Genomic DNA, 144,179 nt, shown 5'->3' with positions numbered 1-144,179 from the left:
CTTTATGCAACTCTCACACACCAAGCTAAGGTTCCTTCTGCCCTAAATCACCCCAAGACCATGGATGTTCATACTTCTGTATGACTTAAAATCCAAGCCAATAATTAAGTCAAAGTGATTCTGGACTGGTAGTGACCCCAAGAGCCCAGTAAAAGAACACACAAATATTCTATGGGGAAGAACTTATAATACATTTTTCAAACATTTCTCTGAGTTCCAAAGAATATCATTTCCTAATAAAATGTCATTCAAAACATGAAGAAATAAGCCATAAGCAAAGTTAGCAGAAACAGAATGTTATGAACCATACTTGCAAAGCCTGCAGATATTGAGATGTCAGGGGAGCGTGTAATTTCTTTGGTTCCGTCTTGCCATAGCAAAGATTTGAAATGGTGGATCAGTGTTACAGGTCAGTTACAGCTCAGTTTTATTTGGCAAGCAAAGGATGGTACACCCTCGAGGCGTGAGGGCAGGCTGACCCCAAAGGGGAGGCTTCAATCCATCTTGGCTCCCCCCTTTTATGTGTTTGTCTCCTCCTCCTCTTGAGCCTGCCCTGTGCAAACAGCCCAGAAGGCGTGTTTGTTTCACCTGAAAGTCTCACTCCAGTCCATGGATTTTCTTTTGCTTCATTTTTGCAGACTTTTCTCCTTTGTGTTATAGCCACCACCATTTTGGACCCCTTTTTCCTATTCTAACTGCCTAACACTGATAATCAGAAAAATATAAATAAATGAGTATTTTTTAATTCCTTTAAGAAAAAGAATGAATCAAAAATATAAACAGACCAAGTTGCTGTTGATAAAGAACAAAACAGAAGCTCTAAAAATTAAAATATAAAATTAGATTTAAAAACCTGATGGATGGGTAAAATACTACACCACACAATTGAAAAAAGAATCACAAAATGACACAAAGAAATAACCCAGGGTGCAGCAAAGGAAGAGAAGGAAATGAAAATATGTTTAAGAGAGGAAAGAGGGAAGAGTTCCCACATGCTCCTAATGATAGTTCCAGAATAATAAAATATAAAGATGGTGTACAGAAACCATTTGAAGAGATAATTACCATTTCAGATACACCAATATCAAATTAAGGAAAACCAATGAATTCCAAAGAGGTAAATAAAGCCAAGAGAAGTTTGCTTCATTACCTCTTGTGGCTGGGGCTTCTATCCTAGTCTGTACTTCTCTTTGGGAGTGCTCGTAAAATAACTCTGTGTCTAACCTACACCCCAGTAATTGTGGGAAACAGGTATCTCTGCCACACCGCACAGTGGGAGTACAGGCTATGTCCCTTGCAGTTGTCTCACCTCATCTTGTCTCTTGCTCTTCTCTTCTCTTACCAGTTTTAAGTGGAGAAAACCAAGTAAACTGCTGGTTCAGTAGCTTAGAAAATTTCACAAGGTGGATGATTGTGGCGGAGTCACACTGAATTAATCCTCAGAGCTACACAGTATTATAAGGCACAGCGCAAGGAGAGCTGGCAAAAGGGCAACTCTCAGAAAACCCTGAGTACATATTTACTGAGTTTCCCTCTTGGACAAGGGAGTCATAGAGTAAGGCTTTGAAGATAAGGAAGCTTGTTCTGCACACAGAACACCTGCTGAGGCTGATGTATCAGTCGAGATATCTGTTGCAAGGGCATGAGAAAGAACACAGAAGGAAAGGGTAGGACAGAACAGTCTCCAGAAGACAGGGCCTTGAGAAAGTAACAACATTTATATTCCCACAGATATAAATTTAGGGGAAAGGGTAAAGTTCTGGCATCCTCCACATTGTAGGATGGGACAAAATACGTGAAATACTCCTCCTCACCAATTAGAGGAGTATGGAAAACGACTTCATCACCTCTGATTCCTTTAAAAGATGACTTCTAGTCTTCCTTCTTTTTATATAGTGCAGAGAACTTAGGGACGTGGAGGGTTGGGGTGCTGGGTGGTTCCAGCTGAGCTGAAATAGTGCAACTCAGCCATCCTCTCTTCAAAGTGGTTGACTCTGCAGCTGATAGTTTTTCGATTTTAGAATTTGATATTACTTGACATAATGTGGATTCGGACATTTATTCTGGGAAAATAGGAAAATATACTTGCCTCACTTGGCGTTATACTGTGAACCCTAAGGCATTAATTCTGGGATAGTAATAAAGTTTTCCAGTGATAGTCTACCAACACCATGTTATAACATCATAGCTTATCATCATTGACAGACATTGCCTTATCCATAAATCTGATTGTAAACTTCATTGACAATCATTTAGTTCTCTGTACTGTATTAAAAATTAATGTGTGTAGTAAAACAATACACATTTTAAAATATGGACAACAGTAGTTGCTGATAACTTCAAACTATAAATAGCATTAGAAATATACAGTGAAGGTAAAGTCTGTACAGGTAAATACAGATAAGAAAGCTCTGTGTTTTGCTGAATTGTTCAGAATGAATAGTATACAGAGTCACTCAACCTGAGCAACTTTTAGAGTGCTAATTTCCTTTATAAATTCAATTTCACTCTTCCAAGAGACTTATTCTGAGTCCTAAACTATGTAACACTTGGAAAAAAAATTCATTTTCTATTCTCATTTCTATTCCCTCTATTCTTAATCATATTAGTATAGTACACAATAGCAAAAAGTCTGGCTATGTAAAACATGTTAATCTAGTCTCTACAAATTAGTATAAGAAAAAGGCAAGTTCTTTCTACCTAGAATATTCAGCCAAGGTATAATTAAATAAAAGTTGATTCAAGATCTTGCCTTCTCATCTGATGGTCAAAGATCAATTGAGTTTGTTTTTATGTAATATTTATTTCTTCATAAATTCTTAACGATTTTATACTAACTGTTATTTTCAGACTTTGGTCCTTCAAGAAAAACTCAAATCTCTGTCACACCTAACCTCTTTCAAAGCCATTATAGTTCTTCAGGGGGGAAAAAAGATTAAGAAATCCTAACTCAAAGCTATGACAATAGTCTTACCCACTGATAAACTTCTCAGTAATTAAAAAGCAAAGAATAGGTGTGATGAATGAAGTTTGATTTTGATGTGATGCTCAGTATATATCTATGAATGAATTTAGCACATTTGTAGTTGATATAATTAGGAAAAATGACAGTTCTTGGAAACATAGTTAAGCTGACTCTTGCCCTCTGATGGAACATTAAGCTCTCTAAGGAGACTTGATCACACACATCTGCATTATATGAATGACTGTTGGCTAAATGAAATTTGGCAATGACTGGTCTTTCCCTATCATTTCCATATTCAGTTAAAATAAAGAACAATATTTTTCATAAATCCACAAAGCCACACTCTAAGGAAAAAAAATATTTTTAAAAATTTCATTTTATGGAAGAAATATATCTTTAGGATATACTATCAGAACTTCATTTTGGAAATGTCTTCTAATTATTAAAAACAAACATATATGAAATGGTTCCCTTATTTACTGATCTTTTATAGTAATTAACTGGCTAAGATGCATAAGAAAAAAATAGGTCCTCTGACCTCTTTTCCAAACTACCAGTTTAAAAGTCCTATCATTATAGAAAAGAACTAACTTTAAAATTTCTTAAGATGCATTCTTCAGTCTTAAATATATTAGAGGAAAGGGCAGGGCATTTTATTGACAAGAACTATTGTTTCTGATTGTCTCTTCTTTTTGAGAAAATTCTACTGTTGCATATGATTTATTTCAACATGCTAAGAAAAACACTGTTATAAAGTTTCACTTTTGTAGTCTATGTTTGCCCTTTTAACATTTTCATAATTTTGAATAAGCTCAAATATTATGCTTCAGTATGTTATTTGTGAACATACTTTTTAATATTCCATATGTGTTAATGAAGCAAGCAGACACTTCTTGGGTCCTCTGGGGTCACTTCTTGTGTCTTGTAGTCACATGGAATAGTCTAATGTATGATTTAATGTCAACATTACGGTTTCTGATATTATTTGTCTGTAAATGTAATCCAGAACTTCCTGAAACATAGATGATTCTACCTCTTAGGATTGGAAAAATAAGAATAGGCTTGACATATCTTAAATGTTACCAAACACTAAGATCAGTTCAGTTGCTCAGTCATGTCTGACTCTTTGTGACCCCACAGACTGTAGCACCCCAGGCTTCCCTGTCCATCGCCAACTCCTGGAGGTTGCTCAAACTCATGTCCATCAAACCAAACTGATCACATGGATCACAGCCTTGTCTAACTCAATGAAACTATGAGCTGTGTTGTGTAGGGCCACCCAAGATGGACGGGTCATGGTGGAGAGTTCTAACAATATGTGGTCTACTGGAGAAGGGAATGGCAAATCACTTCTGTATTCTTGCCTTGAGAACCCCATGAATAGTAGGAAACACTAAGATGCTTTCAGAAATATCTGAGGTAGTATGGGAAAAGACAAGAGGTTAGTTTGTGAGAGGGCTTCCAGGAGCCAGCATATCAATTTTAATGTCAAAAGGGAAATAAATGATTGCAATTGATTTGAGCATGTTAAGCAAGTTAAAGGAGATATGATTCTGTGATGAAACAAAAACTTTTTTTAATAAGAAGTTAAAAAGTGGTTGTAATTCTCATACATGGTTCCACTGCTTGTACAAAAATGCAGTATATTAACCTCAATTCCTTGAAACATACACTGAACATTTTATAAACATAGGCTTTTAAAATACAAAAGTTGATCCCTCTTTATCTTTTAATGAAGATAAAAATTTTGACACAGACATATGCAAAAGATGGGAAAACTATCATGGTTTCAAGAGGGGGAAATGCATTCAACCTAGTCAATAAAAATAAAATATCAGCGAATCAAAAGCAAAGAGTATAGATTGACAAGACTGTGTTAAAAACAGGAAAAATATGAGGAAACTGCAGAATGCTTGCATTTTAATAGCACAAAAGTGAGGCCAACCAAGAATACAGAGGGAATTTGTCCAGGTAGCGTAGGTTTTAAGGAGACAAATTGTGCTTTTAGGTTGCCCTGGCAACAGGTGTGTCTTCTTATGCAAAGACATTATAATGAGAAAACCACATGAACATGAAGTAAATTACAAATAGAGGTGGCCCTATCTTTCTTGGAGGTAGGTTTGGAAGTGAGTTTGGAATGGGTGTACGCCATCAACTAAAGATGAAGTCATGAGACTGAAGATTTGAATGATATCCCAGAGTGAGAAGTTGTATGCTCACAAGCTTCTGAGGATGGCACAAACCTCTTGTTCTTTTTTCTACTGATTTCAGTTGAAGTCAGGGAAAATAAATAATGTACACACATAATCACTTCATTAGAATCACTACTGGGAAGGAAACTTGGACTGGGAAATGCGGGAGGTCATTTTTCTGGTTGTCTGTGTAAGGTGGTTTTGGACCCAAACTACTGTAGCAGTCTGGGCTCTGGGTGACTCTCCTGTCTCTAATTAACACACCAGGTCAGGATAACCCCCTACATGCAGTGTTTCACTTCTGTTAGATTTATTTTAATAATGGAAACACAGTGTTTCTCGAGTCTGCCATGCTGCACTGACAGCACGAATTGCTAGAAAGTTCTTGCTTATATTGAGCCAAAAGTTTCTTGTCGGTTATTTCAGTCTGTTAGTCCTATGTATGCAGTTTTAAAAACATTTTAATCTAGTTATGAGTTCCAATGAGTTTAAACTGTCTCTCATAATATGTTTAGCAATGATATGCCTCCTAGTAATCCTTTTTCTGTTAGTAACCCTAATGACTAAGAATGCAAGCCCTATCCAAATGGTCTAAGAGAACACATCTTTCCTACAGACTTCTCATGTTTCTAATCTTGCAAAAAAACAAAATTAAAGACCTGGATCTGAGTAATTAAAAAATTTTGCATTTCTTGTTTTTTCTCTGTAGAGGATATATGTATATCAGTAATGTGAAGCTTCTAGATAACTAGTTTTATTCTACTTATGTATCAGGATTGGGTTTCTGATTCAGAGGAAGGCAGGAAAATAAATAAAGTGAAGTTATTAGTGTTTTTATGAAATAGGCATTTCCTCTCTTTTCACACACAATTATAGAAAGCTCATTCAGTAACACTGGTTAAATTTTTGATTCCTGGAGAATTTTTAAGATGACACATATTGTGAATGAGAGAACTAGGTGAAGGGTTTTAGTGTGGCAAATTCAACTGTACTGCTCATTATTTATATCCTTCACAAATCTTGAAAGATACGTCAAAGTTTTAAAAAGAGATATTAAATAATAATAGTAAGAATATCAGTAGTATATATGTAAGATAAAAGGATAAAACACTTGAACAATAGCTGAAATCTATTTGTTCAAGTTTCTTCACTTCTTCAAGTGGAGATAATAGACTCTAGAAGTCAGATATCAGAAATTTATATCTTGCATGGAAATAGTACACAATTTTTTTTTTTTTAGTGTAAGAGAAAAGGCACGTAATGATAAGGAAAATTTTCAAGGATTTACTTGGCAGTATTTCATGAGCATGGACAACATCAAAATCAATTAATGAAATGGTTCAGCTCAGTGACTGGCAGCTCAAAAAGACATTTTAAAGACAAATGTCAAAAGAGAAAGATGATATAAAGAGCAAATAAATTATGAAGTAAATTAGTATGAATTATAAGGAAATCAGAATATTTCCATATTGACAAAAATCCCAGCATTTATTTAGAATTTTAAGGGAAACAAAATAATTTGTGGTAGAAAAAATATTCAAATGATGTTGAGAGGGAAAAGGAGGATTACAATGTATTAATAATATGAAATTTATTGAAACTATAACTTCATTTTTAATAGGAAGGTTTGGGTAAAATTTGGAGGCAGGATTAGATAACTCATGAAATAGTTACAGTTTCTTTAAAATTGTTAGTCATAATTTAGACTGTGTTAATTGTTTAAATTGTGTTAGTCACAATTTACAATAATTCAAAATATATTCTACTGAAATTATCCTTTAACACAACCTGTTAGGTAATTGACAAATGCATCAATTCTGAAAGTGAATAGGAGATAATTTAATAGACTACTTCATGATGGAAAGAATTAATGTAATTTAATAGAAAAATGATAATTCATCTTTTTGTTCATAACTATTTAAATCTTACATTAATTATACTTACAAAACTGAACATAAATATAAAAATATTGGCAATTTAGGCAAGCAGAAATAATACAAATATTTAACAATTCATAATCTATAAAGCAGAGACTTGCTTATTGTTTTATTATGCAGGGTAATAATGTGAATCCACTTAAAATTAGTTATAATTTTATATAACTGTCAGTATATGCCCTTTCCACTAGGAAATACAAGACAAATTTTTGAGCTGCAAACACATTTCCTCATTTAATGGCCAGTAATAGCTGTAATTAGTTCTGGAACTATAATTCAAGCAAACATTATACGATTATAATTAAATATAGAAATACACACACAAAGATAGTTGTGAATCTGGTACTGGTAAATAAAGTTATCTTTGTTGAAATATTATCACTACCTTGACTGTAGGTAAAAATGCAAATTTCAATCAGTAGTCTTGTTCACTCTCAGATTAGGTTGGAACATAAATGGCAATTTGGCATAGACTATCCTAAACATGAAAATTTGCTCAAAGGCTTTCTTTAAAGATAGGTGCTCAGAAATAACAGGAGTTAACATTAAATTTTAACAAGTGGGTTTGTTTAGTTTTTTAGAGATATTAAATATATTATATTTATTGAAAGGGGGGGAAGGTTAGGAAAGTATGAGAAAGAGGAGAGCCAAAGGGGAGTAGGAGACAGACAAATAGGCAGAGGAAAACAGGCAGTGGTGGAGTGGGGCAGGGCAGAGAAACAGAAGGGTGGTCACTGCAGAGATAACGATATGGAGAGATCTGAGGAGTATTCTAGATTTCTCAGTAGTGCATCATACAATCAGAAAGTCATATTTGCATGTCTGCATGCCTTTTTACTTCAGTTTATATGTATTAGCAATTTTGGTTAGAATTGAATTTTAATCATGATGATTAGACATAGATCAATTGTGAGTGAAATGTATATACAGATTTAACTGTAGTTACCATTTAATATAAAGTAAAGAATCTGCCAGTGATGCAGAAGACCTGGGTTCAATCCCTGGGTTGGCAAGATCCTCTGGAGAAGGGAATGGCTACCCACTCCAGTATTCCTTCCTGGAGAATTCCTTGGACAGAGGAGCCTGGTGGGCTACAGTCCATAGGATTGTAAAGAGTTGGACATGACTGAATGACTAACACTTTCAACATTCAATAAATCATTCACATTGTGTCACTTCCCTTCTCCAGTGGGGGATCTTCCTGACCCAGGGACTGAACCCAGGTCTCCTGCATAGCAGGCAGATTCTTTACCATCTGAGCCACCAGGAAAGCCCAGTTTTAAAGGATTTGACTCAAGTAACTAAAAATTAGTTACATATGGCTTCAACCAGTTGAAGGAACCCTGTTGGCATGACACTTGGTGGCAGCCCTCTATAATCTGTAATGGGTAAGATGTTTATTTAGGTTCCACAAATTTCCACGTGTTGGTTAACATGGTAGAAAAATGATTAAAATATCAAGTGATTATATTAGGGCTTTTTTGTTTTGTGTTCAATATTAAGTAAATACTACAGTGTTCGAAATGCTTTGCTAGGTATGTATTGGTTTGATCACTAGCTTGGGGTAAATATCTGGGAGTGGAGTTGCTGCATCATAAGGTAAGTGCATAGTAGACACTCCTACTGTCAACCGAAAGAAAATAATGCAAGAAGCTGCAGATAAGGAAAGGGTTTATTTAGGGTCTTAACCAAATTGTAAACAATCCCCTATGTCCGCATTTTTTGATGTAAACAACTTTTGCTTTAGTGTCTCAGGGCCTCCCCTGGGTCTCAAAAGCTGGTTCCAGAGTTAATACTTAGGAATGTAAACATGTGGAAACACAGACTAGCTGCTGGGCTGGGGAACTGGTACCAGTGGGACTAGAAATCAGCCACATCACAGAGTTACCAAGCTCCCACTCCCTCGGAGATATAGATAAAGGTCTGACACGCATTCCTAAACTGTCTTTACAGAAACCAGATCCCCACCAGATGAAAACTGCTGACCAAAACCACGTAGACCCCAGTTTAGTTAAAACCAGAAGACTGACAGTGCTAGAAATTTCACCTTGATGTCAACTAATCCTAGAATTGAGCAAAAGCTGCTTAGGCAGCCTGCAGTCTCCTCCCTCACACTGCCCTTGAAAACCCTCCCATGAAAACCACTGTCTAGAGTTTGGGTCTTTTGAGAATGAACTGCTCATTTTCCTTGCTTCAGTTCAGTTCACTTCACTCCCTCAGTCATGTCCGACTCTTTGCGAGCCCATGAATGGCATGCCAGGCTTCCCTGTCCATTACCAACTCCCGGAGTTTACTCAGACTCATGTCCATCGACTCCGTGATGCCACCCAGCCATCTCATCCTCTGTCGTCCCCTTCTCCTCCTGCCCCCAATCCCTCCAAGCATCAGGGTCTTTTCCAAAGAGCCAACTCTTTGCAAAGGTGGCCAAAGTATTGGAGTTTCAGCTTCAGCATCAGTCCTTCCAATGAACACCCAGGACTGATCTCCTTTAGGATGGACTGGTTGGATCTCCTTGCAGTCCAAGGGACTCTCAAGATTCTTCCTCAACACCACAGTTCAAAAGCATCAATTTCTCAGTGCTCAGCTTTCTTCACAGTCCAGCTCTCACATCCATACATGACCACTGGAAAAACCATAGCCTTGACTAGACGGACCTTTGTTGGCAAAATAATGTCTCTGCTTTTTAATATGCTATCTAGGTTGGTCGTAACTTTCCTTCCAAGGAGTAAGTGTCTTTTAATTTCATGGCTGCAGTCACCATCTACAGTGATTTTGGAGCCCCAAAAAATAAAGTCTGACACTGTTTTCACTGTTTCCCCATCTATTTGCCATAAAGTGATGCGACCAGATGCTATGATCTTAATTTTCTGAATGTTGAGCTTTAAGCCAACTTTTTCACTCTCCTCTTTCACTTTCATCAAGAGGCTCTTTAGTTCCTCTTCACTATGCAGAAGGGTGGTGTCATCTGCATATCTGAGATTATTGATGTTTCCTCCAGCAATCTTGATTCCAGCTTGTGCTTCTTCCAGCCCAGCGTTTCTCATGATGTGCTCTGCATAAAAGTTAAAGAAGCAGGGTGACAATATACAGCCTTGACGTACTCCTTTTCCTATTTGGAACCAGTCTGTTGGTCTATGGCCAGTTCTAGCTGTTGCTTCCTGACCTGCATATAGGTTTCTCAAGAGGCAGGTCAGGTGGTCTGTTATTCCCATCTCTTTCAGAATTTTCCACAGTTTATTGTGACCCACACAGTCAAAGGCTTTGGTACAGTCAATAAAGCAGAAATAGATGTTTTTCTGGAGCTCTCTTGGTGCCCTACAGATAAACTATACTTTTCTTCACCACAACCCAGTGTCAGCAGGTTGGCTTTGCTACACTTAAGATGAGTGGACCCAAGTCTGGGTTTAGCAACATTAAGAACTGCAGTTTGGGAGACGCAGAATCGGTAACCTGAAGGAGGGCAACCAGTGCAGTCACTATAGTCAGTAATGAAAATGACAACGACTGATCTCTGCTCTGGAAGCCTCATGGTTGCTTTCTGGACAATGAAGAAATATAGGGAGTAAAAATGTATCACTTTTGCTGACAAGGATGGGTTCCTGTTTGAAATGTGATTTGCTGGGAGAGATGGGGCAGACCCCCATAGACTGACAGGATTTGAGAGAAGGTCACAGAAACCAGTAGCCGGCACGCTGAAAGGATTGAAAGACATTTGCTGCCCAAGGACTGGGAGGTAGGATTGAAACAAATAGTCCAAATGGTGCTTTTGGTTTTACTCTCTCTTCCCGATAAGGGAGGGCTTCCCAGGTGGCTCAGTGGTAAAGAGTCCACCTGCCAATGCAGGAGACGCAGGGTTGATCCCTGAGTCAGGAAGATCCTCTGGAGATGGCCGGCCACTCCAGTATTCTTGTCTGAAAAATCCCATGGATGGAGGAGCCTGGCAGGCTACAATCCATGGGGTTGCAAACGGTCAGATGTGACTTAGCGACAATAACTGGCTGCCTTAAGGTTTAGGGGTGGTGCTCAGGGCTTCTTGTCACCAGAGGATGGGGGTAGCTCTACACATGCCTCCCTTTATGCCAGGAAACTTCAGGATGGAACGGATTCAAATAATAATCTTTAGGACACAGGCATCTGTGTACCTAGTTCTAGGGCAGGAAAGGGTGTGGGACTCAGAGATGGATGATAAAAAGTACCAAGAATGTAACATGTGGAGCCATGGTTCTAGGTGAAAGGACAGGAAGAAACGGTCCGGCCACAGTCCAGTGCTGGGAAGTATGCAAGCGGGGAGTCTGAGAAAAAAAGGAGGGAAGGATCTCTCCACTTATCCTCCCCACCTGCCAAGTCACTGCAGACTCCTCCAGCAGGGAGATCATGGCTTTCTGGCCTCTGTGACTGTAACCATGCTAGGTTAACTCTTACAGCTCTGAACAAAAATTTAAGAGGAGAAAAACAAATTTAATACAAAGGCTATATTTTATTTTTACATATACATGGGCACCTTCCCAGGAAAATGAAGACCCAAAGAAGCAATTAGAGCTGGATGCTTATGTCTTGGGTTGGACAAAGGATAGTAAACTGTGAGGATGGGACAAGGCAAAGGGGTTTGGACTAGCACAGTGATTTGTGGAAATGTGACTAGGAAGATGAGGGTTAGTTTAACAAGCTCATTTGCACAGATTTCTCGCAGCCTTAACTTCCCATCTCTCGTGATAAGAATGTCTTCTTTCCTGCTGATACAGAGAAGGTGCCTTTCACCTGAGATTTTTGTCTCCTCCTTTCCAGAAGAAAAAAGGAAGATCAAAGTGTCCTGCTTGATCTGCTGCTTTTAAAGAGACTTTAAGTCAAAATACTAAGATTACAATGAGGCGTGTTTTGGGATGACCTGGTCTGAATGGCTACATTTTGTTGCTGTTAAGTCTGAATGAGTAGTAGATAATGTGGGTGTTATATGAGATAATTCCCTACCTTCTAGGTGCTAGAGGGGATGGATTATTCCAATTAGGAAAACCTTAAAATAGACGGATGTTAGTGGGACACATATTAGAGACAAAATGAGTCTATGACTAAGGAGTTTTGCCATCATTTTTGTTGCAAAGGAGCCTCTGGAAGTTCTGGTGGTGGTGACACAAGAAGGTAGTTTCAGATAATTAAGTAAGATAAAATTTTGCTTTTTTTTTTTTTAAACCTTGGTTATAAAAACATTGTTTCCCACAGTTGTTTAGAATTTAGATGTTCAACTGAAAGTACTCCCTAGTCATTCACAACTCTTAAGGCTGAAGAGACTTTAATTCTTAAAGTATTGTTTCCAGAGAAATTAATATGTCATGTTGAAAATTGTTTTTGGATGTTTATTCTGAAAGATAAATTTTATTTCTATTTGATTCATTAGATAAGATACTATAGGCTTCCCTGTTGGCTCAGACGGTAAAGAATCTGTCCTGCAGCGTGGGAGACTAGTGTTCAATCCCTGGGCTAGGAAGATCCCCTGGAAAAGGGAATGGCAACCCACTCCAGTATTCTTGCTTGGAGAATTCCATGGATAGAGGAACCTGGTGGGTATGGTTCATGGGGCTGCAAAGCTGGAAACCACTGAGCGACTAACACTTTCACTTTCTCTACTAATAAGTGGAGAAAGCTAAAGGGTTAACAGCCAAAGGATTTCTGCAAAGAGTGAATACATAGGTATTTTTAATGAGCACTTGTTATTTTCTTACACCTTTTCAGTTGTTAAGATTGATTTTACTCAAAGTTGCATAACCCAGTTGAAAAAGAATAGCATAGGATTGTAGAAAGTTTGCGAGGGGAAGGAAATTTCTAATCACAGATATAAAATGGCAAGGTAAGCAAATGCGTTCAAGTTTGCCTAATTCCCAAGGACAACACTGGCTGTCTTGTATTTCGCATTGTCATATCTAATCAGTGAATCAATGGACTTCACAGAGATGCTACAACCAATAAAATACTTAAGAAAAACTTACCTTTAAAGAAGCACAGTTCTGGGGAGAGGAGCCAAGATGGCGGAGGAGTAGGACGGGGAGACCACTTTCTCTCCTAGAAATTCATCAAAAGAATAACTGAACACAGAGCAAACTTCACAAAACAACTTCCGATCGCAAGCTGAGGTCATCAGGCGCCCAGAAAAGCAGCCCATTGTCTTCGAAAGGAGGTAGGACAAAATATAAAAGATAAAAAGTGAGACAAAAGAGCTAAGGACGGAGATCCGTCCCGGGGAAGGGACTTAATAGAGGACGTTCCCAGACACCGGGGAACCCTCGCACTGGTGGGCCTGGGGGAAGTGTTTGAATCTCGGAGTTTGAATCTGGCTGGGAGGGATAGAATTAATAAAACCCACAGATTACGAGCCTAAAAGCAACTCCCAGCAGAAAAGTACCCCAGACACCCGCATCCGCAACCAGCAAGTGGGGGCGGAACGGAGAGAAGCCGGCGGCATTGCTTGGGGTAGGGTCTGGGGCCTGAGTGCCCTGAGGACAATCGGAGGGAGCTTTTGTGGGTGCCCAGCCTGAACTGTGGGAGAGCAAGAGAGAGAGAAAATTAACCGGCCCGAACACACTGCCGGCCGCTCGCAGAACAAAGGGACCGAGAAAGTCCTGAGGAGAGCTCGCAGGCTGCGGACCGGCCCAGCCCCGCCAGAGGCAGGAGGCAGGGGGGAGGGGAAGGGGGCAGGCTCGGCCCCAAGGACCGCATCCCCTACCGCACTGCAAACGGGCCTCCGCCTTCTAATCAAAGACCTCCGGGGATTCTGGATGGTCGACATCTGCCAGGAGGGTCGCGACTAGACACAGTACACGCACCCGGCCAGTGCGGGCGGGATTGGGGCTGGGGACGCAGAGGGCAGAAGGCGCACGCACCCGACTGGCGCGGCGGAAACTGAGGCTGGGATAGCGCAGGACAGAAGGCGCGCCGCACACGGGGAGAGAGCGCCCGACAAGCGCCTGGCTGCCTGAGCCACTCGGGCGGCGTGGGGACAAACCGCAGGCGCAGCTTTGTGTTCCGCGCTTTTGTGAATCACCCGAGGGCTGGAACCGCCTGGAGCCTGAGCAGCCCAGACGGTGAAAATAGCGCCAGCCCCTCCATGAAGCGCCAGCCTCACCCCGGAGCGCGACGGAACTAGCTACCTGAATAAGAATCCACCTCCGCCCACCTGTGTCAGGGCGGAAATTAGGCGCGGAAGAAACCGGCAACAGAAGCCAAATAAACAAAGGGAACCTCTTCAGAAGGGACCTGTGCAACAGATTAAAATCCCTGAAGAAAACACGGACTTCACCGGAAGGACCTATAGATATCGAGAAGTGTAAGCTGGAACGAGGAGATATCTGAAACTGAGCCGAACCCACACTGACCGAAACAGCTCCAGAGAAATTCCTAGATATATTTTTTTCTTTTTTCTTTTTCTTTTCTTTTTTTTTTTTTTTTTTAAGTAAGAAAAAAAAAATTTTTTTTTCTTTTTTCTCTTTTATTTTCCTTTAAAATTCCCTATTACTCCCCCATTACTCCTTAACTTTCATTTTCATAAGATTTTTACGATTTTTTTATTTAGGTAAAACAATTTTTTTTCTCTTTTTTTTTTCTTCTTTTTCTTCTTTTTTCTTCCTTTTCTTTTTTCTTCTTCTCTTCTATTTTCTATTTTTCTTTTTCTCATTTCTTTTAAAGTCATCTAGTACTCCTCTTACTACTCCTTAATTTTCATTTTCAAAACACTATAACCTTACAGGGGGAAAAAAAAAAAAAGAAGAAGAGAAGCCCTATTTTTAAACCAAACTTCATATATATTCCTAAAATTTTTTTTTTTTTATGTTTTGGTTTTTGTTTTTAATATAGTATTTTTAAGAGTCTAACCTCTACTCTAGATTTTTAATTTTTGTTTTTCAGTATATGATATAAATTGTGAACATTTAAGAATCCAATATTCAGCTCCCATTTTTATTCAGGAGTGTGTTGATTATTCTCTCCCAATCTTGACTCTCTGTTTTCTACCTCAGAACACCTCTATTTCCTCCTTTCCCCTTCTCTTCCCAATCCAATTCTGTGAATCTTTGTGGGTGTCTGGGCTACGGAGAACACTCTGCGATCAGACAACTTCGTAGATCTGTCTCTCTCCTCTTGAGTCCCCCTTTTTCTCCTCCTGCTCATCTCTATCTCCCTCCTCCCTCTCCCCTTCCTCATGTAACTCTGTGAACCTCTCTGGGTGTCCCTAACGGGGGAGAAACTTTCCACCATTAACCTAGAAGTTTTATTATCAGTGCTGTATGGTTGGAGAAGTCCTGAGACTACAGGAAGAATAAAACTGAAATCCAGAGGCAGGAGACTTAAGCCCAAAACCTGAGAACACCAGAAAACTCCTGACTACATGGATCTTTAAGTAATAAGTGACCGTCCAAAAGCCTCCAAACCTACACTGAAACCAACCACCACCCAAGAGCCAATAAATTTTAGAGCAAGACATACCACGCAAATTCTCCAGCAACGCAGGAACATAGCCCTGAACGTCAACATATAGACTGCCCAAGGTCACACCTAACACATAGACCCATCTCAAAACTCATTACTGGGCACTCCATTGCTCTCCAAACAGAAGAAATCAAGATTCACGCACCAGAACACTGACGCAAGCTTCGCTAATCAGGAAACCTTGACAAGCCAATCATCTAACCCCACCCACTGGGTAAAACCTCCACAATAAAAAGGAACCACAGACCTCCAGAATACAGAAAGCCCACTCCAGACACAGCAATCTAAACAAGATGAAAAGGCAAAGAAATACCCAACAGGTAAAGGAACATGAAAAAGTCCACCAAGTCAAACAAAAGAGGAGGAGATAGGGAATCTACCTGAAAAAGAATTTAGAATAATGATAATAAAAATGATCCAAAATCTTGAAAGCAAAATGGAGTTACAGATAAATAGCCTGGAGACAAAGATTGAAAAGATGCAAGAAATGTTTAATAAAGACCTAGAAGAAATAAAAAAGAGTCAATTAAAAATGAATAATGCAATGAACGAGATCAAAAACACTCTGGAGGGAACCAAGAGTAGAATAACGGAGACAGAAGATAGGATAAGTGAGGTAGAAGATAGAATGGTGGAAATAAATGATTCAGAGAGGAAAAAAGAAAAAAGAATCAAAAGAAATGAGGACAACCTCAGGGACCTCTGGGACAATGTGAAACGCCCCAATATTCGAATCATAGGAGTCCCAGAAGAAGAAGACAAAAAGAAAGGCCATGAGAAAATACTCGAGGAGATAATAGCTGAAAACTTCCCTAAAATGGGGAAGGAAATAGCCACCCAAGTCCAAGAAACCCAGAGAGTCCCAAACAGGATAAACCCAAGGCGAAACACCCCAAGACACATATTAATCAAATTAACAAAGATCAAACACAAAGAACAAATACTAAAAGCAGCGAGGGAGAAGCAACAAATAACACACAAAGGGATTCCCATAAGGATAACAGCTGATCTATCAATAGAAACCCTCCAGGCCAGAAGGGAATGGCAGGACATACTGAAAGTAATGAAAGAGAATAACCTACAACCTAGATTACTGTACCCAGCAAGGATCTCATTCAGATATGAAGGAGAATTCAAAAGCTTTACAGACAAGCAAAAGCTGAGAGAATTCAGCACCACCAAACCAGCTCTTCAACAAATGCTAAAGGAACTTCTCTAGACAGGAAACACAGAAATGTTGTATAAACGTGAACCCCAAACAACAAAGTAAATGGCAATGGGACCATACTTATCAATAATTACCTTAAATGTAAATGGGTTGAATGCCCCAACCAAAAGACAAAGATTGGCTGAATGGATACAAAAACAAGACCCCTATATATGCTGTCTACAAGAGACCCACCTCAAAACCAGAGACACATACAGACTAAAAGTGAAGGGCTGGAAAAAAATATTTCATGCAAACGGAGACCAAAAGAAAGCAGGAGTCGCAATACTCATATCAGATAAAATAGACTTTCAAATAAAGGAGGTGAAAAGAGACAAAGAAGGACACTACATAATGATCAAAGGATCAATCCAAGAAGAAGATATAACAATTATAAATATATATGCACCCAACATAGGAGCACCGCAATATGTACGGCAAACGCTAACAAGTATGAAAGAGGAAATTAATAGTAACACAATAATAGTGGGAGACTTTAATACCCCACTCACAACTATGGATAGATCAACTAAACAGAAAATCAATAAGGAAACACAAACCTTAAATGATACAATGGACCAGCTAGACCTAGTTGATATCTATAGGACATTTCACCCCAAAACAATCAAATTCACCTTTTTCTCAAGTGCACACGGAACCTTCTCCAGAATAGATCACATCCTGGGCCATAAATCTGGTCTTGGAAAATTCAAAAAAATTGAAATCATTCCAGTCATCTTTTCTGACCACAGTGCAGTAAGATTAGATCTCAATTACAGGAAAAAAATTGTTAAAAATTCCAACATATGGAGGCTAAATAACACGCTTCTGAATAACCAACAAATCATAGAAGAAATCAAAAAAGAAATCAAAATATGTATAGAAACGAATGAAAATGAAAGCACAACAACCCAAAACCTATGGGACACTGTAAAAGCAGTGCTAAGGGGAAGGTTCATAGCATTACAGGCTTACATCAAGAAACAAGAAAAAAGCCAAATAAATAACCTAACTCTACACCTAAAGCAATTAGAGAAGGAAGAAATGAAGAACCCCAGGGTTAGCAGAAGGAAAGAAATCTTAAAAATTAGGGCAGAAATAAATGCAAAAGAAACTAAAGAGACCATAGCAAAAATCAACAAAGCTAAAAGCTGGTTTTTTGAAAAAATAAACAAAATTGACAAACCATTAGCAAGACTCATTAAGAAACAAAGAGAGAAGAACCAAATTAACAAAATAAGAAATGAAAAGGGTGAGATCACAACAGACAACACTGAAATCCAAAGGATCATAAGAGACTACTACCAGCAGCTCTATGCCAATAAAATGGACAACTTGGATGAAATGGACAAATTCTTAGAAAAGTATAACTTTCCAAAACTGAACCAGGAAGAAATAGAAGATCTTAACAGAACCATCACAAGCAAGGAAATCGAAACTGTAATCAAAAATCTTCCAGCAAACAAAAGCCCAGGACCAGATGGCTTCACAGCTGAATTCTACCAAAAATTTAGAGAAGAGCTAACACCTATCTTACTCAAACTCTTCCAGAAAATTGCAGATGAAGGTAAACTTCCAAACTCATTCTATGAGGCCACCATCACCCTAATTCCAAAACCAGACAAAGATGCCACAAAAAAAGAAAACTACAGGCCAATATCACTGATGAACATAGATGCAAAAATCCTTAACAAAATTCTAGCAAACAGAATCCAACAACATATTAAAAAAATCATACACCATGACCAAGTGGGCTTTATCCCAGGAATGCAAGGATTCTTTAATATCCGCAAATCGATCAACGTAATACACCACATTAACGAATTGGAAGATAAAAACCATATGATTATCTCAATAGATGCAGAGAAAGCCTTTGACAAAATTCAACACTCATTTATGATTAAAACTCTCCAGAAAGCAGGAATAGAAGGAACATACCTCAACATAATAAAAGCTATATATGACAAACCCACAGCAAGCATCACCCTCAATGGTGAAAAATTGAAAGCATTTCCTCTGAAATCAGGAACAAGACAAGGATGCCCACTCTCACCATTACTATTCAACATAGTGTTGGAAGTTTTGGCCACAGCAATCAGAGCAGAAAAAGACGTAAAAGGAATCCAGATAGGAAAAGAAGAAGTGAAACTCTCGCTGTTTGCAGATGACATGATCCTCTACATATAAAACCCTAAAGACTCTTCCAGAAAATTACTAGAGCTAATCAATGAATATAGTAAAGTTGCAGGATATAAAATTAACACACAGAAATCCCTTGCATTCCTATATACTAACAATGAAAAAACAGAAAGGGAAATTAAGGAAACAATACCATTCACCATTGCAACAAAAAGAATAAAATACTTAGGAGTATATCTACCTAAAGAAACAAAAGACCTATACACAGAAAACTATAAAACATTGATGAAAGAAATCAAAGAGGACACAAACAGATGGAGAAACATACCGTGTTCATGGATTGGAAGAATCAATATTGTCAAAATGGCTATTCTACCCAAAGCAATCTATAGATTCAATGCAATCCCTATCAAGCTACCAACGGTATTTTTCACAGAACTAGAACAAATAATTTCACAATTTGTATGGAAATACAAAAAACCTCGAATAGCCAAAGTAATCTTGAGAAAGAAGAATGGAACTGGAGGAATCAACCTGCCTGACCTCAGACTCTACTACAAAGCCACAGTCATCAAGACAGTATGGTACTGGCACAAAGACAGAAATATAGATCAATGGAACAGAATAGAAAGCCCAGAGATAAATCCACGAACCTATGGACACCTTATCTTTGACAAAGGAGGCAAGGATATACAATGGAAAAAAGACAATCTCTTTAACAAGTGGTGCTGGGAAAACTGGTCAGCCACTTGTAAAAGAATGAAACTAGAACACTTTCTAACACCATACACAAAAATAAACTCAAAATGGATTAAAGATCTAAACGTAAGACCAGAAACTATAAAACTCCTAGAGGAGAACATAGGCAAAACACTCTCTGACATAAATCACAGCAAGATCTTCTATGACCCACCTCCCAGAATATTGGAAATAAAAGCAAAAATAAACAAATGGGACCTAATGAAAATTAAAAGCTTTTGCACAACAAAGGAAACTATAAGTAAGGTGAAAAGACAGCCCGCAGATTGGGAGAAAATAATAGCAAATGAGGAAACAGACAAAGGATTAATCTCAAAAATATACAAGCAACTCCTGAAGCTCAATTCCAGAAAAATAAATGACCCAATCAAAAAATGGGCCAAAGAACTAAACAGACATTTCTCCAAAGAAGACATACAGATGGCTAACAAACACATGAAAAGATGCTCCACATCACTCATCATCAGAGAAATGCAAATCAAAACCACAATGAGGTACCATTTCACGCCAGTCAGGATGGCTGCTATTCAAAAGTCTACAAGCAATAAATGCTGGAGAGGGTGTGGAGAAAAGGGAACCCTCTTACACTGTTGGTGGGAATGCAAACTAGTACAGCCACTATGGAAAACAGTGTGGAGATTTCTTAAAAAACTGGAAATAGAACTGCCATATGACCCAGCAATACCACTTCTGGGCATACACACTGAGGAATCTAGATCTGAAAGAGACACGTGCACCCCAATGTTCATCGCAGCACTGTTTATAATAGCCAGGACATGGAAACAACCTAGATGCCCATCAGCAGATGAATGGATAAGGAAGCTATGGTACATATACACCATGGAATATTACTCAGCCGTTAAAAAGAATTCATTTGAATCAGTTCTAATGAGATGGATGAAACTGGAGCCCATTATACAGAGTGAGGTGAGCCAGAAAGATAAAGAACATTACAGTATACTAACACATATATACGGAATTTAGAAAGATGGTAACAATGGCCCTATATACAGGGCAGAAGAAGAGACGCAGAAGTACAGAACAGACTTTTGAACTCTGTGGGAGAAGGGGAGGGTGGGATGTTTCGAAAGAACAGCATGTATATTTTCTATGGTGAAACAGACCACCAGCCCAGGTGGGAGGCATGAGTCAAGTGCTCGGGCCTGTTGGGCTGGGAAGATCCAGAGGAATCGGGTGGAGAGGGAGGTGGAATGGGAGACCGGGATGGGGAATTCGTGGAACTCTATGGCTGATTCACATCAATGTATAACAAAACCCACTGAAAAATAAAAAAATTAAAAAAAAAAAAAAAAAAAGAAGCACAGTTCTCCCTCTGCCAAACTGCTGAGTTTCTTAATAAGATACCTACCCAAGGATGTGAGATATAGTCCATTTTGCTTCATAATTCTATGAAGAAACAAAGGTTTATTCACTATTTATATTTTCTCTTTTATGACTTACTACAAAAATTATTCATACTTTAAGTTCCCGCTTCTCCTTTCTGAAAACTCTCATTTAAACTACTGTATTCTGTTATATTCAAAGTAGTATTACAATAACTATGTTCTACCCTGTTAGATAATAAAGATAAAATTTACTCTCAATTTTGTGTGATTTTTTTGCTTGGTTTTTGCTGTATCATTGTGTTCCTGTAACTATACATTATCAAGTTAGTTTTCTCTAACGCTAGACATTTTTGCATTTTACATCATTGCTATTATTGTGAGGAATGGTATTAGAGTACTAGGGATGACTAGTTCTGTTTTTCAACAATGAAATTCCTACACAACAATGGAAGTGGAAACTCCAAGCAAATGTAGTTCACATGGATTTTTGTGATTATTTTATCAATTCCCTCAAAAAAATAGATCTATATTGAATGTTGACTAGGAGCCAGGCATTGTTTTACATACTGGCCATACAGAAGGAGAGTAGACATAAGCTACTTTTCTAAAGAAGCTTATAATCTAGTGGGAGGAGCTAGAGAAGAAATAAAATGTGTAAGTAAAGTATGAAATATATTAAAGGGTGATGAGTCTATGCTGAAAGATAAAGTAGGGGAAGAGAGTGGAGGAGAGGAGGGTGTTTTTTTTATTTGACTGATGGCTGTGTCTCCCAGGAGAATAGACATACCCTACCTGAAGACATCTAGTGGATGTGATGGAATTCCAGCTGGGCTATTTCACATCCTGAAAGATGATGCTGTGAAAGTGCTACACTAAATATGCCAGCAAATTTGGAAAACTCAGCAGTGGCCACAAGACTGGAAAATGTCAGTTTTCATTCCAATCCCTAAGAAAGGCAATCCCAAAGAATGCTCAAACTACTGCACAATTGTACTCATCTCACACGCTAGTAAAGTAATGCTCAAAATTCTCCAAGCCAGGCTTCAGCAATACGTGAACTGTGAACTCCAGATGTTCAAGCTGGTTTTAGAAAAAACAGAGGAACCAGAGATCAAATTGCCAACATCTGCTGGATCATCAAAAAAGCAAGAGAGTTCCAGAAAAACATCTATTTCTGCTTTATTGACTATGCCAAAGCCTTCCACTGTGTGGATCACAATACACTGTGGAAAATTCTGAAAGAGATGGGAATAACAGACCACCTGACCTGCCTCTTGAGAAACCTGTATGCAGGTCAGGAAGCAACAGTTAGAACTGGACATGGACCAACAGACTGGTTCCAAATAGGAAAATGAGCACATCAAGGCTGTACATTGTCACCCTGCTTATTTAACTTATATGCAGAGTACATCATGAGAAATGCTGGGCTGGAAGAAGCACAAGCTGGAATCAAGATTGCCGGGAGAAATATCAATAATCTCAGATAAGCAGATGACACCACCCTTATGGCAGAAAGTGAAGAGGAACTAAAGAGCCTCTTGATGAAAGTGAAAGAGGAGAGTGAAAAAGTTGATTTAAAGCTCAACATTCAGAAAACTAAGATCATGGCATCCGGTCCCATCACTTGATGGCAAATAGATGAGGAAACAGTGAAAACAGTGTCAGACTTTATTTCGGGGGGCTCTGAAATCACTGCAGATGGTGATTGCAGCCATGAAATTAAAAGGCGCTTACTCCTTGGAAGGAAAGTTATGATCAACCTAGAGAGCATATTAAAAAGCAGAGACATTACTTTGCCAACAAAGGTCCGTTTAGTCAAGGCTATGGTTTTTCCAGTGGTCATGTATGGATGTGAGAGTTGGACTGTGAAGAAAGCTGAGCACTGAAAAATTGATGCTTTTGAACTGTGGTGTTGAGGAAGACTCTTGAGAGTCCCTTGGACTGCAAGGAGATCCAACCAGTCCATCCTAAAGGAGATCAGTCCTGGGTGTTCATTGGAAGGACTGATGCTGAAGCTGAAACTCCAATATTTGGCCACCTCATGTGAAGAGTTGGCTCATTGAAAAAGACCCTGATGCTGGGAGGGATTGGGGGCAGGAGGAGAAGGGGACCACAGAGGATGAGATGGCTGGATGGCATCACTGACTCGATGGGCATGAGTTTGAATGGACTCCGGGAGTTGGTGATGGACAGGGAGGCCTGGCGTGCTGCGATTCATGGGGTCGCAGAGAGTCGGATACGACTGAGCGACTGAACTGAACTGAAGACAAGGACTCTGCCCTGGGTTGCTTGTCACCATATCCCAGCGTGTATCATTAGATGTGGCACTTACCAAGTGTTGAATAAATGGATGGATAAACCTGGTGTTAAATAATTCCTCCACCTATCCTGATCTACTCTTTCTTTTTCACACTACTTTATATAGATTGTAATTTACTTATTAGTTATGTTTATTGCTCTTTATCTCCATTGCTGGGCTAGACAGTCACCTGCACAAGCGATAAGAATTTTTATTCATTTTGTTCACTGATGAATCTCAAGCACCAAGAATATTCCCTAACAAGCAGGCAGTAGGATTTAATAAATACTTGTTGCATGAATGAATTTTAATAAGTGATTTCACTAAAAGGAAACAATGAAGTTATTAACTTCTGACACAAGAATTTTGTTTGCTACTTTTAGCAAGTCAGTTTATTCCTGCCAATAACACACATTCTGATGGCTACTGACAAATTCACAATGTCCGTACCCAAGAATCCTAGGATTAAAATGCTTAAGAAACTAAACCTGATGCCAAATTCATTTACTTTGGAATGTCAAATGCTACAATGTACTATCTACTCATTCAACTGTCAAAGGGACAGCTTCTCTTCTATTCTTAAGATTTTTAAAAGGGAAAAGTGAGAGAAAAGTATGTAAATGAAACAGGACTTAGCCCTGGTGTGGATTCTTTCGATGATTGAAATTTACCAGTTTTTTTCTTTTGAATAAAGTGATTTAGAGCCTTTCCTATACAAGACCCATAAGCTGCACCCACCATTTATTTTCTGACAAGCTAGGGGGATACTTATATTTCAATCCAGGAGTTTCCTTTGTCATCCTAATAAAAAGACCAGAGGTTTTAAAGAGGTGCCATTTACACTTGGAAAAGCCACAGGCAACACTAGAAATACAATCTGAGAATCAGAGTTCAGGAAAATGACACCTGAAAATAAATGCCCCATATGAACATAGTTTTAATGCTTACGGCGTAGAAGTCAAGCACACAGTATTTTTCTCCCTGGATATCCTGAACACCCAGTGATTTGCTGAAGCATTTTGGAAACATTTCTGTTCATTATTTATACATGACTACTATATTAAATTTTAGTTTCTTAAGGGCAAGACATAGACTTCTACATCACAGCCTCCCCAGAGTCACGTCTTGGGGATGGGTGCTCTCTTAAAAACAGTGAACTTGTGGAATCCAGAAAAATGGTAGAGATGATAAAGAATATGTGGATACCAAGGGGGAAAGGGCAGAGTAGGAGGAACTGGGGGACTGGAATTGACATGCACACACTATTGATCCTATGTTAAAGCAGATAACTAATGAGAACATCCTGTATAGCACAGGGAATTCTATTTAATGCACTGTGGCGACCTGAACCAAAACGAAGTTCAAAAGGGAGGGGGATATACATCTATGCGTGGATGATTCACTGCTGTAGGGTAGAAACCTACCACAACATTTTAAAGCAACTACACTCCAGTAAAAATTAGTTTAAAAAAAGAGTGAACATCCTTGAACTCATTTCCAGGTAGAAAACTGTGGGTTAATTTACTTTCATTGAGAAAGTTATGATCATTATTATAGAGAATTTAAAATCCCACCATATTACATAATACCCACTGGGCTCAAATGTGAGCAATTTTTATGATCTTAATTTGCCTCTGTGCGCCTTTATATCTTGCTCGAGACTTCTAGAAGATTCTATGCTTACACTAAAAATTTCCAAAGTCTATTTCATACTTTGCCTAGTCTTATGTAAGTTGCTATAGCCAAGGGTTTTATGGTGAAGTAAATTAGAAAACATTATATAAAAATTGCCTTCTGTTAGAGGTTTACAAGGCAAGCTAGGATTTTAAAAACTGTAAGAAAGTCTGCATAAATTGACCCCTTTAACCTTGTTTAACTTCACATTTCCCAAACTTGTTTTTTCTCAGAACTCTTTTTTAATGTAATAATAACTCTATCTTTCATGTTATAAGATGCCATCTATTTAAGACAACTCATTAGTTTATGTACCACTAAGAAAGGAAAACACTTACAGTCTGCCTTTGATTTTTAAGACTCATTTAAATATACAGTTGACAAAGCACAAACTCAAGAAATAGTACTTTATTCTACATAATGAAATGGAAATATGTATTCTAGTAATGAAAAATTAAAAATTTTAAAAGTTGTATTATTGTCCATTTTAGTAATTTTGGTAAGTCTATCAATTATTTTCTAGATTTCCATACACTGTCAGAAGCTGTCCTTTGAATTCTGATATAAACACATTTAATAGTATACTACCATACCACTTTGAGAGTCCCTTGAGAGTCTCTTGGACAGCAAGGAGATCCAACCAGTCCATCCTAAAAGAAATCAATCCTGAATATTCATTGGAAGGACTGATGCTGAAGCTGAAACTCCGATACTTTGGTCACCTGATGCAAAGAACTGACTCATTTGAAATTACCTTGATGCTGGGAAAGAATGAGGGCAGGAGAAGAAGGGGATGACAGAGGAGGAGATGGTTGGATGGCATCACTGACTTAATGGACATGAGTTTGAGTAAGCTCCGGGAGTTGGTGATGGACAGGGAGGCCTGGAGTGCAGCAGTCCATGGGGTCACAAAGAGTTGGACATGACTGAGTGACTGAACTGAACCGACCATACCACGTCATGGGCTTTCCAGGCAGCTCCATGGTAAAGAATCTGCCTGACAATGCAGGAGACACAAGAGGCACAGGTTTGATCCCTGGGCACAGGAAGAGCCCACGGAGAAGGAATGGCAAGAAACTCTAATATTCTTGCCTGGGAAATCCCTTGGACAGAGGAGCCTGGTGGGCTACAGTCCATGGGGTCTCAAAGAGTCAGACATGATTTAGCAACATTAAAACAACAATATCACCTCATACATTTCTTTTTTTTTAATTGATTTTTATTGGAGAACAATCGATTTACAAAGTTATGCTGGTTTCTGCTGTATAGCAAAGTGAATCAATTATACATAAACATATATCTGTTCTTTTTTAGATCTTTTCCCCCATATAGGTCATTACAAAGTATTGAGTAGAATTCCCTCTGCTATACAGTAGGCCCTCACTGCTTATCTATTTTATACATAGTAGTGTATATATGTCAATCCCAATCTTCCAATTTACCCCTCCCCTCACTCTTTCCCCCTTGGTAACCCTAAGTTTTTTGCCTACATTTGTGACTCTATTTCTGTTTTGTAATAAGTTCATTTGTACCATGTTTTAAGATTCCATATGTAAGCAATATGATATGATATTTGTCTTTCTCTGTCTAATGCACTTCACTTAGTATGACAATCTCTAGGTTTGTCCACGTTGTTGCAGATGGCATTATTTCATTTTTTATGGCTGAGTAATATTCCACTGCTACTTCAAGAAAAAAAACAAGAAATGTGGATACATTTCTTTAATCACAGTTGTAATATCACACATCATAGTTCTAACTCTAGATTTTTCAAGTGTAAACACTTTGAGACTTACAGGTAGCATCAGGAGAAAGCACCTTAAAGAGAACTCCAGGGCTGATGGGGACCACATCAACCTGTCCTCACCGATCACTCATGATAAACTTCACTACAGACCGTGCTCCTGTAATCTGCCTCATGATGTCTGCATGTGTGGATTTCAAACCAGATGTTTAACGACTCTAGGTAGGATTCATATTCTCACTTCTCAGTATCTTCCTGCCATGTTCACTTGGTGTAAGAGTAAGGTCATTATAAATCTTATTTATTAACAAGAGAACACTCTTTTCCATGCAGCAGCCATGTGTAAACACTGCGTATTTGCAAAATCCATTTTATGTTACTATGTTTGTTAGCAAATCGTACTTCCATTTGCCTATTTGTAAAGACTTTTGTTTGTTAAAATGACTAATTTAATTCTATAGAGACATTAAATCAGAAAAGCCACACAATTTGCTGGTGCTAAAAACATGTCATTTTAATAATTAAGATACATAAATAAAGTGTTTATGATAGAAACAATAAAGTTGTCTCTCAATTCTATACAAACACTGAATTTCCAAGCAATTTGTAAGGAATATATTCATCTTCTTACATTCACAATAATGGTTGAACAATGATGTTTATCACTTTTTAATTTTTATATTCTACAAATTCACACACTATTAATTTATTGTATTACAGTGCTTGATAATCTTGACAATATGAAATAAAATTCTTCTAATGGTATGTAGAAAATAAAATAAAATAATTAAAATTCATTTGTATAACTTTATGAAAACAAAATAATTAATATTTTTTCTGTAAAAATAAATTATGTACTTTGTGTTGAAACATCATTCTATTAAAGTGTTTAGAAAATAGTTACATTCACGTTTTGGCAGTGTGCTGAAACATTCTTATTTGCCATTCTCTCATGCATGATAAAGTGAGGTGCAAGCTGTTCACATGTGAGAAAAACAGCTTATTTTTCACAGGAAAGGAAACGATGTATGAAATAGAATTCACTTAAAAAACCCAAGTGTCCTGTGATAGAAATACAAAAATTCACTAAGAAAAAAGTATTTTTCAAGGCCTTTGAGGTGATGCAACTTTTGACTAGGCTTCATCAAAGGTGGTTTTTGATCATGCTACCCTGTAAGTTCCATTAAATTGGCATGTCCATCAATTGCTGGTTAAAGTTCAATGCTATAATTTAAAACATAGTGTTTGGTCAACCAACTGAAGCACGACAGCTGAACTCTTCACTGACCACCTTTTATAAAGGAGCAAGAGAAACAAACATCTCCATTCTGCTTGAAGTGTGGCTCGCCACAGCAGCGCCTTTGGCATGGAGCACGATTTCCAGCTGGCAGAAGTCTCTGGGGTAGCACAATATGAAAACTGTCTGATGCTGATGGCAGGGATCTGATTGAGCCAAATTTGCTGGTTCATCTAGAAACTGGTGAAAAACTCGGCACTGATTTAAGTTTAACCAGAGAGGGAAAATCCAACAAAGATCCAACAAAAATCCAACGGATTCAACAAAGGTCCGTCTAGTCAGAGCTATGATTTTTCCAGTAGTCATGTATGTATGAATGTGGAAGTTGGACTATAAAGAAAGCTGAGCGCTGAAGAATGGATGCTTTTGAACTGTGATGTTAGAGAAGACACTTGAGAGTCCCTTGGGCTGCAAGGAGATCCAACTAGTCCATCCTAAAGGAGATGAGTCCTGGGTGTTCATTGGAAGGACTGATGCTGAAGCTGAAACTCCTATATTTTGGCCACCTGATGGAAAGAACTGACACATTGGAAAAGACCCTGATTCTGGGCAAGATTGAAGGCAGGAGGAGAAGTTGACGACAGAGGATGAGATGGTTGGATGGCATCACCGACTAGATGAACATGAGTTTGAGTAGGCACCGGGAGTTGGTGATGGACAGGGAGGCCTGGCGTGCTGCAATCCATGGCGTCGCAGAGTCCGACACGACTGAGCGACTGAACTGAACTGAACTGAAGATAGGAAAAAAATTTGTCCTTATCCACGAGAAATCCCTGAATGGCAGTTTGGAAAGGAGCGCTCCTTCTGCTGTTTCTTCTTCGCCTTACTTTTCCTCTGCTTTTTCTCAGCCTTCTTTTTGCTTGGCTTCTGTTGCTTGCTTTCCTCTTTATACCATGGCCCCCAGACTCCCCCGTTGAGCCGAGGGTTACTTCTGGGGTCCTTGGGGGGGTACCTGACCGGCACCGCGGTTTTGTTGAACTGGGAGAGCCTCCGGAGCAGCTGCTTTACGATCCCGGGATACCGGCTGGAAAGGTCCACTCTCTCGTAGGGGTCGGCTGTGATGTTGAACAGCCACACGCTCTTGCCCGTTGACAAGGTAATGCGCTCGTTGTGCCACCGGTTCGGGCCCAGGTTGCTGAAGGACTGGGGGGGCACCCAGTCACTGTACCCCGGGTTCCCTGTGAGCAGCTTCCAGTGCTGCACCCTGATCGCGGACTGAATGGCCGTGTTCCAGATCCCATAGCCTGCAGCCCAAGAGCCGTTCTTCGCCTTGGTATAAATGGGGTCGATGTTGTGCAAGATGTCCACCCGGGGAGAGCGAAGGCCTTCGCTTATGGTCTCCCAGACGTCATAGCCGTCCAGCTGAATGCTCTCGTCGATCTGCCCCTCAGCCAGTGAAATCAGAGTGGGGTACCAGTCCGTGATGTGCACGAGCTCCTTGCACACGCTGCCCTTGTTCTTCAGGAGCGGGCTGTGCACGAAGCCAACAGCCCGGATCCCTCCCTCCCAATAGGTTCCTTTGCTCCCTCTCAGGGGCCAGTTGCTCCCTCCTGCTGTGGGCTGACCGCCGTTATCTGAAGAGTATATGATAATGCTGTTGTTGTAGAAACCGTATGTCTTGAGAGCGAGGGTCACATTATTAATTGCTTCGTCTAGGCAGGAGAGCATGGCAGCATACCTGCGTCGGTTTATGTTGACAATGGACCTGTAGTGTTCAAAATACCTCCCAGGGGCTTGCAGTGGAGAGTGCACAGCTTGGTAGGCAATGTATAAAAATATAGGCTTTCTGGGGTCATGGGAAGCTAAGATTTGCTGCACTCTCTGAGTGTACATCTGTGTGGAGTATATGCCGTTGTCGTAGTCCCAGGCAGCATTGTCATTTTCGTACAAGTCATAGCCACACATCCCAGGACTGTCACATTTGTAGTGTGTATAGTAATCGCCACTTCCCAAGAGGGAACCAAAAAAGGTATCAAATCCTCTCTTGGTGGGCATACATTCTTTTCTATAAAAACCCAAGTGCCATTTTCCAACGATATGTGTTGAATATCCAACCTCCTTCAGCTTCTGAGGTAGGGTTGCATTGTCCAGAGGTAAGCAGTTGGGTTGGGTAGGTCTTATGATAGAATGTTGAAGTCCGGTGTGTATCTGATACCTAACAAAAGAGTAAAAAAATGTGTCAGTGCAGGATAAAAGAGAGATTCCACAGAAAACAACGATTCTTTTATTAAATAATGTTTCTATGATGATAAATGCTACTGCAAATAAAATTGATCAATTCAGTATTTCTCCTGTTGACCCAAAAGTCCTGCCATAATTAGCTACACATTTAATATTTGAAATGAATTTTCACTTTAAATCAGTACTTTTGAAACTAAGGTTTCATGACTTATTTCAAAGTCTTTTTAAAGTTCTTATAACAGAATTAATTTAAACCAACTTTAATCATTCAAATAATTATATGATTTACCAAACTAACGTGATAAAGGAAAGAATATAAATTTCAGAGTGTTTGTAACCAAGCAGGATTCTGTGGATCCTACTATACAGTTGAGTTCATTTCACATGCTAGTAAGGCAATGCTCAATATTTTTCAAGCTGGGCTTCAGCAGTACATGAATGGAGAACTTCTAGATATACAAGGTGGATTTAGAAAAGGCAAAGGAACCAGAGATTAAATTGCCAACATCCACTGGCTCGTAGAAAAAGCAAGATAATTTCAGAAAAAAAAATCTGCTTCATTGACTACACTAAAGCCTTTGGTTGTGTGCATCAGAACAAACTGTGGGAAATTTTTAAAGAGATGAGAATACCAGACCATCTTACCTGTCTCTTAAGAAACCTATATGCAGGTCAAGAAGCAACAATTAGACATGGACATAGAACAACGGACTGGTTCAAAATTGGGAAAGTAGTGTGACAAGGCTTGTCACCCTGCTTCTTTAACTTATGTGCAGACTGCATCATGTAGAATGTCGGGCTGGATGAATTAAAAGCTGGGATCAAGATTGCAGAGAGAAATATCAACAATCTCAGATATGCAAATATTACTATTCAAATGGCAGAAGGCAAAGAGGCACTAAGAACCTTTTGATGAGGGTGAAAGAAGAAAGCGAAAAGGCTGGCTTAAAACACAACATTCAATAAACTAAGATCATGGCATCTGGTCCCATAACTTCATGGTTAATAGATGGGGAAGCAATGGAAACAGTTACAGACTTTATTTTCTTGGGCTCAAAAATCACTGTGGACAGTGACTGCAGCCTTGAAATTCAAAGATGCTTGCTTCTTGAAAGGAAAGCTATGACCAATCCAGACAGCGTATTAAAAAGCAGAGACATCACTTTTCTAACAAAGGTCCATGTAGTCAAAGTTATGGTTTTTCCAGTAGTCACATATGAATGTGAGAGCTGGATCATCAAGAAGGCTGAGCACTGAAGAATTGGTGCTTTTGAACTGTGGTGCTGGAGAAGACTCTTGACACATGCCTTGGACTGCAAGGAGATCAGACCAGTCCATCCTAAAGGAAATCAACCCTGAATATCACTGGAAGAGCTGATGCTGAAGCTGAAGCTGAAGCTCCAATACTTTGGCCACCTGATGTGAAGAGCCCATTCACTGGAAAAGGCCCTGACATGCTGTCAGACATGACTTAGTGACTTAAAAATAACAACAACAAGGATCCTATGGGGCCTTCTCAGGACAGACCATGCTCCCCCTCCCCACTCCCCACCCCCTCCATGTCCTCTCCTGTTTCTTATCTGTAGGAAAACTATACCCTTTTAGGCCTTCCCCAAATTCCAAAGAATATATTTAATCAAAGAAGTGAGAAAATGCAGAAACAAAGGAAAACATTCAAGTTTGAAAAAATAATAACTTAGCCATTAAACAAAGTCAAAGAACTTTAGTTTCTCCTCAGTGGCCATAAATAATATTCTGAGCTTTATCTTTTAGCTATTTTGTAGACTCTGAAAACCCCACCAGGTGGAAGAAGTTAACTATATGCTGACCACAAGCACAAAGAACCCAGACCAGCTGGAACCAGAAAGTTGAAGATGTTGATTCCTGATGACATCACCATCAACCAATCAGAAGAATGTTCATCTTGGAGTTTGGGTCTTTTGAGCGTGAGTTGCCTGGACTCCTTGCGTGGGGCCCTGCAATAAACACTTTTTCCTTCACCACAACTCAGTATCAGTAGATTGGCTTTACTGCATGAAGGTGAGGGGACTCAAGTTTGGTTTGGTAATATGCTGTTGTTATTACTGTTATTTTTGGTCTAAAGAACTCACATTAGCTCCTAAATCATTTTTCTGAATAATTTATTTCAAGTTGATTTGAAAGTACTAAAAATACATATAAAATTATGTAAAAATCTCCTGTTTGTCAAAACCTGTTAAATCTCTGTAGTTAGAAACAGAACATCTCTGAATTACAATATATTGTTGTTGAAAAGCCATTTTAGAAAGTGTTTTAGCTAGTGCTAAGGAAAGATTACATGTTTCCAAAAACAGTAGGAAATGAATCCTTTCATATGCTTCCCACTGTCTCTTTTTAAGAAAATTACATTCACTTACAATTTAGTATAAGAAATCGATGTAACCTTTCTATACATTAAAATTAAATGTATGTTGATTTCCGGCATTGTTCTCTTCCCAAGGATGTTTGCCAAGGGCTTTTATCCCCCCAGAGAATGGTTATTATCACATAAGTGTATGAATTTTCAACTGGGTCAAGATGTGCCCACTAGTTCATGCCATCTTAAAAGTGATTAATTCTATAGTTTATTATATAAGTTCAAAACAATTTTTGAATAGAAAATATAGACATTCTGAGAAAATGAAGTTTGCAAAAAGGGTTAGTGTAAAAATAAAAATATTCCTGGAATCAAATTACAAAGAGTTATATTGAGATAAAAAATAATTAAAAAAAAATCAATTGAACCTTAAAGTCCAACATGTTATATATGCCTTGGATTGACTAGTTTATTTTTAAATGTTCAAATGATAGTATAATGCAACTGTGAGTCCTTTCAAAGTGTCAACTGCAGTAACAGGCTGAAGGTTTATAGAAGCTGTAGTAATGTCCAGGCAGCATTCATATGGGCCCTGTCTATTCTGCTTATCATTTAGCTGTGGAAGTTCACAATGAATACAGTAATGAACTCCAAAGAAACAAGGTTTTAATAAATATAATTTAGTCCTAAATTCATAAAGTATTATTGCTCTTGATAGTTTCTGATCCAGTTCAAGATCTAAAACATTAACTTCTAAAACCACTAATTTTTGTATAAGCACATGACAAGTTGATAACACCTATCAATATAAACATTGAAGATATTTAAAAAGGAGAAATCTGTATGTTGTGAGACTGTGGGGAAGGATCTGTGGACAAGGGGAAGGATTTCTACATAATTGTCTCATGTAGAAAATGTACTTGGCCAGAGTATCTATTCAATTCATTGACCAGCTAACCAATTGAAGTTTTTCTAATTAAAAACTGGGCACTTTTTTGCACCCAGTACTAAAGGCGAAGAGAACTGAGGCTTTTGGAAAGTGTAAAATACAGAAAATGTTCACACAAAAAAAGAGTAGGAAGGAGGTCTGCTGCTTTCAGAAGATGGTACAGTGTTGGCAGACATAGAAGAGAGTACAGAGCTATTAATCAACTGTGTGGTTTCTGTCTTCTCCAGCATAGAATGGTTTTCATATTGGAAAATTCAGAATCAACAATATAAACGTTTGGCAGCAGCTCCTAACAGAAGAGAGATTTTAGGGAAGCTCCATCTTAAATGAGCTCAAGACTCTGGGACCAAATAGATGTTTGATGCACCATTAGAGGCAGGGGTTAAGGGTATGTATTGTTTTGGGAGTCAGAGAAATCAGGGTTTGAATTTGTTCAACTGCTTATTAGCCGTGTGACTTTAAGCAGTACTTAACCCCCTCGATCCTCCATTTCTTCATCTGTAAAAGAGGGATAATAATACATATTGGATTGCTGTAGCCCTGAAAGAGAGCACAGAATCTGATAAGGTGAGTGCATTCAATAAATGATAGCTTTTACTATTATTATTTAAGAGTTCTGAATCACGTTACTAACATATGTCTTTCAAGTTTTATAAATGACAGATCTTTCACATGCTTTATTGTGTTTAGTCCTTGTTACAACAGTGAGAAGTAGGATTGTTTACATTCATTTTATAGATGGGAGAATAGCGATAGAGATATCCCCCCACCTCCTCCAACCTGCTTCACCAGACTGTGACATGGATTCCTGAACAACACAGGCTAAACTGGATACTATTTCTGTCTCCTCAAGAGTTAAGTCCAGCACTTCATAAAAAATCAAGGAGCAGAGGAAAGATACTGTCAGTCTTGAGAAGTTAATCTAACTTTCTAATTAAAGATAGGAAAAACTTATAAACCAAATAGTGAGGCTTATGCTGATCCTAGAAAATTTGAGAATGTATTTTTAAGTAGATAATTTTTGAGCATTTTTCTTTTAAAGCAAATTCTGCTGCTGCTGCTGCTAAGTCGCTTCAGTTGTGTCCGACTCTGTGCGACCCCATAGTCAGTAGCCCACCAGGCTCCCTCATCCCTGGGATTCTCCAGGCAAGAATACTGGAGTGGGCTGCCATTTCCTTCTCCAATGCATGAAAGTGAAAAGTAAAAGTGAAGTTGCTCAGTCATGTCCGACTCCTAGAGACTCCATGGACTGCAGCCCACCAGGCTCCTCCGTGCATGGGATTTTCCAGGCAAGAGTACTGGAGTGGGGTGCCATTGCCTTCTCCTTTAAAGCAAATTAGGTAGGGTCAAAAAGAAAAGTCCTGCCAAGTTAGCTTCATTTTCTTTTTAGAAAGGAGGAGAATTAAGAAAATAGCTTAAGAAAATGATTTTGTTGTTGTTTAGTCGCTAAGTTGTGTCTGACTCTTTTGCAAACCCCTGGGCTGTAGCCCACCAGGCTCCTCTGTCCATGGGATTTCCCAGGCAAGAATACTGGAGTGGGTTGCCCTTTCCTTCTCCAGGGGCCCTTCCCAACTGAGGATCAAACCTGTGTCTCCTGCTTAGCAGGTGAATTCTTTACCACTGAGCCACCTGGGAAGCCCCAGGAAAATGATAGGCATTTGAAAAGTCTGCCCTTGATTCTTTCTTTATAAAATAATGGAAAATCAACTGGATGACAGCCCTGAATATTCACAATAAGGATGATCTTATTCTTTCATATCAGTTAATTGCAAAGAGAAAATTTTCATTAACATGATCTTCTCTGGTTTCCACAACTGTGTGGAACAGGCAGGGGGGTTCCATTTATTAATTCCATCTAACAACAACAACAATAAAAGGACGCTGAAACTCAGAGCAATTTAGTGGCTTTCCTAAGTTTTATAGCTGTAAGTTTTGAGTTATGTACTGGAATCCAGACTTTGGGCTTTGGAAACTTTCTAGTGTATACTCACAGCTACAGTTAGACCCATGTAAAGTCTGGATTAATTTATCTGCATTAATCTTCAGTACTTACTCATTTCCTTAGTTAAGCAGTATTATTGAGTGTATAATGTGTGCCAGGAATCAAGCTTTTGTTTTGCTTTGTTTCCCCCCTACTCCCAGAGCTGTTATATTCAGTCGGTTGTAAGTAAAGATCCTACTCGCGATGAAGGCATGAGTTCTCTGAACCCTGGGATTGGGTGGCGTCAGCGCTATCAGTCATGGAGAACAGCACTGAATGTTGACATCTTTTCTTTTTTCAGGAAGGAGATGGTTGGGATCTAGGGAAGTTCTTGATAAGAGTTTTTGGCTTGTCAGTGACATTGACTTGGCAACAACCAAATGGAAGGCCAATCAGATAATTGTTCAAAAGAATTACAAGATAGCACATTGATCAACATTAACTAACTGGCTGAGAATTCCTAGTCTGGAAGGTAGTTTCTGAAACAGCACAACTGGACCCTTTCTTTGGCTTCAACTCACAGATTATTATTATCCACCATTTGAATAAAGAAATAGAAGACACGTTTATTATCTAGGAGGAATAGTTAAAAGTGGATAATGAAGATTCAAAGTAATCTAAGTGACCTGAAATGTTGTTGAAACAAATACAATGAAATATACATAGAAAGTTAAGGAAGGGCTTAAAGACTGAAAAAGAGTGTATCAAAAATATGTAGAATCCTGAATTAAGGGAGTCTTAATGGGCCAACTCTGGGAAAATGCAAGCATCAAAATAAACAGTATTAGGAATAAACTGCACCCACAGAATAGGATAGGAAACCCTGAATTCAAATAGGAAAAGTTTGATATGTAATGTGATATAAAAGTACCTTCCCACAAAACGCTTATTAATTGTATATATGGAAAAGAGTAACCACACAGTGGAAGTGCTCAATTAACACATTAATCAAATGATCAAAGTTAACATCATCAGTAATCAGGACAAATCAACATCTTGTGCCAGCAGATAAGATGCAGTGAGAAGAATATGGCATTGATTCCACAGTGTTCTACTCGAACGTACATAATCTGAATCTAATCGTCAGTAAACATCAGGCAAAACCAAACTGAGGGACATTCTGCAAAATAACTTGCCTAAAATTTTCAAAAGTATCAAGATTATATAAGGCAAACAAGGACTAAGAAACTTCCAGTTTGAAAGAGACTGAGGAGTCAGTCATGATGAATAAATGAAATAGGTGATTCTGAATTGGAATGGTTACAATAAGAACATGGTTGGAGAACTGGCAAAACCTAAATGCAGTCTGAAAACTAAATGTGAATAATAGTGTTTTCATGTTCTTGATAACTGTGTTTTGGATAATGGGTAACTATCTTTGTAGGACATACACAATAAAGTGCAAGATATGATGGGGCATCAGGTTGGCAATTAACTCTCAAATGGTTCAGGAAAAAAAGCTGTTTATGTTGTTCTCTACTTGAAGATGTTCTGTAAATACAAGATGGTTTCAAAATTTTTAAAAAAGTAAGAAAATCTAAACAAAAGGCATTACATGTTAATTTTGAAAAGTCAACTGCCTACATGTTAGTTACATACTACTATGTAAATAACTGTGGAAAGCTGAATCTATCAGACTATGAATTTAATAGAAAGCAAAAAAGATAAATAAGAGCTCAAGTATATACACTGTACTATTTTGTTAATTATAATAATTATAGAAATGTACACAAAATAGAAATTAAATTAGATGAGGTAAAAATAAATATAAATACAATTTCTGGCATTTCTTCTTGCATTCTAATGAATTATCCTGCATTGCTCTAGGGTGTCAGGACTACATTTGCAGATCACTGATATAGAAAGGAGACTGTAGACAAATGAAAAACGAAAACACAGATTTTTTTAAGGCTACTGAAGTAGTTTGGGTCAAAGATGATGGTAGCTTGGACTACCATCTAGTGGCAGTAAAAATGGAAGTGGATAGATCAAATGTATGCTTTGGACTTAGAACTTTAGGGCTAAATCAGTGAGGGAAGGATGATGGAAGGACAAAGGAGGAAAAATCAAGAATGACTTCTAGATTTGTGGCTTTCAGAACATGGGGAATGGTAGATGGGCCATCTGGTCTCTGTTTCTGTACTATATAGTTGGGACTAATGAGTAACAAACAGTACAAGGAGGCAGATTTCAACCCAAAGCAGGAAAAAAAAAAAAAATTCTAAGAAAGAAAAGAAACAAACACCAAAAAAATCTACCAAAGATTCTATAAAAGGCACATCTGAACTGGAAAAGAAGTACTAAATGACACTTAAGGGTCCTTCTAGAAAAATTCATGGGTCAAGGACTACAGCTTAGCATTTCCATAAAGAATTCCATATAAGCTCAAAGCAGCTTTACCAAACCAAGTTTATATTATGTACAGACAACTGACAAAGAAGTTTTCACAATGTATCAATATATATTTACCTTCTTTTGAACAACATAAAGTTAGATTAAAAGATAGGTTTTTCACATAATATATTCTGAATACACACTGTAATCATGTTTGCTAAAAAATAAACTAATTTTGAAATTTAGTGGACTTTTTTTGTCTCCATCTGGCTACCGTGTGAAGAAAATTTCATATGAACAATAGTAAAACTAGAGTTGATGCCAAATCTCCTTAAATCTACAACCACGATTCTCACTTTCCACCAACTTTAATTAAAAGAAAAGAGCTATGTGGACCTTTCAGCATGGAATTAGAATACATGAAGAGTTTTGTAATTTTTAAAAATATTAATTTATATTATTGAGTGCTGGCAATGGCAGTAATTTTTGAATTCTCTTTTCTAGAAAATGTCTTAATTTTAAAATAATAATCCAGTATTATTATTTTAATCCAGTTACACATTTAATGTAGCCTTATAAGTACAAATACAACGATGAAAGAAATGAATCCTAATAGTTTCATGCAGATTCTAAAGTCCAGGATGATTATAGGTTACAAAAGCACCCAGTAGTGTAGTAAGAAATTGAAGGGAAGGAGATAGTACAACTGATCACAGTTTATGAATCAAATGTCACACAGATATGTATGTTAGAAGTATACGACTTATTTTCCATATTCTGAAAGGTGTTTGTTTATTACTTCCTTCCAAGTGACATCCTTTCTTTTGTCTCAAAGAGTGTAACTATTTATAGGTGTTAATTTCATTGTTTAGTACTTGCATCTTTAGGTGGAGGGTGAGGGTGGGGGAGGGGTGTCATACCAAGTCTGTGCCTTGTTCTTCATCTCATGGACAAACATCCTCTCGTTTATGAGATGAAAACTCAGCATAGTTTAGATGAATTACTTATTTACCACTCTCTACCCATGAGTCAGACACTGCTAGTTCTGGGGATGACAAAGTTGAATAAGATGGGTCCTGCTCTCAAGGAACTCAGTCTACGTAAGATACATATAACAATGATCACAGCTGGAGTAAAAGCTACAACAAAGACAACCACAGCCTTCTCTGGGTACTCACAGCAGAGTCAGGGAATGGTCCGAGAAGGGGCCACGTTAAATCTGAGTGTAATCATAGGAGTGTCTGGGTGAATTTGGGAGGACAGATATTTAAAATGCAACAACATGGACAAAAGCAGTTTCACAAAGGAACATGACTCAGATGACTCTTGAGGGAGAAGGAGCCATCCAGGTAAGGGCTGAAAGGGAGGCAAAGAGAGAGCTTCAGCAGGAGAAGCATGACGTTCAAATACAAAAAGGGAGAGAGTTTGGCCCTCTGAGAACACAGATTCAGACATAAATTGGCAGGAGATGAGAGTATATAGACAAGTAGCTTCCGAATTCCAGACAGTGGTTCTACAGCCTCCAGCTCTGCGAAGGCTTTAGTACTTAATGGAGTGCTCACAGGAATCCATAGAAATGCTTATGAAAAGAGAATAACCTAATAATGAGTTTTGCATTATAAAACCACTCTGGTTGTAGTGTGAAGAATGCATTGGAATGGAACAGGACTTAAGCAAGGGGATTTGCACTAATCTAAGAGATAAAAGTTGATAGTCAAAGCGAAGATGGGTAACAGAAAGAATGAGAGAAGAAGATTAGAGATTTTAAAGAGGGACTTTTAATAGGGTTACAGGCCATATGTGAGAAGCATGGGAGAGAGAAATTTTGAGAATGAGTCCAGAATGTCTGGTCAGGGTGGCTGAGGGAAAAGAAGCTTCTTGCACTAAGAAATCCTTGAAGGGGAGCAGGAATGAGTGGGAAAATAGTGAATCCTGCTCTGCATCACATTGGAGGCATCTATAAAATACCATCTGGAAGTTTATAGGATGAAACAACAAAGATTTGAGACTCATTAGCATATAAGTCAGAGAAGGCAATGGCACCCCACTCCAGTGCTCTTGCCTGGAAATCCCATGGACGGAGGAGCCTGGTACGCTGCAGTCCATGGGGTTGCTAAGAGTCGGACACGACTGAGTGACTTCACTTTCACTTTTCACTTTCATGCACTGGAGAAGGAAAAGGCAACCCACTCCAGTGTTCTTGCCTGGAAAATCTCATGGACAGAGGAGCCTGGTAGGCTGCAGTCCATGGGGTCGCAAAGAGTTGGACACGACTGAGCGACTTCACTTTCACTTTTCACTGTCATGCATTGGAGAAGGAAATGGCAACCCACTCCAGTGTTCTTGCCTGGAGAATCCCAGGGACAGGGGAGCCTGGTGGGCTGCCGTCTATGGGGTCACACAGAGTCAGACACGACTGAAGCGACTTAGCAGCAGCAGCAGCATATAGGTCATACGTGAATTCACCACAGCACATGACACCATCTAAAGACAGAATAGAGACTGGGAGCCGAGGAAATACCAGCATTTAGAATTAAAGCAAGGAGCACCAGGGAAAGTCTGAGATGAAACAGTTACTGGGTGAACTAGAGTAGCAGAGGGGAGTTAGAGTCACCTATTTAACAGAGTCATAGCATTCCACACTGTGAAAGAGCCAAAGAAGGTGAGAACTGAGCAGGGTCACTGGATTTCACGAGCAGGTGACCTGTTAAATAATATTTTAATAGAACGGTGTGGGAAGAAGGCCAGATTTTTGTAAGCTGAGACATGGTTGGAAAAGTGAAAATGTCTAGATGGTGAGCACAGACTCCTTCAAGACTATAAATGAAAAAGAAAAAATAAAAGAACATGTGTGGCTCTAAGCACTGACACGGGTAAGTGCATATGATGTACTGCTGAGTGAGTGCAAGAACATCTGCCTACAGAAGAACATCTGCCTGCATTGTTATCTCTTTATAATAAAAAGTATTTAAGTTCCATGAGGGCAGGGACTATTCATTGCTGTATCTCCACCACCTGAAATAATACTTGGTTCATAATAGGATCTCAGTAAGTGTTTTTTTGAATGAATGAATGAATAAGTGTACATGTGTATGTATTCACTGAGAGAGATAAAGAAAATGTAAGATACACACCAAACCCTCAGACATGATTATTTCCAGGGGATAATAATTGTGGGAGAAGAAGCAGCTGTCACTTTCTGTTACATAAATTTATACATAGATGAAATCCAGATGAATTGGTTTCATAATAACTAGCTTATTCTACTAGGATTAATTTTTAACATGGGACTAATTTTACCAAGGCATTAGATAGCCTTGGTAAATAGAAAAAGAAATCTAAATGCCAGTTGAATGGAAACACTCATTCATTTTATCAAGGAATTTTCTTTTCAGTAAGGACATCTACTTGGGAGATTACTTTTAGAACAGAAGAAAGAGGATGGTATGTGCTAAATGAATTCTGTGCTCATAGTGACCCCACAGACTACAGCCCAGCAGGCTCCTCTGTCCATGGGATTTCACAAGCAAGAATACTGGAGTGGGTTGCCATTTCCTTCTGCAGAAAATCTTCCAGACCCAGGGACTGAACCCTCTCTACTGCACTGGCAGGCAGATTTTTTACCACTATACCACCGGTGTCTCCTTTTACTAAACAAGGAAAAGGATAACTTATCACATAATTTTAAAAACTCATGCCTATGAATGGTCTTTGCTGGTCATCAGAGCCTGCTGTTTACCCTTGGAATTGTCTTGCTCCAAGGCAATCGCTACACTGATTACAGTTTTCCTGGTCTCCTAAAACACATGGCTGCAAGTCACACCGTAAGTGGTTTCCTTATGAAAACATTCTTTTTACTCTCATCTATAGTGTGTGTAAATTCTTGTTAGTTTCCGTAAAAAAATAAGCTTCGTCCCTAACTAAAGAGACTTTGCCATGACCCCCTTTTCCTGTGATATCTTTTGGATGTATTCCTTTTAAAGAAATACTGGACTTTCTATACTTCATTATTAAAAAAAAAGTTTAAAACATAAAGACTATCAAACATTTAACTAAATGAACATTCACTTATATAGTTAATTGATTCTTTATCTGCAAAATTATTTACAGAGTAAAATTTAACAGGGAACTCCAGAGTGCATTTAAAATAATTTAACTTACAGAGACTTTTTCAAGGACACATGTATTCCATAAAGCAAAGTGTACCCATACTGTCAAAATAAAATTTCTATTTTTCTTGTTATTTTCACTACTACCACAAAGTATTATTAAATCAATGTAGAAAAATGTGATTTATCTCCTCTGTTCTAAACAGAAAATGTGCTTAGAGGTGTAGAACAGAGAGTAGCTTAAATATTAAACCACATTTCATGTTACCAGTTTTGCCCTAGAGACAGGAAGTGTTAAAGAAAATATCTTTAGCTAATATTTTGCTGATATTAGCAGAAATTTTCAAGGTAAAATACAACTTCCTTGTAAAAAATCTTTTAAATTTTTTTTGAAAATATGATCTATTCACTTTTCTCTGTATTTATCAGTTCATCATTTAGTTAGTTCCTCTGGAAATAAGACTGCCATATATTCAAATGTTGGTAAAGTTCAACATTTTCTTTATGGTTCTGACTTTCAGAAAAAAAAAATTAGAACTTGATACTTCTGTTCACCAAGTGTCTTCTGCAGAAACTGGACCAACAAAAATGTGGTAACATTCTTGCATCTTTGAGCAGGATTACCTCCTTCTATCCATGGTTTGCAGATGGTGATTGCAGCCATGAAATTAAAAGACGCTTAGTCCTTGGAAGGAAAGCTATGACCAACCTAGATAACATATTAAAAAGCAGAGACATTACTTTGCCAACAAAGGTTTGTCTAGTCAAGGCTATGGTTTTTCCAGTGGTCATGTATGAATGTGAGAGTTGGACTGTGAAGAAGGCTGAGCACCGAAGAATTGATGCTTTTGAACTGTGGTGTTGGAGAAGACTCTTGAGAGTCCCTTGGACTGCAAGGAGATCCAACCAGTCCATCCTAAAGGAGATCAGTCCTGGCTGTTCATTGGAAGGACTGATGCTGAAGCTGAAACTCCAATACTTTGGCCACCTCGTGCGAAGTGTCGACTCACTGGAAAAGACCTTGATGCTGGGGGGTATTGGGGGCGGGAGGAGGAGGGGACGACAGAGGATGAGATGGCTGGATGGCATCACCAACTCGATGGACATGAGTTTGAGTAAACTCTGGGAGTTGGTGATGGACAGGGAGGCCTGGTGTGCTGTGATTCATGGGGTCGCAAAGAGTGGGACACAACTGAGCAACTGAACTGACTGACTGACCCGTGGTTTGGAATTCTCTTTCAAATAACTGAGTGTCTTTGCACCTGAAATTAGTCACACATGGTGAAAGTACTTCATGACAAACTCATGTGTGTCATCAGTATCTTAGCTGCAAGCCATAGCTTGCAATGGCTCAGCGGAGAAAATCACGGCAGTCTTCAGAAAAGTTCACAAATTCAGTTTAACAAGAACTATGTTTATTAGGAATTTACAATATTCCAGGCACTGAACAGTGGAGGGAACAGAAAGGATAGTGAGAACTTATGATAAATAACTCTATGGGGCATTTATGATATACTAAGTATCAAAAGTAGAAGATGATTTTTCTGTTTTAGGGACGTTTAGAAAAGAATATACTTGATAATTCCTCAAGGCAGTTGGTTTACTGCACTTTCAATAAATTAGCATTATTTGTAAAGAAAGTTTGTCATTCTGTTGTAAAGCAGTTGCAACTGAAGGTAAAGACAATTACTGACTAAAATTTTCATCAATTGGTATGTGTAAATTCTCAAGGCTAGAGCGGTGTATTTTCCTGTAGCCATCATTAGAAATAGAACACAGACACCAACTGACATGTATTAAAAACATGTATTAAATATTTTCTTTCCTTGAAGATGAATTTATGGACTTCTAATCTGTCTGTGGCTTTGCCCTTTATTGGTGTCTTTTCTAACAGTGACAACTATTGATTCTGTCCCAAACACAGATATTGAACTATTTTAAATAGCTTAGGATATATTATTAAAGTGGCAGTATTAACAAGCAATTAGTGCTGGCAGATAAAAAAGTGGAATGGATATTTTATATTCTGAGGTTTTGAACTTTGTAAGTAGTTAAATGAAAGAAATTTAGCAAATTTAAACAGACTCCCTTGCCCTAATCATTCTTATAGATCATCTTTCTTCTATCTACCCCATGTATAAGAATAAGGTTACAACTGACTTAATTTCATATAATAACGTCTTTGATTCAGTTTTTTCCTTTGTGTAGAAAAATACCCAGAGTATTCGCTAAATTATTCTTAAGAAGTTCTAGTATGCTTGAAATACTTCATAGTAATAATAATTCTAAAAATTGGAGGTAGAAAAGAAAAATAAACATGCCCCGAAGACCCTCTACACAGGTTTTTGGTTTTTTTTCTTTTTTGGTTAAGATTATAGACAATAAAATACAGAAACAATACAGTAAATTGTAAAATGTTACACAAATGTTGGGCTTCCCAGGTGGCTCAGTGGTAAAAAATTGGCCTGCAACGCAGAAGCCACAGGAGAGGTGGGCTCGATTCTTGGGTTGGGAAGATTTCCTGGAGAAGGAAATGGCAACCCACTCCAGTATTCTTGTCTGGGAAATCCCATGGACAGAGGAGGCTGACGGGCTCATCCATGTGGTCGAAAAGAGTCGGACACAACTGAGAACAGGCATATACATGTTAATTATAACCATTATTATATCTTCTCTCTTCTATGCATTTCCTTTCCATGAACTCCTTAACTCCACATCCTTCTCCCACTGCTCTGTTGTGTGCAAATGATGAAACCAAGCAAAGCAAAAGATAATGTCATCATTTGGGATGAGGGAATTACTGTCTTGCCCACTGTCTTTCTTCCTGACAGTTAGATTGGAAATTCCAATAGTCAAACTGAAGTTCACCCCATGTGGTTGCTTATTTTCAACCTTACTTGACTAATTTGTCAATTCCTTTAAATGTCTATAGAGTAATGCAAAGAAATCATTCACATTGATTTACAGGGAAACCCATGTGCCAAGTACTCAGTTTTACTTTAATAAAATAAATGTTCTGAATAGAGACAGTCTTGTAAGAAGAAGGATTTGTTGTTGTTCAGTTGCTCAGTCATGTCTGACTCTTTGCGACCCCATGGACTGCAAAACACAAGGATTCCCTGTCCTTCTCTATCTCCCAGAGCTTGCTCAAACTCATGTCCATTGAGTCAGTGATGCTCTGCCGCCTGCTTCTCCTCCTGCCTTCTATCTTTCCCAGCATCAGGGTCTTTTCCAGGGAGTCAGCTCTTCCCATCAGGTGGCCAAAGTATTGGAGTTTCAGCTTCAGCATAAATCCTTCCGATGAGTATTCAGGATTGATTTCCTTTAAGATTGAGTGGTTTGATCTTCTTGCAGTCCAAAGGACTCTCAAGAGTCTTGTCCAACACCACAGTTTGAAAACATCAATACTTCAGTGCTCAGCTTTCTTTATGGTCCAACTCTCATATTCATATATAATTACTGGAAAAACCATAGCTTTGACTAGACAGACCTTTGTCTGCAAAGTAATGTCTCTGCTTTTCAATATGCTGTCTGGGTTTGTCATAACTTTTCTTCCAAGGAGGAGGTGTCTTTTAATTTAATGGCTGCAGTCACCATCCACAATGACTTTGGAGCCCAAGAAAATAAAATCTCACTCTTTCCATTCCCACCACCCCCCTTTATTTGTTTTATGAATGTTGAGTTTTAAGCCTACTTTTCTACTCTTCTCTTTCACCCTCATCAAGAGGCTCTTTAGTTCCTCTTGGCTTTCTGCCATAATGGTGGTATCATCTCCATATCTGAGATTATTGATATTTCTCACTCTATTATGTTATTAGAATGTTCAATATGTCATATGCTTACCAATAATTCTGTGATCTATTACTTGCCCTTGTCATTAAGGGTTATTTTACATTAAATTTACTATCCTGTAAAACAACAGAGCTGAGGATTAAAATGGCAAATTCACTGCAAAGAATCTCTACTCACCAGTTTCCTCATTTCCATTTTTATGCCTCAGTTTACTCAGTTGCTTCAGTAACCTGAAAATGAGGTTAATATTAGCACATTTCTCATTGAGTTCTTATGAGGATTAAAAAAGCTAGCATATGCAAAGTGCTTGGAGAAGGAAATGGCAACCCACTCCAGTATTCTTGCTTGGGAAACCCCATGGACAGAGGAGCCTGGTGGGCTACAGTCCATGGGATCACAAGAGTTGGACACAACTTAGCGACTAAACCGCCGCTGCCACCCCCACCATGCAAAGTGCTTTAAACTGTGTCTAGCACAGAGAAACACAACAGAAGAAAAATCAAAGGGTTCAGTGCGGTTACTAGAGTTTTGGCAGACTTAACACGTTCCCCAACCTCTGCTTGTTGTGTGGTCTCCAAGTAGTTACCACTTGTCAAATTTTGGTGTAGCAATCAAGAAGAGTATCAGAAGTATCTAACAATATGATTTGAATACATCTCCCTTTTTCAGCTATATACCTTTAAGAAACTAAGTTATCTTCACATACTTCAAATATAACAACAGTGAAAATCCAATTATCTTCTATTAAGTCAGGCATTAAAGAGAGTAGTAAAATTAAAAATAATGCTACCTTTCTCACTTCTTTTTAGAAGAGCATAGTTATAAAACTATCTTATTTATGTTAATATGTAATTGGTTTGTCATTTTAAAATAAATAAATATTTTAAGAAATTCTCAGTTTTAATTTCTATTGTGGCAAAAATCAACAGAATTAACTCATATAAGCAAAAGACTTTGGAGTCTTTTGTGATTTTTGGGAGTGCAAAAGGGCCCTGAGGCCTAAAAAGTTTGAGAACCATTGATGTCTTAATATTCTCTTTAATTATTCTATGATTGAAACTTTCTGAATAGATATACCAATCATTACCAAACTTAACTAACAAATACGTCTATGAAATAGTATTTTGTGGTAAAAAGAATAAAAGATTATGAGTAGAAATGCTAACACTGACTCCACTGTTAACTCTCTAGTAAAGTGAAAAAAATGATTTTTTAAAGCCAAAACAGTATGCCAGTTCTGGTAAAATTCAGTGGTGAAAATTTTCTGTATTGCTTTCTTCAGCTTCTGGAGTAGCTGGCTTTAGTTTTTCCAAAAAAAGTAAAGTAAGTAAAGAAAGAAAAGAGTATTTTTCGTATCTGGGTTGACACTGAAGCTGAAAGGTATATTGTCCTAGGAAGAAGATGAAATTTAGCTGTGATCAGGGCTCAGCTCTAGGAAGAGATGACCATGAGACTGTGTGAACCCCTAGTAATGAAGAGAACTCCTTGGGACACCATGGGTTACCACAAAGAGATGAAATCAGTTTTAGGTAAATGAAATCTCAAAGAAAAGGGTAAAGCTGAGCATTAACAAACAGGATTGGCTAAAGTAAGTCAATTCTCCATGTGTCCACATCCGCTTCTTCAAAATGGAAAGATAATACTTAACCTCACAGTATTAAAGACATTAAAATGAGTTTACCTAAGTAAAATGTCTATGCAAACTACAATATGCTAAATAAATGGATATTTTAAAAGTAATAAGTGGAACTCTGGATCTGTCCTCGGAACACACGCTTTCGGTCCTGCTCCATCACTTGGATCCATTGCCTACTCTTCCTATACCTAAGTGCCCCCTCCTGCGTGAGGAGCACGGGCAGTTAGTGAGATGGAGAGCTAGAGAGATGGCAGAAACCTGTTGCTATGCAACATGACCCCACGTTTTCAGAAAAGTTAGTAACGCCTCAGAAAAGCACTGGGAATCTTATGGAAAAAGGAGAGGGCAGAAGTTCCCGGGTCAGCGACAAGAAGAGGAAGCTGGAAGCTGGACAGATGCAGGCACACAGCCTAGGAAAGGCAGAGAAATGATGGGAAGGGCTTGGCCAGCCCTGATTATGAAAGAGGGTGTGGATTATGGTTGCCTAAATGACTGCTCCAAATGACATCTGACATTCACTTAATATGATCAGAGTTGTAACACATGTCTTTCCCCTGAGGTTGCTGTGAAAGTTACATAAGATAATATGTACAGAGGCCCTTTAACAAAGAATGAAGGATTATACAATTTCAGTGCTGCTGTGCTGCGCTTAGTAGCTCAACGTGTCTGACTCTTTGTGACCCCACGGACTCATTTGTCCATGGGGATTCTCTAGGCAAGAATACTAGAGTGGATTGCCGTACCCTCCTCCAGGGGATCTTCCCAATCCCGGGATCGAACCCAGGTCTCACACATTGCAGGTGGATTCTTTACTGTCTGAGCTACCAGGGAAGCCCTACAATTTCAGTAATCATTATTAAGTAGTATAAGAACAAAACAGAGTCCTGTTGAAAAAATATTAAATTTCATCCTTATTCTAAAAGAATAAGATTGCTTACAGAATCCTGCAGATACCTCTCATAGAGACAACCCGGGTGTTGAAATAGCTTTGCATCTAACAGGATTCAAGCTCTGTAAAGTAAGTATTGTCATGTTTTATTAAAGATTTCTAGTTAGGAACTAGAAACCTACAGTTCTATGGAAAGGAATCACTTCCTTCTGTATACTGAACACTTTGTTCTATACCCCTTTGCATTTTAATAAAGAAAAAGTAACTTGATATTCCCATGTATAAAAGCCAACAGCTAGTTTCTGGGAGTTAGAAGAAAATGATCCTACCATTCTGCCAAAGATCAAAATTATTCTCTAGATCTTGTAACAGGGCAGTTTCAGTATGAATGGTAAGGCTTCTATAGAATGTTAATGTTTACATAAATGTTCAAATCTCATAAAATACTCTTTATAAAAGTGGTCAGTAGCTTCTGGATACAGGTGAGCACACAAAATAAAAAAAAAGTCATTCAGTCGTGTCTGACTCTTTGCGACTCCATGGACTGTAACACACCAGGATCCTCTGTCCATGGAATTTTCAGGCAAGAATACCGGAGTGGGTTGCCATTTCCTTCTCCAGGGGATCTTCCTGACCCGGGGATTGAACCCAGGTCTCCTGCATTGCAGGTAGATTCTTTACTGTTTGAGACACCAGGGAAGTCCTGGACACAGGTGAGTAAGCAAAGTACACATTTATAAAATAAGGCAGCAAACATGAAAATTACTCAGGATTCACTTGCAAAATCACTGTGCATTACAAACTACTGATACATTTGCAGAAATGGGTTAGGATAACTATTGGTGATACAGCTAAAGAAATATACTAGCCAACATCAGGAAACTCCTTTCACAAAACTGTAAAACTTTTATAAAATAAGGGATCTGGAATTAGGAAGTCTCCAGGGCCTTTCTGTTCTAACAATCTATGAATCAGTAACTTTTACAAGCAATTAGAAGCGGGAAGATGAGCTGAATTCTCCTAAAATGAAAACTTTAAAGAGAGAAATCATAAAGAATCTGGAGCGACACAGACTTAGAATCAAAGTCCGCACCAAATGTTAAGTCCCCATGGGGCATGAGTTATCACTATGACCTGTTTTGAATGCCTACTGTGATAAGGTAAATCTGCATTCAATGTACCTTATCACCTTTTAGAATAAGAATGAAGTTTAACATTTTTTGAATAGCTTTGAGGTCCGAATAACCAGAAATGTCACATTCTCATTCTTGAACAATTTAATCTGGGCCACTGCCAAGCTTAAGGAAGGTATCTGATAAAAAGCAATAGCACCAGTAATGATATCTTGGAGCATTAAAGCTGGGGTTACTGCATGAATGGGATGGCTGAACTATGTGGACATTCTATGGAGTTGAATTCAACTCACCAAACAAAGAGAGCAGAATATTGTTTAAAATTCTCTGAACTAGATGTACAGATACACATTTTTAAGTAACCATAACTGTGAAACCACTGGGAAACACAAGTGTAGAAAGAAAAATTGTTAAGTTTTAAACTTTGAGTCATCTTTGGTTAAAATGAAAAAAAAGTATAGAAAACCATGGTATTTGATGACAGGCCCTGAGTGAAAAGAATCTTGTTGACACAAGTGCTTTGCAACTTCCATAAACGATGTTGAGTATTACTCATTCCAGTAACAGAAGGAAGAATACAAAGAACCAGGCTGTTAAGAGACTGGGAATTGGGAGGTGTGTGCAAAGGATTTAGAGAAGATTCTTTTAGCTTATACACACTCTTTTTCTTATTATCTTGAATGACAGTTCCTATGTTTAATGTTTATTGAGAGGGGACAAGAGGTTCTCAGAGTTATTCACCTGAAACTATAAAATTTGTTTAATCTACCAGGAATGTAACTTTTAACCAAGAGACTAGGTTAACCACAAAGCTGATTAAAAAGGCTTGCTCATCTAGGCTGGAAATGAAGCCACCAACTTAGTGATTATTAACCCATCATTCTGGGAATAATCTCACCAGCCTTGTGTTAATTAAACTCAACACATGGCATAGCTTCTGTTCTTAGTCAGAAAGCTACAGTTACTTGAGTTCAGCGTTCCATTTTGCAAATTACTAAAATAAAAGCTGCCTCTAGCCATTTCTAATCCAAATGTAACATAAAATTTCATCTTTCACAATAGTCACATACAGACAGTCTGATGGACAACAACCAGGAATGAGGTGCCTTGGTGAAAACTTCAGGTGGACAGTGAGTCTAAATATCTAAACATCAATGAATTCTCAAATAATTCTAAGAAGAAAAAACAAATAACAATCACTATGCCTGTACAACATGAACAGGGCAGATGTTTTCTTCCCTATGATCCATCTTCCTCATTCAAATATGAAAGACAGCAACGTCAACATCAGAGTTTGTGAAGGAAGTAATGTCCACTACAGAGAAAAACACTCAAAACTGCAGGAACTATCTGTCTACTTCTCTTTCCAAGGCAGCCCTTTGCTTAAGTGAAACTTCATGCTTTGGTCAAAGATGCTCTGTTAGGAAAGTACTGAGCCAAAATCCTTGGTATGAAATTAAAAATAAGACCAAATCAAGTATTGTTATTCATTTTATTAATTCCAATTACTAAGAGTTTGCAGTCAATGAAGAACTGTAATTTAACACTTAAGTTTTACAAGTGTTTTATAAGTGTTTATAAGGAGGATTATTAACAAATATTCTAATTATTCTTTTATGACCAGCTAATTGTCCCATGTTTAATTATGGCAAGTATAACATAATATCCCATCAACTCTATCATTATGCTTTTTCCCAAATATATTAGTTGTGTTCTGTAGTTGTTTTATGAAAGTAATGGTAGATTAAACTCCAATCAATCATTATGATATTTTCAGCATGGGAAAATGATAATTTTTACTGCAGTCCTCATATTTTTGGGCTTCCCAGCTGGCTCAGCGATAAAGAATCCACCTGTCAATGCAGGAGATGCAGGTTCAATCCCTGGGTCAGGAAGATTCTCTGGAGAAGGAAATGGCAACCCACTCCAGTATTTTTGCCTGGAAAATTCCATGAACAGAGGAGCCTGGAGGGCTACAGTCCGTAGGGTCGCAAAGAGTCGGACACAACTGAATACCACTCCTCCTCCTCACGCTTTTACTCATATACTATATGAAAGAAGAAAGTAGTGTCTGATCATGAAAGAATTTTAGAATATTCTGAAACAAATAGCATTACGTTAGAATGCTTTATCTGATGATTTATTAAACCTGTCAGCTTTGTTTGATTTTATGAAAGCGATTCATTCCCAGATTCCTTTCTAGTGTACCCTACAGAACAATGTGGTTTGTTGTGTATTGCATACAGAAGTGCTGAGTGAACTATGTGATGATTAATTTTTGTGTCCACTTGGCTAGGCCATGGTACCCTGATATTTGGTGAAACATTCTAGATGTTTCCGTGAAAATATTTTTAGATGAGAGTAACATTTAAATCAGCAGATTGAATGAAACAGATTATCCTCCGTAACGTGGGGAGGCATATTCCAAGCACTTGAAGGCCTTAATAGAAAAAGACTGAAGTCTTCGGAAGAAGGGGGAATTCTCCCAGTACAGTGCCTTGATACTCAACTGCAGGCTTTATAGCCTGGTGGCTTATCCTGAAGATTTTTGGACATGCCAACTTTCAAAATCATGTGAGCCAATTATGTTAAAAAATCTCTCTGCAGCTATTTTTATTAAAACTAATTAAGTTAAACTAAACTAAAATTCAGTTTCTCATTTTCGAGGTTTCAATAGTCACATGTGGCTAGTGGCTATCATATTGAATAACACAGATATTGAATATTTTTATCATTGAATACAAGTTTCATTGGACCACACTTCTCTAGCATAAAAGTACCTAGATATAAATTTTACTTTGAGGGCTTATTACCAATGTGAACTTTGTGCATTTAGTTTCCTCTCATGTAATATAATACTGGTAGAATTTATCACCTAGTGTTGTTTTGAGAAATGTTTTATAATTTATGTAAAATACTTATTTTTTGTAAGCATTCATTAATTCTTAGATTTTACTGTTATTACCATAGTCCCTAATTCTAAAATGCTCATTTTTCATTGCTTAACAATTTCAAAATTAAGTATTTTATAACTAACTTACATATTTAACATGATTTTATTTAATATATTGGTTCTGTACTATTAATGGCATCTTATAATCAATAAAATATGAAATATCTTCCCAGAGCAATGTATGTGTTTGAAATTTGCATATCAAAGTGGCATAAAATTCTAAAAGCATCATAAGATGTAAATTAGGCAGGAATCCTGAGATGAAGAGCTTGGAACAAAGATAATTTTTTAAATTTTATATCATAACAATAAAACTTCAAATCTATGTCCTACTCTTCATATTATGAAAGATTTCCAGCAAATATTTACTTATTTGTTTAAAGACAGAAGACCCAGAGTCCTCTAGCTTTCTTCAGTTTTATAGTTAACTTCCTCCTTCTCTCCCCTCCTCCCTCCGTCCCTCCCTCCTTTTCTTCCCAAACAAGTGCTGCTCAAACAAAGGTGAATAAGACCTAATGGCTTATCTCAAGGAGTTTCCAGCCAAACAATAAAAGATAAGGTAAACATCCAGGTAATTTCAATTCAGCCAGTTAAGTGCTTAAATAGGGGTGATGGCAGTATGATATGGAAACTCAAATGTTGGCATTTCAAGAAAGTTCAAAGAAATATTCCCTGGGGAAATATTTAAGCTGAGTCTTGAATATAGAACACAAAAGTGAAGAGGGTAGGAATAAACCTTTCAAGCAGAGGCTTAATGATGTGAACTGGCACAATGGTGGAATTTTAAGTAGCTCGATCTGGCAGGCAAGAGCCAGGGCTGAGGATGTTGGGGAGGGTTTCGTGTGGTAAAGGACAGGTAAAACTAGCTAACTGGGGTGTCTGATGATAGGACTTCACCAATAGAACTCTACTGTCTTCAAAATATTTTAGCTTTCGATTTATAGCAAGAGAAAATTCCTCTACTAAGGAATGGGGAAGCTTCCCTTGTGGCTCAGCTGGTAAAGAATTCGCCTGCAATGCGGGAGACCTGGGTTTGATCCCTGGGTTGGGAAGATGCCCTGGAGAAGGGAAAGGCTACCCACTCCAGTATTCTGGCCTGGAGAATTCCAGGGACTGTATAGTCCATGGGGTCGCAAAGAGTTGGACACGACTGAGCGACTTTCACTTTTCAAAGTTTCAAAATATTGGAAGTGGGGGAACAGGCATAAAGCCCAGGAGCTGCCCACAGAGGGCAGGGCGAGGCGATGAGGTATGCCAAGAGGGCACGGCACGACGGCGCACTGGAGCCCCACTGCAAGGCAGTGTGTTAGGCACTCAGTCCTGTCTGACTGCGACCCCATGCACTGCAGCCCCCGGCTCTGTCCACTGAATTCTCCAGGCAAGAATGTCGGAGTGGGTTGCTATTCCCTTCTCCCAAGGATCTTCCTGACCCAGGGATCGAGCCCAGGTCTTCTGCATTGCAGGCAGATTCTTTACCATCTGAGCCACCAGGGAAGCCCCACTATAAGGGAGCGAAGTACTGAAATAAAAGGTTGGAACACCGCAAGCCAGCTTCACACACCCCACCCTTGACAATGTCTGAGCAATCAGAGGATGTTCCACAGAACGAGGAATAGCTACACTGCACACAGTGCAACAATGCGGACGGCTCTGAAGCGGGGTGTGAGAGCAGCATCTCATAAACTCAGAAGAAAAAGATGTACTCTGTCAGAATTAAGGTACAAAGTTAACCAGGTTAGGGAGGAGTTTTGATATCGATAGAAGTCACTTGATGGAGCCGCTCACTGACATCTGACACAGTTACCAGGGACATTCACACCTATATAAAAAGAACTGTGTAATTCAGAATGAGGACCACTGGCCTGCAAGTCAGCCAGGAAAAGAGGTGAGAGGGGCAGTCTTTATTCTTGTGTTTCCAAGGATGCTCTGCTATTTAAGTGCCTTGGATCTTCAACTCTTCCATTTTCAGGTAACTGTTTATCTCTAAGCAAAGATGTAAGTTAGGCACTTGGTCAGTGGTTTCCAAGCTGATGTGTCCACCATGGGGAAGGTACAAGGCATAAAGAAAAGGTTAGAAATACTGTGCGTATTTTAAAATTCTTATAAAATTTCTGATTTGGGAGGTATTATTTCTTTTTTTTTTTTAATTTTATTTTTTATTTTTTATAGGTATTATTTCTTATAATACATATTAAGTAGTATTTGTATGTGTAATACATGATTAAATAAATATGTATGTATATGTTGGGGGTACCTGCTAATCTTTTAATTCCAAGTTGTTTGCAATAAAAAAAAAAATAGAACTTGAAAGCCATAAAACATTAGAATCAGAAGCATGTCTACCAGTTCTAGGCTCACTAACCATTTTCTGCTTATAATTTGGCTTCCATTCAAGCAGAGAATGAATGCAGTGGTTATGTCAACACAATAGCATTCTATACCATATGAGAATTTGCATTTTAGGATAATAAATAATTACTCGGTCTATGTGTTTATTATGTTAGCTACTAAGCATCTATTTGTAGGAAAAAGATCCATTTTCAATGCAGTGGCTGAAAACTCAAATACTATACTCCGAACCATGAAAACTTGAGTTAAATATCAACCAGTTAAGTACCAATAATTAAATACTGCTTTTTAGTGTGATTTTTCAATATGGTTCACACATGTTTCTGACATGGAGCCAATAGAAGTATAAATAAATATGCATAAAAGTAAAGACTGTCAGTGGCTCAGCTCCCTTTGCTTTGGCCCCAAAAATATTGAATTTGGTTCAAATTCAATATTTTGAACAAGAGGAAAAATAAGAGTGAAGTTTCCCTATTCATTAACAACTTTACTCTCCTCTGGAACCTCTGGTCATGGTTTAAAATAATTCTTGGATTATTTTAGGATGGGAGAAGCTAAATATCTTTCTCCTCTGAGGAAGTTTTGCATGTAAGCAAGAACTCATGTCAAGGTGTTCAGAATATTTGCAAGAAAAAAGTAATAATTGTAAGAACAAATAAATAAAAATTAGAACTGAATTGAAGAACAGGGAACATCTTGATCCAGGAGAAACTAAAATGCAATTTAATATGCTGATTCAAAATTAAATGGAAGGAAAGAGCAAAAGCAATTAATGAGATAACCAAAGCTACAAAGGGTAAAGAAGAAGAACAATTGAGCAACTTTCTCACCTGCTTAGAAGAGAGGAAAGCCACTTAAAGAAAGAACAGTCATTCTCCTCTCCACTCCATTCCTCACTCATTTTGTTACTATGTGCATGCTAAGTCACGTCAGTCATGACCGACTCCCGACTCTCTGAGACACCATGGGTTGTAGACTGCCAGGCTCCTCTGTCCATTGGATTCTCCAGGCAGGAATACTGGAATGGGTTGCCATGCCCTCCTCCAGGGGATCTTCCCGACCCAGGGATGGAACTCAGGTCTCTTATGTCTCCTGTACTGGCAGGCAGGTTCTTTACCACTCAGTGCCATCTGGGAAGCCCTATTTTGTTACTGAAATTTATTTAAATAAATGTTAACAAACCAGCTATTTCCCCCTGGTCATGGTTCAAAATAATTCTTGGATTCTTTTAGGATGGGAGAAGCTAAATATCTTTCTCCTCTGAGGAAGTTTCACATATAAGCAAGAACTCACGTCAAGGTGTTCAGAACATTTGCAAGAAAAAAGTAATAATTGTAAGAACAAATACATAAAAATTAGAACTGAGTTGAAGAACAGGGAATATCTTGATCCAGGAGAAACTAAAATGCAATTTAATATGCTGAATCAAAATAAACTGAAAGGTAAACAAAGGGACAATGAAATTATTAATCCCAAACAGAAAAGAATGATGAGAATTAATAACAAACCAACAAAGAAACCAAGACAGGAACTGAACATCACAGCCTCAAAAGTGGCAACAAGGAGAACCCACCAGAAGGCCCGGAGGGAAAGATGCAAGAAATGAGAGAAAAAGAAAACAGCTCAGAGACTTCAACAATTGGCTATTACTTAGATTGCTAGCGATTACCTAATTTTCATTCTTAGGCAGGGGATTTAAGAGTATAAATGTATTTTTAAATAATTAAAACTGATGCAATGGCCAAGAAATCCGTTCAGTCAGCATACTCAGTCCCCGTCATAACTAAAATAAAGTAAAATATTTGTAGTGAAGCTTAGACTCTGAGAAACTGGAGGGAAATAATGGGGAAAGGATACTATCTATAAATTGTGTTATCTGAAAATCCAGATTTTTCCCAAGAAGTTAATGGCAAAACATATATGAATTCCTGGAACCACAATATCAGCCTAAATCTGGCAAAACTCATAAAAATCCTTCCCTAAACAAGCCTTTTCTTTTATAAGAAACAGCATAGACTATATTTCTATAGAATATCATCAATTTGTAAATGATCAAAGCAGAGTTTTGTAGCAAAAATTAAGACTCTATTTACATTCTACCTTTCCACTCATGAACATCAAGACTACTGTCTCATTTGTCAAGTATATTTGCTTTCTGATAGTGTATTTTTAGCTCTGCAGATCACTGGCAAGACCCTTTCCCACAACACTGACGGGTGCCCACCACCCTCTGGCTCAGCTCCACTCCTATTTGGTCTTTTATTCCTATTTAAGTCACAAGCCAGATGAAACCTGAGTTTCCTCACATCACTGTCTCCAAATAGATGAAGACTCTGTATATTCATTCCTCCTTTTACTCCCATTTGCAACTTCGCCCCAACACCATGTGTCCTCTGGAGTAGGTATAAGTGAAGTTAATTTAATCTTCACTCTTTTCTTGAATGTGATCTTTATTCTCTTGTTGCCACTGACAACTGGATCTCCTGACAGCACTCCATTCCCTGTAGCTCCCTCCAGCGGTGGCCCTTCTTTCTTCCATCTGCTCTTAACACCCAGGCTGAAAGCAGGGTAAATGCCCTACTTGCACTTCGTTACTACTTCCAAACAGTTCTTCTCCTCCCCATAAACGGGAGCATTGAAATCCATGTTATCAGACTATATAAGATACTGAACTTCAGTTCTACAGATTTTTGGCTCTTGGTTTACTGCAAAACACTCTTCAACTCAATTTCAATATCCACATGAATGATTCTCCAATGTCCTGAACTCAGCTCCTTGACCATCCTCTATTCCCACGATCTTGTCCCCCAGCTACCAACTCCTAAGATCATGTTTTAGAGCTTATCATTACCATTTATGGGCACCCCACTAAAGTCACAACTTCAAGCACTTCGTGCTCTAAACACTGAATTATTCTTTTTTAGCTCATTCCTTCTAGCACTTAAATTGTTTTTAGAAAAAATCTGTGCTCTCTGAGACCAGCAATCAGTTTATTCTACTACCTTTTCACTATCCTTGTACCATTGCCTAGTATGAATCCCATGTGCATTCCTTGTAATTACTTTTTTGTACAAGTGTGAAACTCTTCTTTCCCTCTTTCTGACTTTATCACATTCTTTTGGTAAACTTCAATTCTGTCTAAATCCCAATTCAATTTTCTGCCTAAGCCATTTCCTGAAAAAAAAAAAAAAAAGGAAAAAAACTAAAATGATGCGTGCTAGTCTCACTTTAAAGTCATTACTATGATTTCCAAGTGGGCCCATAGTGATAGCCATCAATTCCTACTTTATTTTCCATGTTCATCACCTCTCTCAATTCCCTAGGTAAAATATTTAATATTTATACTCCTCTCAATGCTCTAACAGCTCCTCTTTCATCCTCACTCTCAGCTCATAAAGTCACTTCTTGATTCACAAGAGGAAGCAGAACGACTCAGATTCTGTTTTAATTTCCACAGAGCACTCAACCCATACACTGTGCGTTCCTTCCTCCTTCACGGATAAAGCCAGTCCTCCACCTTGCCCATTAGATCTCATGACCTCTGTCATGACCCAGGAACATCTTTTCAAAAATTCTGTCACCCTATCTTTAGCATCAGCAGAGTCTTCCTTTCTGTTGAACCAATCCCACCAACTTACATAACACTGTTGCTGTTATTTATTCCATCTTACAAAATATCTTTTCTTGACACTATTTCCCTGTCCAGCTACTACTCCTTGAAATATTTGTTAACACTTATTTCCACCTAGTTTTCTCCCATTCTCTCTTGAACATATTTCTAGTAGGTTTTTCTACCCACTACTCACTAGAAGATCACAACTGACCTCCATGTTGTTAAGTTCAATGGTCAATAATCAGTCCTCCTCTCTCTTGATTCCATGAGTAACTTTCAGCAAGTTGAGCACTTGCTTCTCTTTTACATTCTCTGTTCTCTTGGCTTCCAGACCACTCTTGGTTTTCGTCTTACTTCACTGGCTGCTTCCTTTTAGTATCCTTTTGATCCCCTCCATCCACTACTCTTAACTCTGGAGTGCTCAGGTTCAACTATGGATCCCATGTAATCTTATGTCTTTCATTTGTATCTTCAGATATATAATCTCTCTTCCAAACCCTCGCTTCTTGTATTTAATTGCTTACATGATAATTCCACTTTAACATCTAAAACTTGCCTCATACATAACAAGGCTCAAATAAAACTTCTCCTTCCTCAAAAGTAAAAAATTCAAAACAATAAACAATTTAAAATTGTATATTCTAAACCTTCGAGTTTATCTTTTGTTCAACTGGAATATGAACTGATCCAAGAAAGTAACAGCAAACAAAACCAGTTTTCTGGTGTAAACTTGATTCAGGGCTTCTCTATGTAGCTCCAATACTTTGGCCACCTGATGCAAAGAGCCAACTCACTGGAAAAGACCCTGATGTTGAGAAAGATTGAGAGCATGAAGAGAAAGGGGTGACAGAGAATGAGATGAGTGGATGGTATCATCAATTCAATGGACATGAATTTGATCAAGCTCGGGGAGACAGTGGACAGAGGAGCCTGGTGTGTTGCAGTCCACCGGGTCACAAAGAGTCAGACATGACTTAGCAACTGAACAACAACAAAATCAAATAATTAGGGAATGCGTTGTCCATTATATCCTCACCATAATTCACAATGTAAATAAATACAATATATGATGCTTTAAGCTAGAAAACACATAATGATCATATGGGTAACAGCTTTGACTTAGTCTGACCTTCTCCTCATTCATGTAATAGACACATATTAAGCAATTTCTGTGGGTAAGGCACAGCTTTAGATGCCATGATGAATGGCATCTATATATATATAAAATATATATATAAGTATATATATATATGTATATATATATATGTATGTGTGTATATATATATATATATATATATATATATATATATATATATAAGATAAGATATATAAGTAATAAAGGGCTAAGTAAGGAGAACAAAGAGACGGGCATACCAGACCACCTGACCTGTCTCTTGAGAAACCTGTATGCAGGTCAGGAAGCAACAGTTAGAACTGGACATGGAACAACAGACTGGTTCCAAATAGGAAAAGGAGTATGTCAAGTTTGTATATTATCACCCTGCTTATTTAACTTACATTCAGAGTACATCACGAGAAACGCTGGGCTGGAGGAAGCACAAGCTGGAATCAAGATTGCCGGGAGAAATATCAATAAACTCAGATATGCAGATGACACCGCCCTTATGGCAGAAAGTGAAGAGGAATTAAAGAGCTTCTTATTGAAAGAGAAAGAGGAGAGTGAAAAAGTTGGCTTAAAGCTCAACATTCAGAAAACTAAGATCATGGCATCTGGTCCCATCACTTCATGGAAAATTGATGGGGAAACAGTGGAAACAGTGGTTGACTTTATTTTGGGGGCTCCAAAATCACTGCAGATGGTGACTGCAGCCATGAAATTAAAAGACGCTTACTCCTTGGAAGGAAAGTTATGACGAACCTAGACAGCATATTAAAAAGCAGAGACTTCACTCTGCGAACAAAGGTCCATCTAGTCAAGGCTATGGTTTTCTCAGTGGTCATGTATGGATGTTAGAGCTGGACTATAAAAAAAGTTGAGCGCAGAAGAATGATGCTTTTGAACTGTGGTGTTGGAGAAGACTCTTGAGAGTCCCTTGGACTGCAAGGAGGTCCAACCAGTCCATCCTAAAGGAGATCAGTCCTGGGTGTTCATTGGAAGGACTGATGCTGAAGGTGAAACTCCAATACTTTGGCCACCTGATGCAAAGAGATGAGTCATTTGAAAAGACCCTGATGCTGGGAGGGATTGAGGGCAGGAGGAGAATGGGACGACAGAGGATGAGATGGTTGGATGGCATCACCGACTCAACGGGCATGAGTTTGAGTAAACTCTGGGAGTTGGTGATGGACAGGGAGGCCTGTCGTGCTACAGTTCATGGGGTCGCAAAGAGTCGGACACGACTGAGTGACTGAACTGAACTGAAGGAGAACAAGACATAAACAGCAATACATGCAAGACAGAAAATTATTTGTCTGCCCTGAAGAGGAGGAAACTAATTTTGGTTGGACAAACAGAAAGGATGTAACATGGTTTATAATTTGCTAAAAAGTAGACTCTGAGTTTTTTAATTCAACATTCACAAAATGAAGATCCTGGCACCCAGTCCCATCACTTCATGGCAAACAGATGTGGAAAGAATGGAAACAGTGATAGACTTTATTTTTTTCGGCTCCAAAATCACTGTACATGGTGACTAACTAGACAGCATATTAAAAAGTAGAGACATTACTTTGCCAACAAAGGTCCGTCTAGTCAAAGCTATGGTTTTTCCAGTAGCCATGTATGGATGTGACAGTTGGACTATAAAAAAACTGAGCACCAAAAAAAAAAAAAAAAAACAAACTGAGCAACAAAGAATTGCTGCTTTTGAACTGTGGTTTGGAGAAGGCTCTTGAAAGTCCCTTGGACTGCAAGGAGATCAAACCAGTCAATCCGATCAACCCTGAACATTCATTGGAAGGACTGAAGCTGAAGCTGTAATACTTTGGCCACCTGAGGCAAAGAGCCGACTCATTGGAAAAGACCCTGATTCTGGGAAAGATTGAAGGTAGGAAGAGAAGGGGATGACAGAGGATGAGCTGGTTGGATGGCATCACCGACTGGATAGACATGAGTCTGAGCAAGCTCTGGGAGTTGGTGATGGACAGGAAATCCTGGCATACTGCAGTTCATGGGGTCACAAAGAGTCAGACACGACTGAGCAACTGACTGAACTGTCTAAAAAAGAGGACGATTCCATGCAGAGATAGATAGATTAGACCTATGTATTCCAAAGGTAATTTGGTTTGGTCAGCAAAAAAAAAAAAAAAAAAAAAAAAAAATTGAAGAACATTTTAAAACCACAATTTTCATTAGATAGTTGCTTTACACACTTCACATAGAGGCAACTTGAGTTAGTAATTTCTGGTACACATAACTCCTACTTAAGAAATAAATATACAGAATGAATACACACACAAGTGAAGGTTGAATTTTAAATGGTATTCTCTGTCAGCTCAACCTGTATATTTCCTGCCTAGCATAATCTGAAGTTATCTTACTCATGGGGTTATTTATTCCCTTTCACTGTGCACTGAACTAGAATGTAAGTTCCACGAGGCGAGGGCCTCATCTGACTTCTTCATCACTGTATTTTTGGTGCACTACAAAGTGCCTGATGCATAGTGCGAAATAGTACAGTGTGAGTGTTTTACTATAGGCCAGTGGTAGAATGAAGAATAAGAAATAAGAATAAAGTTAACTATTACAAATGAGGAAAGCTGCTTGGAAAAATGGGCACATTGCTAACGACGGATACTCTTGTGAATATTCACCATTTATTTGACATTGGGCAGGATGCTATATGGGATTTATACACTAAAAAGCAAAGAATATAAAAATTATAGTGTCCTTTACCTCTTGCATAAAATTAAGACAATAATATGATCTTCTTCATCATAACCCACACAGAAAAGTGTATTTTTCATTAGACATAGAGAATTGCTTAAAAAATCACTACATAAAGAAGAGAAGACTGTAATAGCTAAAATTAAAAATAACGTACTAATTAGACAAAATAACTTGGTTTCTACTTTTTATACTACACTGAAATAATCTAACCACAAAACTAATCATTAAAAAAAGAAACTAGTACATATTATTTTTACAACCAGACTCAGATTCACTGTAGGTTTTTTTAAATCTAAAAATAATTAGAAGGATGCTATCATTAATCACAGAGGTGAAAATATTTTATTACAGCTTGAATTTTTGTTTTGGGGTTCATAAAAGAATAATAATAATGAAGCAAAATAACTTTAAAAGCATCTATAAGAATGAAATAAGTATTTGGCTATTTCAAATGAAATATTAATGTGCCTTTAGTATCCTCTGTTCATATGTTCATATCTCTACTTTTAGTTATATTGCATTAAAGTCTGTGAACACAGGAACATTAATGCATCTGTAAAATATGAAAACCTTAGTGAGATAAGGTCCTTCTGGATTAAGCAAGAGGATAATACTGAATGCCTAGAAAATGAGGATAAAGACAGAGAACTCAGAGAGGGAGGTGAGTTACCAAAGATGAATTTTTATCCACTTTAAAACTTTATCTAGAATTGGCTCTAGGAAAACATTACATTAAAGAGTAAATTCAAAATGGAATACAAATTTAAAATGAGAGAAAATTTTTTTCCAGTTAAATCCAAGTATTTTGACAGGCCATAAAACATACTTTGTGAAGTTAGCATATATGCTTAAAACACCCTACTCTTGGGGTAAGGTTCTTAGGATTCCCTTGCACAATTGATTTCCTTTTTCTTTTCTAGTTTCTACAAGGCCCTCCTTAAGTAAACCTCTGGATTTCAGAAAAAAATGGAGATAGCCTTCCAGCAGAGTAGCCTTTGAAGGTCTATTAACAGAGAGCAAACAGATCTTTCAGTTTGGTTCTTCATTGGAACTTCTGTGCTCTTCACAGTCAGGAACATTGTAGAGGCTCATGAATATTTCCAGAAAGAACGAAATGCCATCTTTCCAGATGAAAATGTGAGATACACAGGGACATGAGAACAGCCTCTATATTCTGAAAATAAGATGCACTAGTCAGAGTCCCTAAAGCCTTCAAAAGTTGTATAACAAAAAACCCCACTTTTCAGTTACATAAATAAGCAAGCCAATGCGTAGTTCTTCGTCATCTCAGAGAATTTAAAATAATACAAGAGCTGCTTCTGTGTTCATGTTTGGGTCATCAAATATTTATTTGTTTCATACCATGTGGAAGAAATCCTAGGAGTTTAAAAGGTGGGAAGGCATGGCCTACCTGTCCTCAGATGACTTACAATGAAATAAAGTATCTGATATAGCTGATTCCCCAGAAGCCCCCAAATAATCACAATCCAAGACAAATGTGCTGTTAAAAACTGTAAATTGTCACTTAATTCAAAATAAAACATGAATTAAATACCCAATGTATAAGGCAATACAAGAAACTCTGTGGTGGAAACAAAAAATGTATATATATACAATTTACACTTTATAATCTAGATGAAGCAAATAATTCATGTACATGAATTATTCACATACAGTATTCATGTACATGAATACCATAAGCAAGACAAAATGTTAAATTAATATTGCCAAGTTAAAACTGCAGCAATCCAAAAATAAGGATGCTCAAAATATTTTTATTCGCTATCTACTGTAGCACAGTTCTTAGATTTATTGTTATTGTTATTGCAGATTAGACATCAGAGGTTTAGAGAGGTAAGAAATATATGAGAGGTCATTTTTCCAGAATGTGGATTTGTAGGGATGATAGTGGTAACAGGTTGGGGAAAGTGTCAGGGCTCTGACTTTCCTGAAATATGATTAAACTGTTGAGATGCTGAAGGAAGAAGACTGGATACGAATTACCAATGCGAGATGCATAGTGAGCAAAAAGGTAAAGAAACGTTAGATCCTGGGGTGACTTAAAAACCTGGTCAAATGATGGTAACAGCCTCTGAATTCATGTTTCCACCCCTTCTCACTTTCTCTGTGGTTCTACTGAAATTAACTTATTAAGAAGCTTCAGGAGTAATATATTACAAAATAAAGCCCAATGATATAACCTTGTTGCTAAAAAACCAGTTACCTACAAAGTACACATAATATAGAGACATTGCAGAATATGAGGCACTTGAAATTATAGCTGCAAATTTTCAGAGACCCAAATAACAAGGACTCATATTGTTATTGTTCCAAATAAATCCCAAACAACATCACTCCTGTGACTTTATTCAAAATGAATCCTTGTTCTGGAACCACTTCCATATTTTGTTTTTTCTATTTAAAGGCCCATTTCAAATGTCACCTCTGCCATGGATCTTTTCTGTCCATGTCAAGCACAAAGTAGGACAGAATAAAAATGACTAGGGAATGCTCTTAGACTTGGCAAGGAGTGGATATGAGTGATCTTTTCAGATCTTCATTGTAAGTTGGTATATATAACGGGCAGTGCTGCTAGAACTTCAGAACTTATTCTTTAATGAAAAAGTCCTAAAATATGAAAAATATTTCCCACATGTTTATGTAAATAGCACCGAAGTCATGTTTATCATAGCCTTAGAATAATTAACTCTTTGATTTAGATAATAGAACTAACACCCAAAAAAGATGTGCTTTTCATCATAGGGGACTGGAATGCAAAATGTGGAAGTCAAGAGATACCTGGAATAACAGGCAAATTGGCCTTAGAGTACAAAGTGAAGCAGGGCAAAGGCTAACAGAGTTTTGCCGAGAAAACACACTGGTCATAGCAAATACCCTCTTCCAACAACACAAGAGAAGACTCTACACATGGACATCACTAGATGGTCAATACCAAAATCAGATTGATTATATTCTTTGCAGTCCAAGATGGAAAAGCTCTATATAGTTAGCAAAAATGAGACAGAGAGCTGACTGTGGTTCAGATCATGAACTCCTTATTGCCAAATTCAGACTTAAATTGAAGAAAGTAAGGAAAACCAATAGACCATTCACATATGACCTAACTCAAATCCCTTACGATTATACTGTGAAAGTGACAAATAGATTCAAGGGATTAGATCTGATAGACAGAGTGCCTGAAGAACTATGGATGGAGGTTTATGACATTGTAGAGGAGGCAGTGATCAATACCATCCCCAAGAGAAAGAAATGCAAGAAGGCAAAATGGTTGTCTGAAAAGGCCTTACAAATGACTGAGAAAAGAGAAGCTAAAGGCAAAGGAGAAAAGGAAAGATATATCCATCTGAATGCAGAGTTCCAAAGAAGAGCAAGGAGAGATAAGAAAGCCTTCCTCAGCGATGAATGCAAAGAAATAGAGGAAAACAATAGAATGGGAAAGACTAGAGATCTCCTCAAGAAAATTAGAGCTACCAAGGAAACATTTCATGCAAAGATGGGCACAATAAAGGACAGAAATGGTATGGATCTAACAGAAGCAGAAGAAATTAAGAAGAGGTGGCAAGAATAAACAGAAGAACTATACAAAAAAGATCTTCATGACCCAGATAGCCATGATGGTGTGATCACTCAACTAAAGCCAGACATCCTGGAATGCAAAATAAAATGGGCCTTAGGAAGCATCACTACAAACAAAGCTAGTGGGGGTGATGGAATTCCAGACGAGCTATTTCAAATCCTAAAAGATGATGCTGTGAAAGTGCTGCAGTCAATATGCCAGCAAATTTGGAAAACTCAGCAGTGGCCTCAGGACTGGGAAAAGTCAGTTTTCATTACAACCCCAAAGAAAGGCAATGCCAAAGTATGTTCAAATTACCACATAATTGCATTCATCTCATATGCTAGCAAAGTAATGCTCAACATTCTCCAAGCCAGGCTTCAACAGTATGTGAACCATGAACTTCCAGATGTTCAAGCTGGATTAAGAAAAGGCAAAGGAACCAGAGATCAAATTGAAACATCCATTGGATCATCGAGAAGACAACAGAGTTCTAGAGAAACATTTTCTTCTGCTTTATTGACTGTGTGGATCGCAACAAACTGTGGAAAATTAAAAAAGATGGGAATACCAGATCACCTTACCTGCCTCCTGAGAAATGTGTATGCAGGTCAAGAAGCAACAGTTAGAAGTGGACATGGAACAACAGACTGGTTTCAAATTGGGAAAGGAGTATGTCAAGGCTGTATATTGTCACCCTGCTTATTTAACTTATATGCAGAGTACATCATGCCAAATGCCAGGCTGGATGAAGCACAAGCTGGAATCAAGATTGCTGGGAGAAATATCAATAACCTCAGAGAGGCAGATGACACCACCCTTATGGTAGAAAGCAAAGAAGAACTAAAGAGCCTCTTGATGAAAGTGAAAGAGGAGAGAGAAAAGTTTCTTGAAACTCAACATTCAGAAAACTAAGATCATGGTATCCGGTCCCATCACTTCATGGCAAATGGGGAAACAATAGAAGCAATGAGAGACTTTATTTTCGTGGGCTCCAAAATCACTGCAGATGGTGATTGCAGCCATGAAATTAAAAGACACTTGCTCCATGGAAGAAAAGCTATGACAAACTTAGACAGCACATTAAAAAGCAAAGATATTATTTGTTGACAAATATCCATCTAGTCAAAGCTATCATTTTTCCAGTGGTCATGTATGGATGTGAGAGTTGGACTATAAAGAAAGCTGAGTCCCGAAGAATTAATGCTTTTGCACTGTGGTGTTGGAGAAGACTCTTGAGAGTGCCTTGGACTGCAAGGAGATCAAACCAGTCAATCCTAAAGAAAATCAGTCCTGAATATTCATTGGAAGGACTGATGCTGAAGCTGAAACTCCAATACTTTGGCCACCTGATGGGAAGAGCTGACTCATTAGAAAAGACCCTGATGCTGGGCAAGATTGAAGGCAGGAGGAGAAGGGGACAACAGAGGATAAGATGGTTGGATGGCATCACCGAGTCAATGGACATGAATTTGAGCAGGCTCTGGGAGTTGGTGATGGACAGGGAAGCCTGGGGTTTTGCAGTCCATGGGGTCGCAAAGAGTCAGACACAACTGAGCGACTGAACTGACTGCCTGATAGATAACAGATGTGGGTGAAGACAATAGCTGGCCTAATGAGTCTGAAATTTACCTAGATAGTAAAAAACAGTAACAACTAGCGGTCAAAGCGCCTTTTTGCTAAGGATCCCAAGATGCTCATTCACAAAAATAGGCTCTGATTCTTTAGAGGATCCCAACATATGTCCTCAAACTCAAGCAGTCTCAGGGTTTTTCTGGAGGCTCCTAACATCCTTATAGCAAAAGTTCAACACTGTGGGCTTGGAATTGCTCAGATGTTTTTTAAAAGTTGACAGAGAAGAGTCAGTATTTGCAATAGGCTCCAATTTCCACCCCACCTTCTCTTGTTCCTCTCTAGGGCTCCTATGATCCTGAATCCTTATACTTCACACTTTAGCCCACAGCTGAGGACTGACTGGTGCCTCTTACTCCTAAGGGATCCACTGAGACCTGTGCAGGAGACTGTCACCATTATGCTCCACGGTCACATGGAGGACCAGACTCATCACCGTTTGAGCCCCATTCTGTGATGTTCTGACACATCAGATGCAGCAGAGTCATTCGCTACACTGAGCAGAAACTCCTGTATAAATACCTCAAACACGTTTACCCAGCTTATCTATGCTTTCTTTTAACAAGTAGTAGTTGACCATTCCATTGGGCCCAGCACCAGAGTATACGTGAGACATAGCACCTTGCTCCCCACCCCCAACCAGGGGAGTCAGATAATAAACAATTCAATCAATCAGCAAATAAGAAAAATCCAAGGAGTGATCATTGCTATGGAAGAAACATAAAACAAGCTAATGACAGAGGGAGTGAGAAAAGGTGTATCAGGTAGGGGGGAAAGAAAGACTTTTTTGAGGGTGTGGATTTTGTGCTGACACCTGAATGATGAGATGAAGCCAAGTAAAGATAAGAGGGAAGTCATTCGAGCAGAAGTAAGGGTAAATGTAAGGGCCCTGAGCTGGGAAACAGGGAGAGATATCCATGAACAGAGAGAAGGACAGTGTGGCCGCTTACAGGAAGGAGGGAAGACGGCAGGAGGGTAGGCAGGAGGGGCCAGAATATGTTGGACCTTGTAGACTGTTTCATAAATTTTGATTTTATTCTAACCAAAATGGGTTTAAAACCATTGGAAAGCTTTAAGCAGGGGAATGATATGATCTGATTTAAGCTTTTCAAAATCTCTTTGGCTAACTTGTGTAGAATGGCTAACTTGTGTCAAAAAAGGAATCAGTGTGAATGCTGCTGTAATAACCTAGGCAAGTGATGTTTGTGGCTTGGTCTGTGGCTTGGAACCAGGAGACTTAGAGAACTGATACTTGGGAAATGATTTGCTTGTAGATCTAACAGGGCTAGATAGGGGATGGGTGTGTATATGCATATGTATATGTATAGTTTGGATGGAGCAGATCTTGGGCTCCAAATCACTGTGGACGGTGACTGCAGCCATGAAATTAAGTCACTTGCTCCTTGGAAGAAAAGCTATGACAAACTTAGCATATTAAAAATCAGAGACATCACTTTGCCAACAAAGGTCTGTATAGTCAAAGCTATGGTTTTCCCAGTAGTCATGTATAGGTGTGAGAGCTGGACCATAAAGAAGGCTGGGCACTAAAGAATTGATGCTTTCTAACTGTGGTGCTAGAGAAGACTTTTGAGAGTTCCTTGGACATCATGGAGATCAAACCAGTCAATCCTAGAGGAAGTCAACCCTGACTGTTCACTGGAAGGACTGATGCTGAAGCTGAAGCTCCAATACTTTGGCCACCTGATGCAAAGAGGTGACTCACTGGGAAAGACCCTGATGCTGGGAAAGATTGAAGGCAGGAGAAGAAGGGGGTGACAGAGGATGAGATGGCTGGATGGCATCACCGACTCAACGGACATGAATTTGAGCAAACTCCAGGAGATAGTAAAGGACAGGGAAGCCTGGCGTACTGCAGTCCATGGGGCTGCAAAGAATTGAACATACATAGAGGCTGAGTGACAACAAAGACGGCTGAACAGGAGCCAAGATTATTTCTAGGATTTGGGATTAAGCGACTGTGTGGACAATGGGAAAACTAGAAAAGAAAATACAAAGGGAAGGAAATACAAAAAAAGGGGGGACATATGTAGATGTATATTTATAACTGATTCACTTGATTTGCTTTGTTGTACAATTGAAACTAACACAACATTGTAAAGCAACTATTGTCCAATTAAAAAAAAAAAGAAATAAATAGCTCTGTCTGAAGGACTGGAGGCTGCCGTATTCATCTCATAGCTTCTCATAAGGCAGATTTCTTGAGGAAAGATTTCCTCATAATTTTAGAGTTTTCCAGTCACTAAAAGGGATTTACGCCTTTTACTAAGGCATTTACTTAGGCATTTACACTAAGACCAACTTTTTCAATAAAATTATATACATTGTCAAGGAAATATTGTTCAAGATCTAGAAATGGGCAAAAGAGTTCTTTCAGGGCTATCGAGTGTTCTATGGGATCCTCTGGGGACTATCAATTCTACGCAGGGGGTGAGTCTTACAACTGACTTGGCTATTGTACAAATCTGTAGGGGTTAGAAGTTAAGTGGTAGAAAATTGAGGGTAATACAAATGGTTCTTTTCCATAGCAATGCAAATGAATTTTGTCCAGTTGAAATACAACAGGCTTCTGTCCTATAAAAAATATGATTTCACACATTATATTTTATTGCCCTCTGAATATTAGCCAGTTTTGTACTTAATAATAAATTCATTTTAGCATTCATGATTGCATATATAATCATTTCAAATTCTCATTTGAACTAATATTGACATAGTCATGTTTCTCTTCCTAATTAATGACTTTAATGAAATCTTTGACATGCTTATTTTACATTTAAGAAACAGTAAAAAATTTTATCTTTTGAAATTACATGTGTTAGAAACAAGACAATCAGCCCAAAATGGAGTCACTTGTGCTAAAACTTCATGTCAAAAACCAACACAACTTAATTACCATTTATGCTCTCCCAGAAATGAATCACAAAACCAGTCAGTGAGGACTTGTCTGATCACCACTCGTCAGCTAATCTGCCTGAGAGACCCCTGCCATTCCCCACAGATCCAGCCCACTGTTTTTCCCCTCGTGTAACTTCCTTATTCTGCTCCTTTTTGCCTATAGCATGTTTCATTTTGTATAGTCCCTCTGAACTCCTATCTGCTGGATTGGATGCTGTCCAGTTTGAATTGATTTTTGCTCAAGTAAAAAGTTTTAATATCCCTCAGTTTAATCCTTCAACATGCATTAACAAAAATAACAGTGCATAAAAAATCTAGAGACAGGTTTGAAATCTGAATGGAAACTTATCTACTGTGATTAGTTCTCTCGTGATCCCTCTTAAAATGCCCATTTCTGACAATGAGACAGGAAAAGATAGAAATAAGTAAACTTTGAATAGTTAGTATTATAACTTACTCGTAGAGACATGAGTGATATCGGTATTTTGATTGAGTACACATGGAATTGTTCCTAAGATACTTATATTCTAAGGGATTTTGGGTTTTTGTTTTTTGATCATCTTTCAAAAAAGGCATTGTGAGCAAGTTTGAGAAAAGTAGCTTAACTGCCATTGTAAGTCTGGACCATTGCCACATTTCCATATTAAAATCCTTAATGCAGTTTATCTTTATGTATTTGACATTTATATAAATAGATATAACCATTGTTTATAAGTACCCTATATATTTACAGTTTGCCTGTTCTTTGATTCCTTTTTACTCTCTTCCTTATGAAAAGAAAAATAATTCTCCTAGTTTTCACACAGCTTCTTTTCTGATTTGAACCAACAATCTTGGTTGTTGGGAGAGGTTCTTTGGGGCTTAAAAATAGCAATCTGTTCATAGATGCAGGCAGAGTGATCTAGGAAAGCAAATTTCTCACAAAGTGCTTTCTTCTACTCTTTAATTCCTCTCACTAAGAATCACTTCTTGGTATAAAATAATGTGTCTTGTGGGTACTGGGATGAGTAACCTAAAATAAGGGAGATATGAGTCACTTGTAACTAAATTCCCCAGGTTAGAGAAGAAGTAAAAAGTGAGCTGGAATTTACTCCTCCATTCTCCTAGATGTATTTCTCACCACTTCTTATCTGCTTCCTTCATGTTTTCCTAGAACTGGAAACCACAGGGGCTGTGCTTGCTCTACAAAATTAAAGTGAAAATAGATCCTAAATGTTGTAACCACCATCTTAGAATGACTCACAAACCACTAAGCCTAAATACAACAACACAATGCAGGCACACAGAAGTTTCACACAGAGAAGAAGATTCCTGTTCATAGCAAGTAGCATTTTATGAGCATAAAAAAATGTACTGAAAAGAGTGAAATGTTGAGATGTTGAAGGTAGCTTAAAAATGCCATATTTTACAGTGGATCAGTATACCAAGCTTTGCACATGAACATTTTAGAGTAAAACACAAATCAAGAAATGTAATATATACACACAAGTACACACACACATAGGCACACACACATGTATGTGAACACAAGCATGTAACTACGATTTATATAGTTAATATGCCAAACTCTTCATGTTCATAAATTTACATTTCTCCTTGACCTTAATGATAGCAGTAATACTGCATCTATAATATTTTGCATTTGCAAAATTATACTATGCATTTTCATACACATTATTACAGTTGAGCTCAGTGGGTATTCATGAAGAAGCAAATGCACTATTAAAATCATTTTGGTAATTTGAATTATAGCTGTTTTGTTTTCACAGGCAGTGGTTCTAGGTTTTTATTTTCTCTTCCTAAACACATTTACTACTTCTTAATTTTACAAATTTTAAGGATACTGTAATAATAGTTACAAGTTATTTGTGTAATTTAAAATTTAATATAATCAATTCTTTATCCATCATCAACAAAATGAAGTGGTATTCAATATTTGATGATTCACTAAAAAACTGTGATGAATGTCACCTATTGATTCCATGAACTAAGTGGAAAACATATGAATTTTATTTTTATCAATAAGACATTTCATACAACATTTGACATATATAGTCAAAATTTTCAAACTGTTATGTTTAGGTACTTTAATTGTGATTTAAAAGTGAAAAAATAGCTGTATCTTTATTAAATAGAAAAACAAACTGCCTTAATTAAATAAAGAAATTATATAAACTCTATTTTACAAGTTACTTAAATTTTGCTTTCCAGTTTTGATCATTTAGCTTGGGAAACCTTATACTTCCTTTGGATAAGTGTAACAAGTAAGACATATCACTACATTTACCTAATACAGAGTATTTTCCTTAATTATAGCTTTTGGAAAGCAAGTTTTAAAGCTTTTCATCTAACAAAAATATATTAAAATATAGAATTTTGTATTATTATATTATGAATGATGGGGTTCAGGAAACACTACCCCAAAATGTGGCAACTTAGTAGATTGAATACTTTAAGGTTGAAAGAGTTCGAGGAACCAGCAGAAGCAGAAAGGTCACTCTGAAATTCCTGCTTCTTCCCTGAAAGCAGGAGATAAGCCTCCCCTGTGAAAGGTGCCCCTCTGCCAGGACATAGGGGGACATTCTTTTATCACCAGAGAAGGGAAATTTAGAGAGTTGTATAAGCATCTGGTTGTTACTTCTACACCATTTACTATCCATAACCTAAATCCCTTTGTTTGTCAATTCTTCACAGATTTGTTTTTGCCCCAAAGGTATAAAAGCTTCTTGCTCTGGTTACTTCCGATCTCCGTTCTCTTGTGAAGGGTCCCATGTGCATGTAAACATTCAGTTAATTTTGTACACTTTTCTCCTGTTCCTCTGTCTTATGTCTGTTCTTAGGCCCAGCCAGAGACACAAAAAGGGCAGAAGAGAATTCTTCCTCCTCTATAGAAGAAATATGCTTGTGAATTATTTATGACTTCATTCTACTATCTTATCTACACGAATCTGAGTGGGGAATTACTTGATGAAAGGTATACTCTTTCATACTACAGATCAGTAAACTCAAATGGTTCATAATCACGAAGAAATTTGAACCAGGAAAAAATAGAAAATTATCACTCTTTACTTTGGAATCTTCTTTACAATTAACAGCTGTAGATTTGCACATTCCCTGGAACCTTAACATTATACAAAATGTCATATTTTGTAATATCTGCACAGCTTCACTTATTTTAAAACCATGTAAGCTTTTTATGCCCTGATAATAGTTGCAAGCATGCTGCACTCTAGGGTTTTTTCCATGCATACTGTTAATGTCATCCTTATAGCCTTGAATTTTACCGCACTTTACTGAGTTTATCTATGGATGTCTAGGCAATCATATTTTAGAACCAGATTCCAAAGCTTATTCTGGGAAACACAGCAATTCCATTACTATGAATTATACAGCCCTGCATAGGAGAAGGAGACGTGTACAACCTCTTCCTCATTCTCTTCCAGGCTTCTTGGACCTCTTCATTTCTGTATGTCTTCATTTGGCTTTGCTCTTAATTTTTTTGTATGCCTTCATTGCAACAGATGTTCAATGAGTTTCTTGAAGTCCACCTTTAAGAAACATGCAATCTCATCTATGGCACTTTTTTTTTTTCTTTTCTCTGGCTGAAAGTGAAGATAAGGTGAAAACCAGAAACCATCTTTCCTATATGCTTGACTTTCATCAAAGGAGGAGGAAAAAGGCATGGGGATGAAAGTTAAGGAAGCACACACCAGAATCTGCCATTTCTCAACAAAGTTCATAATCTGCACACAGTGAACTAGGACAGATATTCAGAGACCCACGTCCATTGGACTAATATTTACTGATGCCCCCTTCTTGTGTCCAACTTAAAAACAGACAAGAATGATGCTGACAGCCGAGTGTTAGTGAGGTTTGATTTCAGGCCTGTCCCCGTGCTAAGGGTTTTACTTCCTGCTTCCTATGTATTTCTCATAATGATCCCATGGGTTATATACACTGGTGTTATTTTATATTTATTTATTGCCATGCTGAGTAGCATGTGGAATCTTATTACCCCAACCAACGAGTCTACCCATGCTCTCTGCAGTGGAAGCGCAGAATCTTAAACACTGGACTGTCAGGAAGCCCACGGTGCCATTTTACACATGAAAACATGAAGGCATAAAGAGATGAAGCCGATGGTCTCATGATTAATAAAGCACTTCTGAAATGTGTAGAGTTACCCTACTCCATATATAACGTATTAGTTCCTCGTGCCTCCCACCACCCCTGCAAAGCAGATGAAGATCATTGTTATTATGGCTCAAAGCCTCTTCTCCACTTGGTTTTTAAAGGCTCTCTGTAGGAAAAAAAAAGGGGGGAACTTTCTTTCCTAGGTTTTTCCTATGTTTAATTTGGGAATGGAGTCAGATGCTGTAAATGCCAGGACTCTAGGGGTCCACAGAAAAGGATGCTACGCAGATGCAAAGTACATGGTTTCTCAGGAAATAAAAAGGAGTTCTAATAAAATGTACGGAATCGTAATATGGGGTTGTGTCAAAGGAGGAACCTGCTTCTGAAAGAACAACTTCTCTATTTCCCTCCCTTCGAAGCAATTGCAGCTGTCCAGCGCTGTCCTGAAGGAAATCCACTGCATCGAAGAAAGGAGATTCCTCTTCTACACCCTCCTCGTTCCTTTGATGCTCCCCCTAAGCCTGCCTCCCCCTGCACCTCATGGTTACTTTACTGCCAGCTGGTGAAGGGAAGGCTCTTCCGAGCACAGCAGATGTGGGAAGTGCCAGCCAGATGAGCCCCAGAGCCGGCAGTTGGCTTGGTTTGGTGATAAGGAAACAGCTCAAGAGAAACATGGGAATGGGGCACTGAATCATTCTGCAACAGCTGTGAGAAAATCTTGAATGAAAGAGGAAAAATAGAGGGAGGAGAGGAAGGAGGGAATAAAAGCAAGAGAAAGAGAGCGGGGTGGGGGGGGTGGGGAGAGAGAGAGAGAAAGGCTGATTTTATTTCAAAAGGCCTGCAAATTCTGGAATTACATATATTCTATTTGGTTCTGTAACATGAATATCAAAACACTGCTCACCAGCTCTTTAGGCTTATGCTAAAGCGTCTGTGTTCTCTTTATTTTTATAGTCACTAAATATGAAGGCTTGCATATTAAGAGGCTATACTTTTCTGATTACACCATAACTAGGCATAGAAACAGGAATTGTTTTCTCTGGAGTCTGTTGTGAGACAGCATCCTATTCTTAAAGAAATCTGCATACAATTGAAACACTGGCAAACTGGCTTGGCCAGGATACTATGTCATTCTGTTCACAGCACTTTCTCATCCAACTGCACAAATCTGGGAGCACGAATTGGGAAGTAAAAGAAACTAAATGAAGGTTTCCATGTTTAAAGAAACAAATGTAAAAGAGGTAAAGGAACCAGAATCATAGAAGTTAAAGATGTACAAGAAAGGCATTTCAAAGCCCAAAAGAGTAAAGTTGTAAAGAACCATTCTGAGTCTCACTGCCTGTTCTAGAAAGCCTCCAGACATGGGAATTTCAGGTTCTCATGACAGCTCATTTTATTTCTGAGGAGTCTGCTAATAGAAGGTTCTTATTTGGATTGAGCCAGGCTCCACTTGTCTGGAATCTTAGCAAATGCAGGCTCTCTTCTACATCACAGTTCTTCAGATACGTGAAGACAGTTGCCCTGTTGCAGAGCTGTGTCAGCTCTTTCAGCAGATCCTCATGCTCCGCGGTTGCCAGATCGCCTGCTGGCACGCAGTCCAGCTCGTCGGGGTCCTTCTGTAAATCGGGCGGTGTGAACTGAACATCACACTCCAGATGTGGCCTCAACAGTGCAAAGTTCAGCAGGACCATCACCTTCCTTGACGTGCAGTCCACACTTTTGTGAGGAGTCACATCAATTTCCTGGTAGTTCACGTGGCTGGCACATGAGTTCACAGGCAGCTAAAACCTTTTTTTTTTCATGTATGATTTTATTAAGCCAGATTTCCTGCATCTTGTAGAAGAACAATTTAATTGGTGAATCTACACAGAGAATTTCCCATTTCCTGATTTTTTAAAATCTCATTCTTCTTGCCATTTGATGACCCAGAAGATACTTGATTCTGTTGTCCAATATGTTAGCTAGTCCATCCCTGTTAATTTTGGTAAATATGTGTCTTCACCTGATTCATGCATTAAAGATTTGAGGGGACAGCATTAACTCGGAGCAAAGGCTTAAAAAATGTTACTGGAGACCTGCCCTCAGATTAACTTTGATTGATTTCACAGTTCACTTTGAATGGCTCACTCAATGTTTAACTTATCATTAAGTCGATTTTTTACTTAAAATGATTGGCTTGTCCATAAAATTTGTTGAAACTGAGATATTGTATAGCTGTAACTTCCCTGATGTTGGCATGCCAAAAGAAAATTAAAATGATATTTTGAGGGATGTATTGTCAATAAATGTGGGATAGATTCTAATGATTGAATCTTACTCAATAACAATTAACTGCCTAGTCACGCAGAATTTTTCATCAGGGCACCATAATTAATTAAGCAGTCTTGCTCCTAAAATCCAGACTTTTCTCGTTTTGACACTGGGAGGCTACATATTTTCAATTTCTGATGCATTTACTTCTCAGTTCTCAATGGAATGGCTGCTTTTCAATTTTTTCACACATATGTTAATGTTCAACATATGGCAAGTAATTTAATTGAGACTGTGGAGTCTCAATTCAACCAGCTGTTCTTACAATTTCTTAACCCAGGTAACCAAGGGCCTCAGTACAAGGATAAACCCCTGGATGAGGTAGCGCTGAACGCAGTCACTAGAGGGCAATAGAGGGCTGAGAAATAGGGAGAGGACTGGGTGATGGCTGGTAGGAGAAAGATACCTGTGGCTAAGAAGGCCAGTCCTCTGTAGGAGAAGCAAACCAAAAGGCTTATCTAAAAATTCCAGTTTATATACATGGTCCACGTAACTGGGATACAACTGGGATAACCAAGATGGATCTGACAGCCAGCACTCAGAAGACACAGCAATGACACCCATTTTTAGGAAGTGTGGTATGAACATCAGAAATACCCTCGACAACAGGAGTCTTGGTGTTATGGCTGAGGTCTGTATTCAAAGCTAAGATCAAAAATGGCACAGAGTCAGCAATGATACATACAATTTACTGAGTGTTTACTATATATGTCTAGCAATGAAGCAACACCATCTCCCATTCTTGGAACAACCTTTGGAAAGTAACAGCATCCTTATTTCATAAAAAGGAAATTACGTGGCAAAACTGGGATGTGAAAAGAGGTCTGTGGAGCACCGAGGCATGTATTCTCAATGCTGAAAGACTATAGAGCATCCTGACTCAATAATTAGAACTCTGGGAAGAGAGCATGACAGAAACCTGTGAAACTGACTTCAAGGTCCTGGCCTTCTCTCTTAGAACCTCTGCAGAGTGAACACATTTATCTTGGGCTTCTATTTGCTAGTAATCATAATCATATTTCATTAATTCTTTACAGTTAATTCTGTGTTATATTTAAAGAATACATTAAATACAAAGTTAAAGAATACATTAATTCTTTACAATGAGCTTAAAAAAAGCTCATTGTGCTTTTTTTAAGGAGGATGTAAACAAAATACATTCTATTTTCTTTAAAGTCTTAAGGTAAATGTATACTTTGTAAATAAATCATTTTTTTAGTTCTATGGATTTAATACAAACTGTGCAATAAATATTCTCACTAACAGTTTGAATTTCAAATAGGATCTGCACCTTTTGACACCAGATACTGGTCACAAAATTTAGCACCAGATCAACTTAGTAAAAATGCAAACTGATGAATTAATGGAGAAAATATTTAAAGAGGTAAAAAAGGGTTTATAATTTTAGTATCTGTAAAACAAACAGAAAAGCCCCCACCATGATTAGTGGTAGCATAGAAAAGGATTTTAAAACTGCTGAGTGTTAAATAACTTATATGGAAGTGAAGATAAAGTGTTCTGCGGAGGAAAAAGATTCAAAAAGTAGCAGAAGTGATGATAAGGTCACTGATATCAAAGACGTGTGACACAGTTTGAATAAAATTGTTTCAAGAAATGTGAGATTCAAAAAGGCAGTGTTTTTAAGTATATCGAAAGCATTCTAGAACAAGATTTAGGACTAAGTAAATGAGTGTGGTTCTTCATAACTTTACTGTTCTGAGTTTCTAATGACTTTCTCAGCAGAGAAGAAATTAAAACAATATATTAAAACCAAAATCTATTTTAGAATTTTTGAAAGGATGTCTTCTGGTTTCCTAGAGCCACTGACATCTCATTATATAGCTGAATATATCCATTATACATCTGAATACATGGAGCTCTGTTAACGGTGGGGTCTCTCTTCTCTTCCCAGCACATCAAAAATATTCCTTGCAATCAATAAAGATTTTTCCTTGATATTAATGTGCGTTTCCATAGTAGCTTTCTCTGATTTTAAAGCAATACTATCTGTAATTGGTATGAAATAGAACAAAATTTCAAGTTCATGTAACACAAATCTGTAATTCATATTATTTGCCTGTTTTCATCCTTTATGAGGATATGTATTTCAAATGCTTATAAAAGAAAATAAATAAAATGTTTATTTCAAATTCTGCTCCAAATAAAATACTTAGGAACATCTGTTTCAAAAAACTGAAATATCAAAAAACAAAACAAAACAAAAAAAAACAAATATCTTCATCTCATTGAAAGTTAAACATAGACTGTACTTGAGAAGTCCATATCTATCTCTTAATTTGCACCACACTAACTGTTCCAAGAACAGACTTCCGGTTACTATAGGCATTTTCTGATGTACGGGTGTTACTGATAGGTGGGAATTTATCTCACAGCAGTGAGAGAGATGAAGCCAACTCACACCGTGCAGCAATCTTCCAATGGCCCACTTGCTGAAAATAGAGCCACGCCTTTTAAATTCGTGCTGCTTCTGCAATGTCCATAGACATTCAACACCTATACCCTGGGAGCCAGACGGAAGCCCTTAGAAATAATTGCTAATTTGTTCTAAAGCAGTAATGCTTCTGCTTTGTGATTTTCTATGCACTTATCTGTCTTGAATTATTTTGGTTTCCTCCTTTTCTCCTACAAACAAAGCTATGTTCTTTTCTATTCTTCTCTCAGTTTCTTGACTGTTTTCCTTAGCATATGTGAGCACACAGCATCTGTTTTTGCGTCTATGACAGATGGGTGAAATTAATTATTGGAGAAATCTGAGGAGAGAGAGATTATAGGCAAGGGATAACAGAACGGTAGAACAGGAACTGAAAAATGGAAAGGCCCATTATTGGGAACACACTAATGCTACTTTCAGGGTCTTGTTAGATCCAGTGGCACTTAGGTCTAGTGTGAAGAAGTCCTTGAGCAGTCATGACAGAAATATTATGCTTATTTGCCCCTACCCCCCCAAATTATTGTTAAAATCTATCAAAGTAAGTGGACAGACTGGTTATTATTTGTATGTTAACTCAACCGATTAACCAACTTCTTTCAGGTCCTAAATCTACATGAACTCATGGTAATCTGAATGATTATATAACTAAATGAGCAATTCGGTAAAGAGAATCAACTGAAATACTCAGATGCCCAGGTTTCACACCATCTTGCAGGGGCTGTGCCAGAGTTTTTATTATAAGAGAAACTACTAGGATGTAGCCTATTAACTTTGTCCAAGCACAAAGCTAATAGGAGTAAAGGAATAAGTACCATGAAAATAATAATGATTAACATGTGCAGAGTGCTTTCTAGTCTACACATGGCTTTGTTTAACTTCCATAATTGTTATAATCCTCATTTATATATAAGGGAACTAAATCGTATGGAAGTAAAATGCATTAGTTAAGATTACATAGTAAATATAAAATAGAATATTACCCAGTCATTAAAAAGACTGGATTTGACTCAGTTCTAATGAGGTGGATGAACCCAGAGCCTGTTAAACAGAGTAAAGTCAGTCAGAAAGAGAAAAACAAATATCATATAATAATGCATATATATGGGATCTAGAAAAATGGTATTGATGAACCAATTTTCAGGGAAGGAATGGAAACTCAGATCTAGAGAATGGACGTGTGGACACAGTCAGGAAAGGAGAGAATGGGATGAATGGAGAAAGTAACATTAACACAGATACACCACTATGTGTAAAACAGTTAACTGGTGAGAATTTGCTATTAATATATAACAGAGAGCCCAGTCTGGAGATCTGTGATGACCTAGAGGCGGGTGATGCGGGGAGGAGCAGGAGGCTCAAGAGGGAGGTGATATATGTATAACTATGGCTAATGATACTAGTCGTAAAGAATCCATCTACCAATTCAGGATACTCAAGAGTCATGGGTTTGATCCCTGGGTTGGGAAGATCCCCTGGAGTAAGAAAAGGCAACTCGCTCCAGTATTCCGGTCTGGAAGATTCCCTGGAAAGATGAGCCTGGAGGGCTATAGGGGCTATAATCCACGGGTTCTCAAAGGTCGGACATGACTGAGGGCGTGCACACACACACAGCTGATTTGCATTGTTGTATATAAAAACTAACACAGTATTATAAAGCAATTTTCCCCCAATTAAAAATAAACTAAAAAATAAAAAGAATAGTAATATAAAAAGTAAAAGACAATGTTTTAAACCGTAACTTTCAAATTCCAAAAAGAGACTTTCTGATTCCAGTTCTAGTGTTATTTATACAATGTTGTGCTGCCTCTTCTCAAAAATATTTGAACAAATTCTACATTGGAGGTAAAATAATGTTGTGATTATACTTTTTAATGTAATTTTTAAGAAAATATTGCCTTTTAATGTCTTCCAGGAGTAGGTTTTATGGTTTAATATTTCATGAAGATAATGTTTTTGAGCCATTTGTAGTATAGAAGTTGAGTCTTTTTAAACTGAAACTTTGGACATGTTATTGAAGTCAACTTAAATGTTTTTGTTTGGTTCCACTTTATTTTATTCTATCTGAACCTTTTTTCTGTGTATTGAAACTTGCAGTTTGGGTAGATTATGGCCCTCGCCAGTCTAAAACCTCATCCAGGGATCCTCACGGTCATTGACAAGTGCTCTACACAAAAGTGCCAAGAACTCAAGAATAATGATATGCCTCAGAATAAAGATCACTGATTTAAACAAAACGTGTTAAGAAAATAAAGTTTCAAAGCATACTAACTTTGATTACCTTTGATTAAAGTGCTGTTACAATTATAAAGGTTTCTGAACCGAAAGATATATATTCATTTCAGTGAGGGGAAAACAGATAACCATGTCTTTAATTAGATAAGACAATGTAATCTCTAAGAGTGGTTAACGTGCTTTCACATGAAGCCTGCTGTAGCTCACACTTTTTATAAAAAGGCCTGTAACATCTATATAGCAGAAATATTCCAAAAGAAGTTAAAAGCAATGCTCTTGCTTGCTTGGAGCAAAACATGAAAATATTTAACAAGGAATAACTTATGAAGTTCTGAGTAGCTAAACTAACATTGCTTTTTATTTTAATCACAAATGACAATTTTGTAATTCTAACAGAAACAAAGAAGACAATGAACTGACCTCTTTCTTGGAGATTTTGACCTTGTCCAGAGGCCAAGATAAATGGGGACTCTGGTCCCACTGACCCTCTCACGGCAGAGCCTCGGTGAAGCGCTAGAAAAGGTCTAGGAGCTGTCCACTTTGGACAACGCTCTACCTCCACCAAATATGTCCATTAGTGGACGGGGTTGAGGGACAAGGTCCCTGCACTAGCCAGATGGGGCCTTTATAAACAAGCTGTGGAGGCTGCTACAGTGAGGAGTGGTGGTGTTCTCTGCTTCCTAACGCTGGGTTGGGTTTAGGGCAGGACTGGGGAAGCTTGTCCTGGAAGCATGGGGAGTCAGACTACATTTGTGCACGTGCATGAGCCTGTATTTTGTAGTAGAGGCTTGTTTTGGGGTCAACATTTGCTTCTGTGGACCAGCTTCCTTTGGCCTAGACCAGTATTCAAGAGGCTGTGAGCAGAGACAGCAAAACCCACTCTATCCTGGGAGACACATCATCCTTACTTTGTGAATCTGGAGTCCTCTGCCTCATGCAGTCTGACTGAGAAACTCAAGGCAAAATGCATCATTCCGAAACATAAATGAGATCATGGCACATCTGCTCAAAATGCCTTTTTCATGGCATCTCATGGCTCCTGGGTTAAGTCTCACGGTCCTTATTGTGTCTGGCCCCTGCCTTTGCCTCTGTTCTCAATTCCCACCATGTTAGGCTTATTCTGTCCACACCAGAGTCCTGGCCATTCCTCACCACGCCGAGCTGACTCCCTACGCCACTGCTGTTCCATCAGCCTGGATCACTTGTGAAATTACTCTGTCCCTCATTTCATTCAAGTTGCAAATGTTTCTTTGTCACAGACAACCTCCCTGAATGCCCTATAGAAATAGGGCAATTCCTTTTATTCTCTTTTTCCTTAAGTTGCTTTTTAAAAAATATTCCTTATCATCTTAGCATTGTATTGTCTTTTTTGTCTTATATATATATAAGGTATAAAAGCACCATTAAAAAGTCCTAATATGAGAAATTTAAATGATACCACCTAGTAGATAAACATACAATCTGTTTATCTTCATTGATGCTTTTTTCTTTATGTGAAAAAATTTCATGTAAATCAGTTCTATTAGGAAGAATGCAATGTTTGTTAAATTATTGTATTCTATTTTATCCAGTCTATACTAGTTTATTTTATAAGTTTTATTTTGTTGGAGATTAGCTAGTCACAAAAATGTTCTTTTTGAATCACATATGTTTATTATACATAAACGAGAGTATAGATATATCTGTATATACCATTAGCTAGTTTATGAAATCTAAGTGCTTTGCTGACAATTACTTCACATTGCGTTCTTATTACACGTGTGACGCAGTCATGAGGAAACAGAAAAACATTCCACCAAAACAAAAGCTTAAGGAAATAAGGCTAAAGAATGAATAAAGGTATTTATAAGTTATGAAAATGGCAGCTTATGGTAAGTATTCTAATCCCACTGACTGTGAGGAAGGACAAAAGACGCTTAACTGGAGTTTAAAACTGGTTAGGCAGGGGAATCTTGCTGCTTATGCAGTTGAAAATAACTATGACTTTAAAATCAGAGAATGCTTTGGATGTTCTCTTCATTATTTTTTTCAATAAAAATTAACTTTGGGAAATTCTTCAGCTATCATGTAGCTCCAACTTAACATAAAACAAATAGATTGTCCAAAGCTGCTACAGAAGGAATAAAACTCATTCCCAGATTGTTCTAGATAATAATACATCATCTTACTTATGAGAAGACCTCTCATAATTCAACCTCTCCCTATTATATCCTGATTTTAATCAGAAAATTAATATATTAAGGAAATGTGTAAAATAAAAAAAATCTTTCCACTTATATTAAGTAAAATTAAATAATTCAGTAAGGATAAAACCGTTTTAGAACTTTAAAAATTCTGATTAGAAATTTATAGTAGAGATATAACTGGTTTTTTTCCACAGAATGTATTAGTGATAAATCCAAATGGACATAAAATATTTAGAAAATGAACAAAATATATTTAGTCTTCTTTGCCAACTATGCCCAAATGGTAGCTATTTGGCAAACAGTCTGATGATAATTTCCCTTTTTTCTCTTTTCTTTTTTTTGCCTTTATATTTCCAACTGACTTAGGTTTCTCTCTAATTATCTGGAACAAGATATAATTTAAACTATAACCAAATATTCATTGAACCCCATCTCTTAACAAAGATCAGATAGATGGGAAAGGTTAAAACAGACATGTATTGAATATTTTTTCAAGTCAGCATTGGAAAAGTTGAATAGTCACTGAGCTAAGCTAAAAAACATTAAAAAAAAAAAATCTTTTAAAAATGTCCTTGTCCAAAAATATTAGAATACTTTTGGGGATATAGTGATTTTGAAAGAGAGTGAGATAAAGCTTACTGTATAAAAAAACACTTAGAATAAAATAATTGGCATCCAAAGGAACCTCCTCTCTTTATAGGGTGTAGTTAATATATATTGTTCCCTTAGAACATAAAGAATTAAGAAAAATAGGAGACAGGGATCTAAGCTAACAAAAGCAAAAATATTAAGAAATATTACAAATACACTAAAAATCAGTAAGACATACATTCACTTAATAGATATTCAGCGACTGTTTACTACATGCCAAGCAGGGTCACATAGACAGCAAATTTAAATTTTTAAAGACAAGGCCTATGCCTCTGAAGAGCTCCAAGTACAATAGAGAATATGGTGATGAGAGCTGTAGTACTGGTAAGTGGACATAAAATACAGGAGTTAAAAAGGAGAAACCCATCTACAGAAAGAAGCCTAAGAAGTAAAACTTGACTTGAGTTTTTAAGGATAAATCACATATACACAGGATAAGAAAGGCTAAAAGGCTCTTCTAAGGAACAGCATGGAAAGGCATAGAAGTGTGAGAAAGAGGTCAGTTCATGAAACGGCGACATGATCAGATGTATAAGTAGATGAACAGGGTACTTGGAGAAGAGATGAGAAAGTTCTGGAAAGACAGCAAGGGACTAGTTTGCGAGGGGTCTTTTGTCATGATGTAAGCTGCCTATTGTCAGAAAGAGCACCGTCCAATATGCAGCTGAGTGAGCTAATTTCACCGGCTTAAGGGAAAAAAGTGGTGGAAAAAGAGAACGGTGCCCATGGACATTTCACAAGCTGTTGCATCGAACAGGTAAGATGAATCTACATAACTATGCACGTCGTCACACAGATAACATATTTTACTTGAGAGTAATTAATGTTTTTAATAACTATGAGTGGATCATAATTATGAAATGTTTTTAGGCAAGGCCAGGCTTGGGGAGGCAGGTCTTGAAGGGCACCCATTACATAGTAAGTTTATAGCATTAAGGCTTCTTTAAGCATCTCATTTTTAAGAGTTAATTTCAGAGTCCCCTCCTGAGAAAAGTAAACACAAAAATAAATCTTGTATGACTGCAAAGCTAAGCAATACATTTTATTGGAAAGTAAAATGTAAAATTAAATCAACTATTTAAGAATGGCAATGGGTCTTTAAAGTTCTTCTGCAACAAAGTGACTTTTAATTCCATCAAGTAGGAAAATTTCAAATCAATCTTTCCAGGATATAACATTGAAAGACAAAACATAACAACTCCAAAGTTCTCTTTCTCTTGCTAAGTAAGTACAAAGCCATACTGACAAATGCACAACATATCCTCTCATAGTTCATGGCCACTGATTTGTTTGTATATTGAACACAATGGTTTGTTTCTTTAATGTTTTTTTTTAAGTAATATTAACTTGTAAGAAAGACTCCAAATTGCCTATGTGAGGAAAAACCTTAAAAGTCAGATAGAATTTCATCCACATGGCTTAAATACATCTTTTAATCTTACGATGTAACGGCAGTCATAAAACTTTTATGCATAGATAACAAATTGGTCAAGCACACAGACCTTCTAAGACATCTCTTTGGATATCATCCCCTAAATCAGGAGTCAGTGATTACCATACTGGAAAAGGGAAAGACTACCCAGTCCAGTATTTTGGCCTGGAGAATTCCATGGACTGTATAGTCCAGGCGATCGCAAAGAGATGGACACGACTGATTACCATTCTATTCTCTATGCTAAGGTGCTCAAGAAAACCATTTTGTACTGAGTGACATATACAAGTGCAGAAAATCTTTTAAAATTTGCATGTTGTTTTGGGAAGCTTTTTAAAAGAAACTGTAAGCCAGTATATGGAAAGTTATAAATGTGGCCCAAGTCTGCCTGGAATTTAATTAGAGATGCCTTCCAGCTGTTGCTAGTGCCTGCAGCCTCTGTTCCCTCTTACTCTCTCCTTCCAGACTGCCATGGAAATGAAAGCTGAACAGCAGTTCTCCTGATGCAAGTTGAGCTGAGTGAGGCTGCCCAGGAAAAAGCGAGGTGAAGAATCAGCCAACTTACTCAATGACCCTGTGTATAAAGCGCTGCAATGTGAAAATCCAGCTGAACTGGGGAGAGCTTCAGAAGCAAAATTAGTGTCAAACAAAAACTTGCATGCTTAACCAGGAGCAAGAACAGCATTATCAAGGTTATGATTAAAGACAGAATGCAGTCTAACGTTTCACTATGTGTAGAGAGATTAAGAAATGCATTAATTATTTTTCTGTTTGTATTCTATCTCCCAAACCAGACACCTATCATAATTAAAGAAGGTCTGTAAATCATTAGTGTTAATAAATATCAAGCCTCTGCATTATAGATTTGCTATTTTTCTCTTTATATAGTAACCCGAATATTCTGTCTTTAGCGCTTATAAATACACACCCACACATATACACACACACATGTCTTCATATACCAAGGCTTAATGCATAGCATATTTGGAGGACACTGATCTGGATCTTTAAAAATAAGGAAGCTTTCAAATAGGCTGAGAAGAGGATGATTTGGTACAATTTTACCTCTCTCACGTGTTTAATCACTTACTTTCCACTGAACTCTCCTCTATTTTCTGCTGTGCCTTTACCCACCTCTTCAAACATTTGTCCCTATCTTGAAAATGCCCTCTCTTTGAACCTGCTACTTTTTAAATTACCACATCTCTCTCTCTTGCTTTTGTTTCAAGGCCAAAGCCCTCATCAGGGTTACACACACTCTTTTTATTTCTATTCCACTGACCCTTTTAATAACCTCTCCAGAATCAAAGCTTTTTGAGTTTGGAGGGGTGAATAAAATGTCTTTCTTCTTAAAATAATGATTTTAAAGGACCATAAATATTGTAATAATAACTAGAACTATCTGAAAAGGACATTTCTCTTCAGGCAAATGTTGTTAAATTAAGTAATCTGCCTCAAATTGCTGCAGACATATTTTTGAATGGCTCATCTAGAATACACACCTCATAAGCCAACAGTGCACTGCAGGGGTTGGGAGATGGAGAAATGATTTCTGTTTATCCTCAGTCCAGCGCTCCGTCCCATTAACAGCTTTACTTCTAAATATGCATGACATTTCCTTTTAAAAATCTTCTGTTTAATGTTTCAAATGCACAGAACAGTCCTGACCCAGCAAATCAATTTCCTAATGTTGAATCAATCTGGCCAAACATGAGTCAGAGTAATAAAGTTCCTCAGGACACTCAGCTATTCGGACATCAGGGACATATGTGAACCTGTGAACAATTTCACAGTCTCAAGGGAGACTGAGTGTTTAGCTTTTATGAATGGCCAGGGTAAGAGAGAAATCACAATAAATTTGTTTCACGTCGTTTTTTAAAATTGAAGTATAGTTGATGTATAATGTAGGTTATATATGTTACAGGTATACAATAAAGTGATTCACAACTTCTATGTTTCATGTCTTATCTTTTTTGAATTTCAACATGTATTAGAGGAACCTCAATTTGCTATCTTTTTTAATTTATATAGGTACAATGATCATGTGTAGCATTTATATACCAATTTTACAGATGCTATATTTCACTTTCTACTTATTTAGTTTGATTCTTTCAGACCATTTAGCAACTATAATCAACACAGGGTTATCTCACCAGAATCTTGTATATGGTTGCACAGTAGCAAATGGTATTTGGTTTCTGAAAATGGAGTCCAAATACAAAGCCAAAGAGCATGGTTTAAAGTTAGAGTATTCCCCACCTTGAATTCTGATTAATTCTTATTTTGGTTAATGTTACTATGATCCCCTGAATAGAATTTTTCCGAAAATCTTCTAGTTTCTCCTGTACTTAAAGCTATGTTCGGACAGACAAAGGATTAATCTCAAAAATATACAAGCAACTCCTGAAGCTCAATTCCAGAAAAATAAACGACCCAATCAAAAAATGGGCCAAAGAACTAAACAGACATTTCTCCAAAGAAGACATACAGATGGCTAACAAACACATGAAAAGATGCTCAACATCACTCATCATCAGAGAAATGCAAATCAAAACCACAATGAGGTACCATTACACGCCAGTCAGGATGGCTGCTATCCAAAAGTCTACAAGCAATAAATGCTGGAGAGGGTGTGGAGAAAAGGGAACCCTCTTACACTGTTGGTGGGAATGCAAACTAGTACAGCCACTATGGAAAACAGAGTTGAGATTTCTTAAAAAACTGGAAATAGAACTGCCATATGACCCAGCAATACCACTTCTGGGCATACACACCAAGGAAACCAGATCTGAAAGAGACACGTGCACCCCAATGTTCATCGCAGCACTGTTTATAATAGCCAGGACATGGAAGCAACCCAGATGCCCATCAGCAGATGAATGGATAAGGAAGCTGTGGTACATATACACCATGGAATATTACTCAGCCGTTAAAAAGAATTCATTTGAATCAGTTCTAATGAGATGGATGAAACTGGAGCCCATTATACAGAGTGAAGTAAGCCAGAAAGATAAAGAACATTACAGTATACTAACACATATATACGGAATTTAGATAGATGGTGGCGATAACCCTATATGCAAACCAGAAAAAGAGACACAGAAGTACAGAACAGACTTTTGAACTCTGGGGGAGAACGTGAGGGTGGGATGTTTTGAAAGAACAGCATGTATATTATCTATGGTGAAACGGACCACCAGCCCAGGTGGGATACATGAGTCAGGTGCTCGGGCCTGGTGCGCTGGGAGGACCCTGAGGAGTCGGGTGGGGAGGGAGGTGGGAGGGGGGATCGGGATGGGGAATACGTGTAACTCTATGGCTGATTCATGTCAATGTATGACAAAACCCACTGAAATGTTGTAAAGTGATTGGCCTCCAACTAATAAAATAATATTTAAAAAAAAAAAAAAAAGCTATGTTCATTCAGGCAGTAAGAAATGTCCATTCTGTCACTAACTGTCTCTTAACTTTTTGTCTTCTTTTCCTTTCTTAATATTATGACTTTTCAATTTCTCATTTCTCATCTGAACAGCTGATTCCCCGGCTATAGAATTAGAGAAATAATAATGAGGCAGTTGCTTTATACCAGGCGTTTTATAGAACATACAAAGGAGAACATATTTTCAGTGTCAGTTTCCAATAACTGTTCTGCAATGAGCTTACCTACAAGCTAGTTATTTTTATAACTTTTATTTTATATTGGAGTATAGTCAATGAACAGTGTTGTGATAGTTTCAGACACAGAGCACTGACTCAGCCATACATATGCATGTATCCAATTTCCTTCAAACTCCGCTCCCATCCCAGCTGCCGTTTGTAGCAACATGGATGAAGCTAGAGATTGTCACACTGAGTGAAGTCAGTCAGCAAAGAGAAACATCATATGACACCCCTTATTTGAAGAAACTAAAAAGAAAGGATACAACCAGGTTGCTGAATGGGCTTCCCTGGTGGCTTAGCTGGTAAAGAGTCCCCCTGCAATGCGGGAGACCTGGGTTCAATCCCTGGGTGAGGAAGATCTCCTGGAGAAGGGAACCATGCCCACTCCAGCAGGCTGGCCTGGAGAATTCCAGGGGGTCTCAAAGAGTTATTGAATAATATTTTCCTTCTGCTCTTTTCTCTGTACTGGGATACTGAAATGGTATTTGATGACAGGAGAAAAACTTGAAAGTCTAACACCTGAAAAGTCTTCTCTGCTGTTTAGACACTGTTGTTTTATTATTATTTTCTATGCGCCTCGATGTCTCCTCCTTTGGGCGTTAGTCTTTCATGCCTTCTCCACTGCAGTATTACAGTGAATGTCAAAGTGCCAGTTGCTCAGTTGTATCCAACTGCTTGTGACCCCATGGATGTAGCCAGCCAGGCTCCTCTGTCCATGGGATTCTCCAGGCAAGAATACTGGAGTGGGTTGCCATGCCCTCCTCCAGGGGATCTTCCCAATCCAGGGATTGAACCCAGGTCTCCCGCATTGCAGGCAGATTTTTCACCAGCTGAGCCACGAGGGAAGTATTACAATACCTCAAGATTATTAATTGCTTTATCTTTAAAAGCTATTATCAATTCTTTAAAAGCATTAAAATGACATCATTATTTGAAAAAAAAACCCACTATAATCAAAGCATTTTTTGAAGAAAAAAGTGTGTTTAAGACATTTAAAAAGTGTGTTTAAGAGATTGGTGACTCTGCAGCATCATTTTTACATTTTATATATCAAGGCCTGTATTCTATATTCTTGAGAGAATGACTGTATATTGAAAAGGTACTATTTGTAGAACTCAGTCAGTAATTCATCTTCCTTGACATGTTGGAAAATTACTCCCAGAGTAGATTAAATAGGTCTGAGTGTCTCAAACAATGGCCCAGGAGCCCTGGAGCCTGAACAGAGGGGCTCTGAGCCTGCATTAGAAGGAAGGGGTTGAGGCTGGGAACTCCCTATAGCAGTTCTGCTTTCATATGTTTTGTATACGGGGCTATTCCATCAAAGAATTCACTTGAATAAAAAGTTCCACGGTTTAAAAAGAAAAAAAAAAAGTCTGTAAAGGACAGAACAAGTTTTTAAGTCCAACAAGGAAATAAACCAATTTACGTATGGCAGACAAACATGCATGAACTGGCCAGCTCCTTGAGGTCAAAAGTAAGTAATGGAGAAGGAGAGAGCAGTGCAGTTCCCGTGTAGACAGCGGGATGTGTACTTAAAACCCTGTTTCTGAGACCAGGGGAAGGCCTCCAGCACTTGGGAAGTGAAACAGCACTTACGTGATAGAACAATGTGGCTTGGCTGCAGTTTCACACAAAGATTTAAAATTAAGAGACTGAAAGGAGGGAAGAGGAGGGACTGGAAAGCCTCTTTACATTCGGCATTCTTTAAGAAGTAAATCATTGAAAACGTTCTTTCCCATCGGTAGGAGATTTTTTGCAGCGCTTGTCCTTAAAATCCAAGAAAGGGAAACCTCCGCTGGTATAACCTTTTGATCTCAGTTGAAGGGGGTTAACTAAGGTGAATGCATGGCAACAGACATTCCTTTCAACATAGCTTTTCTCAGTGTCTGCACAGCTGCTGACTGACTCTTTGGTCCAGAGAAACAACAGCAGAAGTCAGCAGTAATACAACTTACTGAGGTGGTTTATAAGCTATTCAGGAAGAGTTTTACTAACTTGAAGAGCAAAAAGAAGAGATCACCAAAGTGGAAAGTTTTCCTAAATGACTATTTTTCTAAAAATAAAAGCAGATATTCTATTTTTAGCCATTTTAAACTGAGACGCAAAATATGTAAATTAAAAATACTGTATTGCAAAAAGCAAAGCCTTAACATCATAACTCTAAAATCACAGGTGCAGAGCTAAGCACAAAGCATTGTCCAGACTCTAAGGTCTTACCAGTAATCCAAGAGAAAGGGAGAAGCATGTGACTGTGTGATACACTTGACACCTAGTCTGAAGGAGCAGCATTTTCAGCATGATAGAAATAGAGAGGAATATTGAGTTCATACACCAGGTTTTCTTGTCGGTTTCCTTTTTTTTAATCAACCATTTAAGACACTCTAGATGTGCAGGGTTTGTGTGGTTAAGTGACAGGAATGATGAATTCACCCAGTCAGTACCATCCTGCAACAGCCTTGGGGCTGGACAGCCATCCTTGCTCTAGAAAGCCCCCTCCTCCACATTTACCTATGCTGCTTTAAAGGTCTTTCATCTCAAGTATTAGGAAGTGGCTAAACTAGAACTCTGGTGGCCCAGACGGTAAAGCGTCTGCCTGCAATGCGGGAGACCCAGGTTTGATCTCTGGGTCCGGAAGATCACCTGGAGAAGGAAATGGCAACCCACTCCAGTACTCTTGCCTAGAAAATCCCATGGGCTGAGGAGCCTGGTAGGCTACAGTCCATGGGATCACAAAGAGTCAGACAGGACTGAGTGACTTCACTGCACTCAAACTAGAACTCAAATGCAGATCTTCTGACCACCATTTACTAATCTTCTCTTAAATTATACCATAAAATGAAATACATATACATATGTACATGTATATAACATATAATGTATTTATCATATATAATGTGTATATAATGAAAACATACACATTACTGCAATCTGTCAAACATCAAGGAGTCAGGAAGGAAGGAGAATGGAGGAACAGAGGCTACTGTTCATCAGTGGGCTTTGAAGTGTACAAGGTAAGTGTCAAAGTGGTTTCTATAAATTATGACTTTATCTGCCTGAGTGAGAACTTGTTGTTTGTTTCTGTTCTTGTGTTTTTGCTAGCAGCAGAATGAATGACCTTAAAGTTATACTTAAATCATCTTTTTCTTTCCAATCATACAACCCACTTGTAGTCTGCCCCAAAATTCTGTCTGCTCTGTGAAATGTATTCAGAGTTAACCCTCTCTGTCACCCCTCTCCACAGCCCATCATCTCTCAAACAGGTTAGTGCTAAGGTCTCTTTACTAGGTCTCTAGGTCTTCTTGCTGTAAGCCTTATCTCGAGGATCCACCCTCAACACAACTGCCAAGCAATTCTGTTAACACCCAAGCTGGGTCATGTCACCCTCTACTCTCCACTTAGAGTGGAAGTCAGAGTCCCTGCCTTGGTCAGCAGTGCGCGACAGGCCCTGGGCCCCCTGACCACCCTGACCTCACCGCCCCCGACTCTCCCCCGCCCCTGTCTGGTCCAGTCACGCTGGACTGGCCTCTGATGGTGAGCGCAGGAGTGCTCCTGCCATAGGGCGGCCAGTGCAGTTACTGCCCTCCTGCAGCAGACAGGAGACTCCCTCCGCCACCCGCTGACCTGACCTCCATGATACTGCCCTCTTCACCCTTAACGCTTCTTAATTTCTGCCCTGTTTTCTTGCATGCTTTCCTTCACAGGGCATGCTGCCTCGTGTGCATGCTAAGTTGCTTCAGCCGTGTCCCACTCTGCCACCCCATGGACTGTAACCCTCCAGGCTCCTCTGTCCACGGGATTCTCCAGGCATGAATATTGGAGTGGGTTGTCATGCCCTCCTCCAGGGGATCTTCCCAACCCAGGGATCAAACCCGCATCTCTTATGTCTCCTGCATTGGTAGGTGGGTTCTTTACCACTACCTGGGAAGCCCATACTGCCCCCAGCACACTATATATCTGATCTAGATGTGTCTCCTAGGAATAGAATATAAACACCACGAGAAAAGGGAGTTTTGGAGGTTGTGTTGACTGAAATGTTTCCCAGTGCCTAGAACAGTATCTAGCAAAAAGTAGGTGCTTAGTACTGAATGAATGAATAAATGAATTTCAAGGAAATAAAAACAAGAAGCCCAACTAAATCAAGGATCATTACCTCCTGAACTATTTTTGACAAAATAGTCAATGCATAGTTTCTCCCCTACAGAATGTCTAAGGATTTGCATTTAACTCTGGGGATTTCCTTTACAAGACTGAGAAATATTTTTAACATTAACCTCAATGTTAAGCATTAACATTGAGGTTAATGTTAAACATTTAACATTAACATTCACCTACCTCACACATTTGTGATGTGGATTGGTATAAACATTTGCTTCAAAAAAACTCTAAATTACCTATTTTTTTTTTGTTATTGTTATTTTGACATCTGAGATCACTCAGAGCCACACCAGAAAGGAGATCTGCAGGACTTCCTTGGTGGTCCGGGGGTTAAGAATCCGCTTTCCAATGTGCTCTGGAGCCTCCATGCCACAAGCAGAGAGAAGCCAGTGGCTACAGAAGCTACAGAAGCCTGCATGCCACAATGGAGCCTCTACATGGCCAAAGAAGGAAAGAAAGAAAAGCGATTGGAAAAGTGTCATTGTTAGAACCAAATCATTAAATTATTTTTAGCAAATCTCAGACTCCTGATCCAAATGGCTCCATTTTCTTTTAAAGGTAAGTGATGACAATGAATTCCTCAGCTAAGTGAGACTACTTACAACCCTGTAGAAAATTAGGATATACATGTATATGAAACTGATGCCAACTTGATCAAATTCATAGTTTGAGTTAAACAAGACCCCAAAATAAATGTCCACTTTCTTTAGGTTGGCCTTGTAGTAGAAAGGTTCTAAAAGAAAAAAGCAATGTATCAAAATGCCTACATTTCGTAGCACCTTTAATTTCAGGATGCATAAAGTGAGTGCTACATAAATGGTTAAAAAAGAAAAAAGAGAGAGATAAAGATGGTAATAAACAGTGATGGAACATTAAATGCCAAACCTGTACTGTTATCAATCAATGTATTATCAATATGTTATCAGTGTGGCTCTCAGAGGCACAGCTTCAGCATCACCAGGCAGAGGGGCAGCGCTGCGGCATCTCAGGCCCCACCCTAGGTCTTAGAAAGAAAATCTCTGAGGAAGAGCCCAGACGGACGAAAGGAATTTAACAAATTCCCCAGTGCTTAATAACTTGATTAATAATTTAAGTATTAAAAATGCTGAAAGGTAAACTCATAACATTATCCTTAATTTATATATAAAACAAATGAAGAACAAGAATGGACTCCAAAACCAAACTGAATGGGAAAGCCAGTTTGAAATGAGTTCTGCTTCTTAGAATAACTATATTTAGCTCTTTGTTGTCGAACAAGATACTCATTTATTTCTACTCTAAAGATAAGCTGTGCAACTAGCTACACCAAATCCATCCTGTCAACCATCGTGTAATGTAGTGGAAAATCAGAGTTTTGGGGTTGGGATTCTAGTCTCATTACTTACCATGGGACTTTGGCAAAGGCATTTTACTTCTGAGAGCTTGATTTTTCACTTATGTAAAATGTGGATATTATATTTATACACAAATTATGAGACTTAGAGAATATATAGTTTAGAAAACATGTATTATATATTAATACACATATATAAAATGTATATGTGCCAAATAATACTTAATACTTAAGTGCCAAATAAATGTCACATCTCTACTTCTAATATTTTATCTTCAACTAAACCATTTAGCTAGAAAAATGTACAATTGAATTAATTTTATAGCATTACAAAGACATCCAAACAAGACTCAAAGAACTGATTTTAGGTATTTGAACTGATACTTTTAAAGTGTTCAAATAATCTAAATTAAACTTTAATTGATGAATATGAATTACTCAGTTCACATAAATTTATTATACATTTATTATGGCTTTATCTTATGTAAGAACTTGATGTGTTCAAAAGATATAACATAGTCTTTAACCTCATGATATTCAATCTCAAAGATAATTTTTAAGTCTAATAAAGCAATTAAAAACTTCTTGAGTTTTTCAGATCCAAGATTATGGCATAATCTTTCTGTAAATTTCTAATAAATTATAGATTCAGTGAAAATCTTAAAATTTTGATTGTCTATAGTATACATTAATATTATACATTATTATGGCATACATTAATACAATCAATATTATATTATTAGATTATATTATCAAAGAATTGTAATAGACATTGATAATTATAATATTGCAATATATTGATAACTATAGTATAATATAGATTGATAATTATTGATAAATGTAGATTGATAGATGTAACTATAGATTAATGTAGTATAAATTAATAATTTAGAGTTGAGCTCTCAAGTATAGATAACTCATGAATTTTTGCTAGGTAGGAGAGCAGAGAAATTGGGTCAATTAACTTTTTTTCATGCTTTTGTTTGTAGATGCAAGGAACTAAAATTCATTCACATGCAGATGAAAATGATTTTGTAGAGGTTAAAAAATTAATAATAAATAAAAAAAGGGTAAAATTTAAGAATCAAGTGTCTGAGGAGGGAAGGAGCTCTGGGAGGTATATGTCTGACAGATGCAAGTACTTCAATGCCTACTGGAGGAAGGAAAGCAGAAAGTGTGGCTACTGATGCCACTGGGTTCGGAAATTTTGTATTATAATATGAAAGAGAGAATTCACTATTGCTTCTTTTCTCTCAACGGAATTCTGAAGTAAAGTAGTGAGCTGATGAAGGGATATTGGCAGCTTGAGAAGAGAAATCTTCAAGTAGCAGCTCTGCAGGATTGAACAGACTGCACACAGAACACTGGGCATTTCTGTGTGCCTATTCTGGACCTGTGATCATGAATTTAATTTAATCAAATGCTGGCTGTCACTCACATGTCTGCTTCTGTGCCCACCCACGCACTGGACCTTCTCAGACACTGAATGTGGCCAAATTACGCTTCTCCAGTTTGTCTGGACACGGAGCGTGGAACAATCCAGTACTCTCACAGGATCTGTCAGTTTCCCCAGCCTTTTTCCAGGGCTACTTCCTTACCTCCTCCAACAGGTCAGAACAACCAACTATTCAGAAAGCAATCAATGTTATCTCCTCAGCAAGAGGACCGTGACTTAGTCATTATTTTCTGGCTTTTCCCTCTGCCAAGCCCAGGTACTTCGTAGACTGATAAAGATACGATAGAGACATGATACTGATTCATTCTGGTCAGTGGAAAGAAGAGTCCCATTCACTGCTTTAAAATGATCAACAATGTTCTTTGTTGGAAAAAGTTGTGCGCAACATGCCTTTGAATTCTAAGAATTCCATCACTTGTATACTGACTGCTGCATCTTATGTATGCCAAAAAACCTGTTATAAAGGTGTAAACGATCAAAGAAGTAGTGGAGGGGAGATGGGGGACGTAGATAGTTGGGATAGTCGGGATGGATGCAATGGTATTTTCCCAGAGGACAATGAAGAACATTCTAGAAAAGGGAATTCCGCTTAGAAGGGAACAGGGCTTTAAGGGGAATAGCCTTGGTGAGAAAGTACAAGTATCCTGGCAGTGATAAACCAAAGAGGGTATAAACGGGCAAGTGTTAGGAGACTGTAGCAGGATCTTGTCAGAGGCCAGATTTTGAAGGTCCTTATATGAAATGGTTAGGAATTGGGCTTTAGTCTACAGGTAATGGCAGCTTCTAAAAGATTTTAAGCAGGGAGTGGCATAATTTTGACTGTGTGATTTTGACTGAGATTTCACTCAGGTCTTAGCATGTACTGTGGGTTCAAATGCTGCAGGCAGTATAATCATTTAGAGGTAATGAAATAGTGATCATAAAGCACATGAAATTCCAATCACCACGAAGCCTAGAACAAAATCTTAACTCAAAACTCTTTATTGCACACCTGCTGAGTGGCCGTCCCTGGGGTAAGCTAGCATTCAAACATAAATAAGTTATAGAAATTATATTCAAGAAAATGTTTTAAAATTACTGTTGATTGAAGGAATTTGAAATAATTAATCATTGGCCTTTCCACTACCTAATTTTTAATTCTCATTTAGTGTGGTACTCTTAATGTTACTGTTTAAACATACATCTGGCTTTTGCTTGTCACAGGCTTAGCAGGGTTCCAACAGATTCTGCCAAGCATGATGAGAGCAACATGCCAAGCGTGACAACCAACAACAACACATACAACCTCCAAGTGCAGAAACTTAAAAAAAAATAGAGCCCTAATCACCTTCTTGGACAAAAAATATCATACAAAAAACCCTGGTGGATAAAATAGATTAAAATGGAAACATATGGATTTACTTGTAAAGTTTTATACTTATAGATTGAAATTGGAAAAGAGATATGAGTACACATACAGCTTTTGAAAAGAACAAGCAGTCCTTTTAAAGTCAGTATGTGATTAAACATTATGGAGATGTAGCTCTAAATGTAGAGGAATTTTTACTTAAAAATTATATAATACTTGAAGGTTTTCCAATTACTTTCCTCATATGTTATCTCAGCTAATTGCTACAACCTTTGAGATTATCATTACTCCTATTCTATGGATAAAATCATGGAGTCTCCAAAAGTTTAAATTACTCCTTCAAGGTCACAATCTGGACTTTCCTAAATCAGAACTGTATTTCAGATTTCCTCACTATTTTCTGTTATTTCTGCTCTGTCACATGGTCTGCCAGGGGGAAATAAATAATTGTTTATTCATCTTTTCATTCATTTTTCTTCATGCCTGTAGTACAAAGCACTGGATTGGCTGCTATGAAATTTATGGAGGTAATAAATCAGCCTTGCTACTCAGGGGACCAGCGTGTGAATGAGGTGGAAAATCATGCCTAATAAGACAGTAACAGAAAGAATTATGTAAGGTCATCACTGGAATAAATATTTCTGGCTAAGGAATCATGGAAACCTATATAGGGAAGGCGGTATTTCAGCTGTCTTAAGGAGCGACTGGCATTAGGGCCAAGTGAGATAGGGTGTGAATTCCAAGAAGTTGAAACAGTCTGTGCAAAAGGAGGGAGAAAGTCAAGTATGAGACATGCTCGAGAAACAGTGAATCATTCTTTTTGCTGGAGTACAGAGTTTAAAGATAAAGATAAGGCTAAAATTGTTTTCAAAGACTGGGCTAGGGTATTTACAAATTTCATGGCGGAAGGAATGGCGTGATGAAAACAGCAAGAATTTTGTTGAAGCCACGTGAGTTTAGATTCAAATACATGTTCTGCTGCTTGGAAGCTGTGTGAACACCAAAAACTTAACATAATTTCTCTAATTATTCATATATATATAAAATGAGTATATCTGTTAAATATTTGATAAATATTTTTCAAAATTATGAAAGTATTTTACCTTCAAGGTGATGTGAAGGTCAAATGACAGGATGTTTGAAAAGCAACTGGCACAAGGAAGCCCTCAGTAAAAATCACTTTCCTTCCCCATTCTGCGGGAGTCATTGGAACTAAAGACTCCCTAGTTTGCTGTGATATAATGAGTCATGTTTGAGTAAAGCAAAGGTGGTGGGTGAATTAGGGAGAGAGAGGAGGAAAAGCAGGAGGGGCAAAAAGTCTTTTTTGCAATAAAGCACACAGGGAATGAATGTCTCAATGAAGTTACATTCCTGGGAATATTTAATATCTGGAATGAGAAAAGAACATTGCAACACTCTAATTATATCAAAGTAAAACACAGAAAAAGACTACATAAAATGAATTCCATAATATGGCTATAGTAAAAAGTCCAAATGAAACTAAACTTTGAAATAAAAAGTTTCCATGCTGAGCTCCTGTTAGAAGCAGGAGTTCCAAGCCTTTTGGTTGCTCCTGTGTATTTGATCTCTGGGAGAGGTCATGTGGATGAAACAAAATGATCTGAACTTCAGCACCTGGATAAATTTACACCTTACAGGACAGCTATTCAGGAAACTCATCAGATTTACCTGAATAGGAATTCACTTCAAAGGGTGTCTTTTTAGAAAGACTCATTTATAAGTAGGGTCTTTGATCATAAGGGTGTGCCGATGGCTTACGTGACCCTGATTCTACTGTCAGGAAAATCCATATGGTAAAACAGGAAGAAACAGCTATTTGTTGAATGGTGTCATCTATTGAGTCATTCTTTTTGAAATGGATACTGAGGTTTTTAAAGCCACCCTGTCCATTTGCTGTTACATTCACTTTCCAAAGCCAAAGTGTTTCTTCCAAACTTCTCTAACTACAAACATTTTTCTAAATGTTTATGTATTATTTAAATATTTATGAATGCAATAAGTGAACTCTTAGTAACTGGTACTTATTGTGTACTTTTAGGACGCATAACACTATTTAAAACTAGGTCTTGGATAAAAGAAATGGATGGAAGAAGCATGCATGATCCTTGATGTTTACAATCTAAGTGTGTGTGTGGGGGGGTGGATATGGTGTGTATGTACCACATGTCTATGAAATGGAACAATCAAGAAACCTTTGCTTTCGTGAATCTTTCTCCCGTGAAAGTGAGGCAGGCTGGGTCCTGGGACTCTTTGCTGCAGTGCCGCAATGTTTTGTACCTGGACACACCTCTCTTCAAGCTACAAAATACAAAGAAACAATATAGGACTAAGAATAACTGCGTGTTTGTGCACCTGAGGCAAATTCTGCACAAAAAGATACAAAAAGACCAAAAAAAAAAAAACCCACACAACCCCACCAAAACTGCCATTTCTGAAGAGCCAGGAGCAAAAACAGGGTACTGCGCATGTGCCTTGCACTCAGTACCACAAAGGGGCGGGCAAACCATCTAAGCCCCTCCTCCAGTCTGACCCCCTCCGCTGGACACGCCCCTACCTTCCATCCATATAAGGAATAAGCTCCACCCTCTCCTTGGGGGAGGAGCAATGGAAGCTGTTACTTATTTTGCTCCATCCTGCAGCCAGCACAGGAGCCCCAGTAAAGCCTTGCCGGAATTTCTTATCTGGCCTTTAGTCAATTTCTATTGACTGGAGAAGGCCGAGAATTCTGGTTGGTAATTCAATTACTCTTTCAAGGTTTGAAATACTGGGGTAATTGTGAACTGACAATTTCATATCTGAAAACGATAGTTTCTAAATTACTGGAAGATACATTCCCTTGCTGCTACAGCCCACTACAAAAAGCCAACACAGATCCTGTCTTCCTGGACCAAACCCCCGGATCTCTTGACTGTGCCTGACTGTACAGTGTGGCTGCAGTAGTTGGCTATGGACAGGGAGGAGGCCCCGCTCAGTCAATCTCTAGAAAGAAGCTGTAGTTACAATTTGACACTTATATTTCCTAAGTGATCATCTGGAAAAATTCCCACCATGCTTTTCAGCTTCTTTTATTTCAGTCTTCACCAGAACTGCAATCTTTCTCCAATGTTTCCAATGTATCTTTCACTCAGATTCTAATCTCACTGTATATCACTGTATATTCTCTTCTCTGATTAAATCCTTCTCCCCTCTTAACTCCTTTCCAAAGAGCCTTCTGTTACTAAAAATCTGTCATTAGCAAAATCCTCTATGAGCTCATCTCTTTCCTGGACATTCCTTCCATCTTTTGCTCTGGCTGATTGCTGGCTATCCTCTCAATTTAGGAAGGTTCTTTTACCCACGGGCCAATTATCAAGGATTCTGAAGCAGGGATTGGGTATCCTCCTAGTTCCTCACTGGCACTTCTACATGGTTGGGCTCCTATTTCTTTTTAAAGGCTCAACTTTTTTGAAAAGTCAGGCAACAGATCAGAGGCTCATTATCTTTCCTATTATGGGCTTCCCCGGTGGCTCAGTGGTAAAGAATCTGCCTGCTGATGCAGGAGATGTGGGTTCCATCTACCTGGAGAAGGAAATGATGACCCACTATTGTATTCTTGACTGGAGAATTCCATGGACAGAGGATTCCGAGGGGCTACAGTCCATGGGGTCACAAAGACTCAGACACAACTTAGAGAACTAAACAACAACAGTCTTTCCTGTTGGAATCCTCCAGTTCCAGGCCCTGCCTCTTACTGCTGTCAGATTCCAGCCACTGGCTTACTGTGCTCTTTAATACAATTTCTCCCATGGTTCTTAATGGTTGAAATATTCACCCAAGTGATCCATCAACTCCATGTTTTCTAACGCCCGGCCTTCACTTCCAAAGCGTCATCCTCCATCTCACAATTCTCCTATCATTTCTAAAATGCATTTCTTCAACTATCATTATCTACCTTTCCGGTTTTCCAAGTTGACTGTAGTGTCCTCACTTCAATCCTAGACAGACAATCCATTGACCCTGGCACTTTTTTAGAGAATATAAGCCGCTGATAGTCTTCCTCTTTCCCTTGCCAAGTTTAGAGTCTAAAGACCCACTATATTCACTTGGCAAAGCTCCAGATCTAGTGAAATCCACCTCTTCAACAGTGCTTCTTCTGCTCTCACACAACTGAACATGGTGCAAGAAAAACAAGCGAGGACTGGTCCCTGTTTAAATTTATGACCGCAGATCTCCAATGAGTTCTCATCGCTGCCCAGGGTTTTTACGGCACTCCTCTACTTAATTCACTTTCTCACTCTCCTAGAATATTTTCTGTCTTTAAACCTTAAGATTCTCATTCTCATCTAATGACCTCATTTATTATTTCACTTAGAATAATCAGAAGAGAACTACATCATATTCTCCAAAACCAAATCCTTCAACTTCTTTGAATCTGTACATCCATACCCTCCCTTCTTTCATATTAAAATGAATGAACTAGTAAAGAATACCTTAGGCAATTTGGAAGAAGAACAAATAAAAGGACTTACATTCCAAATATCAATATTTATTATAGAGCTACAATAGTTAAGGGAATGTAGGATTGGCAGAAGAATGGACAGAGATTAATGGTGTAGAATAGACTCCAGAAACAGACCCAAATACATACCTTTTCTGGTTTATAAAAAAGATGACACTGTAGTAAAGTGGAGAAAGTATATTTTTAATAAATAGTGTGGATTGAGTTTACATATGGAAAACAGTTTGAATCCTGATTAATACCATATTAGAAATTAATTCCAGATGAATTATATATGTAAACAGAAAGAAAACTATAAAAATTTTTTAAAAGACCATTGTAATGATCTTGATTTAGTCAAAGATACCTTAAACAGGACATCAATAAAAATATTATAAATAAGCCTACAATAAATTAAAAACCCTCTGTTCATCAAAAAACATTAAGAAAGTGAAAAAAACAAGCCACAGAATGGGAGAAGTCGTTTGCAATTCAAATATCTGACAAAGGAATGGAATATAAAAATAACTACTACAAATCAATAAGGAAAAGCAATCACCTAATGAAAACTCAGGCAAAAAATCAGATACAAGTAAATATTTAGTCCATAAAAATATGAAATATGCTCAATTTCTTCAGTCACCAGGGAAATACAAACCAAACCATAATGGTATACCAGTGCATAATAACCAGAACGACTAAAATGAAAGAGATACCAACCAATGTTAGCTATAATGTGAAGCAAACAAACTTTCCATCACTAATGACAGTATATGGTGGCTAAGCCACTTTGGGTAAGTGCTGGGAAGTATCTACAAAAACTGTATATATATTACAATTACCCAGTAATCCTGCTTTTTGATAGATACCCTAGACATATACAAATATATTCACCAAAAATATATGCAAGTATGTTTATGGCTGCACTATTAGTAATGGCCCAACACCAAAACAACCCACATGTCATTCAGCAGAATGGAAGAATAAATATAGTATATTTATATAAAAGAACACTATTCAACGATGAGAATAAGTGGATTATAACTCCAGCCAACAATATGGATAAATTTTACAACAAAATGTTAAGAAAAAGAAGCCAGACATGAAAAAAAATACCTTTTCTACAATTCTATTTATATGAAGTTCAAAAAGAGGCAAATTTAATCTAAAGTGCTAAAAGCTGGGTCGTGATTACCCTTGGCAAGTCACGGGGGTTGTTTTTTTTTTTAATTAATTTATCAAATCAAATATCCTATTACAAATACACATTATTTGGTTTATCTTTACATTTGTTAAATGATCATCATGGTATTTCAAGTGGGAAAAAATGAATAACAAAATAGTCAAAACACAAAAGTATTGCCAAATATATATATTCAGCTAAGATTGCCAGTCTTTTCAACTCTAAAGTCTGCATGAAACACATCTAAATTTTGCAAAATTTATAACTCTCTTCTGAGACCTTCATTATATTCTCTTTAAGAAGAAATGATGTCATTGCTATATGTCTTTATTTGAAAAACTATTTTTTTAAAAGGTGGGAAAATTGCTTTGAAATAAATCAAATGTAGGCAGCTGCTTTCTCAATCAACCTTTGTATCTCCAGTCTAACTTTGAATACCTACAGTGTTGTTTCTCAAAGCCCAGTATACAGAACGTCTGCATCACTCTCTCTCCTGGAATCGACTGCCACATTCACTCAACATAGGGATAACAATAATAATCACCTCATAGAATTGTTGTAAAGATTAAATGAAATAAAAATGCACTCTCAGAACACAGTAACTGCTCAGTAGATGCTAGTGTTTAATATTAACACTCAGTTTATATGAGGATCATTATTAGAATAACTGAATATGTTTGTTAAATTACTATTAATTTCTGGGCTCAACCCCAGACCACTGAAGCTGGAAGACCATACTTCAGGTACTAGCAGTCAGGCTGATTCTTTCTGCACAAACTTGAGGGTCACTGTCCAGAGATTAGGCTTACTTCTTTGCTCCTCACAGTTCCAATATAGGGATCTGTACACAGTGAATGCTTATTGACAGGCTGGCTTATGTTCAATATTGCCAGTCTGATATGATGTAAATTGTTAAAGAAATTGGAATTTATCATAGGTATGTGCAGTATAAGGGAACAGATTTTCACATTTTGACTCGAGCAAAATATAAAGGGAAGATTATTTTGTTAATAGTATCAAAAGTAGCTCCAGCTTCAATCACTTAAACTCTTCCTTCATAAATGTGACAGTCTTTGAATTCTATCATATTCCACATAACCTGTTCTTTCCCTTAATGTAATTCAGTTAATTTAGGTTTTCTATTAACTTTAGAGGATCCAGAAATCATAGAAAAGTACTCATGTAGAGGACAAATGACCATATTTTCTGGGCTTGCATTATGAATATTAGACCCAGAACTAGGCTTCTATATCCACTTTCTTTCTTACATCTGTGTTCATTTAAGGAAGGTTCCAGCAATTTGTCTAGAAGGAGAACTGAAAGTGCAAATGTCTTCAACTGTTTAATTCAAACAGAAATTTAAGTCAAATCACACTAGTTATTTGAACTTTTTTTCTATAAAACAGTTACACAACTTGTTACACTGAACAGAAAAATTTAATAAGGAGAATAAATCTTTTCCTGAAATGTTTGCATTGAAAAGACAGGAGAGTCAACCTTTGACAACAAAGAAAAATGAGAATTTATTTTCACCTTGACTTCTGTTTCATGTCATTAATTAAACATCAAGATTAAAAGATAAAACCTAGGTATTTTATCAGTGCAAGATAATGCTTGCTGCTGCTATTCTTTGGTGAAAAAAAGTCTTAAATGCTCTATTGTGAAAGATAAATTAATACCATTTAGGTATATGTTTTTCAATTACTCTTGGCTATCTGAATAAATCCAAATTCTACAAATTTAGTCGAAGAGCTTCAGGGAAGCATTTACAACAAGTTTATTTCAAAAACCAAATATAAGGATGTTTGGATTAGACATAAAGAACTTGACCCCAGGCCATCAGATGGACTTGTTATTTTCTAGCCAACAGTCTGCTACTTTATAAATACCAAATGCCCCTGACTTTCTGATGCCACAGTTAACCTTTAGAATGACTCCGAAGTACAGTGAGTCTTCTTTACTCTCACTCTCAAGACAGGAAATGATTGCATTTTTTTTTTTTTCTGGCAGTGATGCTAACTTCTGACAGTTTGCTAAGCAGTGGAAATCAGGTAGTAAGCAAAAGTCTCTGCAAGACAGAGATTCCTACAAAATAGTCTTTATTTTTCCAATGGATACTGGCTACTCTTATAGGAACCAATTCCAAGAACAACTTCACTGAAGCAAGCCTCCCCTGAAACTGAAATCACAAGACTCATTCACTGAAACCTCTAAGGCTTTTCTTCTACCTCTGTCCAGTGGTGGCTAAACCTCTGGGTCTCCTAGTTTATCTCCATTCCACAGGCTGAATTTGGACAAGCAAACTAGTTATAGTAACCTATATGCGGACAGGATAGAGTGAAAATATGAATATGAGTGAACACCCCAATTAGGAGATTTAGCTATTTAGCAAATAACAATAATATTAAAAACAGTTTCTTAAGCATCCAAATAATCTGATTTTTCTTAGAGTTAATCAGAAAATTCCTAGACACGTGAGGTACAACTGGAAAACTTCGGATGAATTTTAACTCATACTGAGCATTTACCACTGTAATTTCTCCCATTTTGAGAACTGCCTTGGTGATTACCTACTGCCTTCCCTAATGATCTTGTAACAGAAAATTACCTATCAAAGACCCAGGCAGAGTCCCATGTACACTGGTCAGATTTTACACTGCCTTTCATATGTTTCTTTGCCCTTCTTCTCTCTGTGATTACCTGTGGCTTTGATTAGTCAGTTCTAGATTTACAAATAAACCAAGAGTCCAGAACAATTTCGATCTGTTTCTGTTATCAGTGATGGTGACTAGAAACTCCAACACCTGAAACAAAATCTGAGCAAGCTCAAAAGCCAAAATCCATTTAGAAAAGAACACTTCCGGAGATCTCTGGTTGGTAGGTGGGAGTTTATAAGTTCTGATCTCATTTTAAAACTCTGAACACACTTCCCAGCAGACTCTGAGAGTAAGGAAAATGAGACTAATCTAAGTGAGGAGACTTTCAGATCATCAACAGGACATCCATTTTAATACCCACCACAGCTAAATGCATTTTGCCCATCCATTCATGCACTCATTCATTCATTTAGTTTCCCATATTTACTGCAACTCCATTAAGTTAGGAGCTGCATCTTAATCAACTGCTTAAGATATCTGCAAAGAATAAAGTAACACTTACTTTCCAGTAATAAACTGACTCCTGGACGGTGTGCAAATAGGCTGGACATAGTAGTTCTCCAGTTTAACTCCTTCGGCAGCAAGCTTGTCAAGAGTGGGAGTCTTTATCTCTGATCCATGGTAACCCACATCTCTAAATCCCTGATCATCCGCTAGGATGAAAATGAGATGGGGCTGGGACACGGCGGTTACGCTGGGCTCCAGTCTCTCTCCAGTTTGAGCTCGCAAAGCCCCTTCTTCCTCCTCCTCCAAGCCCTGGCCCCAGGACAGGTAACCGTAAGTGAGGAGGCTGAGAACCCAGAAGCCTGCCAGCGCCCCCATGGCTAGCATCTTTCTGGGCCAGACCCAGGTCTGTGGAGAAGGTGGCGGAGGCAGAGGCCCCGCGCAGCCCCTGCGGGCCATTCACTCTGGTCCCGGCTGAGACTCCAAAGCAGAAAAACGCACCCCGCGCCGCCGCTGGCGCACACATGCACGCAGGAGGAACAGACTCTACAGGCGGTGGAGGGGCTCCACCTGGAAAGAAGTCCTGTCCTCTCGGCTGTCCCCACGTCCAACAACTTTAATCTTCTAGAAGTGGTGGCTTAAGGGATGGGACGTGTGGGAAAACAAGGAGTCGCTTTTCTCCATCAAATTGCACTTCCCCCCCTCCTCGCTCCCCAAAGTAGCTTCCACACACAAAAAAATCAAAGCCTCCACCCAAAAGTTCCCAAGAGGAAAACAAAAAAATCAAGTAAGGAACTGAGAATCACCTTGAGCAGGAACTACTCGTGGCCAGAACTTTTCGCCCTCGAGGTTGAGGAGTTGAGGAGGGTCTTGAGGAGGAGTTGAGAGGCGCGCGCACTGATGGATGTGGGATCGGCCGTCGGTCTAGCAGTCCCCTCAGCTGGAAAGTGCTGGGAAGCTGAAGCGCCGATAAAAAGCACCAACCCAGGCGGATAAGGAGCTGCAGGCAGTGAACTGGATTCCGGATCACTTTCTCCACTCTTTCAGGGCTCTCCGTTGCTCTTTCCTCTCCCAGGCGCTTGCCAATCTCCCAGACACTCACCAGGCGGCCAAAGGAGGAAAAAAAACACCCCCCCTTAACCGATCTCCCTCCACCGTTGACCACCCCTTCTTTGTAGGAACGTCTCCTCGGCCCTGGAGCGCACGGGGACGCAGATCGGTCCCCGACCCCGCGCCTGCTCCGCGCCAAGCCCCTTGGTCCCCGCGGGGTTGGCGCACCCGCGGAAGCGCTGCGAGCTGCGTGCGTTTGGTCAGCGAACCAACTTAGTTTTGGCACTCGGAGTTCTTTGCTGCCTCCACCCTCTTCTCTCTCCACTGAATCACAGAACCGTACTTTCTGCTTCAGCTCCCCCAGGAAGAGGGGGAGGGGTGAAGTCGGTTTAGAGGTTCGATCTTGCCTTTTTCCCTTCCGGGAGGAGGATGGAAGAGGTAGGGGAGGCTTTGCCAGAGAGACAGGGCTGCTCGCTGCTTGAACCCTGCGGGATCCTTCCATCCTCCCGAGAGGGGAAGACGGCTGCGGGAATGGAGAAGAGGGAAGCAGGCGCTTTTCCTCCAGGGTCTGCAAATCAACATCCCGCTCACCCATCCCGAATGCTGCGCCTGCAAACTTTTCCTAGCTTCTGGAGGGAGTGAGAAAGGAAGAGCAGGAGAAACAACAAAGTGCGCAGATACACTCTTTTCTGGTTTTCCTTTACTCGCCTCCCCCTCCCCCAATTTTTCCTATTTCTTTTATCCCCGCCCCTCTCTCTCTCCTTTTTTTTTTTTTTTCAAACAGTCGCGACTAAAAGTTGAATTTCCTTTGGCTATTGCTGGCCTTAACAATCTGACTTCCTGATTAGCGTCTCTCTACGTGAAGATACTGAAATCGCCTTCTCCTTCTATCTCCCCAAACTTACCCACAGCTGTCTCCAGCCAAGAACTTGGAGAGGAAGAAGAGTTGCAAGTTTCACCCCCAGGAACCACGAGGCCGGTCTGCACTCCTGCGGTAAAGAAACCACCATTTCCCATCTAGAAATTCGGGGAACTCTGCCCTCTCCCCCCCCCCCCCTTTTTATAACTGTGGAGTAAAACAAAAGCTTGTCTTGATTGTGAAGATACGCCTGCTTTTACTCGAGTCGTGTTTTTAAAGCCCTGCTCCAAGACAGGAAGGGGATTTATAGTATATAATGGGGAGGCAGTCAATTCCAGGAACCACTGAGACATACTTTCCCCCTCCCCAAAGTTATTTGTTGGGCACCTACTGTGTGCTGGCACATAAAATGTCAGATTCTCTTTGTTTGCTAGATATAAATCTAAGTTTTACTTAGCTATTTCCGTATTTTTATGTATTTATTTATTTACTTTATTGAAGTATAATTGATTTACAGTGTTATATTCCATCATGTTGCTAAAATTCCTGTTACATTTCGAGGCAAAATGTGTAAAATGGAAACTTCACACCTTTGAAACTTTCTGTGCTCCATGCAGTTAATATTGCGAACACGTGTAGCCTTCCACTAGGCTGTTCTGTTCTCTGAGGCCACTCTGGTTAGTCTGTGGAGAGATGGGCAGTTTTAGAAGACTGCTTGGGAATGTGATCTTAGCAAGTCTGTGAGTTAAATCACCAAATTTGTAATGAGAGGACTGAGTCTTGGGAGGCTGAAAGCACTGTGAGGTGATGCTCCTGGCTCTGTGGGCCTCATCAGGTGCTTCAGCAGAAAAGAGGCAAATGAACATTCAGGTCAATCCACTACTTTTAGTTGGGGAGAGTCAGTGATATAACATAAGAAGTGTCTATGTTGCTACTGCAAGAGGAAGGGCTATTTTCAGTTCAGATTTCAAGCAAGAGTAAATAAATGTTCAGTTCAGTTCAGTTCAGTTCAGTCTCTCAGTTGTGTCCGACTCTTTGCGACCCCATGAACTGCAGCACGCCAGGCCTCCCTGGCTATCACCAACTCCCGGAGTCCACCCAAACCCACGTCCATTGAGTCGGTGATGCCATCCAACAATCTCATCTTCTGTCGTCCCCTTCTCCTCCCGCCCTCAATCTTTCCCAGCATCAGGGTCTTTTCAAGTGAGTCAGCTCTTCACATCAGGTGGCCAAAGTATTGAAGTTTCAGCTTCAACATCAGTCCTTCCAATGAACACCCAGGATTTATCTCCTTTAGGATGGACTGGTTGGATCTCCTTGCAGTCCAAGGGACTCTCAAGAGTTTTCTCCAACACCACAGTTCAAAAGCATCAATTCTTTGGCACTCAACTATCTTTATAGTCCAACTCTCACATCCATACATGACTACTGGAAAAACCATAGCCTTGACTAGACGGACCTTTTAACAAATACCATGTACTGACCATAGTACTCTATGTACTGATAAATACACACACATATATGCTCTAAATATTTATATAGTGTTTTACACTCTTTACCTCCTCTCCTCCTCCACCAACCTTATAAGGAATTTACCCATTCAACAAATATTTGAGGACTTGGTCCAGTGCTACAGGCTGGAAACATAATGGTGAACTAAGTCTGGCATAGCTTTTATTCTGAAAAGTGTTAGTCAGTCATGTCTGACTCTTTGTAGCCCCATGGACTGTAGCACGCCAGGTTCCTCTGTCCGTGGAATTCTCCAGGCAAGAATACTGGAGTGGGTAACCATTCCCTTCTCCAGGGATCTTCCCAACCCAGGGAGCAAACCCGGGTCTTCTGCATTGCAGGCAGATTCTTTACCCTCTGAGTCACCAGGGAAGCCCCATGTGAAAGTGTCAGTCACTCCTATCTGACACTTCGCGACCCCATGTACTGGACCGCAGCCCGCCAGGCCTCTGCTCTAGTGGAACTTAAATTGTGGTGGGGAAGAAATATACTGATAAACTAATCATCACCAAACTCTAATGCCTATTATTCTGTGGTATTCTGTATAGCTATTCAGATAAGTATTCAAAAGTGAAGAAACACTTCAAAGAAATTTTAAACGAAAGAAAGGTGCCTTAGACTGGGTGTGAGTAGGGTGGTACAAGAAATGACCTTCAAATTGAAGGAGATGTTATTTTGCTTGTTATCCCCTTTATGCAAGAAATTTAGACTTAGAAATCTGTCTGACTTCAAGATCCATGTTTTTCAAAAGATATTCTTCCCACAAGTGACTTTAAGATGTTTTCCAGCCACACAGCACGGAACACAGCTGCTAGAGTTGAAGAATTCTAATTCCCACACAAGGCATGCAGACAATCCACACGTAGGATGGAAAGGCAGAACTCAGCCCTAAAAAAGTCACTTCTGGAATAAACAGAACACAAAAGGAGACTAAGAACTATTTACAATTAGTAGTAAGAGCCAAGAAACAAGAATGGTCATGCCATGGCAGACCAAATGAGATGTGACTTGAAGGGTAAAATCCATCAGTTGGGTGCCCTACCCACAGTAGGGAATAGGTAAGGGTTATACCCACATCCATACGGAAGACTTGAGAATAAAATCAGAGGCAGTTGAATGGTCTAACCTTTATTGTACCTCTACTGATATTTTAAGTACATAAACTTCACATTTCTAATTATAGACTTGGGTTTCATGCATTCTAAGCAATAGTTCTGACATCCTTATGAAATCCAAAGTTAAAGACCCCCAGTAACTTCTAGTTCTTTTCTGAGCTGGCATTTTGGTGTTCAGGCATCAGCTTCCCTATGGAATCACATCATAGGTTTATTTTGGCTTGGATGTTGTCACATTGCAAATATACTCCTCTAGTTATAGAATGATTATATGCAAACTAAAGGTATTATTTGATTCAGTTTAAAAGATGAGAAAAGCAAGATTGCTTAGAGATGGAATTAGTGTGAACTGATTATTCATGCAAAACTTAATCAGGAGGTGGGACTAAAGCTATATCTTAAAGTATGATGGAAATTTGGGAAGAAAAAGAAGAAGTTGAAGGACATGTAAAAGAAAAGAGAATACCAACTGGCTGAGACACATCTGGACTGGAGGAGTTTGGGAGATAATGTTAGAAAGTTCAAGTGACACCAGATATTGAAGAGCTTTGAAAAGGTGTAAAGGGCTGGAGCTCGATTCTAGGGGCATCCGGAATGATGAGGTCCTTTAAATAGGACATAGCATGATAATATATTCTATTAAATCTTACTGAGGTTATTTCTTGGATTTACAGAGATAGACTACAAATGAATTGCCTCAGTTGATAAAAGTTTGAAGAATTGTAGTTTCACCCTGAGAGTACCGAGTCTCTTGAAGATTTTTGTTTTAGAGCAAGACATGACGAAAAACATAGGAAAAGAAATCCCAGGATGTTTTTAGGGAGAGATTTTAGGGAGTAAAGCCTAGAGTCACACAACTGTCTCAATGGGTAAAATTTCTACAGTAATATATTCCTTAGGGTAAAGAACTATGCTATGGCTATGTCCTCTGACACCATTTTCTCCTTCTGAGGAGGAAGATGAGATGGCTGGATGGCATCACTGATGCAATGGATATGAACTTGAACAAACTTCGGGAAACGGGGAAGGACAGAGAGGCTTGGCATGCTGCAGTTTATGGGGTCACAAAGAGTTGGACACGACTGGGCGACTGAACAACAAATGGCTATGTCATCTGATGGAAGATAGCATTCATTCAAAGTTTAGGAGTAAGTAAATCAACCAAGAAGAACACACGGGACAAAGGAATAAGAGACACGGATATGACTTCATTTAATTGGATAATGTTAATGGAAAAGATAAGCAGGGTAAATTGGCAGGATCCTCATTACCAGAGAGGGGAGCTCAGAATAAGGTACCACAGTGTGGCCTGGGGCTCCTCAGTGGACATACCAAGGATACTGGATGGTCAGGGGTGAAGGATGGAATGAACAAGTGGATATGAGGAGCCTATCTGTAAATAGAGAAGCTAAGAAAGTCACAGATGAGCAGAAAAATGGTGAGTTGCACCAGGATATCTTTGAAATATTTATATCACTTCTCATCATAAATATGACATTTTCTGTAGCCTCCCCAGTATGGATGGACAGAATTGCCCTAACTTGTAAACCACATACCCCTAAACAAGATTTTGTTTTGTTTTGTCTTTGCCTACTAAGACAGCATGCCTGTTAATGCTATTTTCTTTTCTTCTGTAGGTTATTTATTTTCAGCTAAACATGTACTTAGATACTTAACAGATACAGCTAATCTTTAAATGCATCTTTAAAAGATGTGAAAATAGTCAATCTAGGGGTTATAGACTATTACAAGATTTAAAATCCTAATTGCTGCTTGTTTCGGTTTATAAGTAAATTAAATTCTTAAAAATGAAGAATGTCACTAAGTTTAGACTTGAACACAAATTGTCTAAAACATGGTTGTCCTAATATAGTCATCTTCACATGGATTCCATATAATAAACTTCTTGTTGATCATTATTAACTCTTTATTAGGCCATGGATATAAGGCTACTTGAGTTGTGTGTGCTCAGTCGCTAAGTCATGTCTGAATCTTTTGCAATCCTAAGGACTGTAGCCTGCCAGGCTCCTCTGTCCATGAGATTTTCCAAGCAAGAATACTGGAGTGGGTTGCCATTTCCTCCCCCAAGAGATCTTCCTGACCCAGGGATCGAGCCTGCATCTCCTGCATTGGCAGGAGGATTCTTTTACCACTGAACCACCAGGGAAACCCCTACTTTGAGTCATGTCACAAGAAACAAAAGCTCTCGGAATCAGACCAAGTAGGATGATTAAATGCTTGGTTTATATAAGATCATTTGCTTTCTTTGAGAAAGTCTCTGTTGAAATAAGCTGTAATAATTTATAAAGATGAGACACTAAATTTTCAACTTAGTAAGATTGTAGCTAGGCTTCCCTGGTGGCTCATTGGTAAAGAATGCATCTACCAATGCAGGAGATGCGGATTTGATCCTTGGGTCAGGAAGATCCTCTGGAGAAGGAAATGGCAAACCACTCCAGTATTCTTGCCTGGGAAATTCCATGAACAGAGGCCTGGGAGGCTATGGTCCATGAGGTCGAAAAAGTCTGACACAACTTAGCAACTAAACAACAACAAAATTGTGGCAACCCCAAAGCAGCAAGATTTTTGACATTAGAAACTCGGAAAAACTGAACTCTTAAAGAAAAGATCTTTCTTCCATTCTGTAAACATCTTTACATGATAGCAGGAAGTGAAGTGAAAGTCACTCAGTCATGTCCGACTCTTTGTGACCCTGTGGACTATAAGTCCATGGAATTCTCCAGGCCAGAATATTGGAGTGGGTAACTGTTCCCTTCTCCAGGGAATCATCCCAACCCAATGATTGAACCCAGTTCTCCTGCATTGCAGGAGGATTCTTTACCAGCTGAGCTATCAGGGAATCCCCATGTGAAAGCAGACCTTTAAACAGGTTGCTTATTATGGGAAAAGACGGTAATTTCTATAACTTTAAAATCTGTTTTTATTGCTTAAATTGTAAATAAACTCCTATATTATTTATATATAATTTTCTTTTTAGAAAAATCAATTCCTAAGCCTGGCTGCTCATTAGAATTCTCTAGTGGTTTTTTAAAAGGAAATTCCCAGTTCCACCCAAAACCTAATCAAAATATCCAAAGTCTGAAAATATTTATATTAGAAGAAACATTCGAGATGATTCTCATGTGTATTGAGTTCTGAGCACCAATGATTTGAATCTAAAGCATTAAAAAAGTTTTAATGGGATTGCTTAATGGATAAGGTTGGTGAAGTTTACCAAATATTAATATAATGCGGGAGACACAGCTGAAAAATAGGTGGATAAGCTTAGAGTCAGAACATCCTATGATTGAGCATCTAGTTTTTGTAATATGGCAGGAAGAAGTACAGTTGGGATGGCTAAACCACTAGAAAAGAAGAGAAGCATTAGCGTCTAAGTGGGTGATTATCTGGGACAACCATCTGTGCAGACATTGGTGGATTCCCAGGCCAAATGTAAAGGGTGCTGACCTCCTGTGATTGAAGTGGCCTGGTGTCTTAATGGGGCTAAACAGATGTGAAATACACAGTCAAGACTAATCAGGAAGAATAACTGCTTGATTGGATATCTAAAAAGTAGCATATTCCTGATTATTAGCTTTATGAAACTATAGTAATCATATGAATTTAAGAATGTAAGAATTGATTGAAGTAAAGGCTAAAAATTGTAGGAATTTGTATGATATTCAGTAGTAAAATCAATAGAAGTTGTTGGCTTGAGAAAAAGAAAGAGGAAGGAATGAAGGAGTATACCTAGTTTTGGTTTTGGAGAAGCTGAATGAATGGTGGTACCATTTATAATGACAAGAGTCATGAAAGAACTAGCAGGTTTGGGGAGTGGATGGCAAAAAATTACTTCAGCGTTGTTGAATTTGAGGTCTGTGAGGATCTCAATGGAGGAGCGCAGTAGGTAGGTGAATATTTGTGTGTGGGTGCTTTCCAGGTAGCACTAATGGTGAAGAACCCAGCTGCCAATACAGGAGACATAAGACACACGAGTCCCATCCCTGGGTCAGGAAGATCCCCTGGAGGAGGGCATGGCAACCCACTCCAGCAGTCTTGCCTGGAGAATGCCATGGACAGAGGAGCCTGGCAGGCTACAGTCCATAAGGTCACAGAGAATCAGACTGAAACTACTTAGCCTGCTCGCACACACACACACACACACACACACACACACGGGAACAGGGCAGACCAGAAAATTTCATCCACATCTAGAGTGGGTAAAATTTCCCAGGGAAAGTTAGAAACTGGGAGTGAGAAAGGGTCTAGGACAGAACTATGCTTAGTCGCTCAGTTGTGTCCGACCCCTCTCGATCCCATGGACTGTAGCCCTCCAGGCTCCTCTGTCCATGGGGATTCTCCAGGCAAGAACACTGGAGTGGGTTGCCATGCCCTCCTCCAGAAGGACATAACTATACAGAACTCTTTAAGGACAGGGAAGATGAATAGGGGTTCACGAGGAGACTAATAAGTAGCAAGAGAAATACAACTGCAAAGAAGGCAACACTTATGGGACATCACCTAATAGTGGGATGGTGCCAGCACCACATGAAGTGGCTTTTCATGAACTGGCTCAGTGCTCTTCACAACCATTCCTTTACTTAAGCAAAGAAGTGTTAGAATTTTATAACAAAATGGGAAGCAACAGAAGGACCTCAAAGAGATTAGGATATTAGATAGCCAAGAGCCAGGGACAGGTCAATAGAGTCAAGAGTAAAGAGGACAGTGAAATAAAGAACACAGTAGGTGTTAGTTCTTTGGGATAAATTCTCTGTGAATAGCTTACTAAAGCTTTTTTCTCATGTGTTTACCAACATTGACAATGACAGACTCTAAAGTTTTAAAGTATTGATAACAAAGTAGGCTGCAAAATAAAGTTTTAGTCCAAAATCTATAAAGATAAACCCTGATAGTCATCAAATAATATATATTTCAGAGTAAGCTAGATGAGATGTGTGGCATCCTTATAAAGAAAAGTATATATTTACATTAGAAGATGAAAAAAATAGAATATATGGTTTTGACTGAACTTTCTTCTAAATGAAGGCTCAAATATTGTAAAGATAGTTAAAAGCATGTACTCTGGGGCCATTCTGCCCATTTGCTAGCTAATAAGTTACTTAACCTCTCTTTGCCTCATTTTTTCGCATTTGTAAAATGGTAATAATAAAAGTGCCTATTGAATATTGTGGCTTATTACTTAGCTATTACCAAACAATACTGCTTAACAAACCACTCCAAAACTCAATGGTTAAAAGCAGCAATAATTTAGTCTTATAATCTGTGCATCTATTGGACCAGCCTTGCTCTCAGCGTTTCCTGGCCCTCCTGGTTCCGTGGGATAGACACATATTCTTCCTACGGCAATGACTGGAGCAAGGAGAAGAAGCCAAGCTGGGCAAGCATATTTCTGTACTCAGCTATCTCTTCCCATCCTGCTCACTAATGGAAACCTTATGACCAGGTCCAGAGTCAAGGGGTAGGAAATACACCCTCCCCAGGATTGGGCCATGATAAAGCCGTGGGTGATGTAGGAAGAGTTGAAGAAATAGGGCCAATAATTAAATAGATCAAAGTTATTCTTAAAATTAAATGAGTTAATATTTGAAAAGCACATAGAATAATGTGACAGTTGTAAGCATTTTAATATTTGTTTTAATTTGCTCTTACTGTGACAATTATTCCTACATTATAAATTATTTCTAAATTTAAAAATGTCATTCAATCAAAACCTCGACATGAGATAATCTCGAAAAGAAGAGTAATGGGAAGATCCCAGCCTAACCAGATAATAGAACACATTATTACACAATAATAATTAAATGCTGATTAATGAGAGCAATGAGAGGCCAAAAATGGATGTATATATGAAAATAAACTTTTCAAAATGGAAGACAGGATTAAGAACAGAGAGACAAACATACTTGGATAATTATGTAACCATAGTTAAAAAAAAAAAAAGAATAATTAGCACACACCAAGGGAAAAAACACATCCAGTTAAAGTTGGAGAGCTTAAAAATTTAAATGAAAGAAACTCCAACAGAAAATTTAATGGACTATACATCAGATATATGGGGAAACTATTCTATTTTCCGTATTTAACTGATACAGAAATTTCAGTGGTAAATGATTGATTATGAAATACTTTTAACAGAGTATTAAATCAGAAGTTTTAATAAAGGTGCCAAGATTCAAACTGTGATTTTCCAAAGAGGTATGCCAGAACAAGATAGCAGTTCTCAAAGGAGATTATTAAAAACCAGTTTGGCAACTCTGAAAATTCTTACCCATGCCAAGGCAATAAAGGGTCAGAGTGTATGGAGATTGAAGAGGACTTGTGAAGACATATTTTCTTAAAGTACTTGGCATGCCCTGAAAACACCTAAACCTGCCTACGTGGGTCTAGGGTGGGACATACTGACTCTGAGGTTCTGTGGTCTGCTCTTTAGATGTTGCTTCAGAAAGCATCAGGCCTGGTTGTCAATGAATAGCATAGGGAAAGAAAACCCTGGCCAGTTCTCCCAGACATTGCTGGGGCAAAGGATGCTTGGGAGTTCCCTGGGAACCAGACGTGGGCTACCTGTGAAAAGAAGCAGGCCTGGAATGATCTCAGTCATGTTCAGAAAGGTCTCCTGCAGGCTCAGGCAGACCTCCATAAAGAGAATCAAATGGTAGCTGTCCATTCTGAAAGGGTGCCTCTTTATAATAGACCTAGAGATGCCTGTTCCCATGTCAAGAGAAATACAGATAAGATACTGTAGGGGGTCTATATGAGGAAAAGTCACCCTTAACACCTGTTAGGCCTAGATGCAGCATAGGGTTCATTCTAGAACTTACCTGACTCCCTTCTCTGCTCTCCCTCCCTGTATACAGATCCTGGAGGAGTAGAATTTGAGGTTAACAAGATAGGGAGGGAGAAGTGGCAATACTAGGCAGGGTACAGAGAACTAGAAAACATCCTAGGTTTCCAGACTGAAGTAATACTGATCTGGGGAAGGGACATAAGATTTGTTTTACGATGAAGTTCAGAGTTTTCCTAATTATATATGATTGAGCATCCTAATTCTGAATTAAGATCAGCTTTTGTGATATATTGGCTTCCCAGGTGGCTCAGATGGCAAAGTGTCTGCCTGCAATGCGGGAGACCTGGGTTCGACCCCTGGGTTGGGAAGATCCCCTGCAGAAGGAAATGTCAACCCACTCCATTACCTTTGCCTGGAAAATCCCATGGACAGAGGAGTCTGGTAGGCTACAGGCCACGGGATTGCAAAGAGTTGGACACGACTGAGCGACTTCACTCACTTTTGTGATCTACAGTGACCACAAGATTATTTGTTATTCAGGAGTGAGGAAATCTGTGTGCCAGAGACATCAGGCTCATAGAATTTGAAGAAACACTTAGAAATAAAAACAAAGTCATAAGAACTTTGTTGTGCTTGTTCAATGTAACATATATAAATTTTAACTGTATGAAAATTAGTTACTAAAGCTAAACCTTGAACTGAAGATAAACTGGTAAAATATTTCTAGTATGACTGTAAGAAATGGAGCTTCCTAGGTGGCTTATGTGGTAAAGAATCTGCGTGCCAATGCAGCCCTGAGCCTCAGAAGACACAGGTTTGATCCCTGGGTTGAAAAGACCCCCCGAAGACGGAAATGGCAACCCACTGCAGTATTCTTGCCAGGATAATCCCATGGACAGAGGAGCCTGGTGAGCTACAGTCCATACGGTCACAAAAGAGTCAGAAATGACTAAGCTACTGAACACTCACACATCTCCTTGTACAGTGTGGTTCTAAAAACAAAATTGAGATGATAAAGCATAAAAGTGTTTTAAAACCATCAAGCACCATATAGGTCCTTCATCTCTCCCCAGTTTTCTTTACTTTTCTGACTTCAGAAAAACCTTTTGCCTCTGCAGACTCCTGAGAAAATGAATGACTCAGTATTCATCTGAAATGAATTTCAGTATTCATCTGAAAAGAGTGGGTGGAACTCTGAACCGAAGCGAGTGGTTGTGGAATAATCTGATTAACTTTCCACGTAAAAGTAAGAGTAGCTATGGATACTAAGAAATCCACAACCAGCCAAGATCAACCTGTAGTGAAAGGTCATTACAAAATCATAGCCCTCTAGCATAAGGTAAATATCTTGACTAGGCCCACCCCTAGCATTACAGAGCTTGTATCAAGACTGAAACTGGATACCTATGTGTCGTATCTGAATATTCAATACTTATGTCATGCTGTGCTGTGTGATCAGCCACGTCTGACTCTTTGTGACCCCACGGACTGTAGCCCACCAGGCTCCTCTGTCCATGGAATTCTCCAGGCAAGAATACTAGAGGGGCTTGCCATTTCCTTCTCCATATGGCATGCTAATAGACTGTTATATAAAATAGCTTCTATTTTCCTCTATACAATGAATTCCTTTGGTTTGAAATCTCTGACTTCTTCAGTTTAGCTGGTGTCTAACTTGTTTGTGCCCTAGAAATCCTGTATTCTCTTATAGGAAGAACAAGAGAATGTACTTGGGAAACAGATATCATTTGACTCCTTTATTTTTTGACCATGCCACATGGCATGTAGGATCTTAGTTCCCCAACCAGGTATGGACCCCTTCCCTCTGCATTGGAAGCAAAATGTCATAACCAATGGGCCACCAGGGAAGTCCCAAAAATGTCTTTTGAGAACATTCCATATACCTGGAATGTATGTTTACCTTCAGAATGATCTGGAAGCCTATTTAGAATTCCTGAACTTGTCAGAGTTCCCTGTCATTAGTTAGCTGGTGGTTTGGGGGGCCCCAAGTTCATGATCATGCCTTTCTCTTTCTGTCCCAGCTCCTGCACCGGAAGGCCTTAGGTTCTTGGTGTGCAGACCCTCCAGACCACACAGGACCAACCTGTATCCCATTAAATTGTCTTATTCCCTCCTTGATCCAGGGAGCATACTCTTGTTGTGCTGCCCACCCTCAGCATAACAGATCTGGAGAGGGATCTTTGCAGGGAGATTTGTGGTCCTGTATATTCCACATGTGATCTAAAAGAGCGTATGTGGACTCTGAGTAGATTTCCTGCCTTCTGGGAAAGAACAGAACTGGAAGAGAGTTCAGGGAGCAGGTCCTTTACAGGATGGGATCTGGGGTGGGTGCCCCTCTTGCTAGGTCTACAGTACTGTTTCTGGCTTTTTAATTTATCAGCTCTTCAACTGCCCAATCTCTTTCCTGCCTCCACTATAACCACCCTTAGCCTTAGTTTCACTTTGGGTCCCCTAGTTCCTCGAAACGAGAAGTCTTTGCTCATACCTTACTCCTATTCTTATTCCTGCCAAATATATTTTTGTTATAATTATTTCAGTGGATGATCATTTCCTTTCTTAACATGTGTAACTAGACTCCTCTACCATTTATTGCTTCACTCAGCTCACATCTTCTCAATCAGTTTTTAATGTGCTTGTTTTACATCTTTGTTTTGTCTTTCCTCCTGCCTTGTCATTCATTTAACTATCCTCTATCAAGGGTCTGCTATTGGTCAGTCATTGGAAATACACACAACAGGGCATAAGACACGTATTGTCCATGCTTTCATGGAGATTGCAGTTTACTGGGAGAATTGATAATGGGTAATTAGTTACAACTGTGATGAGTGCTTTGAAGATGATATGTATAGTCCTGCTGCTGCTGCTAAGTCGCTTCAGTCGTGTCCGACTCTGTGCGACCCCATAGATGGCAGCCCACCAGGCTCCCCTGTCCCTGGAATTCTCCAGGCAAGAACACTGGAGTGGGTTGCCATTTCCTTCTCCCACGCATGAAAGTGAAAAATGAAAGTGAAGTCACTCAGTCATGTCCGACTCTTAGTGACCCCATGGACTGCAGCCTACCAGGCTCCTCCGTCCACAGGATTTTCCAGGCAAGAGTACTGGAGTGGGTTGCCATTGCCTTCTCTGACGTATAGTCCGATGAGAGTCTAAAACAGAGGCCCTAATCTATATGGGAGGGTTTCCCAGGTGGAGCAGTGGTAAAGAATCTGCCTGCCAATGCAGGGGATGCAAGAGATGGAGGTTTGATACCTGGATTGGGAAGATCCCCTGGAGTAGGAAATGGCAATTCACTCCTGTATTCTTGCCTGGAAAATCCCATAGACAGAGGAGTCTAGCAGGCTACACAGTCCATGGGGTTGCAAAAAGTCAGACACAAGTAAGCGTGAACATGCACTCGTGCCCACACACGCATGCATGCACACACACACACACTCTATATGGGAGCAATCATATCCCAACTTAGGTAAATTTAGCACTATTTTATTTACTTTGGTTTCCATGTCATTGAGTATTGTTTGATTTTATGCTATTCAGTCTCAGCAGAGATTTTCTTGCTATTTAGTAAATCTTTTAATGATTTTGAAGCTCCTCTCCCATACCTTTCTGAAGTCTAAAATGTAATCAGGGTAAAGTAGGCTCTGAGGTAATTGTCATCTACATGTGATAAGCTCACGCCAGAAGGATACAGCCAAATTTAATAGTGAAAACATGACAGATGTAGGTTTCCCCTTCATTTTAGAGCCTAGACACTCTCAGCTTCTATCTATGTCTGCATGAAATATCTCCTAAGAATCATCATATCTATTTGCCTTGATTGATTTCTCACTGCTTGACCTTTTATTACTATTTAAACTATAAGGAATTAGAAAGTAGTTACTTTCACTAGCAAATGCAGCCTGTTTGGCTACTGAAACTATAATAATAAATTCAAAAAATAAACTAGTATTTTTGAGTTTTTGATCATTTTCTGATAGTTTTGGTTAGGGTAAATAACACATAAATTGCTAATCTGCTCACATTTGGATGAAATAACACAGCAGAGCTGGGGTTTCTGAACCTAGCATGATGAGACTGTATCTTGAATCCATGTTAAAATTACTGGCATCATAAAGTGAGGATGTGCTGTTAAGTTTCAGGTTTGCCTCTGAAACTGCTTCTTCTAAAACTGTATCAACTATGGATGCGAACAAAGAAGAGGAGGACTGAAAGTAGATCCCTAGAGTTTCTAAGTGCTATGATCTGAATGTGTCTCCCCAAAATGCATTTGTTGAAATCCTAACCTCTCAAAGGTGACGGTATTAGTAGGCGGGGTTTTTGGGAGGTGCTTAAGTCATGAGGGTGGAAACTTCACGGGGAGCAATGTCTTATAAAAGAGGTTCCAGAGAGATCCCTGTTTCCACCATGTAAGGACACGGCTAAGAGGGACTGGATAGTAAGAAATGGAATATTTCCTGCCACATCAGTAAACAAAGGATGCCACAATCATCAGCAGTTGCAACCACCATGGATGGTAAGTTGGTGAGTCCTAGGGGAATTCAGGAAAGAAAGAATATCTGCCATCCAGCAGCCATCAGACTGCAGTCACTCCCGATGGTGAGTCCTGGGGAAACTCAGGATGTGAAAAACACAGGTTACTGGACCCAGAGAGCTGAGGTGCATATCGAAGGAATGCTTTCTGTGAACCCAAACTGTTGCATCTTCCCACAATAGAAAAGCACTGAATTCCTTAACTTGGGATATCTGGTTTTCTCTAATCAATAATAATCTTTTGATGTTCAGACTACCTGCCCTTTGTTGCAAAACTTCTATATAACCTGGCTCCTCCCTTTGACTCCTGGTAGCAGTTCTTTCAGGGTTACTTAAGATGCTGTCTCCCAGACTTGAAGTCCTAAAAATTCCCACTGAATAAAATATAACTTTCAACATTTAGACTGTGCATATTTTTTAAGTCCTTGATAGGAATCAAGAAGAAAGTCTTCTTGAAAACACAACTATGCTGGCACTTTGATCTTGAATTCCTAGCCTCCAAAACTGTGAGAAATAAAGCTACCTAGTCTGTGGTATTTTGCTATAGCAGCCCAAATGGACTAAGATTCTAAGTAATGAAAAGAAGTGCCCATTTTTGTTCCCTATATAATTCAAAACATCAGGATCCTATATCATCATAAGAAAATCCAACTTAGTACTGATTTTTTTATGTCATTTATGAAAAATGACATATTTTTCATAATATGACTTTCATAATAATGACTTTTCAAAAAGAGCCTTTTTGAAATTGCCAATATAAAAAATTTCACCTTCCCCCTAATATTTGTGATATATTGGCTTCTATTTTTAGGCTCAGCCTTTTGTGCAAACTGGTCATAAATTCTTCCTATCTCTCTGTATGCTGCTCTTTGCAAAGGTCCTCCCATCAGGAGAAGGAATCACTATTCCCCTCCTTGAATCTGGGCTTGACTATGTGACATGCTATGTTCAAAGGGACCCAAGTACAATGAATATAAACAGAAGGGTAAAAATGGCTTGTACTTGGGGGCTTGCCTGCTCTGTTTCCATTTTTCAGAAGCTTAAGAAACCAGAACTAGCCTACTGGAGGATAGGAAACTACATGGATCAGAGATTAGTTGTCTGTCCTTCCAGAAATGAAGTCCACTAGACCTAACTAGTTATGAAGGAGGCCAAGATCATTAGCCCCAGGTGAGTTGCCTTCTAGGGCTTCTCTGGTGTCTCAGATGGTAAAGAATCTGCCTGCAATGCAGGAGACCCAGGTTTAGTTCCTGTGTTGGAAGATCCCATGGAGAAGGGAATGGCAACCCACTCCACTTTTCCTACCTGGAGAATCCCATGGACAGAGGAGACCGGCAGGCTACAGTTCATAGGGTCACAAAGAGCCGGACACAACTGAGTGACCACAGGGATCTGTCAAGCCTGCCCAGACCAGAAGAACTGCCCAGGTTGCTCAGGAAATCGAGCAAATAAAGTGGCCATTATTTTAAGCTACTCAGTTTGGGTGTTGCTTGCTCTACAGAAACATCATGTTTCCAAACCACCCTGTGGTTAATTTGGCTCTGCCTGTTCCCAGGCCATGATTCAAGGCCTGACAACAAAAGGTCAGGATTGAAGCCGGCTTTTCCTAAAGAAGAAGCATGCTGAACTGGGAATGGAAAGACCAACAAGGACTGACTCCAGGTACCAAAGTGAGGCGAAAACGAGTTGAATGCCTTCTTAGAAAGGAGAATGCAAAACTAGAGGGCAAAAGGCACCTGGGAATAAAAGTCATGAATCTAGTGGACATGGTAGGAAGTCTATTCTGACCTTAACTTTTGTCATATAATAAGAAGCCTTTTGTGAAAGAAGCTACTTCAATATTATACATACAGAGTTTCAACATATTTCTGGCAGTATTTGTGGGAAAGAAGTAAACTCAATGGATATTTTTCCATTAGGATATTTCAAGATGAATAATTTCCGAGTTTCCCCGCGACTGTGGGTCTCCTACGGAGTCCGTTTATCGCGAGACTGCGTCTCAGACGCTCCTACGTATCTGCGGAAGTGCCGCTTTCCGTATTTCCTCACATGAAGGCGCTAGCTATTCAGCGAGTTTTCAGGTCTCTGACAGAGGCCTTGCTCCGTATGTCGTTGCAGACCGGGTGTGTCGTGGCAGGAACGATGCCTCCCCGGACCTTCTGCTGCCCGGCGCCGCCTGTGGGGTGCTGGCCGCGGCGGAGGCTCCGTCATGGAGCGTGTGCCTTTTGTCCCAGCCAGGCTCAGCCAGGCCCAGCCGACGTGCACGTATGTGACATGGGAAGATCCCGCCCAGACTCACGGACCCTGGAAACAGCTGGTAACTATTACTTTCTATTTGCTTCACGGACAAGTAAAGGCAGGCTTTGAGTTGCTAGTTGATTTTTCAAGGTCACGTAGCAGATCCGAGACGCAATTGGCAGTGAAAGGTCAGGGATCTCTCTTGCCTCTGCTTTCAAGCTTTGCTTTTTTCATGACATCATGCTCCCTATTATTTTTTAAACTAGAGGCCTTCCTTCTTTTTTATAAATTAAATGCTGGAAGATTTTAATTTAGAAAAAGTTAAAAAAGCATAGCCCTCTGTAAAAACATTAATGAAGTCAGTTCTTATACTCAATTATTCAGAAGGAATTTAATTTTCAGAAAGTGGAAAATAAGTGGAGTTGGTAATGAATATACTATAGTATTAAGATGGAATAGAATATAATGCTCAGCCCCCCACCATCCCCACTCCAGTCTCTTAGGAAGCTTTTGATTTTTAAGTTGCTGGGTCAGCTGTAGCAATACTAAGTAACAACTTTGGCGATACTAAGACATAGGCAGATGTTTTACATTATTCTTAATCCAGAATGGTGGAGACTAGTTTTGCTGATAAGAGTCTTTTAAAATATCTTTTAAAATTGCATTCCATATTTTAAAATGTGGTTTTTCAGATTTCCATATGAAAATAATACTATGGGAAAGGCGTTTCATTGCTTTAAATATTATAGTACCTGATGTAATTTCCTTTTGATATCAAAGATTCAGCTAATAAAAATAAGGTTTTATAGGTCGTGCTTTCCCTTGTGGCTATTTTCTGTTTACTTGCCACAATAAATAAAAAAATAGGTTTTCTGCAGATGTTTCTCTTAGCATATTGAGAATTCTGAGCCATAGAGTCTGTTTATGAACTACAGTCTGATTCTAGTTTATAAAAGATATCCACCTTAAAAACTTTTGGAAATAGAATGTTTTCTGTCTCTTTTAGTTTAGTACTGCATGGAAACTAGTTTTGTAACATTCATAAATTTCTTTGGGTATGAATGAATTTAAGGAGTCAACACTTCCTTTTTGATATGTTAATAGTTTCAGCAAAAAACCTACATGTAAATATACATTAAATAATATAGTATCTTTTTTGTGAAACTATCCAATGAACTTATGTGTCTCTGAATTCAACATAGAATAACGTATAATTATAGGTGTGTGGCTAGTCTAATGGGAGCTTTTCAAATTTATAATTTGATAGGTGGAAAATAATTCTGATTTGATTAAACATTCTTTCCCTCACTGCTATAAACTTTAATGACATTTGTAGTGAGAGAATTTCTAATTCTTATTTTGTGAGGTAGAAAAAGTCAAAATGTAAGGGAAGGAAGTAAATACTTTAAATGCTAGAAATGTTAGACTGTATAGGGAGTGGTAAGCAAATAGTGATGTTTCACATAATTTGAGATTAAATGGGAAAAGATTGCAGAGGAATAATGGAAGGATAATTAAATATTTAGAGAAAATAAAAATATATATAAACATGGAAAGAAGTCACTTGCAATAAAAGGGTATCTTTTTTCCCATACTATTCTAATTTTAACATGTTGATGTCATGTCTGTTAGTTGAATTTCTAAAATTAGTTTTATTTTCTGGCAATAACTAGAGGAATCTGTTATGACAAAGTATATTTTGTGTTGTGGCTCCTTTTAAAGATCCATGTTGTTGAACTAATACATTGATTCTGAAATAACAAGCAGTTGAATGTAGTTCCACTGTTACTATATCCTGAAGCTTTATAGAGCACATGATTACAGCAGGTTTAACAAGAGGTACTTGCCTCCCACCCACTGAGACCCTACTCCATTTAAAACATGCTTGAAAATAATACACAGTGAAACATCAAAAGTACCTTGACTGTAGAGGAACTTTGCCTGGGTGTTGCCCAGCTTGTGTGTTTTCCCATATAGAATATAAAATTTATTTTTCAAAGTTCCAGACAAGTGCACTTAAGATGAGGTTTCTTCTGTGATTATTTTTATTAACCTAATATTAAAAAGTCAGTTACCTTGCACAATGATGAATTACTTGGGTTTCCTCCAGTTGATTTTCTACATTAGCAATTATATTAAAAAAAAAGAAACACAACAACAGATCTGTCCCTCCAGGACATTCAGTGCCTTTTGTCCAGAATGTTTATTTTAGCTTATAACGATGGTGCATTTGATTAATGCCTGCCTCCCCAACCCCACTGCAGTAGTGAGTTTGTCAGGCTTTGCTAGACTTAGGGCTTAGCACAATCTCTGTTCTATAGCAATACTTAATGAATATCAGGTAAAGGAAGAGTGCTCATGGATATTGATGTTGCACGGAATCAGGGGTCTTTTACATTGTGTCTAATTATCTCAGTGAATATTAAAGTCCTGGGATCTTTGATATTGCTTCTTAACTTTGAAAAATGTCTCAATTAACTCTACTTCTCCAGCACCCCCTCTCACCCCCATCCCCTTGCCCTTTTGGAAGTGAGAGATTGATTGGGAAGTTATGGGGACTCCCAAAGTCCATCAGATGTCTGGCTGAAAAAAAATTGCTTTTATCTTTCATGGGCACACTGAAATAGCATATTAATTTGCTCTTTTATTATTTCTTCAATAAATATTTAAGAAGTATGCTACAACAAAAGGGTTTTCCTAGTGGCTCAGTGGTAAAGAATCCCCCTGCAATGCAGGAGACGTGGATTTGATCCCTGGGTTGGGAAGATCCTCTGGAGGAGAATATGGCAACGCACTCCAGTATTCTTGCCTAAAGAATCCCATGGACAGAGGAGCCTGGTGGGCTACAGTCCATGGGGTCGCAAAGAGTCAGACACGACTTAAGTGACTGAGCATGCATACACACGTTACGGCAAACACTAGAATAAAGGCTGATGAAGTTTTGACTTTGTAGCCAAGTCTGCTTTTACAATCGACTGTATGGCAGCAGAAAGCAATGGTACATTGGCTCACAGGCCAGTTTGCTTGCGTGAGAGTCACTCACCCGAGAGGACTGTGTTACTTTTTCAGAAGGGATGATTTGAAGAATTAATATGCAGCTTAACAGGCTGAGCAGGGGTTCTTTCCTCTTTAGGAATATGGAGCCCAAATTGAAAAATAACTATACCAACCCCACCGCTCCATCTCCTTGTGGAAGATTAAGATGAAGCCCTGCTCAAATCAGCTTAAATAGAAGGCAGTGGATGTATTTGATTTTCTAGTGCACAGTTAGCCAAACAAGTTGTTAATAGCTGTGCCCCAGGAAACGAGATTTTCATTAGGAATGCCATCGTTAACTAAGAGGATGAATGCTGAAAGTCTATTTGGGTGACTCCTGGGGGAGTTCCTCCTTCCTGCTGAAGGTTAACACCAGCATCATAAACAGATCACATGGCCTGCTTGAGAAGGAGAAAGGGCTTAAGGAGTGCTTCTCCACACACTATAGAGGTCTAGAGATGGAAGAGTTGCTGGAGTTAATGGAGGATGTGAGAATAAAAGAGAACAGAATGTGAAGATTTCAGTAATATGAAAGGAATACACATCTGGCAATAGGAGAAACAAAGGAAGAGAGAGAGAAGCGGAAGGAAGAAAAAGAAAGCGTGAATATGAAGGAAAGGGGGAGAGAGAGAGAAGAAATTGACAAGGGCACAAGTAAATGCCATTCTGTACCCCTGGAGACATCCTCTGAAGGCTCTCTTTTATTTATTGATTTATTTTTTTGAAGAACTCCAAAACAACAAGAAACATCCCCAACTCTGAAAGCTGCAAGGAAATGTGCTCCTGGTCCTGTGAGGAAACAAGCATTTATGATACCTGGTGATATTGAGTATAGTCTCCTGGGGAGGTTGGGGGCTGCTTCTTCAAGCATGTCTTTAAGACATGGGAATAGGGCCATGGAAAAAGGGCAGGATCAGAATCAGATGTACTGAAGCTCTGCTCTAGATAAGACCTTCAGTAATGTGTTTAGCTTCCCTAAATAGCCTAGTTTCTACATGAATGGGCTAATGTCCTTTATAAAGTTTTTTATTGTGAGGGTTATGTAAAACAATTGGCATATCACAGGAGCATCAAAGTGTGATTTCCATGTTAACGTGTTATTTCTATCTTCCTAAGATTTTTCAGAGATCAAGTGGTGATACATAATTGATGTGGGGGTGAATGATAATCTCGTGAAAAACAATTTTTCTTGTGTAGGAAACCCAAAAAATTTGGGTTCATAACTGAAGTTTGCATTCCTACTGACAGTTGAATCTTTCAGACAGAGAACAAATAAAGAGTGAAAGATCTGTTTTGCATATGCTGTAAGTAATAGTTTTCAGATGTACTCTTGGCTTTTAATTAGGTGTGGGGTTAGGGATGGAGTGCAATCCAGAAAGACCAGCTTTCATTCAAGGGTGTGAATGCCAGGAGGTGGGGATTATTGGGGTATCTTAGAAGCTGCCTTTCACAGTAACCAAAAAAGAAAGAAAGTGAAGTCGCTCAGTCGTGTCCGACTCTTTGTGACCCCATGGACTGTAGCCTGCCAGGCTCCTCCATCCATGGGATTTTCCAGGCAAGAGCACTGGAGTGGGTTGTCATTTCCATCTTCAGGGGATCTTCCTGACTCAGGGATCGAACCAGCATTACAGGCAGATGCTTTACTGTCTTAGCCATCAGGGAAGATCCCTCAGTAACCCAATCCTACTTCTAACAAACCCATGAAGATAGTTGGAATTACTGCCATTGTGAGGGAGGACCCTGTGTTATCACTGCATATGTAATGTTGCCTTGAGCTAATTGCAGTTTACACTTGCTGAAATGTATGCACTATTTACTACATTTGTAGGTTTGACCATAGAATTTCCTTTTATGATCTACTGTCTTTCTACATTTTTAATGGCATTTTGTTCTTACCAGTCCTTTGTTACCACTGCACCATCCTCCCCTGCTAGAAAAGAGAGCTGTAAAAATGTTTATCAACAATTGACAGAGGAACTGAATAGGGAATTGGATACTGTATTCAGTTTAGGGCCCAAAGCAATAAATGATAAGTTGACAATTTGAACACCAAAGATCATTCCCTCTAAAATAGGGGTCTGCAACCTCTAGGATCTAGTGCCTGATGACCTGAGGTGGAGCTGATGTAATAATAATAGCAGTAAAGTGCACAATAAATTTAATGTGCTAAAATCATCCCAACCTCCCCAACCCTAGTCCATGGGAAAAAATCCAGTGAATTCATAAATAACAACAAAAACAAAATAAAAGTAATATGAAAAATAAATATAAATACAATAAAAAATAAGTAAAAATAAATTAAAAAGCAAATAAAAGTCAGCATTAAAAAACATTTAAAGGAGACAGAATAAAATCAAAGTATGTAGTTGAAAGAGAATCTTAGAAATGATTAACTGAGTCTCTCTTTAAAGGTATAGAAAGTGAGCTGTATAAACCTCAGTTTCCAAGCTGTGGATCAAAGATACCCCAAACATAGTCATGTAAAACCAGACTCCTCACCTTCCCTGCAAACATGGCCCACTTCAGTCAATGGTGTCTGCAAGCCCCGAACCTGTAGGTCCCTGTGGACACTCTCATATGCTATATCCAATTCATCATAAAAATGGATTCATTTCACTCCTCAAATTATGTATATTTGAATCCATTTACTTTTCTCTCTCCTACTAAACATCTCTCTGGTCCAAATGACCATAATCTACGTTCTAGATTCCTGTAAAGTTCTCTTCCGTGGTTGTGCTTTACGCCTTTCTAATCCATACTCCACAGATTTGGTAAAATAATTTTTTTAATGCAAATCCAATGCCATCAATTCCATTTTTTTTTTTTTAACATTGCTATTAACTTTGAGACCAAAATTGCTAACGAATCCTCCTAGATTCTGCCGGATCTGGCCTCTTTCTGTCATATCTGGTGCTGTTTTCTCCTTACCTAAGGTCCTAAAGTTACGTTTTAAACTACTCTGCTGCTTCAGTTCAGGTCAGTCGCTCAGTCGTGTCTGACTCTTTGCGACCCCATGGACTGCAGCACGCCAGGCCTCCCTGTCCATCACCAGGTCCCGGAGTTTACTCAAACTCATATTGATTGAATCAGTGATGCCATCCAACCATCTCATCCTCTGTCGTCCGTTTCTCCTCCCACTCTCAATCTTTCCCAGCATCAGGGTCTTTTCCAATGAGTCAGTTCTTTGCATCAGGTGGTCAAAGTATTGGAGTTTCAGCTTCAGCATCAATCCTTCCAGTGAATATTCAGGACTGATCTCCTTTAGGATGGACTGGTTGGATCTCCTTGCAGTCCAAAGGACTCTCAAGACTCTTCTCCAACACCACAGTTCAAAAGCATCAGTTCTTTGGCGCTCAGTTTTTTTATAGTCCGGGTCTTCACATCCACACATGACCACTGGAGAAACCACAGCTTCAGCGCCTTTCTTTAAAGACTTTGCTCTTCCCAATCCGTGTTCCCTGCTCTGTGCGTCCAGCCTCTTCATATCTCGGGTCAGATATCACTTCCTCTGGGATACCTGATGCAGATATTAACCTTTTGGATGCAGTCAAATTTTGCCTACTTTTGTAGTAATATTTTTAATTTGTGTGATTATTTTGTTTCTTCTTATCTTCCTCATCAGATTGTGTTAGGACTGAGAAAATGAATGTTTTGTGCACTATATTATTTCAGTCTTGGGCACAGAATCTGAGATCTAGAAACACTTTTATGAATAGTATCTGAATGAATGAGTTGGATCCTAGACTCAGGAATTATTGTACCAACTCAAGATCCTGGTCGCTTAAGTCAGGTCCAGTGTGATTTCTACCACGTTTACCTGCCTTTTCCTCCCTTATTAAATAAATAGTTCTATCTTTTAATTGAAAGTGAGAGAAGCATGGGAATTTTAATTCATAGTGAGTTCTTAAAGTAGAAGGTGAATAATCACTGAAATGAAAAAACAAGGTCAGTTGTTCATAATGGAGTTTGTAAATAGAAAGCCTTATTGCACACAAATCTCAGTGCTAAAAAATTACAGAGGAACATGGAACAACAGGGAAAAGTTAATTATTTTACCATTATTATGATAAAATAAAAGCAGAGACTATAGACGTAGAAGCCCAGTGTGTTTCCCTTTGCCTGGCAAAGCAATAAAGCTATCCTTTTTTATTTCATACTCCCCACCCAAAAAAGTAAAAATATTAAAAACAGGGACTATATGTGTATGTTATTATAAGTGGGCACAGTATAGAAAGTAAGTTAAAGGACACAGGACCGGAGAAAAAGCACTCGTCACACTACCGTTGCTGGCATGCCTGAGAGAGATGGGCAAAGCCATGACTTCTTTTTAAGCTGTAAAATGTAGTATCACAGACTGCACTTTTTTCTAGTTAGTTCTCAAAAACTTTAGAAAAACTGACCATGTTGATACGTGTGTGTGTGTGTATACCTGTGTCAGTTGCTCAGTCATGGCCCACACTCTTTGCGACCCCATGGACTGCCGCCCACCAGGTTCCACTGTCCATTGGATTCTCTAGGCAAGTGTACTCGAGTGGGTTGCCAGTTCCTTTTCCAGGGGGTCTTCCTGACCCTGGATTGAACCCAGGTCTCCCACATTGCAGGCATATTTTTTTAACGTCTGAGCCACCAGGGAAGCCCTGTTGATATTTGGTTAGAGTATTCCCCAGCCCTCTCTCCCCCTGAAAATATTAGCTTAAAGGAAGGGAAAAAGAGTTTCAGTGACCTGCTAATAACCTAGTTAGATTGTTAGAATCAGACTTTGTCCACAGAAAATTTCCCTGTGATTCCCACTGGGCTCTGAATAAACATTCTAACTTTTGAAAGTAGTTTTTTAAAAAATCACAGTATTTTCCCCCAAACAATGAGAAGATCTGTCTTGAATGTTGTAACTGAAAAGTTTGGAATTCTGCTGTCCCCCGTGGAAGAAGCAAATAGAAAAGACTGCCAAAAATATACTAAACACCTGGAAAGGATGGGCTTTAAGCCCTCTCTCAGGAAATGATCATGCTGTACATCTCACACCTGGATGGAAATAGTCATTCTTGCTAACTTCCTGAGTAGGACTGTGTTATTTTAAAACTGACAAACGAAAGACTTGCCTAGACCGTATCTGATTGTGTAGTTGTTGTTAAGGATGATCACTCTAATAAGAAATTGCTGTTGAGCCAGCATTCACAGGTACTGATTCAATATTTTTTTGATTCTATGCAAAAAATGTAATAAATATAATTTTAAAAGTACTTATATTTGGAAAAAGGAAAAATTAATGACTAGAGAGAAAAAAAGAGAAAGATTTCTGTATCTTTTTTACTTCATACAAAAGTCTTTGCTATTTATATATGGTAGGTAAAAAGTTTTCAAGTTTTCTTTATGACTTATATGAAAATTTATTAATTTCTAGTGAAGATGTCTAATTTGGGTTTCACCCTGAACACACGGACATATTATTTTTAACCTCAAGGAAACAGAATATATTAAATCAGGAATTGTATTTTAACTTAAAAAAATCAATTGGAGACAGAATTTTCCTTTGTTGTTTATTTTATATTACATGAAAACCCTTCAAGAAATATTTTATTTGTGATATTTGAACAATGACTATCAGTGGCATTGTTGAATTTAAGGTAATAATGTTCATGGCAAGTTATTTGTGTTTTGGGAGCTTCAGTGTCTTAATCCGTAAAATAAGGATAGTTGTTTGTGAAGATATATGCCTATTCTAACAACTTTATATAACTCAGTATTAAACAGTAAAATTAAACTATAAAGGAAAACTAAAGGAGTTAGAAATTAAACACACCCCAAACACACCGAAAACAACTTTCCAGGTTTCCCCATCTTTTTGTCAGAGGAGAAGTAAACACATTTTTGGCTTTCAAAGGTATATTTTAGAAATATCATTTTAGCAGTGACTATAAATATTAAGCAAAAAGAAACAATAATAAACTTCTCAATGTCGTGACTTGATTTGGTTTGTTTTTCATATATATCCCAATGGAATGTTTTTCTATGTACAAATGCCCTTTCTGAAGGCTCTGTGAAGCAGAGTTGGGCATCCTCTGTCCCCACTCCCCCAACACCAGTGAAGGTGTTAAACCCTGTACCCTGCAGGAGAGAAACCACAACAGATAAAATAATAAATGTACCTTTTTAACTAAGAAAATTTATGGTGTAAGGAGATACTATTGTTTAAGTTGAGGATTTGATTATTCTAACTACTGATTTGCAGATAAAACTTAAGCAAGTCACTAGATACTAATTTTATGATCTATAGAGAATTCTGAAATGCTTTATTTCAATTTCAGATTATAAATGGAGGATTTATAAAACCATCTAGCAAGTTGTTGCAACTTGGTAGAGGACAGTCTACCTCTAGATTGTCAAAAGAGGACAATCTTTTGACAAGGTATAAAGCCCAGCAGGCCACCTGATGGGAATAGCCAACTCATTGGAGAAGACCCTGGTGCTGGGAAGGATTGGGGGCGGGAGGAGAAAGGGACACTAGAGGTGAGATGGCTGGATGGCGTCACTGACTCAGTGGACATGGGTTTGAGCAAACTAAGGAAGATAGTGAAGGACAGGGAAGCCTAGTGTCCTGCAGTCCATGGGGTCACAAACAGTCAGACACAATTTAGTGACTGAATAACAAAGTCCATGGATTTTATCATGGCAAAACAAATTAGAAGCATTCTCTTTTGCTTGACTCTCTAAGGAATAAACAGATAACTGATCTTTCTTTTATTTCTGAGATTTTTAACTGATAGTTTGCTCTGCGTAATATGATCAGTAGAGAACTAGAAAATTTCTTATTCCTTTTAAATTCATATTACTAAATCTCAGGGCTGTAACCATTTGCTAAAATGCTCAAAGTTTTAGCACCTAGCACCTTCCTGTTTTGTCTCAATTAAAAATACATTAGTTGAATATGTGAATGGATAATTGTCAGAAATTTGGTATTGGCTAATATGCTGAATTTCCATCCTTGAAAAAAGATACCATTTAGGTTACATCTTGAGATCTTCCTCTTAGACAGTATTTTGAAGTTTACAAGGGACATAATACCAGACAGTAGATCAGAATTTAGAAAAACATGGTTTCTCTGTGGGAACATAACAAAATAAAGAGAGTAAAGTATGTCGTACTTTATGGAAAATTAACCTGCCCCAGCAGCTTACCTGGCCTAAATCAAATTTGTAGTGAGCGTTTTCCAAAGTGAGGTGTATTCTTCTGGTTTCCCATCTGCCTGGTCCTCCTGATTTGGTGATGTGCTAATGGATTGCCACCATTCGTAACCATTCTGGTTCATTTCCTGGCTTTGAAAGTTCTTTCCTGAACTAGTAGTGCCTTCTTGGGCTGCCATCTCAGAAGCAGACCTCTCTTCCTTCTTTGGACTTACTCCAGGATCAACTATATGCAGCTCAGGCCTTTTTTGTGTTGACTTGATCAACCAAGGCCCAGATCCGTTTACTTGTTAGTTCTAACAGATAACCAGACAGAAGCACGATTCCTTCTCTGGATCTCCTTTACTTTGGACTTTTAAGCATCAGCTTTTAAATCATCTTACTGATTTGTAGGAGAAGCATAATGGAAGCATTGACTAAGAAGGGGAAGCACGACAAGCGCATTATTTCAGCCTCGTGAGGTGCTTCTGTGTCCAGTGCACAGTCTCTGGTCACACATCCTGGGTCTTCTCCTTGTATCTTCCACTGAATGTAAGGAAATGACACTTTTTCTGTAGAGCAGGGGTCTGCAAACCCCAATACCAGTCCATGGCCTGTTAGGAACCAGGCTGCAGGGCAGGAGGTGAGGGATGGGTGAGCGAGTGAAGCTTCTTCTGCATTTATAGCTGTTCCCCTTTACTCACATTACCACCTGAGCTCAACCATCTAGTTGCAGGAAAACAAGCTCAGGACTCCCTCTGATTCTGTATTAGTGAGTTGTGTAATTATTTCATTATATATCACAGTGTAATAATAATATAAATAAAGTATACAATAGATGTAATGCACTTGAATCATCTCCAAGCCACCCCTGATCCATGGAAAAACTGTCTTCCATGAAACTGATCCCTGGTGCCAAAAAGGCTGAGGACCACTGCTGTTGAGGGCTGCAATATGAGAGTAGATCTGCCAAAAAATTGTCTCTTAGAGGATAACCACTATTTTTAAAATTGATAATAGATGTTATAATACAAGGTGAAGAACTTCAACAAGGAGAACAAGATTTGTTAAGTAGAACTAGAAGAGTTTGGAAGCTGAGGGTTAAGAAATAATATGATAAATTAGGAAAATGGTGCACGAAGAAGTGGATGAGCAGTTCAGAGTGATGATGGAGATGCTGAAGTGGGAGCCGTGAATGATGGTCACAACCATCAAGAAAGTAAGGACCAAGTTGTCAAATAGTGTCGAGGATCAGCCTGGAGAGGGAGCCAACTCAGAACTCATGGAGAAAGTCCCCAAACTCTAGATCAAGAACCAATACAAAAAGCCTGAACAGCAGAGATCAGAACCTTCCATGTGTGAGAATGTGGCATATGGTTCAGAGCCAGGTTACTGCTGGAACAGTCTTCCTAGATTTAGGATATGGGAACAAGGAATGAGGAGCACATAATTATGGATCATGGGTGAGCACAGGCAGTGCTGGACCATTGTGTCTGAGGTGACAGTACAATTTTCTTCAATTGCTTTCCGTTTTGTAGATATTAACAAACTGATCGAAAGACCAAGGCAGTTGACATTCTCACATTTGAACAGAATGTGAAGAAATAGATATCTTTCATGACCACGACATGACACCATGTTATGCATTAATTATTAATTATGATAACCATCACCATATTGTTTATTAATTAGTGTAGAAGATTTTTCTCTCAATGCCAAGGCCTGTTGGCTCAGATGGTAAAGAATCTGCCTGCAGTGCAGAAGACCTGTGTTTGATCCCTGGGGGGAAAGATCCCCTGGAGAAGGAAATGGCAACCCGCTCCAGTATTCTTGCCTGGAGAATCCCATGGACAGAGAAACCTGGTGGGCTAGAGTCCATATGAGGTCACATCGAACATGACCGAGCAACTGTCACTTATCACTTGGGTCTGAGAAAGGCAAAGACTTTGCTTGTGAGAAAAATATAAACTGAGACCTAGGTAAAAGAAACAGCATCCTTTCAGAGGGGAAAGTGGTCAGTCAACAGAATTACTAATAAGTTGGAAGCGTACACAATGATTGAATATTGAACAATTAGCATATTACTGCTACATTTATTTGGGTATTGTACTTAATGAAATTTTGCTACCTAGTCCAGATCATAGGGTAATTTTAGATTTAAAAAAGCCAGTTTTTATATTCTTTTTTCCTATTTGATTTGGTAAAGTCATTCTATTCCTTTGAGGTTCATGAAACTATTCACATGGTTTTAATCCTACCATTTAATTGTGTAAATCCCAGACAGAACTAGAGATTAATTTTTTTTTCACAGAAATAAACATAGTTTAATAAAATTTTAAAATGTCAAATACAATTGCAAAACTTTGAATGCATCCAGGGAGCACAAACGTTTACATACAAAAAGAACACAGTAAATGGAAAAGGCATGAAATAATACTTCGAAACTGCTAACAATAAATAAGAACTTTGAGCCCACAATTTCATACCCAATTGGAATATCATTTAATCAAGTACATAATTATGAATAATAAACTTATTGAAATAAAGAATGATTCTCCATTTTCAAGTACTTTTGGAAAAATTGCACTCAAAAAATTTGACATGAATTTTGGAAGTCACTTACTCATAGAAAATTAAAGACTGAGAAAACACATTAACAAATGTGTGAGTCTGTAAATTAATGACAACTAAAAATTAAGATAAAATAGTCTAGTGACAAAAATTCAGAACTGAAACTCCACATGTGAGGAAAAAAATCAAAGGGAGATGAAAACAGACCAAAGCATTCTCAATTTGAAAAAAGGCATATATTTTAATGATTTTCAGAAACAGAGAGGGAAAAAGTAAACATTAGGTATATCTTATTATAAGAAGAGGAACTATCAGTGAATAGAAATGGAACATAGTTGTCCAATTAGCAAAAGAATATTCAGGGCAAGCAAACAGAAAATAAGAAAGAAGTAGTTTTAAAAGTACAATTAAATAGAATGCATGATATAAGATATCAGAAATAAGCTCTACTACAAAAGTAATGATGATAAATCTCTACTAATTTAATCAAGTAAAGAAGGATTTCTATTAAACACCAAAATTCAGGAATAAGCTATCTATAATAAAGAAATTTAAATCAAAGAGACACAGAAAGAGTAAAAAAAAGAAACGATTGAAAGAGATGTACTGGCAATAATGAACTCAAATAAAAAAGACATGAAAGTAGAAAAAACTTCATGATAAACAGAAAAGTTGCATAGTAATATTTCACATATAGTTACCCACATACAAAATCTCAAAAACAATGACCTTACATGTCAGAGAAACTACACATTATTTTCTAGCACATATGACATATTCACAAATGTCCTTAATAGACTAATTCTCAAAGAAAGTATCGAAATAAATGTCAAAGATTCAATATCATATAGACTATGCTCTTTTTCTACAATGTTCTGAAATTATAAAATCAATAATAAAAGCATAACTATAGAAATCCATGTACACAAACTAAAATATGTATTAAACAGCCCTTGCCTTAAGAGAAAATTCATCATCTACATGTAGATGGTTAAAATATTTGCTGAAAGGAAATCATGATATTGTGATTTATAGTAAGAAATATATACATCATCTTGCTCATTTCTGGCACAGAGCTCCTAAAATCCTTGGGATTTCTTAAGTGATGAGAGCACAGAGACATGTTTTATTATATTAATGAAATGATTTTTGCCCCTCCGCCTTCCCCAGGAACCTAAGAGTAGGAACTGACTGCTAGAATCAAGCAAGTGACTAGAGGGTTGGAATTTTCAGTCCCACCACCTGGCGTCCAAGGGGAGAAGAGGGGCTGAAGGGTGAATCAATGCCAATGGTCAATGGTTTCATCAATCATGCCTATGAAATGAAGTCTTTTTTCCAACTCTTCTTACTGAGCACGAACTAGGCCTTAAATGACTTTGAAACCTATCTCTGTTGGCACCGGAACTCCAAATATGCCACCACATTTCTTCTTTGCCATTTTGTCTCCTCCCTTCCTCTTAACCATCCTGTGACGAGGTCCTCCTACACCCCCTCCTCAGTATCCCAGCTCTGACTGGGATCCAACCACTCCTATCAGACCAGCCACTTGGTCTACCCAACACAACAGGACCCATGTAGCCCCACAGGCAACATCCCGAGAAGACACAGCTCTGGAGACCAGAGGAGAGGGCTCTGCTGAGGTGCACAGGACTTCTCCCACAACAGATCACTTCTCCAAGGTCAGGAAACGTCATCAACCTCTGGGAATGCTCTCTGTTCCATCCATTTAGAAAAGCGTTATTCAGGTGCATTTTTCAGCCCTCATTCTTCTCATTTGCATCCCCGCCAGAAAAGGACGTGGTGGGGTGCAGCACCTGGCCAGGTGAGGGCTCTGCATTCCGGCTGGTGATGATGGCAGAGGAGCCGCGGCGGAGAAGGTGCTCCTGGCTCCTGGCCTCACAGAGAAGCTGGAGAGGTCCCCACAGGTGCTGGACCACCCCCGGGAGGGTGGGTGGCTCCTGCAGTCAGCTTTGCACAGGTCTCCGAGACCCAGGCAGGGAAGGGCCGGCAGATACACACGCAGGCACCAAGGGGGGTGCATGATGAGGTGCTAGATGGGATGAGCTCTGGAGAAGGCGGCCCCCACGGTCCTGAACAGTCTCTGCATGGTGGCCCATCTGGTGCCAAACACCTGCCACCCACAGTGGGAGGTCTCAGCGGCTAGAGAGTCCGGGAGGGGTCATGCACTGGGCCCCGCCCTTTGCCCCAGAATTTGCAGTTTCTCTGTGACACGTATACCATGGACGTGTCATAATTGCCAGGCTGAGTCCTCCTCTCTCCAGTGCGTGTTTGACCATGAGAGGAGTAAGAAGCTAGGGAGACGCTCTCCCAGTTTCACATTCTATTCTCGGGTTATTTGGCGCACAATCTGTCCTATACGGGCAATTTACTGTGTAAACTTCTTTCTGCGCTCCGCCGCCGGCGCCCGCTGGGCCGGCGCTCGCTGGTTTTGCGCCCTCGGGGTGCCACCACTTCTGGCCGGGGTCACCCTGCCGCCCCAGCTCCTGCTTTACAACCTGGTCGCAGGCTGCTCAACCAGGATCCAGTGCCCTCATCGTCCGGGTTTTACAGCATGCCGAAAAGGTGGTACCCAATCCAGCAGGCTGGGTACTCCCGTGTGGGCGGGCTACCCCTGGCGAACTTGAGGGAGCGGCCGAAGCAGCAGCCCGTCCTGTCCACTCGTAATTCCATGATGTTCGGACCTTCGACAACTGTCAGAATTCCTCCACCGGGGCGCAAAATTACTCTCCTGCGTTCACTCCCTGAGCTACCTGTTCAGGTAGCCAAGGCTGGGAAGCCGGTACCAACCAGTCACCGCCCACTTCCTCGCGCAAAGAAGAGTAAGGTGGTGGTCCAGGAAGATCGCAGGGAAGGCGTGACAAAGGAGGAAGGTCACACAGAGGCTGAAGGAGAGGACAACGGAAAGACGAGTCTGGACCGCAGTGGGGCTATGACAATGACACCTAGGCCCCAGGAGACTGGCGGGCTCCTCCCGCCCCTCCACTGCCCTCCCGAGCCTCCAAACCTCCTTCCGGGGCACCCAGAAGGCAACTTCAGTGAGAAAGCCCAGGTGTCTCGGACGAAGCCTTCCTCCCAAAGCCCCGCCATCTGCTCAGACGGCTCTGCTGGAGACGGCCGGCCTCCCTCGCAGCCTGGCCCCCTGGCCACGGTGCTCTCTGCCCCAAGTCCGCGCTGCAGCCTGCTGCCCGAGAGGCCAGTAGAAGTGGTGCTGGGTGAAGACCATCAACCCGGCTGCCCAGAGTCACCGATGTCCGGGAAGGCGCTGCAGCGTGAGCCACCTTCAGACACCCCGCAGAGAAGCTCTTCTCCCCTGGGAGCCGCCGGCAGTGGGCGCCCCCGCAAGAGGACGATGCCCCCGCCGCTTTTTCTGCCACTGCCGCCACTGCTGCCGCCACTGCCGCCCCCGCTGCCGCTGCCCTGGGGTCGCAGTGACCTTCCCCCGCCTCCGAAGCTTCCAGCCATGACTCGCGCCAAAACCCGGGGCACCCTGAAACAAAACAGGGACCGTCAGAGGAACAGAATCCTCAAGGATGCAAGGAAGGCCATGCGACGCCGCAGCGCTGCCCCGCCTGCCCCAGGGACCACAGGCTCCCTGCCTCCGGTCAGTCACACGTTGCAGGTCCCTCCTACCACCACCAACTTGGCCGACCTGTCCTCCAGATTCCCCAATCTGGCTGGCCTTCCACCTTGCCCGACACCTTATATGGATCGGGTGGCAAGACACACAGCCCCCGTGGACTCTCATTCTGCTAGTCCTGCAGATGCTCTGCCTCCAGTTTCCAATCCCACTGTGGGAACTGCCCTCAAGGAGGATGCGGGCACTTCGTGCTCAGTCAGAGCAACACCACCTTCTATTTCTGACCTCTCCACACCGCTGAGCACCCCAACCCTCCCCTTCCAGCCACCCTCCGACAAAAATGAATCCCCAACACCCATGTGTGTAGATTCTCCCCCTCCCTCATACTTACTCACCCCTCTTCCAGACCGCCCCATCGCTCCCCCTGCTACAACTTCTACTGGAGTCCCTTTCACCACCACAGTCACAGCATCTCCAAGTGTAACCTTCCTGTCTCCTTCAGATCAGGACGTCACTGACATGGACACTACTCCCCCGGCTCATGCTGTAACCTTTCAGTCTCCCCCAGGTACTGGGGTGGAGCAGACACGCACTGCAGGGAGACCAGACACCACCAGCGCATTTGTGCCGATGGTCTCCTGCCCTGCTTCAATCTTTAACTATGCCTTTCACTCCCAAACCAACCATCACCCTACATTTGCAGCCACTGATGGGCAGCAGAGAGCCTCTGTTTTTCCCAAGCCCCCATCTGGGGCTGCGGCTGCCATCTTCCCTGGGCCCCCACCTGGGGGTCAGGCTGTCGTCTTCCCCGGGCCCCCACCCGGAGGTCAGGGTGCCGCCTTTCCCGGGCCCCCATCTGGGGCTCCGGCTGCCGCCTTCCCTGGGCCCCCACACGGTTATCAGGCTGCCGTCTTCCCCGGGCCACCACCTGGATATCAGGCTGCCGCCTTTCCCGGGCCCTCATCTGGGGCTCCGGCTGCCGTCTTCCCCGGGCCACCACCTGGATATCAGGCTGCGGCCTTTCCCGGGCCCCCACCCGGAGGTCAGGGTGCCGCCTTTCCCTGGCCCCCATCTGGGACTCCGGCTGCCGCCTTCCCTGGGCCCCCACACGGTTATCAGGCTGCCGCCTTTCCCGGGTCCTCATCTGGGGCTCCGGCTGCCGTCTTCCCCGGGCCACCACCTGGATATCAGGCTACCGCCTTTCCCGGGCCCTCATCTGGGGCTCCGGCTGCCGTCTTCCCTGGGCCACCACCTGGATATCAGGCTGCCGCCTTTCCCGGGCCCTCATCTGGGGCTCCGGCTGCCGTCTTCCCCGGGCCACCACCTGGATATCAGGCTGCCGCCTTTCCCGGGCTCTCATCTGGGGCTCCGGCTGCCGTCTTCCCCGGGCCACCACCTGGATATCAGGCTGCGGCCTTTCCCGGGCCCCCACCCAGAGGTCAGGCTGCCGCCTTTCCCTGGCCCCCATCTGGGACTCCGGCTGCCGCCTTCCCCGGGCCCCCACCTGGGGGTCAGGCTGCTGCCTTTTCCTGGCCCCCATCTGGGGCTCCGGCTGCCACCTTCCCCGGGCCCCCACTTGGGGGTCAGGCTGCTGCCTTTCCCTGGCTCCCAACTGGGGCTCCGGCTGCCACCTTCCCTGGGCCCCCACATGGTTATCAAGCTGCCGCCTTTCCCAGGCCCTCATCTGGGGCTCCAGCTGCCGTCTTCCCCGGGCCACCAACTGGGTATCAGGCTGCGGCCTTTCCCGGGCCCCCACTTGGGGGTCAGGCTGCTGCCTTTCCCGGGCCCTCATCTGGGGCTCCGGCTGGCACCTTCCCCGGGCCCCCACCCGGGGGTCAAGCTGTCGTCTTCCCCGGGCCACCACCCGGAGGTCAGGCTGCCGCCTTTCCCGGGCCCCCACCTGGGGGTCAGGCTGCTGCCTTTCCCGGACCCTCATCTGGGGCTCTGCCTGGCGCCTTTCCCTGGTCCCCATCTGGGGCTCCGGCTGCCGCCTTTCCCGGGCCCCCACCTGGGACTCTGGCTAATGTCTCCCTTGGTCCCCCATCTACGGCCTTGGGTCCTGTCTTCCCCGGCCCCACTGTGTAGGACTCCAGCCAGTGTCTTCCCCATCCCTCCATCGAGGGTTCTGCCCACTCTCTCCCCTAGCCCCCCATCTACAGCTTTTGGTCCTGTCTTCCCTGGCCCCCTCTCTAGGGCTTTGGCTCTTTCCCTCAGTCCCCAAATTATGGCTTTAGGTCCTGCCTCCCCCAGCCCCCCATCTATTGCTTCAGCTCCTGTTTTCCCCAAACCCCCATCTATGGCTTCAGCTCCTGCCTCCCCCAGCCCCCCACCTATGGCTTCGGCAGTTATCTATGCTTCAGCAGTCAGCATCTCTACAGATGTCAAACTAGTCTTTGACGTCAATGCTATGGATGCACCTCCTCCTCAGACTTTACTTTCTAGTCTACCTCTGACTCCAAGGAGAACCACTACTCATACCACATGGCTCTTCCTGGTTCTGAGAACACAGCACCCAGTGGCAGCGATGCCTGGACCCGAGCCTCGACTTATTTACCTGTGGAGGTGATCAACAAAGGTACCCATGTTTCAAGTGAAGCTTGAAACCCAGAACTCACCATTGAACCCACATCTGGGGCCAACAATAGGAAGAAGCCTAACAAGTCTCTTCCACTGGGAAACCCATTAGCCCTAGCACAAGATGAAAAGCTAACCTCTTCTGCAGTTCAGCCACCCAGAGGAAGGATAATGGATTCAGGTTTACCAGATCCCTTGTCTTCCAACACCACCATCATAAGGATGGTGCAGCCGGCCTCTGTCTACAGCTCAGGTATTTTCCCCAGGGGTGTATCTGCCACTTCTGGTTTTGGAGTGGATACCACAGTGCCCAGTACTGGAGACAGTAGCTTGCTGTCTGCTAGTACCACATGAGGCCCACTGTTGATGGGGCTGCAGCCTCTATGGCTGGTGGGAGTTTTGGGTTGGTGTGAATGCCCTAGGCCTCACAGAAGCATCTGGCCCACCTCACTTTTGGACAGAACTGTGTGGGACACCCAGCACCACCTGTGTTCCTCCTGTGGCCAGATCACCTTGGGCTCATCTCATTGCAGCTGGCCGCTGCAGTAGGAACAGAAAGCCCCCATCCCAGCATCCGGGCACATATCTGGTTCCAACTTGAATCCAAACGCCTGGGGTCTCCTTGAGCCAAGTCCAGGTGGTAGAGTCACGGCAGGGGAAACCACCATCCTTATGGTTAGAGGTCGGGGTGTTACCACTTCCCATCACTGCACCCAGGACCCACAATG

At 39.3% G+C, this 144,179-nt stretch overlaps 1 protein-coding gene across 2 annotated transcripts; it reads right to left on the bottom strand.

Annotated features, from left to right (window-relative positions):
- Positions 1 to 27,222: 27,222 nt before the first annotated feature.
- On the bottom strand, positions 27,223 to 108,109 carry ARSJ (arylsulfatase family member J). Of its 2 annotated transcripts, none has more exons than XM_065907116.1 (2): positions 107,198 to 108,109; positions 27,223 to 30,186 (listed from the first exon to the last, which is right to left on the bottom strand). In XM_065907116.1, the coding sequence occupies exons 1-2, from the start codon at positions 108,034 to 108,036 to the stop codon at positions 28,788 to 28,790; spliced, it is 2,238 nt and encodes a 745-aa protein (XP_065763188.1). In that variant the 5' UTR covers positions 108,037 to 108,109; the 3' UTR covers positions 27,223 to 28,787. The 2 variants fall into 2 exon arrangements, with proteins under 2 accessions (XP_065763188.1, XP_065763190.1); XM_065907118.1 differs by having other exon boundaries at positions 106,450 to 107,340.
- Between the last annotated feature and the right edge of the window lie 36,070 nt (positions 108,110 to 144,179).

The sequence above is a fragment of the Muntiacus reevesi genome, chromosome 16 (genome assembly GCF_963930625.1).
Source record: "Muntiacus reevesi chromosome 16, mMunRee1.1, whole genome shotgun sequence".
NCBI lineage: Eukaryota > Metazoa > Chordata > Mammalia > Artiodactyla > Cervidae > Muntiacus > Muntiacus reevesi.
The sequence above is the reverse complement of the archived record's forward strand: the minus strand, read 5'-3'. Positions and strand labels throughout refer to the sequence as shown.

What these genes read in the sequence shown, in the direction of transcription:
- ARSJ (XM_065907116.1), bottom strand. Translation starts at nt 108,036, where the DNA reads ATGGGTGAGCGGGATGTTGATTTGCAGACCCTGGAGGAAAAGCGCCTG. An exon ending in ACGAGTAGTTCCTGCTCAAG is followed by an intron (nt 30,187 to 107,197) that starts GTGATTCTCAGT and finishes CTCTTTTGTTAG; the next exon opens with GTATCAGATACACACCGGAC.